General features: G+C 42.0%; 3 protein-coding genes across 7 annotated transcripts; 2 read left to right on the top strand and 1 right to left on the bottom strand.

The window, feature by feature from the left end:
* Positions 1–35,584: 35,584 nt before the first annotated feature.
* On the bottom strand, positions 35,585–48,058 carry LOC310984585 (guanine nucleotide-binding protein subunit alpha-14-like; the record flags this gene model as incomplete). Its single annotated transcript, XM_083969837.1, has 8 exons — positions 47,946–48,058; positions 47,467–47,629; positions 44,228–44,412; positions 43,599–43,753; positions 41,224–41,352; positions 39,579–39,708; positions 38,475–38,628; positions 35,585–35,790 (listed from the first exon to the last, which is right to left on the bottom strand). Exons 2-8 carry the CDS (start codon positions 47,615–47,617, stop codon positions 35,585–35,587), a joined length of 1,110 nt encoding a protein of 369 aa, XP_083825963.1. The 5' UTR covers positions 47,618–47,629; positions 47,946–48,058.
* Positions 48,059–55,267: 7,209 nt separating this feature from the next.
* LOC310984298 (guanine nucleotide-binding protein subunit alpha-11) lies at positions 55,268–89,249 on the top strand. Of its 2 annotated transcripts, none has more exons than XM_083969475.1 (7): positions 55,268–55,524; positions 73,936–74,120; positions 76,043–76,197; positions 77,297–77,425; positions 80,986–81,115; positions 83,809–83,962; positions 84,629–89,249. In XM_083969475.1, the coding sequence occupies exons 1-7, from the start codon at positions 55,389–55,391 to the stop codon at positions 84,817–84,819; spliced, it is 1,080 nt and encodes a 359-aa protein (XP_083825601.1). In that variant the 5' UTR covers positions 55,268–55,388; the 3' UTR covers positions 84,820–89,249. The 2 variants fall into 2 exon arrangements, with proteins under 2 accessions (XP_083825601.1, XP_083825602.1); XM_083969476.1 differs by lacking the exon at positions 77,297–77,425 and adding an exon at positions 76,600–76,728.
* A 1,641-nt stretch (positions 89,250–90,890) lies between these two features.
* On the top strand, positions 90,891–137,937 carry tle5 (TLE family member 5, transcriptional modulator). 4 transcript variants are annotated; one of them, XM_083970392.1, is made up of 7 exons: positions 90,891–91,869; positions 111,057–111,145; positions 115,532–115,595; positions 120,981–121,025; positions 129,744–129,806; positions 130,605–130,679; positions 133,083–137,937. In XM_083970392.1, the coding sequence occupies exons 1-7, from the start codon at positions 91,843–91,845 to the stop codon at positions 133,305–133,307; spliced, it is 588 nt and encodes a 195-aa protein (XP_083826518.1). In that variant the 5' UTR covers positions 90,891–91,842; the 3' UTR covers positions 133,308–137,937. The 4 variants fall into 4 exon arrangements, with proteins under 4 accessions (XP_083826518.1, XP_083826517.1, XP_083826520.1 ...); XM_083970391.1 differs by having other exon boundaries at positions 133,080–137,937; XM_083970394.1 differs by lacking the exon at positions 130,605–130,679 and having other exon boundaries at positions 133,080–137,937.
* The last annotated feature ends 6,242 nt before the right edge of the window (positions 137,938–144,179 follow it).

The following is a 144,179-nucleotide window of genomic DNA, read 5'->3' as shown; positions in this document are numbered from 1 at the left end:
TCTCTGAGCAGCGCACGTTTCACAGATAAGCTTCATAACGGGAGTAGCCTAATGTCAGTAGTTTCTGTTTAAAACATGCTGTTTCAACCGCCCCTCCTCTGTGTCTCAAACGACCCGCATAGGTGGGACGTTTGAGACAAATAACAACATAGCCTACGTTTAAAGTTATAAAGCGATCATCCAACATATGTGTTAAATTATAGCCTATGTAACTAAGAGAATAGACATGTGAGTTGTTGATCACATGATAAAAATGTTTGTTTACATAACGTCACCTGCCCTAATGTGCGTGTCCCTTCTTTTGTCTCTAGTATATTTCCCACAACTTTAGAACAAAGAACTGACTCATGCCAGATTTTTTTTCTCTAGCTTTATTTAAAATATACAGCAGCTTTATATTAGGCTACAGTCACCAGCAGGCACACAAACAGCATCCCCAGGACAGGATATCGATTACGGTCACATGCCAGTCGCTCCTCCCTTCAGTTCTATAACTTTCTCAATGACACTGTCCAGATGATCGATGTACTTATTACAGACGCTGATGGTCAGCTTCTCCATCCAAAATGTCTGGATCGCTGCTTCCAACTCCTCCCTGTTAGTTGGTTTCGCCTCAGAGCGGTTTAGGGTTATTTAGAAGAAGAGTAAGTTATTTAGAGCGGTTTATTTAGAAGAAGTCTGATTATGACTGCTGCTCTGGATCAGATTATTTGCTCATAATTCGGGTTATTTTCAAACAGTGGCCAAACAACAGATCAATTAATTATTATAGACTATATTTTCCATTTTTGCTAAGCGGTTTGTTCTGAATTAAATAAAAGCCTGTCCCATACAGCCGCGTGTGTTACGCCGTGTTTTGTTGATGCTATCATCTTTGCCTTGCGCAGATGATCCTTCATAATTAAAAATAAAAAGTCCAGGCCGGCTGCATGGCTGACGGTGTCACCACTCTCATTATCACTGGCTGTTTGTGTTGTCTGTCAAAAAATGGATGAACTTTGTATCGGCCGCGTCTTCTATCGAGGGAAAGTTATTTATCCTATGTTTTATCGCCCAGCCCCAAAGTGACACAGACCCGTTCATTCACAAGAAATCATCCAGCTGCACTCTCAAACAAGGTGCGGAGTGAGAAATCTGCGGCACTACTGCACAGTACTGTAGTTGGCTCATTTTAAAAACACATTTTGGAGATGACGAGACAGATGACCGAAAAAAGAGAGTGAGACGTGGGCTATAGTCTACTGTAGCTGCCGTCGTTACATTTTGTCATTGAAAAACGAGGCTACTATATTATTTACTGTCTGCAGCTAGTTCTCCTTTCATCCTCTTGTATTCTGTATCATGAACAGCGCCACTCCTAATCGCGGCTATCAGGCTGTCAGCATTGTCCCCAAAACGTCTGAGCAGTATTTAGTACGGTGCTGCCACCTAGAGGAAAACAGTTGTGGTGAAAAGACACGCGTTCACGCGATCCTGCAGTGCAGGAAAAAACCCGCAATTTTGAAACAGTAACATCTGTAGGCTACAGGGATGACACAGGTGCACATATTTCTACTGTTGAAAACCTGGAGCCTGGTGGGATTCGCTGCCATATTGTACAATGTTCGACTCACCGGTTGCTTCCGCTCCCTACCTGTAGCTTGGTCCGCGAGGCTTTCCTGGCAGGCCGGCGTCCTGCTGCAGTGGCACCGGGCCGGCCACCAGCTCCAGCGTCCTGCGTTTGTCGACCTCCGTCCGTCGGCACCATAGACTGTAAAAAGAATGGACGTAGCGTCCGTGACGTCACCCATTGGTTTTGTGGAGTCGTTTTTGTGACTCAAATATGGCGGCCTGGACAGCGCCATGTTGGATTGGCCGGCCGAGAACCCGCCCACTGGCCTCGAAGCAGCTGTCCACGGAGCTGCTCGGACCTGTCACTCAACGTTTCCGCGCCCTAATTGGCCAGAAATTTAACCTAATAACAGTAAAACGGTAGAGTTAAAAAAAAATTCACCCCCCTCAGAGTGTGTGCGGGGGGAGAAACTATCGATTGAGACGAAAAAACGTTCTGACACCAGGCTTTGATCATGTTTACTGAGGATGTAAAATCGGCGATTTTAACATGGGGGTCTATGAGGAATGCTCCCTTCTGACACCAGCCCCCAGAGGAATCCGAGGGGATTGCAGTTTTTTGAACGCGGAAGTGAGCTTCACTTCTCAGACCGACAACTGCCCCCTTGGTCGGCACGCTGTCGCGGCTTTGTCAGTTCATTTTTGTTTAGACGAGACAATAACTAAAACGATAATTCACTCTTGAGGTGGAGGGGATCCTTCGTAGGCAGCCTCGTCTCCCATGAGACTCTTTCTTTGGCTTTTTCCCAGCATTCCTTGCTCCTTCCACTCACGTCAGACTTAAGCGGCCAGGTAACCAGGCAACCAATCAAAACATTACACAATATGGCAGCCCCCCCCCCCCTTCTCACCTATGGAAGTGACCCTAACAGTACTGCCATCAGACTGTTTAATTCTTCTGCAAATGGTAGATGAGCTGACAAATGAATTTCCCTTTGTGGATTAATAAATTCATTTGTATTTGTATTTGTATTCGTATTCGTATGCTTATTATAGGTTAACCCTCTGAGTGGCTCATAATGTGAAGCTAAGCTAATATATCTATCACACATTAGCTAGCCAACTTAACCAGCAAGATGTCTTATATAAGTAGGCAGATGCCGGAGCCGTGACGCAGCGGAGCCGCAGCCGGTGGAAGCACACACATTGACCAGAATAGAAACGTATCGGCTCTGTGGAATTTGCCTGTTACTCTCCCTCTTTCGTTTTTTAGTCTCCTCAGACAAAACTTTTAATTTCCTTGGTTTTCTTGCTGCTTCTGCCATGATAGTGGCATTGCAAAGTGCAGAAATCTTGGGTTTACCATACACTGTTAAACTTTTCACTGTAAATTTACAGTAATCTACTGGCAGCAGCTTCGCCAGTAAACTACTGTAAATTTACAGAATCTAACTGTAGAATTACAGTACATTACTGTAAATAAATCTACAGTTCATTGCTGTAAATTTACAACATGATACTGATGATATTTTTCAGTAAATTACTGTATATTTACAGTATTTGAATCCACAGTATGTTAATTACAGAATGTTACTGTAATACTACTACTACTAAAATAGTAATGATAAAGAAATGACAACAGGACAATATTCATTATGCAGCTCCGTTTTATTAAAATAAAACACAAGTCAAACTACATAGTGTTTAAATGAGTGGAGGGGTGAGAAAGGGGGTTGTGTGTTTGTGTGTAAGATCAGACAAAGTCCCATGTGAAGTCACTGATCTTCTTGATGAGTGTGCTGACATGTGGATTCACTGATGTTGGCTTCTTTTGGACCATCTTGCCGCTCTTCTTGCTTCTCATGGCTTGCTTTTGCCCCTTTCTCAGGATTGATGTCAATGCAGCTTCTGAAAAACAATATAGAGAGACAAAAATATTTTTCTTTCAGCTGATATCGGTCTAACAGTGTTGTGTGAAGAAAAGTCAATCAAGTCAAGCTCTGTGGTACAGTATGTGAAAAAGAAGCTACCTCTAATGAAGGTTGAAGTTGTAGAAGGAGGAGAAGACTACAGCAAGCCCAAGCACCCATAGCACCTCTTTCTATGGTCAACATCCAATGTTGGTTTGTCTGTGTCACTGGACCTAAGAAAAAGATTACAAGTTAGAAACAGTTGTCAGAAAACACAAAGGACTAAGTTAGACTTACTACATTTCTAAATTAGTAGTTAAAATATTTACCAGCAAAAGCAACAGTGTTGTTTTAATGCTGATATAAACTGAGACAAAATGCTGCTGACATGTTCTAAGTTTAGCTAGCTTTCAAAAACATTTCAACGGTTTTGTTCTAACGCCATTTTAAATGGCAGAAAATTAAACTGGAGAAATCCTCAAATCCTCCTAAGTCAAAAAAAAGGATAAATTAATGCTAACTTACTCAGTGGAGTACATCGGACATCTGTGACAAAAGGCTGAGAAGGTTGTCGTGTCTTGCTGTGTCAGTTGATTTTCAAATTTTAGTTCCCGCACTTTCCTTTCACCTTCCCATGATGCTCAGCTGTTTACAGTAAAGTTTACAGTATAATCCTGTAAAAAATGGCATTCTCTTAAAGTGATGTAATTACCTGTAATACGATTTTTTTCTCCTAGATTGCATTGCAGTTTACATTAAAATACTGTATAACAGTAATACAGTAGGAAATACTGTTCAGATTTCACTGTAAATTTACATCAAAGTGTTACAGTGCATACGCTCACGTTCACTCAGAGATACACAATGAGGCAATGGGCATGTCCCTGCAGGTCACCCGGAGCTGCACACAAAATGTTATTACAATGTTGTTTGGCATGGGTAAGTGCTCCATAATGTCTTGATTTGAAAGGCTGAAAGTGCATTTAAATGCCCCCCACTAACTCGCCTCTTACTCCGCACTCATCTGAAATCTCACAGCGTTATTCCCCCTCTCGCTTTTCCTCCCATCTTTTTTTATCACCGTGTCTCTTAATGCCTCTCTCCGGCTTGTTTTAGCAGGAAATTACATGTCCATCAAGTAGAGTAGCACTTGTTTTAACTGAGTTCTACTTTACTATGTTTACTATGCGTGTGGGGACTTCTAATTGGAAACTTAATGAACCTAATTATGACCATCACAACGAACTGCCCACCCCTAACAGGGTCTTAATCCTCAAACAGACATTTAAACTTGTGAGGTCCAGTATTTCAGTCCCCACGCAGTTGTTGGACCCCATAAGTGTTGTAAATCAAGGACACACACGGACACAAAATACCAGTTATGCTCAGAGGTGGGTAGAGTAGCCAAAGATTTTACTCAAGTAAGAGTATAGTTACTTTAGAATAATGTAACTCAAGTAAAAGTAAAAAGTAGCCATTCAAATATTTACTTGAGTAAGAGTAGAAAGTACTTGGTGAAAAAGCTACTCAAGTACTGAGTAACTGCTGAGTAACCTCTGATTTGTTCGTTTAATGATCAGCGCATAAATGTAGGTCTAATCAAATACACAAAAATATAATAGCAATGAAAAAAATCAGATATTGCCAAAGAACAACATTTAACAACGAAGACAATAGCCTAAATTACATTTTTTACAAAGTAGCCTAACATAAATTAAGACAAATTCAGCCACAATAACTTACATAGGCCTATCTACGATCTATGAACTGTCTGAGACTAATGCCTTAAACCCAGAGTGGGTGGTCCTATGATTGGTTTCTAGTGAAACCAAAGTCACATGACCACACCCCCGAAACTGGAGGGTGGTCATGTGACTAGGAGTCACATGTCTCCAGGTGTGTATGGGGTTTAAACTTCCTGGGGAGGAAGAAAAATAAGATGACCTGGATGACTGAGAACCTTCACCAAAGACGGTTTATATTGAATATCTTTGCCTTCACGGACATTATCCACGACATACCAGGGCTGACGTCATCCTAATCATTTAGTAGCCACAGTTTTCTCAAATTTGAGGCGGAGTGGCCATCCTGTTTACCGCGGAGATTTTGTGTGCGGTCATGTGACTGCCTGGCTCTGTCTGATTGGTTAAAAGAAGGCAAACGTCGCAAGTGGCTACATCTGATTGGTGAAACGCAGTCATGTGACAGAGGCTCGGAAGTATCTCGATTAAAAAATAAACAATTTGCACATTGGATCGATAAGAAAAAGTAGCGAGTAGCGACCGGAATGTAGCTCAATGTAACGGAGTAAGAGTACCGCTTCTTCTGAAGAAATATACTCAAGTAAAAGTAACAAGTAGGCTGCATTGAAACTACTCTTAAACCCTATTCGCACGGGATTAGTATTACCTGGGGACCTCTGGTAATTTGTAATAATTGCGGAGGACGTCTGTGATCTTAATCCCGTGCGAATGCGCCATGTCAGTAAAAAAGTAAGTAAAAATTCCCCCGCAAATTACCTACTATATTTCACCAAAGACCGACGTCCCATGGTAAAACTAGTCCCGTGCGAATCTGCATCTCAGTAATTGAGGGGCATTTTTTGTTGCATCTGTGTTTTTTAAGAGCCAAGTCACCACCACACACACCTTCACTGCTGCCGATAAAATAAAAACTGTCACTGAGTGCTGCATTTCGATTTGAATTCGTGAGTCTATCAAGTGCATTGTTTATCAATACGGCATGCGTGAGTGTCTGAGGCGTATCACGAAGCAAGCTCAGCTTACCCTGGGTTACTCCCAGCCTATCCAGCTGAACCTATCCACAACACTCACTCCGGATCAGCGGTACCACAACGCTGGTTATCAACTCGGTAACTCAACCCCGGCTTGTCTTGCTGTGAATCTGTGAACGCGCACGTATAAAGGGCGGATTCAAGGCAGCAGACAAATCACAACCAGAGCACCGCAGAGAGAAGCGAGGTGAGCGCAGCGCACGCCTTATTTCTCCTGTGAAGAAGCCTGCGGTCCGACCTGACCCGAGTTATTGAATGTTTACGTTTATTTAGAAGAAGTTTAATTGGTGCTGATTAAACTTGTAAATGATGCTGCTCTGGATACGATTCTTTCCTTATATTCTGACTCTTTTAAACAGTGGCCAAACAACAGAACCATTTTATTATATTAGACTAGCCTATATTTTCCATCTTTTCTGAGCATAAGGTTTGTTCTAAATTAAATAAAAGCCTGTCCCATATAGACGAGTGTCTCTCTAGATGGGTCCGCTTGGCGCACACACACACACCCTCCAAAAAAAAAAAAAAAAAAAACTCTTGGCAGAAGTCCGGGCTGTGAGAACCGGCAACCTACCTCTGGTATGGATAATCAGTGTGATGATCCAATGGATTTGATCGATCCCGGAAAATCTGTTGTTGTGATAGACGGGGTCCGCCCGCTATTCAGACATCCCGCTATTCCGACATGTCTCTATTCAGACATCCCGCTATTCCGACATGTCTCTATTTAGACATCCCGCTATTACGACATCCCTCTATCTAGACATGCCGGTAGTCCGACACTTTTTGGTATCGCTATTCCGACACGTCGTCTTTTTTCTTTTTTTTTACAGCTGCGATACCCAGGCGCGTCTCTCTTTTCTTTTCAGCATGCCTATCACTGGTTTGATGAGGGAGTGATGTTCTTAATCTCATCAACTAAACTATCAAGTCACAAACAAAACTGACACACATGATAAACAAACAGAACTATGCTGCAGTTTGTTTGTCAAGTTAACCTGTCACCTTCAGCACCACGGACAGCGCCGCGGAGCTGCAGCTGTGAGCGTCTGGGCTCTGGGCTCAGGGCCTGGGGCCTCATTTATCAAAACTGTAAGTAAGCAGTGTAAAACTGCTGCTACTAAATGTTTTGCTTAGGCCTACGGCGAAAAGACACCCAAAATATTTACACCTTTTTCAGATCTATCAAACTGTGCGTGCACAACTCTCCGCAATTTCTCTTTGATAAATCAAACTGGATCCAAGAATGGTGCGCAGTTGCGCACGTGAACACACCTCCGCCCCCGGAATGCCTAGACACAACCGTATATGGTCAGCACGTGCATATTAATTAGCCATGTGCGCTCTGTGGAGCAGCAACAAAGTGACAACAAAGTGACAACGAAGACAACGGGCGGAGGGCGAGGGAAAGAAAGCGAGATACATGGCATCGGGCAATAAATCAGTCAGAAAAATGATCTTGCATTTTAATAAGCTACAATAAAAACAAAAACCTCCCAAATCTCAGCTGCCAGTGTGTTTTTAAACTTGGAGGGTTTGTTTTTTCTTCTCTAATAGGCCTATGTATTTGTGTATGAGAAACAGTGTCTCAGATGAAAAAAAAAAAAAAATCAGGACACGTCTGACTATAAGGTAATCAATCAATGTCGGAAAAGTGGAATGTTTGAAAAATAGTAAAGTGCCGCTACTCCGACAATGAAAAAAAAAATTTCGGAATAGTGGGACGCTTGAAAAATAATGTTAATGCCGCTATTCCGACAATTAGAAGTCAATGTCGAAATAGCAGCATGTCGGAATAGCAGCATGTAACCGTGATAGACTCATGTGTTTTCATAATGTGTCATAAAGTGGATACAATCACCGCAACTCTGTCCGGAGCTTCGCTACTTTTATTTCCGTATCCTTGGTAACAATAACCCCCGGTACAAGGACACCCCCCTCCCCGCTTGACTTGAAGTTATGGCCCCCCCTTGTCCAGATGCGTTCCGCGGTCCATGCAGCAGCGGATGTTACGACGTGCACAGCTTTGACGTCATATCGGACCCTTAATGTCAGTAAATTCGAGTAAAAATACAGACATCACTTATCCCGTGCGAATGCACCGCAAGAAACACAGACATGGGGGGGTAATTTACAAATTACCAGACGTCCCCAGGTAATACTAATCCCGTGCGAATAGGGCATTAGAAGTACAATTTATCCAAAAAGTTACTCAAGCAAATCTAACAGAGTAAATGTAGCGCATTACTACCCACCTCTGGTTATGCTGTTGTGGCTGGTGAAAAAAAAAAAAAACCCTAGAGAGACCATGTGAAATTTCTTCCCCGTGTTTTATAAAAGGGTGTGATCTTTCATCTTGGGAGCATTATTTCTTCATTTCACATTCAGGTTTTGTGATGCTTTCCCTTATCACCCTGCCTTCTCCATTAAATAGCCTCTGCCCAAAGCCCCTTCGCTCTGTTCCTGCTCTGAACTGTTCGATTAGACTGTAGCTGCAGACATCCTCTGCCTCTCCTCACTTCTCCAAAACATCTACAAGATTTATTATATTATTTAAGATTTATTTTCCTCTCAAAGTTTCCCACCCAGTGGAGTACCAGAACATGATGTTGACCAATAATATGTTACTACCTCATTGCGTGCATACGTACCAGAGATGGGGACTCGAGTTTGCGACTCGAACTCGAGTCGCACTTAAGTCGCACCCACAGAGACTTCAGACTTGACTTGGACTCGTGTTTTGAGACTCGTGAACAATCATTATTTTTTTGCCTCGTGCCTCCCTCCTGACAGGACGACCGACAATCTTTTCTTTTCTTTTTTTTGCCGTTAACACACACTAGCGGAGCAGCGCCACATGGCCGGTAACGTTATTCAGATGGAGGTTAGATCTTCATATTGAACTCCTACAGAGTGCAGCCAAACACCAGTGTCTAAAGAGAGAGGAGCAGCAGAGCTCCTCTGACAGCGCAGTCAGCTGCTGCGGGTGAGTGACAGGTGACTGTGAACCGGCTTTTTTTTTTTTTTTTAATAGCGGCACCGTCCGTAGCCTACATGTGAGGTACAATGTCCGTTTGTTGTCAGACCTTCCTTCACGGGGACTAGCTGCTGCATAACTGGCACATATCAGACTACTGTAGGCTAAATCCTCCTGTTTATTTATGTTTTTGCTGCAAAATATGACTGAAGGCCCATATGGAAGTCTGCACATGTTGACACGCCCCCATGAGTTGACGGAGCTAATTAAAAAAATAATAACAACCAGTTATTCTCTCAGAAACATGCGGTTCCAGAAAGGTTTTGCTGCACATAAAGATGTGAACTATAGGTAGCCTACCATACAGATCTTATGACCTATAATTAACAGCCTAAATCATTTTCCATGTTGTTCATCTGGGTTTTCTGAATTCAACAAAGCAAAAAAAAGAGAGAAAAGGCCAGTGCAGAGGGGCAGAGCAGCTTTGATTCTTTCTTGACTCAGAATACAGTTTCCTTTAAAGGAAAGCTTTCATTGTGTGTTTTCTTCATATTGCATTGCAATATCCTGTTTAAAGTGATCATATAATAAACAACTAATCAATACTGTATAGATAAAGGAGTGATAATAGCCTACAGTAAATGCTTTGAATCTCTTAGATATAGCTGTGCAGTATATTTAGTAGACCGGATAGCAGCAGATGATAGAAGGGTCATTACAACCAGAAGAGACAGGAGACTTTTTTTTTTTTAGAGACTTGAGACTTGACTTGGACTCGTGACCAAAGACTTGAGACTTGATGAAGTCTCACCCCTCAAAGACTTGAGACTTGACTTGGACTTGTGACCAAAGACTTGAGACTTGACTTGGACTTGCAAAAAAAGACTTGTGAACATCTATGTACTTTACTTCCTAAAACGTCTGGATCATCTGTTCAGCCAGGTTCAACAGATCAGTCACTGGCAAGTCGAGGGCCTCAAGTAAGTATCTTACTGCAAATGAAGAAATTATCCTCTCAAAAATCATGCTCTTGAATAAAGATGGGAAATAAACACCATAAACCAGCTGAGGCCAGGAGCTGTAGCAGCATCAGCGATATCACTCAGCCTGAACTTAATCTGCTCGCTCCACCAGCTGCAGAGGATGTTACCCCAGGGGCAAGAACAGAGTGGGCCCACAGCCCCCCGTCAGCTCTTCTTCTCCATCTCTCTGCAAGAAATCTAATGAGTGAATGGCCCTGTTGCTTCAACTGAGACTTGAAATTAGCTTTTCTTCCACCATGTGCTTGTGCCCCTCTGATGTAAACGTGTCTACGTCTGAGACTATTTATGTGTCACAGCCTCTCTCCACAGTATGGTAGCAACGCTCAATCAAACAGGAAAAGGTCAGGCCCATCCCCTTCTTCTAATCAAACATCCATTAGTGAACAATGTGTAAATAGGCGACATTGATATACACACTTTGTGGGGCTCATTCACAGTGAACTTTCTCTAAAGGTAATTATTATGCCCTTAAATTCATCCATCTCTGAAATTATACCCTCAGCTGACACCCTGCACCGCACCGCTGAGCAGAGAGACACTGAATGAGTGAAGCAAATGTTTTCAGTTCAGATGTGGATCAAGGTTCATGAATTTGTTTTCCTTTTTTTATGTTAAACAGGAAGTCCCTCCCTCAAAAAGATCTAGAGGAGTTTTGTCATTGCAGGTATTGCGTGACTCTGTAATGGTAAATTTGAATCTTCCTGTGTTTAAGGCCCCATCCACACGAATCCGTTTTTAACGATTAAGAAAAAGATCGGATTCGGTGAAGCCGCGTATTCGTGTGGACGGGGCCTTAATCACTTGAGATGTCCCCACACCCTGTTTCCCCCTCAATATATCAGATCTCCTTTTGTTTGTTAACCATTTGTGTATTTTAATGTCTAGACCTCTTCACCCTGCAGGATGCCCCAGGTGTGAAACACACCCTCGGGGTTCGGTGCCGATACCTGCAGCAGACAAAAGAGTGTGAAAACACTGTCTGAGTATAGGATCGACCCCTGCAGCAGACAAAGGGGTGTGGAACATACCTGTTTAGGTCTCCCCATTCTCCAAGTCTTTTTCTTTACTGTCACCGCTCGGGTGAGAACTGACCTTTCCTTGCAAGGAAATATAAGCTTGTCGGCCGGCAGAAGTATCTATTTCATTATTCAGCAACAGCAAACAGCTAAAAATTTCCACGACAACTCCTTCTCGTGGCTGACTCCAAGAGGCTCCAAGAAATGGCAAGGCTGGATAGGCGAAAAATCTGGTCCAGGTACATAGGTTGATGGTGATATGATGGTGATCGGGCCAAATGCTCTGGGAAAGTAGAAGGGGTGAAAAGATACCACCAGAATTTCATAATCGCAGTTGCAGACTTTCTCTTGAACAGTGTACTGTGTGGCCCATCGGTTATCAACAAAAAGACACATGCCACTGTAGCCGATGTTATCTGGCCGTCTGCGTTGTGTTTTCGGTACGGACTGCCCCAGGTGGGGCTTGAACCCTGGTCTCCCACACGGCGGGCGACGATGCAAACCGTTTTGCCAAGAGATCAATGATCGCTTGGCAGTTAGGTTTGCACATCCTTTATGGGTGAGTGAGTGCACCTGGACCCTCCGTACACCACCACCAATTGATTTCCGTGTTGTCTCTGTCCACCCCTATCAATGTATAACTGGGCAGATTTGGATTCATCATCCTCTCTTTTAGCCAGGTCTCTGGGAGACAGATGAGATTACTTTGTCTAAAGTCACTGTCATACTGGACTTTCGCCGTCAGTTCATTCATTTTATTACTCAAAGAGCGGACATTAGAGAGAGTTATTACCAGCGGGGGATGTTTGCAGCCGTGTTTACTTTGTCTTTATTTCACTCCACCTCTTGAACCTCTTCTTTGCTTTAGACCTCCCTTGTGTCTGGATCCTTTTTAATTCAGGATAGCTGTCCAGCATGTCCAAGTTAAGAGTTCCCCCAGAGTTTGCTGGGGGTTTGAGCGACAGCAGGCATTCACGTGTGTAAGTGAGGACGCCGGGATTTCCTCCGGAGAAATCTCGTCCTTTGGCAAACAGCCATCCAAGAAGGCACACAGCCAGCCACAGAATCATTCCAAGCATAATCTTCATTTTCCCACTCAAATATCCACATCCACTCAATTAAAAACTGTCAGAGCAGGTTAAACACAGGGTCAGCAGCAGCGCCGCGCCCCCTGCAGCACCAACGTGCTTGAGTGAAGACAAATCACTTTGCGTGTGCTAAATTAATATATTTACATTTTACATTTTCTCCTCCCAGCATATGCACAATTGCATGTAAACGCCCTATATTGCATATTCATTGCGGCAACTGGATGCAGACGCGCTATTTTGCACCTTTGAAAGACGCAACCCTGCGTGCGCACTGTTAGTAAATCAGTTTGTACATTTTTTTTGTGTGTGCAATGAGTTTGCTCTCTTCATGACAAAATCACGCACTGGAGCCTGGTTGATGCTGCTTGCAGCTGTAATTGTTCTTACATGTGTCTACTCTGTGAGACTCAAATCAGCCTGATCTCATCAAACCATCATGACGTCCCTGTCACATCATGCCTCAGCATGTGTAACCACACTGTGTTTGAAAAGAAGCTATTAAAACAAAGGACAAGAGGCTGCAGTGAGGATGCCAGTCACAGAACTAATTTCTTTTACTGTATTGTTTTGGCTTCGTGATTGGACCTGAAAATGATGAAATGCTATAATGTACACATTTCTGTTAAGAAAGTGGTCTGAAGTTCTCATATCTTATCATCTTATTAAATGTCACTACTACTTGAGCTACTACAGTACATCAAGTAGTTAGAATTTACATATGACATTTACTGCACATTAATATAAACTTGTATAAGAACGTCCAACAGTGAAATCCACCATCACTGAGCAGCCAACAAAAGAGTTGGAGTAAGTTTGCTAAAAACTAAATGGCACCAAAACAAAAATCTAGTTGAATTGTTTGGAGGGAGATTCGCACAAAGCCGCAGTGTCTGAACATCTGTGGAGTTTTCAACATCACTTTCACTTTCAGAGATCCAGTAGGACTGAAGACTGATGCAGATCTGCCTTTGTCTGCTAAAAGTCATATTTTTCTGTCTTTATTGTGATTTAGCCAAAGAACATCAGTGAGCAAACAAAACAAAGTGGTGGAAAGACACAAATCAAGACTGTGCTTTCCCCCACCCTGACATGGCTGTGAATACACTTTTACAAGAAAATGTACCCAAAATGCTATGTTTCTGTGTAAGTGTTTGGGGATAACCCTGGGTTATAAAATCAGGATTTTTTGCAGTGCAAAGCAGCAGCTTGTAAATTGCTGGAAAGTGACTGGGGGGTTAACGTGGTCTCACATTTCAGTCCCTATCACAATCCATTTTCTAAAATACTGTGAACACTGAGTAGGAGAGAAACAGACAGATAGGCATTACACCACACAGGGTGAAGAAAACCAATAGGGTTCTCGCTTTTTGACCCTTGCCTGCTTTAGTTAACGACGTCTCTCGGTCAGTCGGTCTAGCCTTGAAAGCTTCATACAAGACACAAGACTTCTCTAAAACGGGTTTTCAGTTACACATTTGTGGCACCGCCTATCATTTGACAAAGGGATAACCAATACTTATCAAGCCCCGCCCTTTACAAATATAGTTTGGTCGATGGTGGCCATATATTTAGACCGATCTGGCTCATTTATGCAAAAAATATGTAATTTAGTCCCCACAGTGAGTCAAAATCTCAAAAGTTTTCACAATATAAAAAATGTATATTTTAATTAACATTAACAATTAATATTTTTAATATTGTAATAGTAGTCAGTTTTTTATGTTGCCTGATCTGCTCATTTTACCTTTGTTCGTTGATATTAGCACTTCCCAACTCCCAAAATAAAAATCATTTATTTAAAGGGACAACGAGGAGTTTCTATTTGGTTATAAAAAAGTCTCACGTTAATGTGGATGAATCTACGCTACCCACACTTGTTAATGGGCCCATTTTCGATAAATATATCGTTTTGTTTCTATCGTTATTTTTGTTATTAGTGGTGGCGGAAATGGTGGTCGAGCCGACCAGCTTTCTTTACTTTCGGTTTCGTGACGAGTTATGAGAATAACGCTGCCGAATCGCCGTTTATGGTCGGAACTACGACGGTATGTGATCGTCTTTGAACCTCTGACTTTAATTCTTGATGAATGAAAACATGAGTCTGTCTTGCGCCGGTCAAAGAATTTCACGGGTGCGCGCGGAGGCTCATAAATGTAGTGTGAAAGCGCTTCGCTTTTCCAAAACTCCTCGTTGTCCCTTTAAATAATTCATATAGCTTAAAATCTTCATGATCTTTGTTCTTTTTTTTTCTTACAATACCAGACAAGCTTTCCTCTTCGCGCAGGGCTTGACTCAGTGTTAAGAGGTCTTTATGTAACCCAGCGCTGCTTTCTTGCCTTTGACTCACCTGTATACGCACCACATTGTGTAGGTGGCCGGTCTGAATGAGACTTTGTAATTGTGAGCCTCCCACTAACCCTTTCTCTACTCTGCCAGGAGCCATGTTCATTGTTCCCTATTGTATCTCTCTCATCTATCAGTTCCACTTTTGTGAAGACAGAACGGTTTAGAAAAGTAGAAGCCGACAAAATGAAAGAGGTAGAGCGAAAAAAAAAGGGAGGCAGAAACAGAGATGAAGACAGACAGAACGATGAAAGAGTGAAAACTTAGGGAGGGAGATAAACAAGTGCAGAAAGAGCAAAAAAATCAGAGGGGGAGGTCAAAGGAAAGCCCATAAAGACGGAGAACTGACATGAAATGCTGCTGTCGTGCTGCCTGGGCCTAATTAGGACGCCATTATTGAATCGCTATAATGACACATCATTTAGCGCGCTGCACTCCTGCTCTGACCGGTGAAGTCGCACCAGTCCAGCGTGCTATTATTCCGTTAACGCCTTTCCTTTCCCACTTCCTGCTGCGGCTGTGGACCCAGACAAGGACAAGAACAAAAGCTACGTGTGGGTGCAACTTATTATTCTGAAGGCCGCCGTGCGCCTAAGATTAGGAGTCTGCCCTCAGGGCTGGAAAGAGCAGCTGACACCTGGCTGATAATTTCACTTCTTCGCTCTCAAGAAGAGAGGGTTTTTTTTTCACAGCTAAAATGTCTGCTCTTTCCAGTTTGACTCAGTAACTGACTCTGTAAGATGTGTGGATAAACTGGGCTTTATATGCATGTGCCAAAACTGCCCCACGTTAAACATGCAAACCACAAATATAACCATTATGTTATTTTCAGTGAATTACAGTTTGGGTACAATGGAAGAACACTGATTCTTCACGTGGAGCTGTATAGCTCGTTGTAGATATTTGGCTCTGCAAATGGTTGAACTACCTCCAACTGATGCGGATACCTAGGCTCACGAATACACAGCCAGCGAAAATTATAAACTGCTACTCACTCACCACCTTATGTCGTGTTCAGGGCATGAATCCAGTCTGCTCCTTTACACTGAGACATTTTTTTAACTATTTAGGAGGTCATAGGCCAGAGAGTTTACCTCTTTGTTTTTGTGCAATGATGAGTAGTCTGACTTTTTGGGGAGGGTATGAGAGGATTGTTAGATTTTCGCTCACATCATATAGTTCTCTGTGAGATTAATTTATAAAAGGAGATAATTATGGTTTTAGTGTGCACAGTGCAGTTTGCCACTCAACGACACCTGTCTTTGTTTCAGGACTTAAAGGGATAGTTCAACATTTTGGGAGTTGTTTTCGAGGCAAATTCAGAGACTGCTTGCCGAAAAACTGCCCCTGATGGGAACACGCATCAGTGGTTTTGCATGAATTTACCTCGAAAACAACTTGTAACGTAAAACTATAGGGATTATGGCAATGGGCCAATTTGCCAAAATGTTGAACTATACCTTTAATTTGTCAAATGCATCAAAATACATACAGTTCCTAAATGTCTTAACTAATTCCTTCACTTTAGACTCCATCATAACTTTAAAATGCTCAATATTTCATGATAATGTTTAACCATCTATTTGGTGGCTTATTCTCAAGTAGAAAGTGGTTCATAATAATAATATTCATAATTTTGTTATGCCATGCAATAAATTGGTAACATTTTTAATTAAGAAATACACGCATTAGTGACTATTGAAAATTACTATCCCACTTTCGGGTTGAATTGTGCCAACATTATACTTTAATTTGAAATACTAAAGGGAGGAAAACCTCACCAAGTGATTCACAATCTAAGATTATCCTAACATACCAACAGCTACCATTTTATTAGATTTAGTAGTTTTTGAGATAACACATATTTTCCGTTAAAAGAGAAGTGATATATCACATGAATTTTTATGGTTAAGATGACTAAATAAAGTTTCGACAGTGGAAGTAGAAAGGAGCCAAAATCAAAAGTGAATTGAGTTGTTTAAACTTTCTAGCCAGCTCATAGGCTACTCATGAAATATTAAAATCCCCAAAAGCATCAGCTCTGCCTATGTTACCATAGAAGTGTACATTTAGAGGGCTTGAGTCCTTTACTTTCATTTCTGCTGCATGAGTATTGCACCGTGGCACAGTGCAATTATGTGATGCTCACGAAGATTGTTACCCTGGGAACCAAAGTTTGTGGCACTCTGGCTCTTTCTGGCTCCCAGGTGGTAGGATACACTGTTAGCGATATCGGCCGCTGCACTCACACCATCTGTCTCTGTAATTCTCATTTCTCCCCTCTGGAAGGAAACGCGCAACTCCTGTAAACTCCCAGCAGCATCCAGGCTAAATAAGCCGACTCACAATGGGGGCAGAATCACACAAACAACACGCAGTGGATGAGTAAGTGACTCACTCCCTATATGTGCAGAGTTTGTGCCTTGTTGTCTTTGCCTTGTTTCAACTCTTTGTCCTCTCACAAGGCTCTGCACTGACATCTAGCCAGTATGGCCTATTTGTCACGTTGTCAGATTCCTGAGGGTGAGTCTCGCTCGTAACTGGCTGAAGCTGTTATTAATCCTGTGAAATCAATCTGAGAATCTGCCCAGCATGTTTTATTTATACTAACATAACGTAATTATCATGTAGCGTCAAGGTGAGAAACCCAGTTGAAAGTGCTGATGGGGCTTTCACACAGTGGCTAATTTATGTCAGCAGACCATATAACATCAAACTAATAATTATTGCAGTCATTTATAAAAATTCAATGAAAAAGGCACACAACCGTAGACATATTAGATTTTTAAAATGAATTTTCTCCTTTTTATCTGTACAATATTTATGCACCATTTTTAGTTATTGATAAGTGAGATTAAAGATATGTAAATTTCATAGGTGCCTGTGTCATTTTGATGTATTTTGCGAGGTTCATACCAACTAAACAAAGTCACACGTCTGACCACTTGTAAATACATATGGAAAGGTATAGTTCAACATTTTTGAAAATACACTTACGTCATGTTAAAAAGTCACACTAATTTCAATTTACTTACTGAAATGTGGCGCTACAGATACACAACAGGTAGCATAGCACACTTGAGACAGGGACGCTAGCCTTCCTCTGGGCAAAGAAAACAAAATCAGCACCTCTGAAACTCATCCACCATGTTTTGTTTAAGTGGTTATGTGCCAGACTACAGTATTTCTTTGCCTAGTGAGCTACAACATGATCCTGTTGGGTTTGCTCTGGTAAAACCAAAAACAGTGCTGCTACTTTCAGCAGCAGAAGATCTCCTTTGGTGTAATGAATGTTAGTCCACCAGTAGGATCTACAGTAGTTAAATGCAGGAGATGTAGCACGTGGGAACTTGGGTTTGTTGGAAAGAAGCATCAGTGGTTTGGAATATTTACTTTATTTAAGCAATATCACACGAGAGGGAGTGCTGTTGTACTGTATATCAGCACGGGTGTGATTCGGTCGTAGGCACGAGGCCGCAGGCCGAGTGCCGCAGATAATCACCAGAATCATCAGAATGCATTTCGTGGCAACCGGCAGCGATAGCGGTAGAGCCAGAGCGATAGATATAACAGTTATAGTGTTAGTGCTGATAGTGTTATATCTATCGCTCTGGGTAGAGCTAAAGCTACGCAGCTAACAGCTGTTTTAATTCTCGATGCAGCGCTGTTAATACGTCACTTTTTAAAGTTTTAATATTTTTTCACTGAGAAAGTCACAGTTTAGATCCACAGTCTGTGGTCAGTTTATCTAGATAGGAGATTTCCTCTGACGTTTTTGTGCAGAGCCACTGTGGGAGCAACGGCTGCAGCCGGGGAGCTGAGCCAGAGACGTTCTAATATTGAGCTCACGGGCCGGTCAACCTCCGTCGGAGGAGAAAACAACCTGAGTAACTTACCAGCAGGTTTTTAGAGGTTTACCGCCGGCTGGTTAAATACTTTTTAGGAGATAAATGCTTGTCTCATTGATGAAATCTAACAACTGTGGCAGTCACATTAGTTTGTTTGAATAAAAAGTGAAGCTTCAGGTGTGTATTGGACAGAAGCTGCGCTGCAGTGTTTAGCCAATTTATTTTTTGTTTTATTTAATTAGGATATTATATAATTTCTTAACATTGCAATTATAATGGTAAAAAAAAAATACTCATGAGAAATAAAAGTTTATTGAATTTGAAAGAGTCTACTTGCATTATTATGAAATATTATTATTACATTAGTGGTTAATTTGTTTTCAAAAAATGTTGTCAATAATATTGTTTATCGACGATAATTTGTGGGACAATATATCGTAATATATCGTAATTTGTTATCGTCACAGGCCTATACAAGTGTATAACACATGCTCAGATTCAGAGACATGATGGGGCGCATTATAGTAACATGAAGTCTGGATTTCTGAAGGATTTTCTTACTTAGTTATTATACTGCACATAGAATAATAGGCAGCATAAGCTCCAGGCTGCTGCAGGTGTGAAGCCCAGCTCACATCAGGGCCCCACTCACAAAGCATGAAAAAATAATCAGCTGAAGGAAATGAAAAGCAGCTAAAAGCCCGATGGCTGAGGCTTAATTATTCTAATTACTCCAAATGTGTATGATGCCATGTGTTTACAAAGAGGATGCAAACTTTCTGTCTGAGTGCAGAATTATGAGTAATTACAGACTCGTAGAGGTTTGACAAGTAATTTGGTTATTAAAATACATAACAGTGCGGTGGAAGTAAAAATGTCTCATTACTGGCTTTTCAAAAACCTAATGATCTGTTCTTTTTTGGAAACTGAAGTCTTGAGAGCTTAGGTACGAGTAGTTATTTACATTAAAGTGGTTCACTCAAGAAGTGTCGCAGTCTCCTCAGGCTGTAATTGTCCAGGACAGACAGTCAAAGCCGTTGTTGAGACGTTCTTTCAGAGAGTAGGGGTTATATGCATTTTTCTCCATGCTCTGCTGAATGCCATAATTACTTCTATCACATTTCAGGAGCCTGTGCAGCACTCACACATGAAGAGGTTTCACTTCTTCTCCTTTACGGCTCTACCTGTCAACTACACACACTCATGTAAGTGATTATGTGAATTCATACACATTCGCACACATGCACATACTAAAAGATCAATGCACATTCTTATTGTGAAAGTAAGTCCACTCTCTTGTATCATTTCCTCGCTATTATCTCAACCTGTCTATCTGCATCTTTTGGTTAGCTCTCTCTCACTCGAGTTGACTCAAACGTCCCTGCTGATCATGTTCCAGGCGGTGGCTGACTCCATGGCACTGTGCTGTGATAGTTAATTAGCAGAAGCTGCTTGACGCTGGTAATCCAAGTATCCTCCAGCATCTGAAATCAGAGCTCCCTGCAGAGGGACATGGGAAAAGATCGCAAAAACAAGTTATTACATTTGACTTTTGCCTCTACTCCTTCTCAAATAGCAATCGTCCAATAGTACAGTAGCATAGCAACTGCAGCTATGCACTGCAGGGTGAACATTAAACACATCAAAGGTAGGGTCTGTACACAGCACAACATTTAATTTGGCCCCTATATATTTGCCACTACCACCAAGATAGTGGATACATACTTAGCAATGAAGAAAAGGAAATACAGTCCGAGTCAGGACCCGGTCGTCGTTGGCGATGGTAAGCCCTGCAACAGCTCGGTGGCTTGGCTATAGCCCCACACCCTAGACTTCTGTGCCCACGGCTGCAGTGAGGCTGGACGATTATGTCAAAAATCATAATCACAATTATTTTTGGTCAATATTGAAATCATGGTTATTTACTCGATTATGGTCATTGTGCCAGCAATCTGCACATTTTATGAACCAGCAACAGGTTAAAAGAGCTAACTAACTAATTCACCAGCCAACAATGACTCATTACATCTGCTTTTCTGAATTAACTGACACCTGGGGCCAGAGGAGAAGAATAAAGAAATCCAGGATAACTGAGCAAGCGCGAGCTTGACCTAGTCTGATCGGCGCATCCTGGCTTAATTGGTTGCACTAACGCCGAGCCAGGCTGAGGAGCAGCGGCTTGGTCAAGCCAGGTGGAACTTATTCTCTCGTCAGTAGACCACAGAGATTGATCACAGATTCACCGATGAGAGGACAGGTGTGGCTACTTTCCTCCAATCAACAGGAACTTAGTGCTGACGTCAGGTGACTCCTCTTGAAAAAAAAAAAAAAGCACCGCTGCCTTAAAGCTCAGAGAGAGCGCAGCGGACAACTGCGGACTGATTGAATAATCCAAAACTATAATCACAACTCAAGTTCCTTTCACAAACCAACAGTTGTGTACTTTGCCTAATAAATGATGAGCAGTGGAAATTGATTCATTGCCCAAATTCCTTATAATCTTAAGTACATAACAAGTAATACAAGTTCATACAGCAAAAGTGGCCAAAAGTTCAACAGGTGAAAATGAATTACCGGTAAATATAAAAACATTATGGAGTCTGCTGCTTCAATACATTGCTGATAACAATGTTCACATGAGGTGTATAAATTATTTGGAAGGTGGTTGCTCACAGTCACTCAATTTTATTCTCATTTTCTTACCTCAACCAATATTTAGGCCAATATATTAAAGGTACAGTATGTAAGAAATCTAAAGCAACTGGCTGTAAAATCGTCCTAATATGTAACAGAGACTCAGGAATAATGTTCATATAACATACTGAACTCACCAACAACAATCCTACAGCCAAGATATTCGCATTAAAAAAATTTCTTTGCGGACCGCAAATCATGTTTATGTTTTGAATTCCTATGGTTGGCTTGTGTCGCCACCCAGCGCTCTCTCCCTGTCACAGCGTCTGTGGCATTTCAGCCTCCGGGTTGCCAGTTAGCTTCCACTGAGCTGCAAATACGGCTGGGAGATAAAACGAGATCATGAAAAAAAAAGATTGTGTTCTATTATCGGTTATTGGTCATATTTGCTTGATATCACACGGTAGAAGCGGCTTGTCGCTCTGTCGTTTAATAGGCTACACAGCTTGCTGTTGTGAGCATGTAGCCTAGTTAGTTTGAGCTGCTGCTAACGCTAAAGCTAAAGGGAAGAATTACAAAGTGAAAGTTAGAAAAGAGGGAGGAAATGTGGCGAAATGGAGCCGATGGTAAATGAAGTGATTGTGAACGTGTGGAGCGGTTCATGAGAGGAGTCTGTCCCGGTCAGGTCGCCTGTCTCCGGTCCTCATGTTTTATGATCCGACGTCAGAAAGTGGAGGAGAACCGGAGCGGCTCGCGTCGTTTATTCTGCGGTAAGACGTCTCATATGTTGACTCATCTACGGCGTGATTAACACGCACTACGGCTCCGGTAGATGCGGGGTTACAGTGCGTGTCTGTGTGTGTGTGTGTCAGCGCTGCAGACACAGCGTCGGAGCGGTGAATGTAACAATAACTTGCAGATCACCTGAGTGACGTGAACTCCGCTCGTAGTTACTGTGAGTCAGAGCAATAAAACAGTGAGGTTGTTGATGAATATTTAGCTTTTTACTCTGCTTTGAGACTGACTGAGTGAGCAGAGCGGAGGTTAGCGCGTCGCTGTCTGGCAACCTGGAGTCTGGTGGGTAGGGCAGGGGGGACAACGCGCTGCTGTGTTTTGAATTTGACTGCAGCAACAATTTTGGCCACATTCTTACATATCGTACCTTTAACATTTTATAAAAAAAATAAAAAAAATAAATCTATATGCCATTTTTGCTACATTGCTTTTTATGAGAAGCCAGTGATATATAGCTACTAGTGGTCATAAAATATCATAGATGGACACAGATTTGTAAATGTATTTAGTTTGTTTATAAATCAGGCCAATATGTACATAAGAACATGGAATAACTGTATGAAACACATTGATTTCTGATCAGAGTGACTGCTGACTTCACAGATAAAGACAACAGAATCAACTTAGCCTGGCTGTTAGCCTGGTCTGGAGCAGGCTAGCTGCAGAGAATAAATCACCATAGTAACTTGACCAGGATAGATTTAGCCTGCTTTTGAACAACCGACTTGAGGCTAAATTCAGCCAGGATAACCAACATATCCCAGCTTAATCCCTTATCTAGGTTTTGTGCAATACCCCTCTGTTGTTCGAAAGTAGAATAAACAGGATAAGTGGAAAAGCCAGGTTGGACAAAGTCTCATAAGTCCATCCTGGCTTAATTGGTTGTTGGAACGCTGAGCCAGGCTGAGGAGGGGTGGCTTTGTCAAGCCAGGTGTAACTTATTCTCTCGTCAGTAGACCACAGAGATTGATCACAGATTCACTGATGAGAGGACAGGTGTGGCTGCTTTCTTCCAATCAACAGTGGATCTTGACATAAGGTGACACACCTCTTAAAAAAAAAAAAAAGCACGGCTGCTGTCGTAAAGCTCAGAGAGAGCGCGGACAACTGTGGACTGATTGAATGTGGAAGATTATTATAATCACAATTTAAATTCCTTTCACAAATTAACAGCTGTGCACTTTACCTTAATGATGAGCAGTGGAAGTTGATACATTGCACAAATCTCTTATCATCTAAAGTAAAGTTCATACAGCACAAATACAAGTGGCCAAAAGTGCAACAGGTGAAAATTAATTAAATATAAAAACATTATGCGGTCTGGTGCTTCAATAAATTGCCGATAACAATGTTCAAATGAGGTGTATAAATTTGGAAGGTGCCTGCTCACACAATTGTATTCTTGTTTTCTTCCCTCAACCAATATTCGGCCAATATACTGTATTTTATAACATATTTTATAAAAATAAAAATAAATCTATTGCTATTTTTGCTCCATTGCTTTTTATGAGAAGCCATGTAGTACTAGTGGTCATAGAAAATATCATAGATGGGTCACAGATATCGAAAATAGTGAGTATTGTCTGAAGAACAGTGTGCACAATTCTGTGCTAATGTTTACAGATTTCACAAACCATCAGACATACATGCCCTTCATCTGAAGAAGCAGGCAGCGCTGGCAGGTGCAAAGATTCAGTGTGAGAAGCACATGAATAGGCCTAATTATGAAAAAAAAGAAAAGAAAAATAACCTAATAATAATAATGTTTCATGTTTTTTGATTATTGTAAATGTACATAAGAACATGGAATAACTGTATGAAACATGTTGATTTCTGATCAGAGTGACTGCTGAATTCACAGATAAAGACAACAGAATCAACTAAGCCTGGCTGTTAGCCTGGTCAGGAGCAGGCTAGCTGCAGAGAATAAATCACCATAGTAACTTAAAGGTATCCAGCTTTCGAACAACCGACTTGAGGCTAAATTCAGCCAGGATAACATATCCCGGCTTAATCCCTTATCTAGGTTTCGAACAACAGGCCCCTGGGTAGAAGGATGTTGTTGTTGTTGTTGTTGTTGTTGTTGTTGTTGTTGTTGTTGTAACAACAACAACAACGCTGCCACTTCAAGGAGATGAGCGGAGTTTCTTTTCTTTTCTTTTTTAAATTGCCCCCTTGCTTGGGCAGTGAGCAACAACGCCAAGGCACCAAAGTCTTTTAATTTTAAAGTAACCCTGTATGCTTTTGCATCTCGTGTTCCCACTCTACAGAACTTGTTCTACCTTTCTTGTCGACCAAACTGCGCTGCCCTCCGTCTGCCATCTTCACTCGTGCTGACATCATGCAATAAAATACAGAACATGTATGCAGGGCTGTTGTATGGGGGAGAAAGGTGATGATAATTCTAGGGGCCCAGCGCCCAGTAGGGCCCACAAAAAACCCCAATAGTCTAATCTTTGTATGACTGATTTATTCTGCATAAGACCCTGACTAGTACTCATAGTAATGCTGCATTAGCATCAAAACAAAGTAGGCTAAATAAAAAATGATAATACATACGTAGTCTAAGAAAAAAAAGTGGAAAAGTCAGGGGGTGGGGGCCCACTTTAGTATTCTTTCAGGGGGCCCAGAATTCCTAGCAACGGCCCTGCATGTATGTGTTCATTTCATATAGTGAGGAAACTGTCTTTAGTTTAGAAAAGGTACCCTCAGCCTCGGCCTTTAAGCACAATGTCAGGTAAGCAGGCATCTATTGTAGAGTTAAGACCTCTCAGTCATGGAGCAGTTGTTAGCTTAATTAGCTACGAGCTGTGGCTGATGAAATGGCAGCTTCTGTCTGCCTCTGTGTGGGAACAGGGACCTGTTGTTTCAGAAATAACTAGAATTTCGGTGGTTAATTTGCCACCGGTGTCACTGTCTAGGTCATGTTGCAGTGTGAGACAGTGAAAAGCTTGAGGCTTAGCAAAAGTGAAGCAGAGGAGGGATTATATGAACGGTTAATTGTGTGAGCAAAGGAGATCTCTGAGTCCATGAAAACCAAACACGAAGCTTTCATTTTTATTTCATCTCGAAGCTATAACAAATTTACACACTAAACACTCGGAACAAAATGGTTATAATCTTCTGTGCCCTGTAAATCAAAACACACACACACAGTGTCCTCCACCATCGCTCCAGATAAACCAGGTTACTCCCCTCGGATTACTCCAACTGGGAGCTTTAAAGACATTTTACAGAGTGAACTGCTGCTCCAAACCAGACCAGACCAGACAGTGTATTCCCTCGGGGAGAGGAATGGGCCACGGAGACAAAACCTCTCCAGTTTAGAAAAGCGCCAAGCTGCCGACCTAATGTTGATCTCATATCTCGCCAGCATCTCCCCCCGGCTACAAAAACGTATGTGTGTGTTTGTGTGTGCTTTTTCATTTGATTTGGTGTCAGTGGTCAGGGACGATAATGGGGTAAACAGCGTATAGTTAATTGACAGTCTGGCTTGACTGAAAAGACAGAACTTTTTGGAAACTTTGTTGTTATATATTTACGTGGGAGGAGGAAGAGAAGGTGAGGGGCGACTTCAGATAGTGTGTGTCTTTTGTGTGTGTGTGTGTGTGTGTGTGTGTGTGTGTGTGTGTGTGTGTGTGTGTGTGTGTGTGTGTGTGTGTGTGTGTGTGTGTGTGTGTGTGTGTGAGAAAGAGAGAGAGTGAGTGAGTGATGGGACAACACTAAGCCCTGAGGGAGATGAGAGAGGATGATTGTCAGTGTTTCTCGTCCTTTTGATTTGTGCTCCATTAGATGAAGTGATCAGACTGGCACCACACTGAGTGACAAAGAACAGAGGAAGAAAAAGACACGAAACACTCTAGTGATGCACAACGATTTCACAGCGGCACATGGACAAGGCAATTGTATTTGTATAGCACATTTTTACAAACAGTTTGTCTCAAAGGCATCACAACAACATCCTCCGTCCTTAGACCCTCACATCGACTGAGGAAAAACTCCATAGAAAACTCTTTTAACAGGGAAACATTTGGAGAAACCTCAGGGTGAGCAACAGAAGAGGTGCAATAGATGTTGTATACAGACAACAAAGCAGTTTATAATAATATGCAAAAAACATGGAAATTATTAACAAGAATGAAGCCAACTTCTAAAATATACTCTTATGGATAAACTCCCACACTTTGAAAAAAAATTGGTCACCTCTCATTCACTATCTCACACCTGGTAGTGGAAATTAATGTTTTCCCCTTACTATAATAAAGTAGTATTTAGACGGAAGGGTAGGGTGGGAGCGAGGGATCTATTTAGGCTTTGTTTTTGTTCGTTTATTTTTCTGTACTCTGTATACATGTTTATCTGTTCTTCTTTTGCCATTGTTATATGTTCTAAAAACAAAAAGAGGACAGTATGTCCTAACTGCACACATTTCTATATGGATATAGGCCTACATTATACTCTTGGAGGTGTATGATGTAGATAATATAACAATGTTACAATGTGCTCTAATAAAAATATTTGAAAGTAAGAATGAAGCCAACTGAGGCAGGGGGAGCAGGCCAGTTTAATGAGGGTAGTGGATGGAAGACTGGTTCATGGGAAGGGAGTGCAGGCCGGTTTAACAGCAGGAAGGGGGCGATGCAGAGGGATGGAGCACCGGTGGATCTGTGGAAACACGGAGAGAGTGAGAGAAACCAAGGCCAAACTACAAGGTGCAACAGATAATGATAATTACAGTTCAAAATGGATTATGACAGTTCAAAATGAGGAACTTTATTGTTCACTGTATGACAGTACTTTGAGCTGTAAGGAGCAACTTGGTGACAACAAATAAAATCAGTTAAGGACCAGCCAGATTGTGCTTTAATATTCCATCATTTGACCTCTTTTCAAAGGGTGAAAGCAGCTGAGATGCATCCAGCTAGTAGTAGTAGTAGAGTAGTCGTTACTTCATTTTCATGGGTCACAAGCCAAAAATCAATTAGACCAAGATTTAACACCAATTAGACCCTGAAACTCTTGAGGCATCTGTGTTGGTTTAGAATAAATTCTGCTCGACTGCTCCTTCACATCCAGCATCTGACTCCAAGTCTTTTTTCTTCACTTAGTTTGAGATGATGCAAAAACCAAACAAATAAACTAACAAACAAAATTTGCGAGAAAAAGTAAATAACACATTTAACCAAACCTTTTGCTTTTCTGCTTCAGGTTGTGTTTTTGTGCCTCACCTCTGATTAATTTGAGTTTACATTATGAATGGAGCCTTTCTCTTTTGTGTCTGTCTTATGTGTAACATGTAGTACTATGCAAATAGAGGTTGTTGTTGTTACTCTTTCAATAGTGTATTTTTCAGTGTCATGCTGAATAGTCTGTTTTCTCTCGTGCGTCATGTATTTTACCTTTGTTAGTCTAATTGTGAAGCACTTTGTGATGTCAGATCTGTAAGGGGTTACATAAATAAAATCCTCTTCACTTCCTCCCAGACAGCTTTTTAAGATGCGGATCCTGTTGTCATGAGAGGTGTGTTGTAATCCTTACACCTCTCACGCCCTTAATCTTTATTTCTGGACAGAACGAGTAGTTGCCACTAATTATAGAGCAAATAAGAGTTTCCTTAAAAATAATTGCTAAATTAAATTTTAGCAACCAGGAATATCACAAAAAACGTTGTGCCTCTGAGTTGATATTGCTTTGTTGATAAAACAAACAGGAGCGCTTCAGACTACCTGTAAACATATTGAGAGTGTCAACAGGAGCAATTAAAAAGAAAATCTTCAGATTCATTCTTTTAGACCTAAAATATCAGGAAACTATATAATTGTCCAAGGTTGAATTCACCTGGAATTGTCCTTTAACAATCCAGAAAACCTGTTCTTTGGGGATTTCACTTTCTTCCCTTTCAGTCTATAATTCAATAGTGTGATTATAAAATCCTCCTCTTTTAGTCCTGTGAAAAGAAAAAAATGAAAAGGAAGCAGTTCCTGAAAACCTCAGGGGATCCAAGATTTCACAGTGACGCTCTTCTTTAAGACACACCATCGCTTGAATTATGCATGCACAGTAATTCTAGTGCATCAAAACCTCCTGATGAGTTTAGTCTACGTGAGCGCCCTCCTCCCTGCGCAGCTTTTTGTGGCGTAGTGTGGTGTACAGTACACACAGCTCTCACAGAGGGATGTGATGTGTTGAGGCTGGGCCGCTGCCGCCGCGAGACCAAGGCAGCCTTCAGTGCTTAATGACCCGTCTGTACGGCAGAGATTTAGAGGCACGTACAAAAGTAGAGCCACAATAGGGGACCCGCTGCTGCAATTCATCTTCATTTTAATTGGGAACATTTTGTGTTGCTCCCTCCTCCACATTAATAAACCAAGGCCCTACAGCAGTTTCTCAAAAAATTCATTAATGCACAAGACACAGTCCAAGCCAGGTGTTGCTGAGCAGAGGACACCCCACAAAGGAGTTTTTTCTTTCACTCGTTATCTTCCTGTTTATCGTCTATTTGTACTTTGCCATTATTATCATATCATTATTGCCATAATTTTTCTTATCCTCACATCGTTTTCTGCCGCTTTCTCCTTAGAAGCAATGATATCTCAGACAAGCGATATCAAACAGTGACAACAGATATGAACAGCAGCACTAATTAAGATTGTATTACTGAGCCAAAAAGATGTGTTAATAAGTGTTTTGTTTTTTTTGTTCAGGTCTGACCATCGCTCAATTCCTTGTTAGACCAGGTCAAGATCTGGTGTGATTTATCGATGCACAGCGTCCAGACAGGCTCTTGCCCCCTCTCAGTTGAGCCGTGTGTGGGAAACAGCACACAGCGAGGGAGAGGCGGGCTACAAAGGGCCATCTGCCGCTACAAATGCTGGAGCTGTTTTGGGAAACTGAGTGGTGATTCACGCTGGCAAATTGATTCATTTCTTGTGCTGATAACCACCTTTTTTTCCCTCCTTGTGCCCATATGCTGCAATGGCTTTGAAAAGACCCGTTGGAAAAACACGTCTCCTCACACACACACACGCACACACACACGTTGAAAAGGTGTAAGGTGGGTGCACAACAACAGCGGCTAACATCTTACAATGTGCAGTGATGCAGTCCAATTCAACATCACAAACCACAGCTTCAGCAATCACAGCAGAGTTAAAGCCACACCTTTCTGAATATTATGAGCTTCGCCGTGCTGCAGGGCTTTGTGCTGAGGTCCATTGTGTTTCTATTTTTATCCACTAATCCCAGCAGGTTATTGTTGTGATTGCAGCTGCACGACAATCTGCGCGTGTATCTGCACATATGGAGCGCATGTTTGATAAGTGCGCTGCAGGTGTGTATCGCTTTGAGGGGACATTGGTGGAAATTGAAAAGCTTTGGCCGGCTCTTATCAGCAACAGTCCATGGCAACAAAACCAGCCAGCAAGATGGTAAGGAGGGTGGGGGTGGGGGTTGCGAGGGTTAAAAAGCCCACCGGCTAACCTGCCTCTGCTCTGGAGATCACACAAGCTGCTGGACTTTCCACCCTGTTGCTCAGCATCCAAGGGAACCGAGCAGAGAAAAGAGAAATGTGCGATAGGTGTGGAGGAGGGGTTGGTTTGTTTGAAATTGACATAAACAAATCCCTCATTATTAGAAAAAGGGTACCCAAGCCCGTCTTCCCACCTGCACCCCCCGCCCCTCATCTTCTTCTTCGGCTCGGCCAAGTTTTTGGGAGACTCGCTTTCACACGGCCGTCTCGGAGGGATCAGTCATTTTAAATGTCAGCCATGCAAAATTGGTTCTGACCCAAACTGAAGCTCGTTCTGTCACAGTCACAGTTACTTCCTCTCGGTAGAAACTAGAAGGAGTGAAATTGAAAAAGGGATAAAAATAAGTCAACACAACAACATCTGATGTTGCAGAGTTTCTCTCAGTGTTACGTGTTGTACGTACGCAGGGGGTAGAAACACAGTTGTGACTGTCCCATGAACATTCAATATCCTTTCATACTTGCTTTCATTTTGTGTTCTACTGTCCTTTTTATGACTCTATAAGACAAAAATTGCTTAGTAAGATAGATCCAAATAACAAATTTGTGTGGTTAGCTAAAACATCTTTTTCATTTGAATATATTAGCATTTTCTTTGTTTCTTGAAAAGGCTTGGGCAATGAGACGAAGAGCGATATATAGTTGAATACTGAAAGTAATCTTAAATTGTTTATTTATGTCACACCTGTGTGGCAGGTAACACCAACAGGAAGGACTGTCTAGTCTGGCATGACATGAAAATAAAAAATTCATTCATTCATTTATTTATTCATTTATTCATTCATTCATTCATTCAAGCCACTTGCTGCACACAAATCCTTTATTTCACCAGACACCAAGCAGTCGAATGTAGAGAAATCGTTCACATCAAACTCAGAGTTGCAGCTGCATCTAAGTAAACTTATTTCTTCTTGGTATCTGGACAATAAAATGTGGCGTGTTTATCTGCCTGCTAACCCAGCAGTAGAGGTAACAGGCACAGAGATTTCTTTTTTTTTAAATTCTGTGTCAGAGGTAGATGGCGGCCTTCTGCTTTTAATCAGTGATCATGTAATGAGTTTTTTAATGGTAAATTGACAGCGCTGATGTTGGCTGAAGGTGGCATGGGGGGCCACGGGAGTTTGAGTGATGAGGCTGCAGTAACAAGTGCAGTAACTGACAGAGCTGCTGACAGACTGTGAGAATGAGAGAAGGACCGCCGTGCTGTGCTGCTGTCACACACACACAGAAACAGGCTCATGCAGACAGGCACAGATGTACACACAGCTGCAGACATACTCACTTGCTTTCATACTATGCACAGATGCACAAACACATGTACAGTACACACACACACACACACACACACACACACACACACACACACACACACACACACACACACACACACACACACACACACACACACACACACACACACACACACACGAGAGCGTCACCTCGTCTGGATGAGTCTGACAGTTACCAGGGCCACAGGATCACACTCTAATGCTCTGACAGCCACAGTGTGTGTGTGTGTGTGTGCGTGTTCATTTGTGTGTATTACAGTGAAATACCTCAGTAAATTGCTAGACTGTCTCTTTATAATATCTGTTGAATATTTGTTATGTAAATACACGTCACGTTCAGAGTGTTGTTGTCAGTGCTTGGATTCCCGCTCAAAGGAAACTGTGACTGTGGGTTTTGTTTGGAGAAGCAGTTTATAGCTCACTGATGAGAAACTGTGTTTGTGTCAGCAGGAGGAAGGAAGAGGACGACACTGATCTGACTGTGCGGCTTGAACCGCGCTCTCCGTCCTGTCAAATATTAATTTCCATACTCTGAGCATGGTGAAAGTTTCCTCTGTCGTAGAAGTGACACCTTTGTTTACAGCCGAATTCTCTTCGCCTGCGCCACATCCTGGTTTGTGGAAAATGAGTGCAGTGCGGGGAAAAAAAAAATCCCAAGTGTCAGTCTGATGCAAAGCCGGCAGTGTTTTTTTATTTGCAAACTGTGGGTCACAGCAAGTGTGTGATCGCAGCCTGCGTGAGAATTTATTTGTCTATGTGACGGAGCCTCACAGAGAAAACACATCACGCAGACAGACTGGAGACTCTGTCCGGACAAATAAAATTGAAGCTTTAGCAAGAATTGTATGGTACTGTATATGTTTACACTACTGTTTACAGTCAAATGTTTTCATGCACTGTAGGCTCAATTTTTTTTTTGATGAATCAGAAAGAGGACAGTCTGAAGATGCTCTCTAGCAAGTTTGGTGTCAATTGAGCAAAAATTGTGGGAGGAGATAGGTTTGATAGGTTTTACAGTTTTTGAAAAAAACAAAACAAAATGAGCTGGACAAAGTTCAGCTTCCACAGGCTTCCTTCCGCAGCCTGGATTCACTAAAGCTCGGGTTAGTTGCACTAAAAATGGACCCGAATGCCGAAGCGGAATGATTATTATCAGAATGAGCCGGGCAGCGCTCAGAGATGACATCATCCAGGTCAGAGGTTAGTAGGTCAACCTACAGACCCTGGATATTGATAACAGCTAACCCCGGACTCAGAGGGGAAATGAAACTATCTAACAAAATGAGTTTTGTGGCAGATAATGTGTTATTTAGAGACTGCATTCCTTAGACTCGCATTATATGGATATACGTGGCTCTCGGCTGGATCTAATTTCGTCGGAACGACTTTAATGACACCAAAGTTATCTGGGTGAGTAAATGATCGTATTTTATGCTAGAAATAAGGGCCAGATTGTAAAAAACGGAATTCCCCTTTAAGTGGACAAAAGTTTCTGCAGTATAGGGGCTACATCTTGTTGAAAGTTGCAAAACTGTAGCATGTACCATTGGTTTGGTAGGAATTTTCAAAGTTTTTAAATGTAAAAAAAAAAAAGTCTTTGGAGTTGGAATAAAAGCAAGCAGAGGAGCGTGTGTTCAGAAGTTTGTTTTTAATATTACCTAGAAAAAAACAAACATTTGCCCACTTCCTTCACCTGAGTCTACACAAAAGTAATTCACTGTCACCAAGTGGGAAGAAAGGTGTCCCGATGCAGAAAAGTAGTTACAAGTAGTCACAGTATGTGCTGTTAGTAAACAATATTTAAAAAATACAGCTCTTACAAATCAATAAAAAGTATAGTAGTCATTAGTGATTGTACAGTACAATTATACATTTGTGTTTGAAGGCATCATATAACGTGACATAGCTACTGCAGCTGGATACATCAAAATAGCAGTGGAGAGATCAAAACACATTATATACAATTAACAAAACAGCAGCCGAAGCCACACAACAGACACAGTGTGAGCCGCTGTTGGCTTCCCATCAAGGTCAGTTCATTTACTGAATTTCAATGTCATTTTCCACTCGACACACACTCAGCTCTCAATGACGTAAACAAGGGCAGAGCTCACACTTCTGATCAATATCATAAAACACCCCTCTCCACACACTGATAAACAGGACACACAAAGAGAGCACACTGCCACCTCATATTAACAGTCTTTATTTACCCTTTACCCGGCAGAGCAGGTTTCCTGGCGGATTTTTTTTTATTATTCACCATTGTTGACTGTACTTGCATTGTGAATCAAGCTTTTTTTCTCACAGTCTCAGTTTCTTTATCCGTGACCTTTTTAAACTTGCCAGCTGCCGAGTGTCACTTGTGCTTGAATTTATGTTATCTTATCATATTGAGCTGGCAATGGTTAGAAGATGCTGTTGGCTTTATTGCTGTACGGAAACTGGACATACCAAACATGCAAACTTCAGAGGTGCTGAGTCTGACAAACTGAAAAATGGATATTAAAGCACTTCAACTATCTTTAAGAGATTGTTTGGGCTCTTGAAGGCAGCAGAAGCAAGTGATAGACACAACATTGATATACTATGTCCTTTTTTAGTTTGCATATCCAGCAGATGCAGAGCAACATTATCATTCATTTTGAGTTGTGGTTTTTGCCACTTGATGGATGGACATGTAGTATTGACCCTGTTTCTAGCTCTATTTTTTGGTCTCTGGCCAGCTTGTGAGGGAAACATCTGTCACTTTCTCCTGTCCTTCTCGATTGGTGTTCATGTTGACAGCTTTTTTTTTCATTCCTGTGTCAAATATCCTTGGTCAAACTTGTCCTGCTTTATTTGACCAGGTACTGGACTTTTTAGTTTCATCCCAAAAACTTAACTTTATGAGTCCAGTTTTAGGCTAGTCAATGAAACTAGTAACATTTCAGTCATTTAATCATCAGAAAAAAATCTATCACTTTGTTTCTTTGTGCTCATTGTGTGCTGCCATATGGCACAACTTCATCTATGAAAGAAAATGTTATGTTTTTAGTTTTTTTTTAACTACATTCTAGTCTCATCTTTTTCCATCAGTGATATTGCATGTTCATAATTGATAGTGAACACAGTTGGTGTTGCTGCTTGTAATGTGTGAAAATGACACTGATGAGAGTTGATTGCCAGAAAACCAAAACAATGAGCTGAAATAGTTTTTGAAGCTGCACAGAGCTGAGAGGAACCTGCAGAGCTGGATAATAATCCTCTGTGGTTTTGTCATTTTGAGCTCATTTGTTAGAGATGTAAACTTTTTTTTTTTTTTTTGCTTCAGTGTTTTAGACCTTCTCTTCCAGTAAGACAACAATGATGAACATGTGGGGGACTTTAAACAGATCTGATGCACAGGGCTTTTCCTTTTTTTTTTTTTTTTTTACTGTGATCCATTCGTGTTTGTGGAGGACCAGCAAAAACCAGTGCAGCAGGTGGCAAATGCACAACAGATGCATGCCAACAACAGATGGATCCCCAAATCTCCAACCTACCAAAAAAAAACATATCAGCCTCCTCGGTGCTCAGCTGCTTCACTGTACGGTTTAATTGGTTTTTGGCTATGGAAATGCTATAATTCATTAGTCGAAGGGAAAAACGGAAACAGTGCCGTGCAAAACACTTAAAAAAAAGCATACATCCACATCCACTTTGATCAACATCATATCCACTGTGATTCTGTCCTCGCCTCGCTGCTTGCACCCACTTTCCACTCTGCTGTCACGTTCCACGTTCTCTGTTCGATGACAAAAGCCGCTCGTCTGGCCACATGTAACACAGAGAGTTGTGAGAGTAATGAACCATTTAACACAGAGAGAGCGAGCGTGTGAGCGCGAGTGTGAACTTTTGCAGTCCTGGTGGAAAACAAAGGCTGGAGGTGAACTCGACAGGTAGTAGCCGCGGCATGCAGCCTATCTATATGATAATTGATGGAGACGGGGCAGAGCAGATGTGTTGAGCAGCACAGATAATATAATAAGACATATTGCCAGTGTGAGATAACGGTAATCAATAGGGATTTTCATACGCTGACAGGAGCGCGGTGTTTGCAAAACAATCAAAGACTCTGTGGTTACATTAATCACAGAGAAAATTACACAAAATCAAGAGCACCATGGTTTTAAACTCATGTTTTTGCCTTTTATGGGTCATTATGGAAACTATTCTTTGTTTGTAAAAGTTGTGTTGATGTAAGCATGAGCTGTACACCTGTGTTTGACTGGGAGACTCATGTGTGTGTGTCTGTCCACATTACTCTGTAGTGGCAGCACAGTACTTCCACGCATCCTTGCTCCTGCTTCAATTATGGATCAGTTCCAACACTGCATGACCGAAACCCTTCTTCATCTTTAAAAGAAAAAAAAAATGAAGACAAAGATGCTGGCTGAGAGGAATGAGGGTGATTACTGCTTCCTCGCTGTCTGATCAAAAGTCACGTAGTCTTGTTGTGTCTCCCCGTAGAGTCCTCTCTAAACGCTTTGATGTTTTCGACTTGAGAGGGAGACAAAAGAGCCCGGTATTGACGGTGATAGGTGAGAGAAGAGTGCAGCGCTCATCCCTTCTTTCTCCACCTGCTTCTTCATTAAGACCTGATGGTGAGGGAGAGGAGGAGGAAGAGGATGTGCATGATGATTGTTCAGGCTTTAGAAAGAATCCAAAGGAGCAACAGTCTGTCCTCCACTCGTGCGGTACCAAGTGAACAGTGCAGATGGAGACAAGAGCACGGAGTAAAAGTTCAGATGACTCCGTAGTCCCTGAGAGACTTGAGCAGCACCGTGTCCTTGACGTCGCTGAAAACCCTGCGGATGTTGCTGGTGTCGGTGGCGCAGGTGAAGTGCGGGTAAAGAGTCTTCCTCTCGTCCCTCCTGTCGTGGTTGATGGCCTGCTGCTCATACATCTTGCGGATGTAGTTCTTGGCGTCTTCGGGGTCTTGTCTCTTGCCTGTTACAGAGGCAAGAGATGGAAAGAGAAGGTCAACAAAAAGGCAGAATACGAGTTTGGGTCAGGAACTGTTTACATAATATTTAAAGCAAAAATCTGAGATGATTCCTCACTCCGGTTAAAAACAGCATTTTTCTTCTGCATATCTAACTGTGATAATTTACATTTACACTAATCATTTGGCAGATGCTTTTATCCAAAGTGACTAGTTGGAAGTGAGGGGCATCCCTGATCCTTCAGTGCAGGAGGATACCTTTGTGTAACTCTTAAGTGCTATATATGTAAATACTGTGAGGAGATCGGGTAAAGAAGTGCAGTGTCATTTCACTGCACTTCCGTCTTGATCACCTTGTGCTTTTTAAGAAGATGCAACAGTTGCATCAGTTAAAATCATAAACAGAATAAGCTTGCATAAGAAAAAAGTACTGTATGCCCTCTTCTCTTTCTGTGTGAACTGTGAAGTCTTGTCATCAGAGAAAAAATTCTGCTTTATCGTTTCCTTTGCTGATGTCGTTTGATTGGATGATCAGAGAATCACAAGCACTAATTGAATGAAAATAAGATTAAAGTCCGTTCTCATGAGGCTGGGGCTGGTGGTCATTTTAGTGAGATTTCCTGTCAATTAATGCTGCCCACTTATTACTTAACTACCTCTGTCATGTCATTAGGGTGCTGTGATGTTGTTATAGCTAAAGCATTAAAACAACAGCCTGCTTGACAGGGACAATAAAAACTCTGGCTCACACCAAAAACAAAGGTGAAAAGATGCAGAATAGCATGTCTAATATGTTAGAGTTGCAACTAATAATGATTTGCAACACTCTTTATTTTAATTGCCCATTTTTTCCAATGAGATGCCCATGTGATGTCAAAAAAACAAAAAAACATTTAATGTACAAGAGTTGCAACCCTGAAGCGGTGTGGAGTTTTGCAGACAAAATAATCCCCAGTGGGGCGCCACATGGTTTACTGGACTGAGCAGGCGCCCCATATACAAAGGCTACAGCCCTCGCTGCAGCCGGCCCCAGTTCGATTCCCCCGGTGGCCCTTTGATGAATGTCATTCCCCTTCTCTCTGCCTCCCCATTTCCTGTCTCTCTCAACTGTCTTATTGATTAAAGTAAAACAAATATTAAAAATTTAAATAATAATCAGCAGTAAATTGAAGTTAATAAGTAAATTAAACTAAATCAATCAGGAAAGGCAACAAATCCTTCATTTTAAACACTGGAAGTAGTGATCTCTTTGCTCTGACAATTTTGTTTTTTGTCAAAACGTTAATCATTTAATTGACTAATCCCTTCAGCACCAGTCCAGTTCAACAAGTGTATCACTAACTATCATTAACATCAGGAGACCTCAAGCAGCTCCAGCAGCAGTGAGGAGCGCCACACGGCCTCCTCACAGGAACACGGCAACATCAGCAGCAAATAGCAGCCGGTGGTCGGAGCTGCTCAGAGTTGGCATTAAGGTTAAATTGACATCAAAGAGCCTGACCCTGTGTGAGTCATTATTTTACCCCGCTAATGCTGATGGTAAAACACAGTGGGTACAATGCAGATGCAGGTACACACACACAAATAATCATTTGCAGTCACTAATTCCCGCCCTGCACGCGCACACACACTTCACACGAGTACGCCGGTGGGTTTGTGGGGGTTGCAGCAGGGCTTGCGGGAAGCACAGTATCCGTCTGTGGTTGCCATGGGCAACAGAGGGAGCGAGAGTGGAGGTGAAGGTGGAGGTGGAGGTGGAGGTGGAGGATGGTGGGGACTGTTAGGGCGACGCTCAACAGCCTTTCACACCAGAGAAGCTACAGGCTGCAGCCACATCATTAAGCACACCAAGTACCTGGAAGTGACTCATTTGCAAGTGTGTGTGTGTGTGTGTGTGTGTGTGTGAGGGAGTAATAGTATGGCAAAGTAGAAACAAATAACACAAAAAAATCGACAATAATTGCAGGCTTTGCAGCGGTGGGGGAACGTGTCCAACCCAGGAGAGGAGTCAGGAGATACTTCGAGCCAAATTTTTTTTTTTTTTTTTTGTTGAAATGGTACATTATTCCCAGCAGGTGTCCATGCTCAAAGCAAATTACCCAGAGGAAAACAACAACACAACCGCTTTTTGGTCTCTGGAATAATTCTGCACACATTGTGAAATCTGCTGCTCACCAGGCTCCGCCCCTCTTGTTTTAGATGTCCAAACCCTCACTTTGAGCTTCACCCAAGAGTGACATGATGAACCTGTGTGTTGGATTTCATGGTACCCAATCCAATGTCTCAGGATTTATTATTAAGATGTCCAACTCATGGTGGCGCCAGAGTCAAAGTCAAGGAATCATTATTGTAATTCGGAAAAATTCATGACAATCCATTCAAAATGTATTGAGATGTGAATCACAAGTTTTCGGAACTGAAATCTTTGAATTGCTTATTCAGTCGGACAAAACAATCCAAAACCCAAATGTTTTCAATTCATAACAAAAGCGGCAAATCTCTATAATTGATAAGCTGGAACCAGAGGATGGATTTTTTCAGACTTTTTGCTCATTGTCTCTTTTTTTTTTAAATCATCTAAGCCTTTAATTGGTTCATCGCTACTCTGGTTCATCCAACAAAAAGTGTCACATCAGTAAAACTTCACTATAAATGAAAATAAGTACCAGCACTTGTATTCACAGCTTACCTGAGAAGCTGGGGAAGTATCGCTGCAGGTCCGAGGTTTGGACTTTGTCGGCCAGGATGTCAGTCTTGTTGAGGAAGAGGATGATGGAGGTGTTGAGGAACCAAGGGGAGTGGATGGTTGTGTAGAACAGAGCTAGACTCTCATGCATCCGGTTCTGAGGAAAAGAGAAAGAGAGAGGGAGACGGGGAAGTTACTGGAGGCAGCAGCTGGTTGATTTTAGGTTTCGCATTTAGTTTAATATCAACTAGATTTTGTGGTAGATAAAAGAAATACACCAGCAAGTTTTTAAGAAGTTGACTTCAACTTGAAGAGAGAAAAATATTAGTTTTCTCTGGGATGGCTTGAGTAGATTCAGGCGGCTGAGGATGACGTAGAGAGGGGAGTCGGTGTTTTCAAAGAGGAGGGGGCAGTTTATGGGGTGTCTGGAGCATGAGGGCCGCTGCGGAGGTTAATGAATGTGGCAGGCGAAAGAAGTGGCCGCGAGAGATAAACGGCTTAGTGACAAGATGGGAGGGAGGAAGTGGACAGAAGGACGCAGACAGAGGGCTGGAGAGACAGAGAGGAGAGAGGGGGAGAGAGGTTTTCTTGTGCAAGAGTGAGGCCTGCTGGTGGACGGATTAAATGACTGCAGTTTAGATGATATGGACGGATGGATGGATGGATGGATAGATAAATAGATTGATTGATTGTTTGATTGATAACGCTGTGGAGATTCTGATTCTGAATGACGGACTGCTGCTGATGAGTATCTGTATCCCCCAAGCTTTGGTAGATAAGTTAAAGGTCGGATAGAAACTAAATCCTCTTATCTTTTAGAAAAACCTTTTTTTCTGAGGTTTGCGGGAGGCTGGAGCCAATCCCAGCTGGCACTGGGGCGAGGGCAGGGGACAGCCTGGACAGGTCGCCTGTCCATCACAGGGCAGACACGCAGAGACAAACAACCGTTCATGCTCACATTCACACCTACGGGCAATTTGCAGCAATTTTAGAGTCATTTGACTGTGGGAGGAAGCTGGAGCCAGACAGGAAGCCCACGCAGGCACATAGACAAAAACACACACACACACACACACACACACACACACACACACACAAGACTCTTACTATTGTCTCTCTTTCCTCCAGGACCTGGTCGTACTCGCTGAGGGAGGCCAGGAAGATGAGGGAGGTGACATTTTCAAAGCAGTGAATCCACTTCCGTCGCTCTGACTTCTGACCACCTACGTCCACAATCCTGAGGAGCACGGAAAAAAATATTTGAAGTTGTATTCATCAAGGTAAGGGTCCTTTTTTTCTTTGGCAGCCAGCAATTAAAGAGGACTGTGGCAGGACTGGATGAGGAGAGGGAACACACCCTCATCCCACAAGGGGTGGCAGCCAGTCAGTGAGTAGCCTATTGTGTATTAAGACACATGTTTTATTGCATTGGTTTGCCAGAACACAATACAACACCTTTCCCTGGACAGAACCCAGTAACAATCAAACTGAAGGTCTGAAGAGGTGTAACATCAAAGTTGATAACTTTGTCTCAAAAGCCAGGAGCTGCAAAGTTGACTACTTTTTTCGAGGTAGGGTTTTCAAAAAACAAATACCGCAGCTTGTACATGTGTTGATGACCCAGCAACAAAAACTTGTTGGGTCATTCATTCATTTGTCACATCCAGTCCAGGTGGTTACACACCCCCTCCTGTGGCTCTCACACAGCTGCTAATAAGCCTGTTTGTGAAGTGGACGTGTACTCAACACTAATAGTGTGTCTCTTTTGTGCGACATGCTTTCACACAGGGAGAAAACTCTCAGTGTTTTTTGAACATTTTCCACAGCTCATTGTGAATCCGGCTTGCTCACGACAGGACTGAAATAAAAATGTGATGTTTCATACATTTGGAGGAGGTATTCTTGACCGGGGAATACTTATTCAGTATTTTATCTTGTGATCAAAACAACCGAACTGAATCCTTCCCTGAGTTTAGGTTGTTGCAGTCTGGGCTTTCTCTCCATTTCTAGGGATGTGTCATTTCCTTCTGAGATACAATGTCCCTTAAAGGTGAACTCTGGTCTTTGTCTTCATAGCTCTGTCAGACTCAGAAACAACAGCAACAGGTTCAAAATCAGGCCCTGTTTACACGACAACGCTCGCGGATGAAAACGGCAAAATATTTCATCGAATGTGCCTTTAGTTTAGACGGCGACTGCGTTTTCGGGGCTTGAAAACGCAAAAAAGTGAAACCACCCTCCAGAGTGGAAATCTTAAAAACGCTCCGCCGTTGCGTCTCCGTGTAACGGGTGAAAACGCTGCCACCTAGGCTCCTGGCGTGCATACAACATTGAATTACACAGACTTTTTGCGTCACCGTATGCACGCGGGTTTCCACCCCAAAAACAATCTAAACGCGGAATAAAAAGTGAAGACGCGACGCCACTTTTGCGTTTTCTGTTCGGATCGTTTACAGACACCCCATATGCAAAAGCTATAGTCTCTGCATAGGTGGCCCTTTGCTGCATGTTACCCCACCCCTCTCCCTCCATTTCCTGTCTTTCTACAGCTATCCTATCAATGCATGCCCTAAAAGCCCAAAAATATACTTTCAAACAAAACAAACACCCAGAGTGATACCTAACTCCCAGCAGGACCCTGGTTCAGAGGTCATGGGTAATCAGAAAAGTAATCCCACTACAGACAACGCCTCTGCAAGAGTCAACAGTACTTTTTCCCCACAGCACAGTATCACATTATACGTTACTGCACCTGAGTGTGATGGTCCTGATGGTGAAGGAATAGTCATGAATGCCCGTGGTGGGGAATCGAACTCGCAGCACGTCCTGTTCTGTGGGGATGTAGTCTTGGCTGGCGACGCGGTCCAGATTATTCATGTAGCTGAAAGAGAGAAGGAGAGGGAGAAGGGAGAGAAAGAAAATATTTAGGACACTCAATGAGACTTCTGGTAAAACATATTGCCTCTGTTGACATCACACCCAGCCTTGATCATGTAAAACAAACTGAAGTGACAGAAGAAACATGATGTATTGAATAAAAAAACAGTGATTAAAATATAAGAGGGGGGTAGGGTGAGTTCATATCGGCCTGTGTACAGATGACTGCTTTATAGCTTGTGTTGATACAAGCTGTCATTAGCTCATGTTGACTGTCCATCCTCTTATCATGCACACACGGTGATGACTGAGCTGCTCGGTAAACACAGAGCAGCAATAGAGAGGAGAGAAAACAAAAAAAGGCTGAGGCTTTGTTCCCTGACACATCTGATACTCACACCCACTCTGCGTTCAGTCTTTTCATTATGGTTGATGGCAACTCTGTGACACTTGCTGAGGTTTTTCCATTATTGGTTAAAAAGACAAGACTTGTCTCTCAGGTCAACTGGTGGTTTCAGCAAAGGCTTAGAAATGAACGATTACTGTGAAGAACTAGCCCCCTCCAGTGGTCAGAGGAAAGAACACCAAGTGTAAGAAACAAGTATGGGGAGTTAAATAAGACAACGACAATGAAATAACACAAAAGAAATGTATCTGAAAATCTGCACAGGGTCTATAAAATCGTTGCATGGTCTGTAAAATGTCTGAAAATTGTGGAAGTGACCAAGGTAGTGTGTTGAAAATCCTCATTTAACTCAGTCAACAGTCTTAGATCCAAAGATTTACACTTTAAAGTTCTAAGAAAACCATCAAATACTCACATTGGAAAAGCTGAATATGTCTTAATTTCTACTTCAATAAGAGATTATTCTGCTATCAAAATAACCGACATGAGTTGATTTTTTTTTGTCAAAAAACTGATCAGTGAATCAACTAGTTGTTTCATCTTGAAGCTGATTTTTAATGAGCCCCAGCACAAGCTTAACACAACTTGTCTAAACAGACTGTCTTTGCTGAGTTTCCACTCGTGAGTTTTAGTACAAAGGTCAGTTGTGGTATAAGTAAACACTACAACAATATGTTGCCGACATGTTTCCATAATGTGATACATTACCTGTTAATAAAACCATGACGTTGTGAATACACCAAGTTTATGCTTTAGCAAATGAGAGTTTTCAGATTTAATCATATTCGATTTAACTTAGATATATTTAACCTTCGGGCCTGTTGTGCTCTGTTGCAGTTCAGCTTGGTCTGACTTCTTTTTTGATAGTACAGTAGAATGATGACATATGTTGTTATCACTTACGTTATCTAGGTTTTAAGTAAAGTGGCAGACTACAGTATCTGTTTTGAGATTATTGAAACCCCCTTCCAGTGCAATAATGATCAAGAGGACTTTGTCTGTGGTTGACTAAGGGTTTAGAAATCAATCAACCAGAATCAGCACACTGGTCCTGATACTGTCTCTCTGGATAAATCAAACGCCTCCAGTCCACAGAGAACAGAGGGACTACTTTTTTACCAGTGAAGCAGTTCCTATAGAAACAGCTCACAGTGCGGCCTGATTGATTATCCATGAGGGACAGGGACACAGTCACTGGAAAGAGATGCTGTTAAATTTCAACTAATTTGTCATGATACATTTTTTGACTATCTTGATTTGAGATTAAATTATTACCTGATTGATTTGCTTGAAAAGTTTAACAAATTTAGTTGAATAGTTCAAGTCATTGTTGAAGGAAAAATTATAGATAGCCTATTCCCTGGCTGCAGATTCCCAAATGTGAAGATCTGTTATCATTGTAAATTGAATATCTTTGGGTTTGGTTGAAATAAACAACTTTTGAAGACACCGCCTTAGGATTTGGGAAATCATCTTTCATCATTTCCTGGTATTTCATAAACTGAGAGATACATTTAAGAATTAAAAAACTAACAGAGAGACTGATTGATTGTAGAAATGACTGCAGAGATAAAAGTTGTGCACTCATAGATAGACATTAAATTAACACACAGTATTTATGGGTGTGTTTTTCCTTTGTTTCACATACATAATGATGTCACGCCGTGCAAGGACATTTTTACCTCCTATCACAGATTCCTGTATTGTGATGTCATCTTCAGTAACTTGCTCTGACAGGGTTCAATCACAAGATAATCTCAGATATCCTACCGCAACTCAGACGCAGGGTGTGGTACAGTGTAGACAGCTTGTAGAGAGTCTACTACAATACAACTACTACTCACTATTCTGTGGAGTCCAGGAGCTGATACTCGCAGCGGCGGCTGTAACAGACCCGGATACCCGGATCTGCCCAAAGCCGGCGGATGGCATCAACATAGCCCCGCTCCAGCTGGGTGATATGCACTGTGTTTACATCCTGCAGCCACTGAGCAAATATCTGAAAAAGGAGAGAGACCAAACACATTAGAAGATTTTGTGATGGACAGATGCTCAAGAGTTTGTGGCGTTTAACAACATCTTCTGATACTCCCATCATGTTCTATTTATAGACTATGACAAGATGTTGATGTGTGTTTCTCTGCCATTGTTATTCACTCCTTTTCTTTGATGTCCGTAAGGTCAATTTACCCCACCCACATAGCTGTGCTGCTGACACATCTGCATTTGTGAATGACGGTTCATGTGCAACTGGGTGTGGGCCTAACTTTATCTATTTTCTTTTATTTGCTCTTGCTTTTAACTCTGTTTTTAGTGTTTTGTTTGTTTTTATTCTGTCTTATGCTTCTTTTTTTAATGTTTTGTCTTTATGTAAAGCACATTGAGTTGCGCTATATAAATAAAGATGCCTTGCCTTGCCTAACCCTATGTGTTAGTGCTGGTGAGGAGCTGTGTTCTGGCCGTGCGAGTTTACCTCATTCTCAGGGTTGGAGTATGGGATCCTGAGCATGGTCATGGCTCCGGTCATAGCCTTGATGGCTGTGAGGATGTTCTGGAAGATACATTTGGCAAATCCTCTCCTCTCCTCCTCTGAGAAGCCTCGCCCATGGATGATCCTCATCTGTCGGATGAAGGTGGTTTTTCCACTTTCCCCGGTTCCTGCACCAACAAGAGATTCTATCAGTTGAGGCAGCTTGGAGGTGAGCAGCAGAGTTGAGGTGCTCAGTTTCAGTTGAACCCATATGCTAACTGGGGTCTGCTTACTATTCATGTACTACTATCTGCAAATGCCTCCCCATGTTCTGTAGGTGAAGCTTAAACTAAAGCTCCTGTAGGTGCACGGTCATTGTTCTTACCATCAAAGATAGTAAACTGGATAAATGATATATAAAACAGATAACTCCTGATTGAACTGTTATCAACTTTGAAAACTGATTAATGAAAAATCGAATCAATAAATAATGGATAAAACCTTAAATCTGCACTAAACAATATGATTGTGATGAATCAAACAACCAACAACCACTAATGAACCACTGAATTTCCACTCAGCAGTTCAATTGCCCTCAGCTCTGAAAAGTAATTAAGCAGCTTTCAGGTCATTGTTTTGGCCTTAAAGGAGAGTTAGCGTTCGACTTAAGCCTGGTAGCCAAATGAATGCTGATGTTGCTTTGTGTTTGCTGGGTGTGTCAATAAGCAACTGTAAAAAAACTCACTCTAACAACTTTGACTTAAGTGATGTTTATATTAACAAACAAAATCCAATAGTAACCTTAAATGGTGGGACATGCTCTGAGAACAGGATTACATTTGTCTGTAGTCCAAACAAAATAATGTAGGACTGATGTTTAATAAAATGGGTCTAAATCACTGTCCAGAATTATTGATTTATACATTGAGTCGATCGCTCTTAAGCAAAAAAAGAGTAGCCAGAACCTGAATGTGGATGTGAATCTGTAGCTAAGGGATGAAAAACTGGTGAAGAAAACAAATTACAGAAGAACAAGAGAGCAGACCGAGACTACTCTATCAGATTGTTTGCTGATCATTTTCAGATTCACAGATAAACATCAAAGTTAAAGGAAGTGCTTGGTTTAGAGATGAAATAGAAGACCATAACTTGGCTGAAACTTTTGATAGCCTCATTTAAACGTTTCACAACCGGCTTTATAAGCTGCAGAACTTCCTCCACTTTGAGTAGTGATTTGGTTGTTGGCTGCTGGAAGCGAATCATTTACTCTGATTAGGAGACTAAATCCTTTTTTTGTTATCCTGCCAAACACTACCATGTAATTTATCAGCACTGTTTTCGAGGAATAGCATCCAACACTCATACCAATCTCCATTGAAAGAAAATGCTGCAGATATTTCCTTGATAGCCCTTTTCCTGCCCACAGACATGGTTGTCAGTAATCCTGTACTGTGAATATGAATCTCTAATTTCAAAAAGTTGCCCACCTTGATAATAAAAATCTTAACACAAAACCAGTCATATTAAGATGTGGTTCATAGTGATGTTGAAAAAAGTGTCAATTGAAATTAATCAAAAGCAAATAAATCAAATTCTGTGAACATGCACTCTGCATTTATCACCTACATCAATATCAATCCTCAACTACTTTACTGGCTTATTGTAATACAAAAAGAACAAAGAACTTAAAAATAAAAAATATTAACAATTTGATCAAACTGTAATGAAATGTCTTGGCAGCTTGACTTCATAGTTGTAATCAAAGATAACAATGGAATTCTCATTTGTTATAATCGTGAAGCAACTATTAGATCAATTTCAGTAAACATTAGTTCAACTCTAAACTAGTTTGAACATGTTTATATTGAGAAACTGAACGTATAATAATCATTAAGTAACACAATGTGTCCATAATACAGTATATGGATGTATTTCCTGTACAACGCCAGCAAATGAATTTCTGTTAAAAATGCAACTCCTGAGTTAATAACGTAAAGTAAGTCACAAAAAAGAAAACTTTTCATTTTTACTTCAATAAAAAAAATGCAGCTCCAGTTAGGCTATTTGGATACTGAAATTATGTTATTATATTTTAATTGTGTAGCCCTGTGTGGCTCATACAGTTCAGGAGGAAGCTTCTGTGTGAAATGTGAAATCAGGCTTAGAACAAGAGCAAAGTGTCTTTTGAAGACCCTAAATGAATCAGGTACAATGTATATCCACAGCAAAACAAGTCCCACATCAACATAACCTGAAAAGCTGCTTAGCAAAGAAGGTACCATAAGAAAGCCTACAACTACAGCACACAGGGACACCTTTACAGAGGAGTGGCCCATTGTCTGATGAAACTAAAATGATGGCCAAAATTACCGCTGTATGTTTAGCGAAAAAAGGACACGGCTTGCAAGCCAAAGAACGCCATCCCAACCGTGAATCATCTTTGCTTTATTGCATTTACTTAACCAAACAGTTGGCATTATATCAGGATGGAAAATCTTGTGGATACATCAAACCAACATCTCAGGACATCAACCAGGAAGTAAAGGCTCAATCGCAAATGGATCTTCCCAGTGGACAATGACTGTGAGAATGACTGTGAGCACTGTATCTCCAAAGCTCTGCCAAATAGCTCAAGGACCAGAAATAAATGTTTTGGAGTTGCTAAGACAAATCGCTGACTTCAGCTCAATTACATATTTGAATGCGGAACAACTGAAAAGGCGTGTGTGAGCAAGGAGTCCTACAACCCGACTGTTCTCTCAAGACTTCAGCAAAGTTTGAACAATATAAAGGCACACTGTTTACCATATTCAGTATGTGCAAACTTCTTAAAATGAAGTGTTAACCCTTACGTGACTGGGTGCTGCCAGTCAATACTGCATGGGTTAGTAAAGCTGCTGTGAAGTGAAGTGTCCCTCTGTTTCTGGGCTGAGCATCTCCACATTGAGTCACTGTGGTTTCAGGTAAAACCTCCCAATACAGCCCATTCTTTACATACTCACATGGTGACACATTCTCAACATAGTTTTCTAATTTGGCTGCAGGCTACCAAACAGGCCAAGCAGTTTTCATTTCTACACAGTGTGTTTCTTTTAATTTCTCATCTCCTCAGGTTTGTGAGTCAGTTTGATGTAGCCTAGGCTATTTCCTTTCCTTCCTTTCCTTTTCTTAACGTGTCACTGGATCTCATGCTGCCACAAACAGCTGTGTCAGCTGCTCTGTGTGTGTGTGTAGTCACTGACCTAGCAGAAGGATCTTTATTTCCCTCCTCTCTTTCTTCTTCTGCTGCTTAAGGATCTTCTTGATCTCTTTGTCCACAGCGATAGTCGTTTTCTCCTCTTCGGACAGACAGCACATACAGGTGCGGTAGCACCATCGCCAGCAGCCGGCCATGGCCCAGCAGCACTGAATGAAAGTGTTAATGAATAATCAGCAGTAATAACACGATAAGGACTGAACAGTTGTCAAGCTGCCTATTTGATGTCCATTTCTTTTTAGTTGTCAATTATTCTGACACACCCCTGATCACCTGGACACTTCTCTCTGTCGCTTAAAACCAAATCACAGTTTATTCAGTAGGCTAAAGTAGGAATCACTGCGAAGCCTCCATCCCTCACTGTTAAGTATCACCTGGTTGAGTAATTTTAACCAGCTCAGGCTGTTGTGTCAATAGAAGTTAGTTGGAGAGGAGTTATTATAACGAGAGGGCAGAGCACCTTACCTCCGGTCAGCCGTCCTCACTCAATGAAATGCAGCAGGTACACACTCTGAGTGCCTCTCGCGGTCCATGTCTCACCGTGTCCCCTGTCCACGACCACTGTGGCTGAAGCGCTGAGACAGCGTCATTAGTCCACGCAGAGTTAAAACACGTTTTATATAAAGGTTTTTTCCCCCCCAGTTGAGAACGAAACAACCAGCGCCGCTTGCCGCGCCTACAGAGGAATGTGCAGCCTCTGTGGTCCACTGAAAACACTGCGAGAGGAATGCGCTGTGCGGCAAGACAGCGGCAAACCTGCGGCAAACTGACGCTGCAGCGCCGGAAGTCAGGCAACTGTGCTTAGAAAATAAGAGCACGATGTTGCCGTTTGACCGGACTTTTTCTATCTTCAAATAAAGCAATATTTAGTTGGATGACAAAGTGAAATAAATTGGAAAATGTAGTCGAAAACATTGAATGACATGTATGAAATACAGTGCTCCAAGTGCAGTCAAAACTGAAGCGTTCTGAATGTTGACAGCAAACTTAGGCTACAATAGCTTTTGCTGACACTTGTCATGTTCAGTATTCCTATATGAATCGCACTGACTGTTTTTGAGTAATAGGCTATTATAATAATGTTTTAGATTTGTAAAGTTGGGTAAATGCTGCTGATATGTTGACAGGATTATTCAGATTTGCAGATTGCATTTTTTTTAAATGCCTTTATTAGACAGGACATCCGTGTTATGTCTAAATCTCAAAGCTTTTAGCCTACAATCATAAATTGAGCAGCTGCAATGAACTAAAACATTTTATTAACCATTAGCCTATTGCTGTTGTTGTTTTCGTGCACGTGTTATCAGTTTGTATCTGTGTAATCTTATAAGTCAAATATAATCAAGAGGAAAAAAGCAATAGCCTAGCTAAAGAAACCCCTAACCCCACATTTGAAAAGGAAGGAATCAAGTCACTGAATGGAGAGGGTAACAACTCATATCTGTAGCTTAATTGGCCCACTATTTCACAAAATAGCCTATTTGTATTCACATCTTGTTTAAAATAGAGACTCTCAAAAATAACGTACATGTTTGGTTTACACATTTCGTAGATTTGGCACAAAAGTTAGGCAAAACATGGTGAGAAAATAGTCTTATTTTGAAAGGCAAATACCGGAAGGTGATATTATATGATTCAGTTTCACTTGACAAGTGTTAATGAGCGCTGTGCGGTGTGGATAAAGTTTCGGGTGCTGTGGAGGTTGCCTGCTTCACGTTTCAGCTGAGCTCGAGTGAAATCACGGACACACACACAAGTTCAGTTGAATTACTATTAGGCCTACAACTAGCCTACTCTATAGTGAATAGTGACTCTTATGTTTGTAATCTAGGCTATGTTTTACACATTTATAATAATGTATAAAACATTTATAATAATAAAAAATCTAAAACCTATGAAAAATACAATAGGTCAATATAGGTCATACAATACGTTTTCCAGTGAAAATGCCAGCTAAACTAGTGTAAATTCCTGGTGATTGATTAAAATGGGATAATTGAAATAGCACAGAATTTTTAAAGCAACAAGTTATCCAGTTCTGTACAACAGGTAGCCTATTTTGTCACTCCTCCTCGACTGCTATTCTGATGTCAGTCTTTTGTCCGAGCCAGCAGAACCGGTTTGTTCAGACTCTCATGGTCTCAGATATTGAGATCACCTGAGCTCTGCATTGCCATGGGAACAAGGTGAGGTGAAAGAGGTGTGTATGTATGGAGGGGTCCTGTTAGTCAAGTGTGTAAAGGATTAATAGAAACTTACTTGTACAGTATCAGTTCTGCATTTCACACAATAGGCTTATGTTTGAGGGGGTTACTGCTGTAAACAAGGCTTTGCTTTTACAAAGGCCTATACGTCTAGCATTATAAAATGTATGTGTTCAACAGTATGAGTTACACAAGCACAAACTGCACCGACGACCAAAACATAGTGTTTTAATAGGACTTTATGCTAGATACAGCATACACCTACATTACACAGACATGAAATAAAACAAGTGTTTATATACAGTATGAATGTATGTTTCCTACCTGGGTGTTTTTTTTTCTGTGTTCAGGCCCATATATATTTAAATGCACACATGCTCTTTAATCAGTGAAAAGTTATAACTTTGTTTCACTAACCTTATTACAGTTCACCCTATTTGTAAGGAAAAAAAAGGTTGCATAGCATTATAGTTCAATGACAATATTTCAAGATGAAACTTGTGTGCTGAATACAAATCAGAGTTGAGGGTGAAAAAAGAGATATACAAGAAAAGTAAAGAAAGGAAGAGAACTAGGTCAATAGATGAGAGCAGTGGGGAATCCTGCATAGTAAAAGGGGCGTGGACTGACTGTAACAGAAAATTAGCCACCACATCCTTCCAGTTACAGGGCGTCAGGTGTCTGCAGTGTCCATCCGCCCGTAGAGGTGAAGCTGAGTTATCTCTCGATTAAAACCTTTAAGGTAGCCAAGAGAGACGAGCAGGAAGAGGAGCGTGAGGAGACTTTGTCCCCTGTCTGTGGCTGCTGTGGGAAACAGACGATGATCAATGATTAAACTGGCAACATCACACATTGGGACCATTGGAGAAGATGCAGCACTGCAGGATGTTTACTTACATGTTATCATGACTTCAAACAACAGATTAACACACAGGCAATACAAAATGTTGTCCTGCTCTTAAGATTTATGCGTATTGTATGGAGAGTGAATGAAGAACCCTGGCTTTAAAATGTAAATTAGAAAATATGACATGAAACTGATTTAACAAGAAGAGTGAAAAATCCCCATGGTGAACTTCCTGCACATCCGGCATGAAAAATTATTATGATTTTCCATTTAAAACAAGACTGGAGCTGTACAAGCCTGTAGTTATTATACAATTAGATTTTTGGTTGCATCGCCTACTGTATATAGGAGTGTTTTTGTTTGTGATGACAGTTAGCTGACAGTTCAGAAGTGACTGAATGAAGTTGTTAGTCACGTCTGTGGGTGGAAGCTTGAGGCACGAGTTTCAGCCCTGGGAGGTGTGGGCAGGCAGGTCAGGCTGTGATCTAATGCGTCATGTCTGAAGATTGGCCTGATCATACCAAGCATACCAGCTATTCCTTTGTAAACATCCAAAGCAGCACTTTGCTCTTCAAGTTTGCACTGTCTTTGCTATTTGAGTTGCAAGAGTTAAACTTGAAAACCCAAATAAAACTGTCAACCATTTGACACTTGAATGTATTTATTGTCTAAATTCAATCACTAAAGTGGTTCAGGGGTACTTGGTCTCTATTTTACTCTGACCACATGCCACAGAAATGTACTGTAGATACGGTTTGAGAATTTCCAATGTTTAGGTCAGAAATGTCTTATTTTTAGGGGAATAAAAGAAATAAATAATGACAGATCAAAAGCAGACACTTGTTTCAGCTTAAAAGGCACGAAGATTTTAGGCAAGTCTTTAAAATGGTGTTTTATTACAGTAAACTCCTCTCTTGCACCACTATCTCATGTCCACAAGGTGTCACTTGGCTCAACAACATTGTCTGCTGAATCATTCACATTACAGAATTGTAATGTTAAATGCTAACAATGATGATGGCTGTCAGCGCTCGGAAAAAACAACTACAAAAAAACATGTTGCTCTTCACTTCATCATCATCATCATCATCATCATCATCATCATCATCATCATCATCATCATCATCATCATCATCGTCATCTGCCCTAATGTTAGAGCAGTAGCAAAGCGGAGAACCCTTGGTAACAGTTTATTGAATCACTTGAGTGATGGGAAGTTAAAAAGTGATAATTTATAAGGTAGCCTATTTGCTCTTGATTATTTTCCTTTTCTTTAACTCATGTGACAGCTATACTATATTTCAGAGGTAAGTTCACTCTGCTACATTCACTTTTTATCTGTCAGTGGTTTAGTATCAAGATTAGAGTGATACACAAAATGTGATGCAATCTCACAGATTAAATCTCCCAACAGTATTTAGCGTCACTTCCACCTCCAACTGCAACATTAAAGTGCTGCTTTATGTTACAGTCAAAATAATGATGATCCAAGACTTTTGAAATGCATCTTTTGTATCTTGAACTTAGTTAGAAACCCAAAGCTTGTGCCAGTTTGAGTGATTATACACCTGTACTTCAGTTACATAACATTTTGAATGCAGTGTCTTTTTTTGATAGTAGATTCACTGTACATAGTGGTATTATTATTTTTACACATTTTTCTTTTTTACACATCTGTTTTTTTTTTTTCACAAAGACCTACACTTCCCTCTGTACTTTTTTTTTGAAACACAAAATGCATCTACTGCAAAATGCAACTACTTTTGTACTTCTCCAAATTGTTACTTACTGAACGCTTAATGGTGATCTTACAGTATAAAGCATCATAACAGATCAAACTAACAACCAGTATAATAAAGTAGCTCAAATGAGACCAGTGAGTCAGTGGATTGCCAATAAAAACAACAAACAATATAAAAATATTGCCATCAAAAATGGATTACATGCATAATTGTAATTTTTACTTCTGACATCACATTTTGCTGACGACATTGTTTAATGTGAATAAAAGGTGCAGGACTACCATTGGTATTCCACTTTTTAAGTTTGAGACTTATATTTTAACATTAAAGAGTAATCAAAACGAGACAAAAGTAACTGAGGTTACATGGCTGCAGCACCCAGGTATCACATGAACAAAGCTCATCATGACCATCTGTGAAACAGTTAATTTGTGATGGGTACAGTGTTTGTTTTTCTTGATACTGCATCATAAGTGTCAAGTTACTAGGGAAATAAGAGACTTTCTGTTTACACCAAGTGGAAAGCATGAGACATTTAGTTTATCTTACCATCCATATAGCAATTAGAGAACCTTGAACTTTGCTAATTTCGAACCCATGACTTGAGTAGAAGTAGCCTATTAATGTTACAGTATAAAATAATCGATTGCAAGTGAATATCTTACAAAGTCACACTTGATTAAAAGTACAGAGGTATTATTGGCTACAAGTTTCTGCTCTTTCCACTAAAAATTGTGCTTGTGGGTGACACATTTAATTTCTTATGCACAAATGTGTATACATTGTATTGCATGTCCAATAACTGGTTTGAACTGTAATACCAAATCTACTAAAAATGTTCCCTCCATATTTCTCATCATCTCCGTTATTGTAGGATATAGGCTACTTTTTTGGTCCTCAAAGGTTATTTAAATGAAAGCCTCAGATACGATGGAACACTTCAGAGATTACAATAACTTGTCCATATGAAACACAACAAGCTGGCACAATTACACACCACTGCTTTTTGTTTGGGATAAAGGTCAGTTGTCTAATCCCTGCACCGGCAGGAGGACATGTGGTAGGGCGAGTGAATGAACAGCAATTCCCCTCACTCAATCAACATGCATGGTGGACCACCCAGCTGCTCTTCACTCCTGTTTGTGCTCATGGATGAGTCAAATTCTTGTGTGTGCATGCATACTTGGACAATTAAAGAATTAACTAAAGTAGTCTTTGTGCCATGTAAATGTAGTTGAGAGAAAAGCATGACATTTCTGTCTGACATGTGAGTAGGCTACCTCAAATGTGGCACAACCTTTTAAGTAAGGGGTATTGAACAGGTTGCAAACCACTGGTTTAAACATTAACAATGCTTTGTATTTTATAAGATTAATACAGAGGAAGTCGTTTTAATGTAGAATCTTAATCTGAAAATTGAAAAATCTTAACTGGCAGATGTAAGTAGGCTAGAGGACTAACTATCATAAAATAGAGATAACCAAGTAAAGGAGCCCCACCTCAATCCTGTAAGCTACTAAAGCAAAGTACTCCAGTGAGTAAATGTACTCGGGTTCTTTCCACCACTGCTTGTTTGCTGCCTAGTTTCCGATGTGATCTGAAACTCGCCGGCGGCAGCAGCAGCAGCAGCAGCAGCAGCAGCAGAGGCGAAGGAAAACCAGCAGCTTTAAAGACGCTCAGCCAGGATACAGTGGTACAGCGAGTGGATGTGCAGGTCTTTGACAGGAGATGGGCGTTGCCCGTCCAGTCAAATGTCAGTAGCTTTCGCCGACACGCCTCCAGAAGGAAGACTTCCGCTCAAGCAAACTTACTTGGGAGCTGAACTATCCAGGAAGGATCCCGCCCCAAACGCCCACGGGCTGTGTTTACATTGGCCCCGCGCCCCCGTCCATCAACCGTATTCCTCGCGACGTCAGCAGCAGCAGCGCCACACCGGGACTGAGGAGTGGGTGACGAGGAGCGGTCACCACCACCACCACCACCACCAGGAAAAAAAAATACCAGGAGCCATAAAATGCACGGACTACATGGGTCCATTTGACTGTCAGTGAGACATTTTGGCATTGCGAGGGGTTCGGTCCCCGGCGAGGTCTTTTGGAGAGGTCGGGTCTAACGCAATGGAGGTCCTGTGTCAGGCCGAGCTTTCTGGTTTTTAGCCAGTCGGCTGCAGATCCAAACCCAGGGATGCCTAGCTGAGCTAACCTAGCCAGCTAACAATTAGCCTGTCCATTTAGCTATCCTGGTCACTGGAGCCAGCTCGGTCTGCGGAGGGGGGATACCCGCTCCGACGACAATTGTGAAGCGGTATATTTCAGCAGGGTGTGTAACGAGGCTTCGTGCAGACGCTGGGAGAGCTTTTCTTTCTCCGTGTGTGTGTGTGTGTCGGGCGGACGGACAGTTTGACGGGCGCTCGGTGTCACTGCGCGGGCGGACGGTGTTGGATTCGGGGCGGCTAGGCTCGAGCTCGGCCGGGCAACTAGCGGAGGGGCTGTACAAATGTGGCAGTGGCAGTCAGTTGTGTCCCACTATCTTCGGGACCGAAGTTGGTAGATCCAAGACAAATAAAATAAATTAAAAAAAAAAAAACGTTTTTTTTCCACGAGTGTTATCCGCCCTGGATATCAAGCTACGCGGGAAAGGGATTTTTTTTAAAGTGTTGGCACGCTGAAAATTCATCAAGTTGTCACATTAGCTTGGTTTTAACATTAGCTGCGTTTAGCTTATAAACTAATATTAGCTTTCGCGAAAGAACATCAAATAAAATGCTTATTTGCACCTTCGCTAGTCATCTAAGATGTTTGCAGACGTGTTGCATTGCAAATTTTCTGTGATCAGCTGTCAGTCCCTGTAGCCCGAGGATTTACACAAGACTTTGACTAAGCTGTCAAATATTTGACACTTGACAGCAGTTTTACCATCAACAAGGAAGGCCAGATTCTGCTGCTGCAAGCCCACCAAGCCCCGGTTATCATCAGTGTCTGGAAATAAGTCGCTGTAAAACGAACTGTTGCTCAGTGTTTTTCTTCTTTACATTTTTTAATTTTATTTATTTGATACTTTGTGTGAGGTGTAGCCCGACGCCCCTTGTCAGACGGGCTTTTCAGCTCATGCGGTGATGACTTTAGACTCCATGATGGCTTGTTGCCTGAGTGAGGAGGCGAAGGAGTCCAAACGAATCAACGCTGAGATCGAGAAACAACTCCGACGAGACAAGAGAGATGCAAGAAGGGAGCTGAAGCTTCTTCTGCTGGGTAAGTCTGCACGGTTTCCAGTTGTTTCACATACTGTCTCAGGTGGCATGGCATGGCATGGCTGGAGAGTCGCACACGGATGCACACATGCAGCCACACACACAAAGCAGCTAACTTTGATTGTGCTCTAATAGACTTCACATGCAAAACTCTGCACCCACAACTGCAAAAAAAAAAAAAAAAAAAACATTACCCTGATCACCACAGGATTTGCCTGTGATGTGATAAGGGAAATCGAGATGTGTTTCAGATGGCATTTCCACCCCAGAGGGAGGGAGGGAGTAGTGGGAGAGCTAAGAACATATAGGGATTTAAGGAAGCCTGCAAAAATATGCAGGTATGAGTATATCTTTGAGTACAAACTTATCAGCTGGTAATTGGATCACAGCTTTTGTTACTGTTTTAGGTGTCCTCTTCTTCGTCTTCTTTACCTCTGATCGTGATATAAAAGCCTTTTAACATTGACTGTGAGGTTGACAAGCTTAGGTGTGAGTTTGACAATCAGTGATATCACATGAGATAAGGGAGGCAGGAGGCTGGTTTAACTACCTGATGACTCTTATTTACTAGCCTGTATTTGTATTGTGTTGTATGGTCAAGGGGATTTGACCTAAGTCCTTCACCCAGGCTTCATTTTGATGATTATAACACACTGTCTACTATTCACAATACAGAAATACAGTGTTTTGTTTTTTGTTGACAAGAGACAGTTGTGTCGTCATTATTTTAAACAAAGACTTTTGGAAATCTATGTTGTGTCTACTGAATTTAAACGTGTTGATACTGTAGCTATTTGTTATCATATCTGTGGCTCTGGTTGAGAAAAGCTACTCACAACAACCAGCTTTCAGCACTTCCCTCTTATTAACACCTTTCCTTTAATTGTCTTCCACTTTCCTGTAGTTTTATCTGCCTGTAAAACATGGTTTAAATGATGAACAAGTTGGTTTTTAATTAAGTCTGCTGCGAAGGAGACAATGCTCTCTCGGTGTCTGGCCTCTACTGTGGTGGCCTGCTCTGGGAAATAACTGTTCTCCAGAGAATAGGCTGTGCCATCCACAGTCAAGTCTCACTTTTAAGGAAGAGTAGTGAAGCCATTGAGCATTTTCTTTTAATTTAAAAAATGGTGCACACTACTACAGTGACCTCAAAGTTTAGGTTTAACTACAGAACAGTGTCACTAGGAATGGCAGAGATTCAGTATTGTGCTAAATGACACTACAGCAACTCTGGTTTGTTGTCACAGGTGACCAAATTCACACTTCCTGGTTTTAAGGATGATCTCACATTTAGCTGCTTCAACTTCCAACACTGTAAAACAAAAGACAAGAACAGCAGCTTGTTAAAAATGACGGTCTTCTGTTTTCTTTTCTCTGAAAGTTCTTATTTATGGGTTGTGCCATATCTGCCAGAACCTCAGGGAAGCTGTACTTGTTGAATGTAGGAAGATTGATCGTTGTTACAGCTTTGGTGACGATAATATAATATTTTGAAATTGTATGAGCAAATACACTAGTGCAAGTAGTTAGAAGATTACTAGAATAGCTTTTCAGAAAGACCCATTGAGAAACTAGCCCAAATAAAATAGTCGAGAGGATGCCAGTGGAACTTGTCTGGAGGTGGGATCGAACAAGACAAGATCTCCATAACTGGCATGTAACCCTTCACGCTTCATGCATTTTGGGGTGAGTTGGACAGCTTTAGAGGTATTTTGAGGCAAAATGTGGAAATTCGTTGAAACTGGAATGACATCACATCACATGACACCACTCAGAAATTAGCCGTCATTCTCACACTCTGACTAAATCAACAGGGAAAAGGTGATTCCAGATTTCATAGCGATGTAATGAAACATGTTTTTTGATGCGGTTAAGGGATAGGGCCTAGTTGCTGTCTATCTAGCTAGGCGGTTGTTTTGATTGGACTGCCAAAGGGCACATGTTTTGGAGTTAGTAACAGATAGCAGATAACTTCATGTGTGCTGTCGTTACCCTCTGGGCTCGAGTGGGACCAGAACAGACACATATTATCTATAGCTAAGGGCTACCAAATGTGAATCGAACCTAGAGAAGCCTCTAATGGTTATTTCCATTATTGGTAAATCTGCTGATAGGTTTCTTGATCAACAATTGGTTTTGGTTTATAAAATTACATACCAGTAAAACGCCGATCACATTTGATCAAATCCAGCCTTTGTCCGATCAACACTCCAAAGCCTGATGATATTCATTTTACTACAGTCAAAACCATTATTGAGGAAAATCTGGCAAAGAAATGGTTCAAATCAAATAAAGGATAATCTTTATACAGGGTTCCTACGCAAGTATGGAAAAGTATAATTTCATTTTATACATTTCCAGGTCTGGAAAAGTATGGAAAATGGAAGCTATGGTATGGAAATATATTTATCTTAATACTTATTGTTAAGTTAATTGCGTTAATTATTTTGTATGCGCTATTGTACCTATTATTTGGTGACATAATGGCATACAAATTCAGAATAGTGACAAACGATTTATTGCATGAAATTTAATTACATGATACACATCTAATTACTCAAATGTCACAAATTATTTGATTTTTTTTACTGCAAAGTCTGGAAATTAGGGTCTGGAAAAGGTATGGAATTTTAAAACTTCAGATATGTGTCAATTGGGATGTAGATCAGCCTTTTGATTAAACAGTACAGCTACTGTCAAACTGATACTGAATTTTTGACATGGGAATAATCCTACTTGAGGTTGATCATGAGGGGTGGGTGAAAAATCTGTCTGTCTGACAGGTCAGTTTGTCAAATGCATGTTTGCTTGACAATCCAGTTATGCCTGAATAAAAATGACTGAAGAGGGATAAACAGACTCAGAAGTTTATATTAGAAAAAAAAACAGATGTTACCAAAGTTTTCATTTGGAGACATCATTTGCAGTTGAAAAAGCTAATAAATCCCAATATGTATTGCAACAATATTGTATGGTGACACAAGTATCGTGATAATATCGTATCGCAGGGCCGCTGGCCTCTATTGATCACCTTTTGTCTAATGCATATATATAAATTAGTAGTAAAGTGGAATAACGGGCATCAAAGTGTTTGGAATCAGTTATTTTCTGGTGTATTATGACGTCTTTTTGTCGACACACTGCTTCTCCACTTAGAGCATTAAAGGGTCCAAGTCGTTTGGCTTTGCTCATGTGTTAATGGTTGGCAACACACAAAAGGCATCTCTTCAGTTGGCCGACATATTGCCAAACATTGATTAGAAATATAAAAGTGTTGTTGGCAGAGATAAAATGTTATTATCCTGCTTTTCCTGTTGACATACGAGATGCTCCAAATGTGACTCATTGAAAAAGATGGGTTTGGAAGACGTCCCTCCTCTGTCCTCACAACCCAGGTTTTTTGATGAAAATGTTAAAGCACTCTTTGTAGAATTTATGGTGGGAGTCAGCCGTCACATTATATATTACGTATCAAAGGTCGTAAACACCAGCTACAGAGTGAGTTGTAGTGCACTCTGGGTATATTACTTCATTTGGTACTCATTATGGACCTCTTTGATTCTGCTACAGACCTTCACACTTAGTGTAGCTTTTTATTTTGTCTTTGGCTGCATATGTATCAGGCCTGAGTCTTTTATCTGCCGTGGCTTGTTACATCTGAAATACACTGTTGAATTCTGTGTTTTTGTCACTAATGGGGTAAAAACAAAAGTGGCAAACTTTTTGTTGTTTGTTTAAATGTTGCTATCTGTGAACAAATATACCAGTTTTCAACACTCAAACTTGGGGTTGCTTTGACTCACATTTGTTTATTACACTGCCGTGAACTGCACAAGAAGCTTGGAAACCTTTTATTCAAATGTGGCGGTTATACTGTAGTTGTTTGAAGTTTGGTTTGAAGCAGTGTGAAATCCTTCTGTGCTACCTATATGGAGCAGTGGTGGTTTTGTTTGATGTTTTAAGCTCTGGCAATTATTCCAGCTGTTTATCAGCAACAGGCTGGTTTTTCTCAATGGTGTGGTTAGCTAATGCATGGTAGACATGCAGGCTGAGGAAGAGTTAGGGTCAGAGGAGTTCTCTGCCTCCTGATCTGTAGCTAATGAAAGCCACAAGTAATTAAATGTGTACAGCCGGAGCCCAGGGAGCTGCAGTAACAACGCCAGTTTGTGAGCTGAGTAAATAGGAGCATTTAAAAAGATTTGTGGGAATGACTGTAACTGTTTAAGGGCTGATGTTAATTTTTACATTTTCACTAACTGAAATTATCAGTTGAACACTGACATACGTAGAGGATCTGATGAGGTGTTTGCTTCCTGTTCAGTAGCATCAGACAGTTATCAGAATTCAGTTTCGTTTCCCCTTCATCTTGAATATGTCCAGTATTTTCTATTTATGACTAAATATTATCATCCTGATGTATTTTTCTCAAGACTGTGAAGTACCCACTTTTGTATTTTTGTGTGTGTGTGTGTGTGTGTCTATATTGCAGTAACTATAAAAATATGCCATGAAAGTACCTTGTTAAAAGAACAAAGTCTAGTGTTGGAGACAGAAAAGTTTATGTTACGCATTGTAGAAGTGTGCAAACAGTGACTTGAGACAGTGAGCCACCTCTATGTAGATCTACTGTTGACTCAAGGTTAAGTCAATCATATGGATGGAAAAACCTGTAAAACTTGTACTAATGTGCACTAATGCAATGCTCCACAAGTGTGACATATTATTCTCTGTGTATAATGTAAAACCTGTTTTAAATCAGGCAAATCAAGAACATTGGACTAACCCAGTAACCATAAATATGCCAATCAGCAGCAACAACATGGTAGCCACAGCCAGTTTTTAATGCTGTGGCTGATTGGTGGTATGTTTTTGAAAAACTGTCTTGATTCATGCATTTTACAAGCTTTGTTCTGAAGGTTCTTTCCTCTCCCGGCTCCTTACTAAATCTGAAACTGTCCAGTCAGCATTATGTAAGTTTGAGGACCAGTCTCTGAAAAATTGATTATTGCCTCATAATTGTATAACTTTTTAAGATCAAGTCTAAGGCAACAGGACACATTTAGTCTCCATCAGAGTGTTATCAGAGAGTGTCTTGTAGGGCTGTCCCAAACGATTATTTTTCTCCTGATTAATCTATGGACTATTTTTTCGATTAGTCTAACGATTATTTTTTGTTGACGATTAGTCATCAGCCAAGACAAGTTGGTTAGCACGTCTTTTATGGGCGAATGAGTTTAACTTCAGTACCACTAACCGCCACACGCTGTCACTTCTCCTTACTGACGACGTGACTGTGACTATACCCGCGGTATAGTCAGGAACTCTGGGTAGAGGCAACCCCCATTTCATATGCAAGTAGTCACATGGTCTAATTTGAATATGAGAACGGCTCAATACAGCCATGAGGTTTTAACAGTAACAACATGGCCAAGGCTGTACCCTTTCCTCCACCCCCTGGGACACTACAAGGATCATCAGTATGGATTTACTTGAACTTGTAATAGAAATAGGAGTCAGGATGCAACACACACACACACACACACACACACACACACACACACACACACACACACACACACACACACACACTGAGCACACACTTCATCTGTCAATGTGCACACCGCTCAAACAGGTTGGTAGTTTCTGGGTTAATGAGTGTTTGTTTTTTGGCAACACCCAAGGATGTCTCATGCATGGAGCCTACCTACGCCTATTATGGTTTCTCCTAGTAGGTCTTACAGTAAGCCAAACAGATAAGCCCTGTGTTAGCCATATTTATTTGGATCCCTGTTAGCTGCTGCCAAGGTAACAGCAGCCATGGCTGGCTCCTGTAGAAAAAACAAAATTTCAGACAATACGGATGAACAACCCACACACAGAGAGTTAGAATACCACAAAAGAGCTTTGCGAGAGCTTGTGAACGTACGGTAGCATCCTGGGTCATCATTAGGGCTGCCCTGTGCTATCCCTGCTATCCTCACAGGCACAATAGCAACACTGAAGGCAGAGTTGGCAGATGCCTTCCTGTATCCTTACTCCCACAGCTGTATGTCTACCAGCACCGACTGACTCTCAGCCAAGGTTGATAATGCTAATCATCACCCACGTGAGCTTATTTCCCAGAAATCTCAAATTGCTAGACTCATACAACCTGGCCTGGCCTGGCTCTCTGGTGTGACCATGCCAACTAACTGCCAGTTATCTTAGCCAGTATCACATTGTTTGTATTGAAATACTTTCTGTTTTGTTCCACTTTGCAGTAAATTATGTCTAAACAGATCAAACCCTTTCAACCAGTTATCCTGCCTGTACGTCATGGCTACCAGTGAGATACTGAATACATTTTCATTATACTGCTTAATAAGTTACAGCCAGGACATCTATTTATTTCTTGACCCAGTGTAACTTGTGTGGCACCTTTTTCCTGTCAACAGGAGGCATTGCCAGCAATTTCTGGCATAGAATTTTGTCCATTGTGCTGGGCAACAAGTATTGTCATCCAGTGTATTGCTGAAATCATTAGTTGGCTGAAAGATAATTAAATTAAAAATAAAATGTATGATATGACCAATAAAGTATTAAAGGGATAGTTCAACATTTTGGCAAATTGGCCCATTGCCATAATCGCTATAGTCATAGCAGTAGGTTCGTTACCTTTATTTGTCGGTGTAAGCTATTTTTAGAACGGAGGAGCGGAGCGGCAGGCTGTTCAGAGCTACACTATAGAGGCTAATGGAATTTCTTGGTTTCCCTCATCAAACTCATCAAATACAAAATCCCAAAACTCCAAAACGCTTTCGTGGACAAGTTGTGACCTGCACAATCACCACGCTATGAGATAATAATGGAACGTTACGAAACGGAGCCGTTTTCGAGGTAAATACAGAGTCTGCTTGCTGAAAAACTGTCCCTGAACGCAACGCGCATCAGCGGTTTTGCATGAATTTACCTCTAAAACAACTCTGTCTCGTAACGTTCTATTATTATCTCATAGCGTGGTGGTTGTGCAGGTCACAACTTGTCCACGAAAGCGTTTTGGAGTTTTGGGATTTTGTATTTGATGAGTTTGATGAGGGAAACCAAGAAATTCCATTAGCCTCCATAGTGTAGCTCTGAACAGCCTGCCGCTCCGCTCCTCCGTTCTAAAAATAGCTTACACCGACAAATAAAGGTAACGAACCTACTGCTATGACTATAGGGATTATGGCAATGGGCCAATTTGCCAAAATGTTGAACTATCCCTTTAAGTAAAAACACAAATTTTGCTTTCTCTCAGCAGATTTTTTTTTTTTTGATTTACTGCTTCTCAGCCATATCAGTTCAACGTGAATAATTACATTTTTTGCTTGTTGGTGAGACAGAATAAACTATTAAAAACTAATCTGATAAAATGAATGAATGGATCGTTAAAATAATCAGGTGCAGTCCTAATGAGAGTAGTGATTGAATCCTTGATGAAACTTGTCCTGAAAATGACTTTTAATAACTCATGTTCACTTTCTTTCTTTACATAGTTCATCTGTTTTGACCATTTATAGATGCAGTGCAAATAAAAGTGTTAGTATGTAGGTATGTCAAGATCACAGGTAAGTTGCGAGTGGTAAAGGTGTACCTCTCTTTGGCACAGGGAACCAATGGTACAGCTGGTTTAGTTATGTGTGTGAAAGCTCCTTTAGCTTGTTAGGCGACAACAACAGAATGAAATGTTATAAAATGTTGATTAGCTGGTTTGGATCATAGCACCAGTCACAATGTGAGAGCTTCATCCTAGTAAATCCTAATAAATACCCTCACCAAGGGTATAATGCTCAGTTTTAAAACATCAACAAAAGAACATAGTCATTTTGGAGGTGTGTTGAACTGTTCTGTATTTCCCCACACACACTTCATTTCAATGTCTGCTTCACACTGAAAAACAAGCTGTGAATGACAGCAATGGGTGAGATGGACACATTCAGGTTTTATTATATGTTTTATTCTGTTGATAATTTTTAACATTTAAAATGATCTTGAACTAATTATGGCCTAAGTGACAGTGGCTGTGACATAATGTCATTCAGAAAAGAGCCCATGATCCGTGATCCTCACTCTGACATCAGAGAAATTGTTGTCCACTTGTGGTTTAACTTAACCTGTGCAATGACAGCCAAGCCAAACGTTTCTCTTTTCAGAAGTATACAAATGCAATCTTAAACTCTTGTGTCGGGTAGATGAAAAAAATTGAGTTTCACACATTGGTACGAAGGCAAGGCAGGTAGGTGTTTGTAGTTCTGCACTGTTTGTCTGGCGGCTCTGTTGGTTGAGCAAACTGATGTTGACACACCCAGAGTTTCGGCAGTTATGTGGCAGTCAGGTCTGTGAAAGACTACCCAGTCCCACTCATGTCACTGCCTGTCTGCTTGTGTTATTACCGACACGTATCTCCCCATTAAAACCTTCTCATATTATATTAGAGCCTCGGGTCATATCTGAGGTGTATCTTTATTTCATCTAAATGAAAAGCAGACTGGTTGAAAACAACTAGATTGTTGATATTCTTGACTGACTCTGAGACATTAACCACCCAATTTTACTGATGTATGAATGGTTACAGTGTCTCCTCCAGGATTTTTTTTTGCGCGAGACCCGGGGCCACACCGGACGCGGAAGATCGTTTCGGCGTTTGGTCTATTTTGTGCACAAGCCGCGAGCGATCGCGTCAATCTTGGCAGGAAGTCACACAAAGAAACACGAGAGATTCCGGTCAATTTTCAAAATAAAACACCGCAAATGACAAATACGGGTGAGGCCAATGTGTGTACGTTTGTAGCCTATTTGTGTTTATTAATCGAAAAAGAGCGCGAGAGATGAACACACACACACAGCTGAGGGGCGAAGCGCCACAGAGTCGTTAATTAATGGTTACGCTGGATGCGCTGGTTGGTAAGTTTCGTTTTTAATGAGGAGGAAATATGAAGAACTCAGCTGTGACTGAAAAGCACCTAAACTGAGTCAAAAGTTAACTGTGTAGTGGAAAGGGGTGTAAAGTACCTAGTGGTAACTGGTTGTGGAAACCCTGCTTTACATTGTTTTAACAACAACAACAACAAAAAAAATCATCATTCTGATGGTGTGGCGGCTTTTATTTTGCCGTGGCGGTGCGCCACAATCAATTACATGTAGCGGAAACCCTGGGTTATGTAGATTAGTTGTAGCACTTGTTTTATTAGTTTTGTCACTGTGTATTTGCGATGTAGGCAAGTGCGTATGAATATGAACAAGATATCGATACGCAAGACAAAAAACTTCTTTTGCGTGTTTACTAGGGGTATAACGGTACACACAAGTCACAGTTCGGTACGTACCTCGGTTCGGGGGTCAGGGTTCGGTACGCGTTCGGTACAACAGACACTGAATGTAAAACTAAAAACCATCTTCTGTTATAGATGTTTAAAGACCCCCTCCCATGAAAATCGTGTTTTTCGTGCTTTTCACATGTTCCTGTGGCATTTTTCTTGTGTTAGAGGACATATCAGCAGAAAAGGAAGTGCAAAATTGCATTTCTGAATTTTTCTGCCTTCAAACTGCTGTGAACCAATGGCAGACGCAAACTGGCAGTTTCAGGGAGACTGGAGCTGACATGTCACAGCTCCAGGGGAGGGCACTAGTGCTACAAGCTCCCGCCCCGCTCTGCATCTGGCTCAGAGGTGAAAGGCTTGACAGCTCGGTGTAGCTGTCAAGGTATAACAGGTATGGCTCACCTGGTAGAGCAGCTTGCACCGTGAGCAAGGACTATATTCCAGTCTGGGATCGAATCCCAGTGTGCAGTTTTACGCTAAATGCGCTGAATCGGTAACTGTACAATGTCCAGCTGTCAGTGAGTGGGGGGGGGGTGGCTGGGCGGGTGCAGAGCAGCGCAGTCTCCGCCCACCCTCCAGAGGTGCATTGCTAATGAGCTGCTGGTGCTGTGCAGAAGGAGAGCCCTGGGAAATGGCACAGGTTTTGTGATTTTGGCTAAAAACTTCATAATCACAATTTAAAGACCACAGAGAATGTTTTAAAATAACCCAAAATGGTCGCGGGAGGGGGACTTTAAAAAAAAGAATAAAACAAGTGCACTAGGAGTGTTATAATTAGGGGTGTCAACAATAATCGATTCGGCGATGCATTGCAATGCGGGACATGCACGATTCAGCATCGATGCGGCAACGTGCCATAATCGATTATGTCACCGTTTATTTTCTGGCCTCAAATAAAGTTGTGAAGTTTCAATTACCTCCGGGGGCATTTCCAGAGCAACGACACGCGCAGCCTGTAGCAGCTACATGCTAAGCGGCAGCACCAGCAGTAGCAGTGTTGCCACTGGATTTCTTTTTCCTTCGACCAATCGACCAATGAAATTTTGGTCGGCTAATTTTTGGGGGCAGCCCTAAAAGTGATTTATGTTTTCTTTTTCAGGTTTGAAAATGCCATAGTACCCTGTACCATTCAATTTTATTTTATTTTATGACATTTATGTCAAAGATACAGGAGAGTGATAATTCACACATAGCAGCTGATAAAATCTGTTGTTCAATATCTCATGACTGATGAAAAATGTGCCGTGTTGTGCAGTAGAATTTTGATGCATTGCAATGCATCGCAATGCATCGTAGAATCGAATCGTTACCTGCTGAATCGTAATCGAATTGAATCGTGAGGGCAGTGCCAATGCACACTCCTAGTTATAATACCATTCATTAATTCTAGAGGAGAAAACTTGCACTTGACAACTGGCAACAAGAAACATAATTGTTGGTTTACACAGTTAATTTAGGCTAGATGTCTGTGTTCATGTCAAGAGGTTTAAAAGCAGCGGGGATAAGTTGTTGCACACAACTTCCGTCTTTTTCCTTGCACCAGTGATTGACATATGGGGGTGATACCGTCTTATATACGTTAACGTGTTTGATGCGTTTCTAGTGATTCAGCGACACACCGGGCGTGCATCCATACTTTGTCCCGTCGACCAGTCGTGAGCTGTCGCCATTGTTTCTCTGAGAAGCCATTGTTTCTCTAACTTCACACTCTCATCACTTCTCTTATTCATCCGTAATGACAGTTGCTGGCAGCTTTTAGGCTCATTACCGCCAACTGGATTGGAGTGAGGACTCGCCTTTTTTTTTTTTTTTTTTAATACTCACTCAGATGTATTTGTCGTGTGATTGTCGTGTGACTGTGTGCACCGAACCGTGACCCCTGTACCATGACGGCACGGGACGAATACAAATACCGTTACACCCCTATAGTGTTGACAAAGCAACACATGAGCGGTGGGCAAGTTTCCAACAAAGTTTTGAACTAGGAAAAAGGAAGTGAGGTTGAAGATGGATCACAATTACTTGATGATGTGTGAACTGAAAAACCTGTGTCCAGTGGGAAATATGGCTGTTCCAGTGCGACAAGCATTTTGATTAAATGGGAACCAAAATAGGCAAAATGATTAAATTGACATCCAAGTCCTCTAGAAGGAAAAGTATGCCAGGAATTTTCTCAAAACTGGGATAGAGATCCTGTGCTTGCTGCCCCCTCTCTCTGTCTCTTTTTTCATTCTTTCTCTCATCATAGATCTAGATGTGCCCTTGCAGTTCACTTGCTCCATGCAGACACATTTCAAATGTCCAAATGCAGCATAGGAGAAAGCTGGATCCTCATTACTTCTACCTATTCCCTCCAGTCCCTCTTATTAAGAAGGCATGTGAAAAATGATGTCCATTCAGACCATCTTTGAAGTGAGCAAAATGAAGATGTAGCTGTAAATGTTACAACATGGACAGTTAGCTGCAGGAATGGCCTGGCCTGTTAGATGTTGGTGTTGGTGCCTGCTGCCCATCAGTCCATCTGGTCTACTCATATAAATGCAGTGTTTCCCATACGTTCATTTTTTTTTGTGGCGGCCCGCACACACAGACGAGCACACATGCATGATAGTAGTGCGTGGTAAAAGAGATGCGGTCCAATTCCCCCCCCCCCCCGGTCAAAAATGTAACAATTGAAGTTTGAAGATGTGTGTAATTTGTACATTTTAAAAAGTGAAATGAAGGTGATAGGACGTCACCATAGTGTCCAAGTAAAGCAGGGCTTAGGCTTCAGGATTTAACCGATTTGAAATTGGTTTGGATCACGCACATCAGGAAAAACTTCACAGTTTTTCTTGTCTTTAATTTCAAACATGTGCACAAAAGTTTTGAAAATAATGTCACATCACACACTACTATACACACCACATGGCAATTATTAAGATTATCATGCCACAGGGAGCAATTAACCACCTCATGTGATCTCATCTCACGTGATTTCATCCCGAAACAGATGTAAACAAAACAGACTGTGGTGCAACAACTTGTCTTGGCATTAGTAATACTTTGCAATTAGAAAAAAAGGGGGGAAAAGCTAAATAAAAGCTAATTGCATCAGCAAATAATCTGGGCTGAACATTGGTACTGATTAAGGTCCTTAACCAGATTTCTCCTCCAACTGTTGAGAGCGTAGTATTGTGTATAAGTTGACCCAAACTTCCTGTAGTCTGGGCCATTACAGATCTGGACTGGTGCCATCAGTCAGCCAGTGCATGTCTGCGACGGCAGACAGTGAAGTTTGCAATTGGTGTTTTAGTGAGGAACTAAGCTAGCCCCAGGATCTTAAAGCCTGTCATGTACTTTCCACCACATCTCAAGAACCACAAACTAAGCATATTTGGTAGTCAATGGCATAGGTGTTCATAAAGTATTTATGGGGTGATTTGTGACTAACTTGTGCTAGTGTGATGTTTGTTCAAGGAAAACCAACCACTCCAGTCAGTAGCGGGGATCTGCTCTGTGTTTTTTTTCTTCTTTGCTAATTACAATGAATAAATGAAATATCTTCATATGGGATGTAAGGATGCCCCTCATAGAGTTATGCTCATAAAAATATGAATCATACCTTTGGCCTTCATGGTCACTAGACCTCAATCCAGTTGAGCACCCATTGATATTTCTTTTGATTGTTATTAGATATCTAACTCTAGCTTTCAAAGAAATCCAGTGGAATGAAAAGTACATCTTTCCCTTAACATTTAGTGGTGAATTACCTTAGAGTTCATTTGTGTATCTGATTACTTTCCACCAGTGCCTCATTTTGATGCTTTCTATTGGAAAAAATAGACATCTCAATGATGGCAAGTATGACAAGGTTCACCTCAGTAGTTCCTCTGCCAACGCAAGTGCATTATGGAGAATGAGTCTTTTAGGATTTGGAAACAATGACCAAGGAACGAATCCTAGAACGAGGCTCCTCTGGTTAAAATAGAGCTTAGGTTCTGAAAAATGTTATTGGAAAAGTTCCTGCCGGTGGAACAGGCCTCTAGACAGTCATTCAGTCATTTAGCTCCACACAGTCAGACAAGCCTTCAGCAAGCCTTTCCCAACACTGAGCTCAAGTGGACATAGCTTCCTGTTTGATGTGCTTGGGGAAGTTTTAAGGAATCATTTACTCAGAGCGCCCCTCTCCCCCACTCTGTCACACTTTGCACCTCCCTCTTGTCTCCTCGACTCCCTTTTGTTCTTTCCCTTTCAACGTGGATGCCAAACTCTGCTTCAAGTTATTAGTCTTCATGTAAACCGGAGCTGAAATGTCTGCTGTGGCCTCCAGCTGGCCCGAACCAATGAAACGGATCTGTTTAAACTATTTTCTCCCGGTCTTTGTGAGTTAATGATTATTTAGCAGAATGACTAATGCCCTGGTCAGTGCATGATGTGGCCAGAGTGACACGGTTCTGCCTCGGTTAACGGTCACGGCTCTGTGATTATTGGGCTTCTCCTCACTTTGCTGTGTTGGGGATTTCAAAATGGCTTGAGGTTTTCTGGTAAGCCTTTGTTGGTTCTTATCGGCCTCATGTTGTGAAGCCAGTGCTTTATCTGTTATGTATATGAATGCACTATCAAGTGGACGTAATCTTTCAACTTTTGGCCTCATTTCACATGTTTTGTCGCTGCGTCTTAAGTGCATATTGGCCGCAGGGGAACACCTCTTATTTTGCTTGTAGAAAAGCAGAGATGGCTGACTGTAATTTGATGTGCTGTGTCGTCCAATGACATAACTCTTTGGGGAGGGGAGGAACCTTGTTTCATTGTCAGGGATTTTCTTAAATTACAGACTATTGGTACTGCTTTTGTTTTAAACTGTGACCACATACTTAAACAAGCAGTGAGGGCCCTATGTAAAGATACATCTAGGTTGCACCATGGGAAAGGTAGGAGTGGTCGCTTTTAGAAGCTGACACCATAGCAGGGATATGACCTTGGTAGGGCTGGGAAATTAATCGTAAAATAATCAAAACCGTCATTTAGAGCCTCTAACCGACGTAATCCTGACCGTGTCGGTTATTTCGGTCTCCCTTTAGGAATTCTCTCTACTACTGATGCACGATCCCCCTGAAAAACACACTACTGGCTGTGCAGTCACGTGACACCGCCCCATCCTATCCGCTACATGGAAGAGACAGGGAGAGAAAACTCAAACACCAAGCCAGCTGTGCAGAGCGAGCAGCTTGTGATAATAGGTCATTCATCGTTATCAAGGCAAAAAGTTCAATTCATCTTTTAAAAAATGTTGGTCTTTGACCAATGCTTTTAATTGATTTGGTTGCTTTTTTTTTATTTATTTATTTTTTTTTACAAGTTTTGTGCTAAGACATTTCTCACCAACATGCATGGTGTACCTTTTTTGGGGGGGCAAATAGTAGCCATAATAATTTGAATCTTTTGTCAACTAAGTACTGAATTGTGAAACTAAATCACCACTGAATACATGATGTTGAAACTAATATACATAATTTATAGGCTATGTTACTGTAAAAACCATCTATCCAAATATATGTGGTCTGAATTCCCGTCTTTGAAATGATTTCCGATAGAAATTTCAGTAAATAAGATGCATGAGATTCAAATCTTAATTTCACTTGTTTGCTTCCTTTGTAATTCCCTTTGCCTGGGAGGAGAGTAGTGGCAGAGGACGTTGTGGGATTAAAAAATGCACGCTAAAGTTGCATGTTTGGCTCTGCACTGTGGAGACGTACTGAAGCCTATCAGCTGGGCCCATCAGCTGGTGTTTTCTGCCATGTATTTATGAGTCCAGAGCAGGAGTTGCCATGGGAACTAACATTACCCCTCAGGAGTAGCTCCAGTGAATGTACAGTAGCTTGTCCGTGAGAAATGCTTCTGCTGGGTTTTCCAGTTAGGCAGGAGAACAATGAGATCTGTTGAATTAAGCTGATCATGCCTGCAAGACTTGCCCCTCTCCTCTGGTCGTGTGTGTGTGTGCTTGGAAAATTCAAATACACATGGATACGCCAACACATGCGTACACAATTAACCCACATGGATGTTGTATTTATCCAGTGTCCACTTCCTGCATTTTTCTGCTTGATAGTTTGAAACCTGCCTCTATCTACAGCAAGTGAAGAACAATAAAGCAGGGAAAATATCGTCTGAATTTAAATTTTTTACTTGCACTGACTGCCCCTCACATCCCACTAACTCTGCTCAGCTTTAGTCATTGAGAAAGCGAACTCTCCCGTGCTGTTTCTTAACAACTGCTATTTATGTCCCTCTGTCAAAGACATACTTTGTCTGAAGGGGAAACTCCAATGTTGCCTGACCTGCTCTCCACAGTGAAAGATCCTGTCTGGTTAGGGGGCAGGCAGCGCTCGGGGCACTCCTTCACTGTACACTCAACTGTGCTCTTCAGTCAGCGACAGTCAAACTTGACTCTAGTCATCCTTCGAAGACATTTCAGCTACTTTGTCTTGGGAATACCAGCTGTACTTTATAACTCAGAGCACATTCCATTTATCTAATCAGCCACTACAGCTTTGCTCAGACAGTCTAGCTGTAAACATTATCAGTGTCACTAGTCGGCTTGGCTCAGAGTTTTCGCTTTGAGTGAAATATCTCAATGAGCTGCCAAAACTTTATTTATTTGCTCAACAGATAATCCCTGATGACTAAATTTCTGCAGGTTTACGTAGTGGTTATTTTCAAATGACAGCGTGCTGCTGACTCACTTAACTCAGTTGGTGAACATGGTAAATATACTTGCTAAACATTAGCATGTTTGCTTCATCACTGTGAGCATGTTAACATGGTGATGATCATTAGTATTTAGGAAAAGGCACTGCTGTGCCAGAGTACAGCCTCAAACACTGTGATCCAGCTTGCTCTGAAAATGTAACACAGCTCACCCTGGAAATGTGACTGTTTAATGAGTGTCTTCTTGCTTTAGGACCAGTCAACTCATCCAAATGTTAAATTGCCAATTGAATCGACAGGGAAATTAATCATCAGGAACATCACTGATGATGACACTCACAACTATGCAGATGTAGCAGAACCTATGTTTTGTGTTTCAGTGTCCACTTGTGTGTTAATTAATCATCCATTTGCATGAAATTGTTCTTCAGGCTGCAGTCTTTTGGTCTGTGGGAGTATTACATTGTACTTTGCTCATTCTCTCTGGATAAAAAAAAAACTGACACAAAAACAGGCTGTGCCAAATCATCTTTTTAATATTTGTCACCTCTACCCCCCCCCCCCCCCCCCCCCCCCCCCCCCCCCCCCCCCACACACACACACACACACACACACACACAATCCTTTCCATATCTACTGTATTTTTCAATTATTTTTCAATTGATCAAACTACACACTGTCACATCACAGTCACTTTTGTTAACCCATGATTGGCATGTGTATTTTTTTTTAAAAATTCATAAACTAAAGACTTTTTTGCTAAATAGAAAAAGTATAATTGTCAGTTGCAACCAGGGTTTAGTAGAGCAAAGACATGTCGAAGGTCTAGACCAGAGAGTGTACTGTAGCTGAAACTGCAGCAACTCAGACATGAATGTTGGGAAAAGTGAGATGGAGAGGTGAGAAGCAGAGAGCTGGAGGAGGGTTGTAGGGGAAGAAAATAGGTGGTGAAATGGGGGTGGAATAGAAGAGGATTGTTACAGAGAGAGAGAGAGAGAGAGAGCTGTACAGTGAAACTAGAGGTTGAGTTTGGGTTTCCTGTCTTGTCTTCTGAATGTTCCTCTGTGGTTGATTACCACAGTATACAAAGCTCTGATGCCTTCATTCTGACTCTGGCATCTCCTAAGCCTAGAGTGGTAGTTTGCTCACAGAATATGCCCATATAAAGATACAGAGCCTGCGGTGGAAGCTCTCATGGAGATGTTGGTGTGTGTGAGAAGGATCTGTGGGGCTCAGTGTGTCTCTTTCCCTCGCATGTGCAAGTTGTCTTTTTTTTCTGTCTGTGTCTTTTATGCACATGTGCATATGCATGGTCACTGTGATACAAAAATGGAGGAGTGAACTCAGTTTACGCAGCTCTTTATCGAGCTGAGGTGAGCCGTGCAGCCCTCATCTGGTTACTTGGGACTGCTCCTCTTACCCAGACTGGCAGTCGGGCCAGTGACCAAACCACAACCAATACCATGCAAGGCACATCTCAGGACACTAGAACTTAGATGACAAGATGTTTTTTGATTGGCAGGAAATGGCTAGACCACATTTAGACACAGACATGTTTGTCATATATTTTAGGCTTTAAGTCTTATCTAGAGTCACTTACACTAAGTTATGCAACTCTTACATTACATCAGAATTACATGTGGAGGCCATTCTGCCCCCAAGTGCCCCAGTATAGTAACAATAAAAAGAAAACACTGGAGGACACATAGTTTTTTTTCCCATGTGTGAGTACACATGGGAACATTTTACTGTGAACCAGGAGCTGACACCATGTGAAAAAATGACCAGTTCAGCAGAGCAGCCTGTATTGGTAAAACACAGAGACTGGGTTTGGTATTGAGGTCTGGACCACTGCCTGGGGGCATGATGGTGCGGATTCTTTCACAGTCTTGTATATCAGCACCAGGGTGTAGGTGGGGAGACAAGGTCGCTCTGTTGAAAAGACAGGTCAGTTTTTTTTTTATCACAGAAATACGATTTTTTTTTTAAATGCTACAATATGACCAAGTTAGAGTCACACTTTAATCACCCTGTTGAGCAGAGAGCACCCTTGAGTCCTATTTTATTGTTGCCTTTTTGTTTAAATTAATTTCCTAGGCTGTCCTTTCAAAGAAAAGTGTCTGAATTCAGTACATAGTTATTTCTCTCACTGTCTTGTTTACCAGGTTTCACATTATACCCAATATTTTTCACATTTATATCTGCACACAAGAATTACCACATCTCATTTTAGTGATTACAACAGGTGATTATAACTTTGTTATTTGTTCCAAAGTCCTGGCAAAAGTAGCAAGCACCTGTAGCTTTTCACTCACTCACTATCAGCATTGCTGCATATCTACCTCTGACCACGAACATTGTATGTTTTTGTCTCTTCTTCTCAGGTACTGGAGAGAGTGGCAAGAGCACTTTCATCAAGCAGATGAGAATAATCCATGGGTCAGGCTACACAGATGAAGACAAGAAGGGCTTTACCAAACTGGTGTACCAGAACATCTTCACCTCCATGCAGTCCATGATCCGCGCAACGGAGACGCTCAAGATCCCGTTCAAGTATGAACAAAACAAGGTACGTAACTGTCGAGCACTGCGGTGAAAATATTGTTGTGAGCTATTATTGAAACAAATGTACATACAGTACATCCACATGCTTAATGGTTTGTGTGGCATGTGTACATTTGTTATAAGCTCCTGAGCTTATTTTCTCAATCATCCTCTTTTTTGACTTTGTGGTTGTACAAGAATGTACAAAAATGCCTTGTTGAAAAGTGGGTGTGGCTAATTTAAGAATAAATTATGTCACATGTTTGTGCATAAAAAACATTTGATTCAGGGTCTGATGTGAGTTCACTTGGTCAAGTCAAGTCAAGTCAAATGTGTGAAATCGGCCCAGTGCCCAACATAGAGCCGCCCCTTTGTGGATACGAGCAGAGAGTTTTTTCCATATTGCTTGTTCATTCAAGGTTGATTATCCCAGTACACTCTGTATCACACAGGTTGGGAATGAGAAATCTGAGCCACTACCTGTAGTTCGCTATGATTGGTTGATTGATGTGTCTCGAGGGTGGGCATGAGGCAGACTAGCATATAGTGTGATTTTGCTGAGGGAAGAAAAAACCTGATGTGTCTGTGTAAGATCATAGAACAGCAATGGATAGAGTGTGCCCTATAGACGATACTACAGTCTCTCTGCTTGGCAGATCGTCAACATGCTCTAATTCTTCACAATCTAATATCGTCATATCGCCCACCCCTGGTTTGGTGAGTTGGTTACAACTGTTGCTACTGTTGAGTCTATTAGTGGGCTGGCTAACTGATAAGCAGGATGAAGTTTGGTGTATTGCTAATGGACAACAAGATTTTATCCAAGCCACAGAGACTCCTCTGTGTCTTAAGCCTGGTACACACATAAAGATTTTATAAATCTCAACCGATTTTTTATCAGTGAGAGACCCCACACATGAAGATAAAAAATCTTTGATTGAACAGTTTTGATTGTGTTGTGTGTCGTGTGATATTCCAAATACAGCACACCACACACATAAAGATTTGTCTGATGACATACTAGAATCTCGTCCCCCATGCCAGAAATCTCGTGTGATCAAACGTGATCTGACGTACTTTGTTGGTGGTACCCATGGAGACGGTAGACACACTGGTTTGTTATGCTACGTGTGCTGCAGTCAGCTCGCTTCTTTATGGGTTAGATTCAATTTCACGTCACATTCCGCGGATACGGTGACTCGGGATTGTCGGCTTCCCCCACACACAAACCGACTTTTGATCCAAACGGTCCCGATTGTCGGGGCCGACAATCGTAAATATTGAACATGTTTAATATTTACGATTGTCGGAGCCGATCGTCGGGATAATTTAACTCTTAACACACTACACACCACAGGAGAATCTCATAAAATAATCTTAAGAGCCTAAGATAATCGGGCGAATTTTGTCAGTGGTCGGAAGGGGGAAAATCGGGGCAAAATCAGCCAGATTATCTTTATGTGTGTGTGGTAGGCTTAGGTGTGAATTCTCAGTCTACCATGAATTGCCAGGCCACTGTCAGTATGACTAGTAATCACTGTGCCTAACTGCTCAGTCCAGCACTTGTATGCCCAGTTTATCTCATGCAAACCACATTTAAATAGATCATAAATCTGGCAGTAAAATAGGATGTAAAGTAAATGGAACTGCTAACCTCCAGTGAACTGTGGCCTGTGACGGTTTACCATCAACGCTGAATGAAAAGGACATTTTAAAGTCAGCACTGTAGCACTACAGAGGTTGTGAATGTGTTCACTACATAAATATGTTCACTTGGATATAAAAAAGAAAACCATTTATTAAAAAAAACATGTCTTAGATACTTTTGGAAATATTTTGTATTTACACAGCAATTAGTGATGGATTTAGTTTCACATAAAATCTAAAGGCACCGTGTCAAAATACTGTATCAAAGTTTTCTCCTTTGCTTTGTTCCTTTTCTCTCAGAATAATGCCCAGGTGGTGCGCGAGGTGGATGTGGAGAAAGTGTCATCATTTGATCAGCCGTACATCGGAGCGATAAAAATGCTGTGGGCCGATCCTGGCATCCAGGAGGCCTATGACCGCAGGAGAGAGTACCAGCTCTCCGACTCAACCAAATAGTACGTCTATGTTGAATGACTGGTTATTTACTCTGTGTGTGGAAATGACAGAGCAGCCTCTACATTTTTTGTATAGCTTTCTGACTTGCACTCAAGTGGAGGAAAGGAAACAAGTTTTAGTGGTTTATAAACAACTGATGATATCCCAGCAACCTGCATCAGTCCATTTCAGACTCTCTGAAAGATGGAAGACTGAGATCATTCAAGCTTATACACAGTCTTATTTCTGTATTTTACTGCTTATATTAATATTTATTTTTGTTACAGTATATTTTTGACAGAAAGCAACTATTTGTGTATCTTTACAGAGCATATAGAGTGTGTGTGTGTGTGTGGTCTCATACCTGTGAGGCTGGTGGTTTGCATGTGCATCTCTGTCATATGTTCCCTCCCCCTCCACAGTTACCTTAGTGATTTAGAGCGAATAGCAACACAGGGGTACGTGCCCACTCAGCAGGACGTGCTGCGGGTTCGAGTGCCCACCACCGGCATCATTGAGTACCCATTTGACCTGGAGAATATTATCTTCAGGTACTGGCGTCAAGTGCTGCTACTGATGCTGCCGCTGGGTGGCCAGCTGCTTGACAGTTGGTCAGTCAGTTGGAAACCGTCGATGCCGCGATCTCCATCTCCCCTGTGTTGCACAGCAGGGCTCGGCACTTCAACGCATCCCTGATGGTGGACTCTCAAAGACTGGCCCTCAAAAACAGGCCCCAGTCCTCCTGTCATCACAGAACGGCAGTTTTATTTTCACCCACACAGTCGAAGCCTCTTGGCCTCCCTGTGCTAAATCATTCCTTTGAGGGCGAGTTTAAAATTGCTGTTTGCCCTAAACTTGCAAACCTTCACGATGAGCACTTTGAGGGGGACCGGGGGGTAGTTGAGAGCTTTGAGAGCTGCCATCAGGGAAGAAGCTAAATTTCCAAGAGAAAATTTGTGGGGTGGTGGTACTAAATGTCACCCAATCCCCTCATAACTCTTGGGAATGTTTTTCCTTTGTTACATCTGGACTGTTCCACTTGCTTTTGGAGGGGGTTTGCTGTATATGCTTCACTTTTTCTTTCCTTCCTATGTCCTGTGTTGTCCTTCCTGTCTCTAGCTATCTAAGTGATCTGGATCGTATTGCAGAATCGTCCTATCTACCAACCCAACAAGATGTGCTTAGGGTTCGAATCCCAACCACTGGGATCATAGAATACCCTTTCGACTTGCAAAGCATCATTTTCAGGTAGAAGAAGAACTGTACTATTTTTTACTAACCCCACCCCCCTTTTTTTTTGTTCAGTTTGAAATTCAAGTCGCCCACAGAAGTCTGAATCAACATGTTTATGTGTTTCCGACGTGTTATGCCCCCATGTGTGTATTTAAACCCTATGTCTGAAAATGTCGCCATTTTATTCTGCTATTTACACTATATTCAATATGTAAGATTTCAACCCAACCTGAAATAATTAGGCTACTAGATTATCAACAAAAAACATTTAAACTATTTTGATCATTGATTAATGCTGAAGTCCTGAAAAGTTGTAAATGTTAAGATTTCAGTTCATATTGATTACCGTGGTAACAAGTGTGGTGTAGCACTAATGCAAAACACTCCTTGAGCAGCTACTATTCAAGAAAAAATAATTAACTGAGAAACTGAAAATAAAACAAAGTTTTAACTGTATTCCTAGTCTCTCTCTCTCATTAGATAGAATCTACATTACTTCCTAAAGACAGGACTTCATAAGGAGTACTTTTACAGTGGGTACGGAAAGTATTCAGACCCCTTTAAATTTTTCACTCTTTATTTCATTGCAGCCATTTGCTAAAATCAAAAAAGTTCATTTTATTTCTCATTAATGTACACTCAGCACCCCATCTTGACAGAAAAAACAGAAATGTAGAATGTTTTGCAAATTTATTAAAAAAGAAAAACTGAAATATCACATGGTCATAAGTAACCCTTTGCTGTGACACTCATATTTAACTCGCATGCTGTCCATTTCTTCTGATCCTCCTTGAGATGGTTCTACTCCTTCATTGGAGGTTACAAAAGAATTTCTGCAGCACTCAAGGTTCCTAAGAGCACAGCCAAACTGAGCAATCATGGGAGAAGAGCCGTCTGAATACTTTCCGTACTCACTGTATATGGATGTTCATAAAGAATAAGGAGTACTTTTATATGGATGTTCATAAAGAATCCTAAGCTTGAAGGGTCATAAACATGCAAATCTAGAAACTAAAAGGCAGTTCTTGTACATGGTAGTCCCAGCTTTTCTGTTGCCCAGAGACACAGCCCCTAGGACTTGGCGCGAAGGCAGTCGTTCGACTTGCCACCAATACACAGAGCCCTTCCCTTCTTCTTTCACTTGCAAAAAAGAGAGAAGATGAGGAGATAGAGATGGACCCAGGCAAGAAGAGTGATTACAGAAGAGTGCAAATCAATAGGAAGCCATCATGTCAGCCCCCTCCTACGCTTGGCAAGGCTAGAAATAACTCTGCTTGCAATGACGTTGTGCTGAAGAGGTTCCCAGCTGCCCTGCTGCAGCTAGCCGATAGGATCTACACTGCTTAGCTGTGCTGCTGATGGTGAATCACTACGTGCTCTAAATGACATCGATTTTATGTTAAGGGCCAAAAATCCGCATATGAACTGGTATAAATGTGAGGTGTCAGGCTTTATTGAAAGATGAGAGTGATTATTGCGGTTTCTTAATTTCGCCATCTATGCGTATGTGTTGTCATATTCCTGTAATTAAACATTGAGCACACTTGATGCAGGATGAGAAGTACCCCAGCCCAATATGTGGATAGTACAAGCACATGTGGGATTAAACTGCTTCTGCTTGCAGCTGACGGGGCCGTAGCTGCAACAAGGAAGCCTTTCATAGACAAACATCTCCATTAGGCTTGCTTCCTTCTCTTTTAATTGGCTTTTGAAGTCACAGAAAATGTCATTTCACTTGGCTTATCCAGCATAGGAGAGCTTATCGTACTAAGTAGGTCACTCATCCTTGCTAGAGGAAAAAAAGGAGGTCGTCTGATGTGAAGGAGTTTTATTTTAGGATGGCTTTTCTAGATGACTCCATTTATCAATGCCCCCCCTCCTTCTGGCAGACGTACTGACTGAGTTCACCTTTGTGTTGTGTGATCAAACTTCCACGGAGTAGTTATAGAATCATATCGCCTCCTCTGTGAACTTATCTGTTCATTTAGCAGTTCAGTTAGTTAGTTCATCAATTAGCACTTTTTTTCAGTGGTCTTTATATTTTGCCCCTTCTGCCCCTTTTCCATTCTTATTGGGTCCATTAGGGTCTTCATTTTAATTTAATACCATTACGTACATGTCCATGTTATGGTTTTTATAATGTAAAGTTAAACTCAGTTGATCTAGGTATCCAGCCCCAGAATCAAAACTCACATATAATTTCATATATTCCCTTATTTTCTGGCATTCTTCAGTGCCTCCTCAAACCTTTATGCATGGCTCCAGCACTTATTTTTTCCATTAAGCACCTCACAGTCACTAAACAGGTTAATATTCAGCAGATTTACTTCCTATCCCCTGCATGGAGTCTTCGGCATCTGGAAGGGAGAGAGGGATGGCATTGTTTGTACACACATACACTTCCTTGTAGTTATTTTGGTTCACCTGAAGGAAGGTTTGCTCTGTCCTCTTGTCAGTACATTTACATGACACTTGAGAAAACCAAATTATTGCCTAAGTCCGACTGTAACCGGACAACTGAGTGCATGTAAATGCGTTAGTCCGACTAATATCGAAGTTCTCCAACTCCGATTAAGACACCCAGATGATGTGATTGGAATTCGACTTTCTCCGGCATGTATACGCCGTAATCAGAGTTTAACTGGACAACGCATGCACGCCTGCTCCACACCCCCCACGCTGGTGTAAGACCCCAGAACAAAAACATCCAAGAAAGCCAGTCACAGAAGCTATTGTTATAGGGTTACGCCGTTCTTGTCTGCCTCTCAAAATCACCATGACTACGAGGGATAGCATGCACCTTATCTGCACACTAATTAACGCGCACATTACGTTCGAGATGAACAAAGCCGTACGATTAACCATCTCGCCGTTGTTCGAAAATGCCGCCTGGCTAATAGGTCAACCGGAAAAGGGGCCGTATTAACCCACTGAAACGACGCATCATCGCCACCTGGTGTTGAGGACGAGGACACGTTCCCGTCTGTCGAATTTTGAGCATAGCTCGATTAAGCTGTGCATGTAAACGTACTGTGATTCACGCTGCAGCTCCTCTGCTCACGTTTCCTCTCTTTTATTTTCTCAGTGCATAAAAGGGTGTTTGGTTTGAACCACAACTAGAGTCGTTCGATTTTATCTTGACAAATTCAAGTGAAATTTCACAAAATGGGTGCCTCTTTCCACTGCAACATTTTCTGCAGGAAAATCACACCCCTTGCCCTGAAGTGACTCAGATCCTTGGCTTGTTCCTAACCCTGTATGAATCACTTCAGGGTTTCCTTTCTTGTGGCTCCTTTCTGAACTTTAAAACTTTTTAAATTAAATGTGATGTCTTATTTAGAAATGAGACATTTATACATGATATTCTGTGGTTCTAGCTGAATTTGTTTGACACCCATGGAACTTCCAAAGATTTAGCAAAAGTTGAATCTTTGTCGTGGTGGTTGAAATGCATGCTTACAAGACTGAGTGGTAGATACAGTGCTAATTGTAATTTATCTCTCTTGTCTTTACTTGGACTCTTTTTGGCCAATTGTTTGGTGGCCCTCGGTCTCATCCCATCATGTTCTCATCAGGATGGTGGATGTTGGAGGTCAGAGGTCAGAGAGGAGGAAGTGGATCCACTGCTTTGAGAACGTCACCTCCATCATGTTCCTAGTAGCGCTCAGCGAGTACGACCAGGTGCTGGTGGAGTCGGACAACGAGGTGAGACTTGCACAGAAATATATGAATTGTGAATTGTTGAGTGTGTGCACCACATCTGGACACTGATTGTACATAGTTGTTTTCCGACATGTCATCACAAGACATGGCAGGTTGTAACTGATTTGCAAACCATAACTTTAAACTTTTTTTAGTAAATGAGAATGCAATTTTACAATTGTAATATTCTATTGAACCACAAAACATCACAGTCACTGAAAAAACACTTTAGTAGAACAAACCAGTTGGTCAGGGTGGACACATCTTTGGTGCTACCACCGCACTCGCGCAAACACACAGTAATAGTTATCGAAGAGTCGCTCACAATAATCAGAATAGAGGTCCTCTGTTTACTCCACAGATAATTTGTTTGCCCATGTCGTCGGCTCCGTCTCCTCTGACTGTTCAGATAGAATTATCGCTAATAAAGCTAATGAGATCAGCCCCTGCATGCCCTCTACTCCTCTCCTGACAACAAACCCTTTCTCTGACCTGGTCATAACTGGGTTTCATAAACCAGGCCCAGCTGCCAGCTCGACTTCACTGTATCTGCTGTACATCACTCCAGCTGCATGGCCAACAATTTACCATGGTTGATATTCGTCCACTCAGAGGCAACAGTTTGTTAATTACACTCACATGTGCTGGGCCACATCTGCACTGGGCCTACTCAGGTGTGAGGCCTTATTGGACACACAAGGACAGGAAATAGGCTTTTCTTTTTCTTTTTTTTTTGTAGGTTCATTCATTTGCTGTCCATGCTTGTGATGCGTATATGGTCCCAGGTGGTGAGCACCATCAGGACAATTTGACACCATTGTTAAAGGGATTCTTCACCCAAAATCAATAAATCACCAATTTTCTACTCATCGTCATGCCAAGGAAGGGATCAGAGAACTTTTGGAGTTATCAAAACGCTTTTGGAGTTCCAGTGGGGGGTCCGGCTGACAACGGATTTTCATATAATGGCGGATTGTGCTCACTTTTGAATTGTGCAAAACACACACTATGAAACATCCAAATACTCCATACTGCTCGTCCGTACTGACCCAAGTCTCCTGAAGCAGCAACTTAAAAAATTTGTTTGGAAAAAATTAATTTGATCTCTGTTTTTAGCCTTGTTGTAGCAGTAACTCCCAGTGGCTCTGTTGATGTTTGTGCGCATGTGCGAGATTTCTTGCGAGATGTTTGTTCGTCATTGTAAACCATTGGATGTATGATGTAAACATCTCGCAGCAAATCTCGCACATCTTGCGCAGCCACTGGGAGCTACAACAAGGCTAAAAACAGAGATCAAATTAATTTTTTCCAGCTTCAGGACACTTGGGTCAGTATGGACCAGCAGTATGGAGGTATTTGGATGTTTCATAGTGTGTGTTTTGGACGATTAAAAAGTGGGCACAATCCACCACCATTACATGTAAATCCGTTGCCAGTCGGACCCCCACTGAAACTCCAAAAGCGTTTTGATGACGCCGAAAGTTCTCAGAACCCTTCCTTGGCATGATGGTGAGTAGACAATTGGTGAAGTATCCCTTTAACCTCTGTTTCTCACTGCTCTGTGGCTGAGGCAAGGCCGGTCTCTGTTCAGGCTTCACAGTCTGCTGAGATTATCCTGTGGTGCTGACAGGCTCAGGACCAAGACCTCGACCACTCAGGGCCCGATGAAATTGTTTTCAAACATCTTTGATTTCATCGGGTCAGGTCTGGCCAGGATCATGTTGCTACTTGCCAAAAACTGCAGGAGTGAAACTGGCAAGGTGTCTAAATAAAAAAGAGGAAACAGTCATGTTTAGCAGCAGTTTTTAGACTTAAGGTCAGCTGCTTTTAACTTTTTACACTACAGAGGATGCACCTCCTTTTAATTGTTGCGTAAATTGCAATGATAACAAAGTATCTCTTCTGTTTTATTTTACATGCGCAGGCATCCAAATCCACTTGTTTGACTATTTTGTGTACAGTTTTGTTGGGAGCAATAAATCATGCATTAGAGACATGACTAATTGCCATAACAGGAAAGGTCTCATGTCATTCAACAATATTGAGTGTTTCTAATCTGTAACTACAACTCCATGCTAGCAATGAGCATGTGATGCTAGCAATTTTAAGATAAAGTATCACATTATAGCAGGTTTTGGTAAATAAACACTCTTACTGCCTTTTTGTTTTGGTTGGCCTTTGTATTTGAAAAGAAATTGAAGGTTAGTTTCATTTGGCTACACTTTTATTATCCCTGCTAGTATTTTTTGCTGCTGTCAGGATTGCTGCTTATCTATTTTCTAATGAATTTCTCATGTGGTACCACTGCAAAGATCCCCCCTGTTCCTCCACTCAAAACAGAAGGCGACCAAAATACAGCTCAGGGTGAAGTTTTAGTATAAATCACTCAGCTTCTGCCTGTTGCTGCTATGAGCTCTGTTCAGCTGCGTGTGCAAAGTTTCCTCTAATGCAGATACAGATAGACATCAAACAAGGTCAAGGGTATCCCTGCAACGTTTTTGCTTTCACAGCCTCAGCATAAGTAATGTAACTGACAGACACACAAAACACTCCTCAGTGTTGAGGCTGCTTACGTTGATTCTTTAGAAGTGATCTTGAAAATCAATTGCACACTCTGTATGTAGTTATGTTATATTAATACTGGTACATATCAAGCAATATGAATGTATCCTAACCTTGTGTTTCTGTCTCATCAGAATCGTATGGAGGAGAGTAAAGCTCTGTTCAGGACCATCATCACATATCCCTGGTTCCAAAACTCCTCTGTCATCCTCTTCCTCAACAAGAAGGACCTGCTGGAGGAGAAGATCATGTATTCTCACTTGGTTGACTACTTCCCAGAGTTTGATGGTAATTTGTTTTTTTGTTTTTTTTTAGTTAGTTGAACTTCTTAATAACATTAGATTTCATGCAGTCACCTCCTCGCTGAGTGGTTGGTTATTGTAGGAGCGTGCTGTTAGTTAAGCCTCAGTGGTGAATTTCAGTACAGGATTTATTCAATTATCCAGACAGGTGAGAAGTTGAGCCGTCAGTCGGCACCGGCTCGAATGCTGTGGTTCGGCAGTTGTTTTCATTTTAAGTTTTTTTTGTGTGTTTCTTCTTTTTCAAGATCAAATTTGCTGTTTTTTGTCATAACATTGACAGAGGCTGTGTCCCAACAGTTGGCATGAACACCTCAACACATTTTTTACATTCAGTCTCTAACTCGATCTGTTCTGGTTACTTTCACTCAACATTTTTAAAAGTAGAGTGACATCTTGTGGTCGTAACACTGCACTACAATGCAACCAGAGGACTCTGCTTGAAGTGACTGGAGTTACTGGCCATTGGTCAGCACATGTTATCCAGAACCCCCCACCCCCCCTTTTTTAAATCTTGTTTATTCAAAGGGATGCTCATATTTCAACCTTTACTGAGGAATGCTAATATTACATAATGTTCATTTGACATTGAAGAACAAGAAAAGCCCTGTGATGCCTCATAACAGCTTAACATAATGGTCTATTCTTCTCCAAGGTCCCCAGCGGGATGCTCAGGCGGGTCGAGAGTTCATCTTGAAGATGTTTGTGGACTTGAACCCAGACAGTGACAAGATCATCTACTCCCATTTCACATGCGCCACCGACACGGAGAACATCCGCTTTGTCTTTGCAGCGGTCAAAGACACCATCCTGCAGCTCAACCTCAAGGAGTACAACCTGGTGTAAATGGGAAATGGAAAGAGAGAGAAAGAGAAAGAGAGCAAGCAAAGAGACCTGCAGCCACTCCCTCCCACCCCACCCCCACGCCCTCCACACCCCTACACACACACACACAATGCAGACTCCATTTGTAGAAACACACATCTGCATGAAACACACTGCTGCTGCTGCTCAAAGAGATAAGCATTGCTTCATACTTTATCTGACCAACACTATCCATGCTCTCTCCGTTCTGTCCACTTGGCTCCTCAACTGTGGGTTTGCCCTTTTTTTTCTTTTTTCTTTTTTTTTTAAAGAATTTGTATTGTGGTTCTATTAATTGCTCTTCTTGCACAAACACACATGAAACACACTCAAATATAACACTCCCTCCCTTTGTCCCCCTGTTTGGGGGTTTGGTGTGCTCCAGGACACCTTTTGGTCCTCTTCTGACCCTCGCCGTGGCTCACGTTTTTTCCTTTCCTTCCACTATTTTATCACCAGTGCTTGTGTGTACGAGGTGGGTCGAGGGCCTTCTCTGGGCAGAGTGAGCTTTTCACGGACAAAGGGCTCTCTCCCCTTTTCTTATTTAACCCATGCATGCTATACACTACAGAATGGGGGCTTGAGGCCAGGCTGCAGATATTGGACTGTGCTCATCTGCAAAGGGTAACTAATGATGATGATAGAAATATATTATCAGGCAGTGCTGATGTGCAGTGAGGTACTTGGTTCCCTCGTTGGGTCTTGAATTGTGTATTTTTATTTGCCAACCTTTCCCCCAACCAGAGCACAGGAGTTCTGTTGAATGTAAATAAAGTTTCCATGCTGCTCACACAGAGTGAGGGCTAGACAGAGACGACTACTCGTTCTCTGTAGACTTACAGACTTAATATTTTCAGCTATATTCATTTCTTGGTTACTATTGTTCTCCAGTTAAAGTTGAAGACGATTACACAAAGGAATGCAATGCTCCAGAAAGAGTCACAATATGTTCCTCATACACTGCCCCTCATTTTAAAGTGTTAACATACATTGTGAAACAAAAAATTAATAGACAACACTTCAAGTATTCACGTACTTTATATCAACTTTGCCAAATTCAAACCACATACGGTTGTTGTAAATATAATTATGTTGCCAGTATCCCGTTCATCCCTTAAGTGGTTCAGATACTAACAACATATTTAGGGACTGGTTCTGCCAAAATTTAAGTGCAAATTTTTTTCTCATGTTGGATCATTCAGATGTTGATAACAGCTCACTTTGTGTGACATCTCTTTCATGTCGACAGTTGTCTGAATCACACATGTATTGGTACTGTGATTGATTTTCTTTGTTACCTTCTATGGTGAGAATAATTTTCCTGTGCACAACATGTGAATGATGATACCAGATTAGTACAGTACAATAGTCAGTTGTAGATGAAATAAAGCTTTTGCGCTAGCGTTAGCTTCACGTTGGTCTCGATCACCCAAATGACTTCTCTGTAATCAACTTTATTTTTGCCATATTGTTCAGCCAACATTTGATGAACTGTAACCAATAGCAAGAGAGTAAATTGTTTTTTTGTTTTTTTTGTATGTCTAATTTATCAATCAGATCTACGTATTGTTGACACAGTAAATGAGACTTCCTCCCTAGTTTCAGCGCAATTTTTTTTTCCACCCTAGAGATGGGAGGAGATTTTATACTGCTGTAAAATATCAAAACTATTTTATGGACAAGTGTTCTATCTTTCTAATGATACTTCATATATTTAGTTGTTGCAGTTCTGTTTTGAAATGCTTGACAATGGAAAAACATGTCAGGTTTGTGCTTTATGCAAATAGGAAAATGAAAACAGACAAAACTTAGTTGTTAAATATTAACTGTTCAAGGATGCTTGCTTTTTTTTCTCTTTTTTTTTGTAATTTTTAAAGATATGCGTTGGCTATTGGTACCAATCCCATATCGTGTCTCTTGCCTGATAGTTGTTTAAATATTCCATTAAGCTGAAAGTTGATAGATGGCTATTTTTGTCTTCACAATGTAATTCAGGTAAGTTTTCATAACTTTTTCATCACAAGGGCTACTACTAGCAGCTTTGGTAGAAATGAAAGGACTCTATGGATGTCATAGAGCAAAAGGTGAAATTAATTAACCAGGAATTGGGGGTGGGGGGGTCGTGCGTTGACATCCTTTTGAGGGTGACGGCCACAGGTTCAGTGAGGGAGGAATGCAGCAGTCCACAGAAGCCTATATGACATTCCCAAGAGAAGTCTGGCGGCTGTCCGGCTCTTTGATTTCTTTTTGCCTTTGGAGGAGGAGAATGGCTAAGGTCAGAAGAAGTGGTGGTTTCACAAGGTGCAAAAGCACATTTATTTTTTTGAGTGTCCAAGCTGTGGCACCTAAACATCCTTTCTGCTTTTTGTCTCACAAACTGTTTGCTGATCTTCTCGGCTTGACACTAATTCTACACTTGGCTTTATCTTCTCATTGGTAGTGTTTCCACGATTGCCTGCCTGTGTTGGAGTCAGAAAAAAAAGGGAGTGCTCGGACATTTGGACCTTTTTTGTGCAAATTATAAAACTGGGTCAGATAAAAAGATCAAAGAAATGATTACTGATCTTCAGGTGTTCGCCAAAAGGTTTATACATAAAACATTTTTGTGATTTTTTTTCCAGAGGAAGATCAGTGTGTTCTACCAACTGACTCAAGTAGGATGGACCCTGTGAGAGTAATTCTAGCAACTCCCTTGCACACGTGTGTTGGTAAAACTGTTGTCTTGTACATTTAGACTGTGTATTCTGAAACACTTAATGAAGGAGGGACATGTATATATTGGTGCCACACTTTTTAATGAGTGGAAAGGTGTAAGAAGGCTCTGACTTGTCATAGCAAGTTTAGTCTGGCTGTGATCTTGTTTATTCAGCTTGGATCGGTAAAGGGTTTATCTTTGGTGCTTCAGCCAACATTTCAAAAAGCCTTTCCTCGAGCAGTCTGTCCCATTTTCAGGTTGAAGCTTTCCGCACTCACTTGCTAGCAGAGGTTAATATCGTGCGTCATACTTTTCAGTTTGGAATTAGGAGCTTGTGTAGTTTGGTATGTGAACAAATAAACCATTTGACAGACTTTATCTGAGTTTTTAAAGGAATATTGTGTTCTGCTGGGACGACATGGTGTTGTCTGATTGTGTTGTTAAACTAGCTTGGCTTTGAGGAAGCACAGCCCCATTCTCCTGAACTGACCACTTTTAAAACAGGTGTGTAGCCTTGTAAACGTCATTCTCATGTAGGGAACTTGTTGTCTGGTGAAGGAACTTGAACGGGCCACAGTGAGGATGATAAACAAAATGAAGGTGACTACTCGAGGGACCACACACTTCTTTGAAATTCTTTGCATCAGTTTTCACTCTCTTAATGCCTTGACTGGTTATAGCAGCAGCAGAACCAACACAGAAAGGGTCAGATCGCTACACTACCAGTGATTAGAGCTGGAGCAGAGCACAGTTGGGTCAGTTATATAAAATCCTTCCCGTTGCATTCGCTTAATCTGCAAGTTGGAGAAAGTTTGTACGACAATCTAGTACAAAACACTGTGCCAAGCCAAATCAATTAGTAACACAAAAGATACCCATCAAAAATTCAAAATGGTTGTTGTAACTTGACCCAGATCTGTGGTTACAATTATTTAAACTAATGTTAATCAAATTTTACAAAATGGTTTTGTTTTTTATTCCAATGAAGCTTGTGTGTTAAGCCTCAGTATTAATGTATTTATTGAAACACCAAGTGAAGGTACTGCAATGGCCATTATAATATTTTGGTGGTTATAATTACAAGTGAGTGAATATGCTGTGTGTTTACATGTCTGCCATTCTCCCCTCTCTGTTGTTTCCCCCCTTACTTGATTGGACTGTGTATTCTTTCCCTGGGTCGAAGGCACTGAAACTGCACCACTGCAATGGGCCTGCATTCATGCAACTTAGATGTCCATTCAAGCGTGCTCGTTGGTACTCTAAGGTGTATGTGTGTGTGTGAGTGTGTGTGCGCGTGTGTGCGCGTGTGTGTGTACACTTGATGGCTATTGCTTATGCTTGAGATCCATTCTGGTTAGAAGGATGGACATACAGTGATATTAAAAGCTATCTGCATCTTTTTTTTTTTTCCTTTTGTAAGGTTGACACACCTTAACACGTGTATTTAGGACCACTTAAGATGACTTTTTTAAAAGAGTTCAAATAAACTTTGTGTAGTGGTGTACAAATTGAAAGTAATGTATTTTTGTTTGATTTTTTTTCTTCTTTTTTTAAGTATACCAAATGTAAATTATGTACAATGAGTGTGCCAATCCCTTTTCTTTGTAAAGCCAGACTCTTTAACAAGTGCCAATGTTGTGAAAAATCAGAGGGCCTGTGAATTTCCTGGTCCTGTTTTTAAAACAAATAAACACTAAGTATGTGATTAATTAACGAAAAAAAAGACAATTTTATTCTATATTTAAGATTAATGATGAACTGCTGTTTTTAAGATAAATGTCATTTTAACTGCATGTGTTTGTCAGGTTGGGGAGGGAGTGGGTGGGTGAGATACTGTATTCATGCAACACCCTCATGAAAAGGGTCCTAATGGTTATTGATTTACAGTATTTTAGCCATATTTCTCTTTTGTATGTTTCATTTCAACCACTGTTGCCTGAACCTCATTCAAACATGAAAATGATTTTCATAGCCTTCTCCTTTAAATGTTTTAAATTGGAATAAAATATGTTCCTATACTCTCTCTCGTTGCATCCTGTACATTTCCTTTAGAGTAGAGTATGTTATTTCATATTGTGATTAATGGACCATACTGCATATCATCATGTATACTTTATACATTTGCCTGTTTTTCTGAGTAAATGGTTATGTTTTCCCTACCTTTCAATCAGCTGCTGGTTTGCCATGGTACCACCTCCCACCTTCCTTGTAATGTAGACATTGATTACAAGTCATCAGTGACATGAGGCAATTCTTATGTTACAGGGGCAGACAGGGTCAGGTTAATGCTTAATGGGAAAGAGTTTAGAGGAGAAAATCAATTCCTTAAGAATTATATTATCATAATGGAGGGTTATACTTGGTTGAATCCAAATAGAAACATTTGTCAGCTCTTTTATAGGAGACCTGGCTCTCACTTTAAAAACAACAAGCAGGGCTTGACACAAGCAGGATCATTTACATACAAATTAGATCTGTGTCTTTAAAAAAATGTTTATTGTCAAAGAGAAGCCATCTTCAGAGGAACCAGAACTACTAAACAGGGCAGTAGATGATGTATATTATTATATTATATTATTACTGGGCTGTTTTTAAAGCCTTATACAGATAACATTTTAATGCATATGACTAACATACATCAAACTTCAACCGTATAGTTTCATACCAGGCGGTCTAAGGAAGAAAACTAAACACATTAAGCCCACAATAATGGTAGGCTAGTTAAATTTACTGCATATATAGTCAAATTATATTATTTTCTGTATTTATGAAGAAAGATTGAAGTTGTTTTTAATAATCAATAAATAAATGAAATTCAATTTGGTGGGTGCCTTGTCCAAAGTTTGGGTGGACTCACCCTTTTTATAATTTATTTACTTATTCCCCTAACATCCTGACTCTGGCCAAAAAAAGGTGCTACATATAGGCAGAAACTGTAGTTTGGTGTTGGTCTTTTTTACAGTGCAGTGTTTTGTCTTGTGTTTTACAGCCATAACCTGTGAACACGGGCTTGTATTGGTGGGATTACTTTAATCTCTTAATAATCTTAATCTTTCATTCGGGACCTACGAGTTGGGGGTGTTATTGTGTCCCTGAATGCACCATGCCCCCCCCCCATATCCATCCATCCATCCATCCCTCCCCTCCTCCAGTGACCGTGGTGAAGCTGTGCGGCGACCTGTCCACAGGAGGCGCTAGCTGCTCAGACATCAGCCCGGCTGCGGAGGTAGATCTGCGGTGTGTAGATCTACAACTCATCTAGCCGCCGTGCTTCTGTGTGGGGCGTTCAGCTCGGCGGCAGCGTCGTGCCTCCCTCCCTCCCTCCCTCCCTCCCTCTCCACCTACCTACCAGCTCCAGGAATGGACTGACTTTTCTGGCTTCAGCAACACTGACAACCCCGCTCTGTTTCTCCAGGACTCCGGCACCGTTCAAGAGATAAAACGTTCAGTCTGGTGGTGGGGACATTTCGATTTGAAGTTTCTGTATTTTATTTTATTTTTTTTAATCGCCGCATGAGCGACAACACAGATGATTTGTTGCCGCTGGGATTCATCTTAGACGAACCCGCAGACATTTTGTTATTTCTGAGAATTGGGCCGTTTTTTCTTTTTCTTTCCTCATCTCACTTTCTCATCAGTGCAGTCGCAGCAGCTGTGGTAGCTGAGGAGCGCAAACTGAAAGCTTTTGAAGGGGCCAAGCAGCACAAGACGAAGAGAAGCAGAAACCATTACCCCCTCCGCCTGCCTGCCTGCCTGCCTGCTTCACTCCCCCCACCCCCTGAAAAAAAAAACAACGCTGTGTGCTCAACGTTATTAATTTACCCGCGTTTAGCTCGCTGCCGCTGGTGCGTCGAGGCGGAAAGCTCGCAACAGCGATGAATCATTTTGACGGACAGCTTGTGAAGAACCAGCTAGCTTAGCCGGCGAGGAGGACCCAGCACTGATTGTGGTTTCCTGGTCACAGTCACTGTAAATACAGGGGGGGTCGGGACAAGGCACAGCCAAGTGGTCTTGCATCACCCAGACAAGACATCGACTCTTGTTATATCGCTACCGGCGGCAAAGTGCATCACTTATATACAGGTTAAAATAGTTTTTTTTGTGTGTTTTTAAGTGGAAGGGGGGGTCGCTAGCTACCTACCGCTAGCTAGTCACCCTGCTAACGCTGGACAGCTCCTGTGCAAGGCTGGGCTAGCTGTGGACAAAGGACCAACGCAAGGAAAGAAATATATATATATTTATATATATATAAACACGGGGCACACAGTTAATCGTGTTTGGAAAAGGAGAGCAACAAACAAGGAACTGACATGATGTTTCCACAATCAAGACACTCAGTAAGTGATTTTTTTAATTAATTTTTTTTTTAAATGTAACGTGACATTTACTAAGAAATGGTTGCTTGTCCCATCTGATGTAGCCTATCAATTAAAGCAGGTAAGTTAGGCAAGGAAATTAGGCATGCAACTTGTATTTTTTGACAGCATGTTAGATTGACGATTAAATAAATATCAGGGGGTTTTTGGACAGTAGTGGCTCATAATTGGCTTTTTTAAGTTCCTGGTGAGTGTCTGTAGTGATCAAGACAGTATGGAGAGGGGGTGTATTTTTTGATTTGGCTTGTTAGTATCCCAACTTTTCCAAGATGATAATTAATATTGGCATTGAAGCCATCGACCCAAGTCAAACAGCTCCAATGAATGCAGTCTCACAATCTCACAACCAACTGGTTTTTACACCCAGGTGCCACTTCAGTTCTTTTTTTCTTTTTTTTTTGTCACCTGCTCCTGATGTCACATTTCTCAGGAAGGGGATGAAAACAGCAGGGGCGTTGTGATGGTCATGGTATGGCAGCCCCATAGCTACTCAAAATGCACTGTAGCTACACTATTTTCTGTGCAGGTGGGTGTCTTTATGACTGGAAAAAAAAAAGGCGCACATCTCTGTTCCCCTAAATCTCAAGTTTCCATGGTAACAGAAACTCAGTTCAGGGCATGCATTCATCAGTGATGAGTGCTCTCAGCCCATTGGTCAAACTTTTATGTTTAGTGACTGGCAGCCGAAGACTCAAATGAAATATCTTTAAAAAAAAAAAGAATAATAATAATTGCAAACCAGGTTTAAAATCGCACCATCATAAATCATACCATCATGCGCTGAAGGTTTACTAAATCTACTAGTTTTGGTTGACATTTCACTTTTCTCCTGCAAGGGCAAATATAACAAAGAGGTGTTTGTGCAAGTGCGGCGTAGGTAAACACAACAGCAAGAAGGCTGTTATGTCGCCAGGGACTGTGCCCTCGTTTTTTCCCTGGCAACGTCTTGTCGCCGCCACTAGTTCTTTTACTGTTGAAAGGGGAAGAGTTGTTTGCCGAAGCTAGAACCTGAATGTCTTTTGTGACATGAATGGTTTTGCCCTTTGGCAGTCGGTCTGTGTGGCAGCCTGATTGTGCTGCGCTGTGGCGCTGCTGCTGATGTGAGCCAGCTGATGTGTGGGAGCAGGATGTGAGGATTTGGAAACCTCTGGTCACAGCCTGGCTTGTCAAAAGAAAAAATCCTGGCTTAGCGGTGCCATCCCTCAAGTGTAACCCAAGTGTGTTGAAACTGATTATCTAAAAAGGATATATATATATAAAGCCCACTACAGCCCACTAAAGTTTTGGCTGCGTTCTCCTCGTGAATATCCTCAATTAAATATCTGTCACTGAATATAATCTCATGGTGGAGACCCACTGAATGGAGTGCAACGTAAAGACTGGCCTTATTCATACTGTCTATGGGGTGTGAATTCCCTCAGAGAGCATTGTGGGAGAAGACTCAACGTGAAACTAATTCAAAGCTAAGGCGAGGTTGAATATTGTAAAATTTCCTCTTGAAATGCTGGAACAGGAAGCTCAGTCTCAAACAGTTGTGGATAATTGTCTGTGGAAAAGGGGGTCATTATTTTAGTTTGGTGGAGCTCTGTTTTCTAATGTTCTTTGAGTGAGAAATGATGTAGACTAAGTTCCATGTTTCTCTGGCCTCCAGTGAGTCTCCATTAAGATGCCTTGAAGGATGAAACATCTTCTAAACTTTGGTCACAATTTGCCGTTGAGTTTTAGCATCAAAGACGAGATGCCCATTTTTGACCAGTGCCCACTGTATTGGGAAATTACTGGGGAAAGATGCCGCTCATGACAAAGCTCTGCTTTCCAACACCACCCATCCTCTGCAGCTACCTCCTGATGGGGTGAAAGAGCAGCTACTGTATGTGACTCCAGTCCTGTCCAGCTGCCGACCTGCCTGTCTGATAGGAGGTTGTTCTTCTAATCCATTCAAGTGCCTACTTGATTGTCTCAACGCAGGGCTGAAAATAAGGTTTGGGAGTTTATAATGTCTTGTCACCAGTGCTGCAACTGGTTCAGTCGCAACCCATTAGGCCTGGGACCATCAGCGATCAAATCGTGTATTGGCGATTGGAGGGTTGCTAGGCGATTTGCTGGATATCAAGGTGATTTTGAAAAAAAACCCGGCAATCTACCGTGCATTAAGAGAGACTTTATCTCTTCTCTCCTCTCTCTCTTCTCAGTGTGCAGGGCAGGGTGTAAAATTAACTTTTTATCTCATCGGCCATTGGCTAGTGACGTCCAAAAATGTACCGGCCAAACATATTTTTCACCGGCCAAAGGAAAAAATCATGCCTTGTTTGACTAAAAGTAGCCTAATTGCCTTAGGTTTTTAGTGTAAACCCAGACAAGATGGACAGAACAGAACCCTGACGGTTCGTTTTGGGATTTTGTTCCACCCTATAGGGGCTAACTATAGGAATAAACTCTGTGGCAAAGGAAGTGCAGTTCAAAATTTACCATCGGTCACTGGCGGCTGTGTGTTTTTGTTTTACACGCCAAACAAATTTTTTACCCACCATTGGCGCTTGGTGGGTGTTAATTTTACATCCTGGCGTGGGGTGTTACCGTCAGCCCTGCACTGACAGTGACGGTGCATCTCTTTGATCCGAACGGACACAGCCCGTTTGCTCAGGCTTCGGGGTCGTTCTCAATAGATTAAGTGCAAATAAATATTTTTTTAAAGTATTGAAATGTTCACAAGGGCTTTCAAAAAATTCCTACAATTTTGCGGCACTGCTGCCTTTGCAGGTTAAAAGTTAAGGACAGCGTTTTGAAGTGCACGAGCAACACGCAACAGGCTGACATGCTGACTGTTAGTGATCGACGTAAGACACGTGCCAAGGACGTCCCCCCCCCCCCCCCCCCCCCCTTGGCGATTTAATGTGTATTGGTAATCTAGAGCAATGACAATCCAGAATATGAAATTTAGAGGCAATCGCACAGCCATACAACCTACCCTGCATACCATTTCCAAACCCCTCCCACAATTACACACATGTACTCCCCACTCCCCACCGTCTTCCATAGCTTTGAACATAAATATATCACACATACATATGTGCCCCCCTCCCCTCCCCCTCCGCCTCAAATCCTGCCTCTCCTTTCCTGCTGCTGCCGCTGTCACAGGGTCCCGAGGACGGGGAGAATGTGTGACACCCATATAGATATGAGTGTCAAAGATAAGGAGCTGGAGGATGAGAAAGTCGCAGCGCTGTCTCATAATGACAGATGATGGATCTCTCAAACTGACTCAGTCACCGCTGAATCTGCTTTCGTTTTATTTTCCTTTGTTCGCGCTGTAGTAACATTAGCGTCAGAGTTCCAGACTGGCATATGAAATGAACAAAAGTGTTGCATTTCCGTCATGGATGTCAGGGCTGCCCCCCACCCCAGATTTTCCTCGTCGACGTGTTAGTCATCAGTTGAAGCCATTAGTTGACTAGTTGTGATGTTAATTTAATTATTTGAATATATATTTTTAGAAGGGACTCAAAATTGGAATACACACACAAGGCCAGTCGCCTCAACAACGCAGGCAAAAGCGGTAATTTCAGCAAGGAGACTGAATGGTAGGTGAACTATGATTTTGGTGAGTATTTATAGTATATTTACCCTTAAGGGAGGTTTAATGGTGGATATGATGCATCTAATTTACAGTAGCAGCAGAGGACCTTTACTGGAAGTTGTATTGTGGGAATGTGTGGCTGCACTGTGAAAAAATACAGTTCACTTGTTTACTGTGTGAATTAAAAAAATTCTTATGCCTTTATTGGGGAATTTCATGTTGTTAATGAGAAGCATGAAAGAGCCTTATGATGGAGGATAATAAGCTTTTAGTTGTTTTATTCAGATTTGTGAAAGATTTTTCTTTGTAAAACTGGATCCATCTTTACCCCATTTAAACGCTGCAGTCTTTTCAGGGATGGCCTGGCTATATGAGTGCATATCGAGTGTTCAAAGGTCACAGTCATGCTTATTATTATTATTATTATTATTATTATTATTAATCTTTATTGCAGACACAACAAGCGGTCCATATCAACAACAACAGACATGTTAAAAACAGATTTAAGAAGTGTAAGTACCTACTTTAATGTGGATTTACTGAGATTTATTTTCCATATTGTCAATAATATATCTGGAAAACAAAGATGACGAGGAACGATTTATTCCAGATAGTTGTCCCATTTAGATACAAAAAAAAGGCCAAGCGTTAAGATTTAACAGGGTTTTGTGAGTCTTTTTTTTCCACTGGGTTCATATTAATCCACTGTTGCAGGTTATGGGCACAGTTCATTGGTTTAAGAGGAAAAGGCCTCATTTGATAGTGGCGCAGTGCCTGACCCAGTTGATAGCATTTGCCATATTGTTTGGGTGTTGATTAATCCTAATGCAGCTCCAACAAAGCTGGCTGTGGCGTGAAAGTGGAGCAACAGAAAGGCCTGGTGCCAAAGCCAGAGAGTAGCACGAGTAATATAGAGCCGAAATCTCTCAAGTCCCCTGAGCCCATGCTCGACTGCAGAGATGGCCACAGGTTGTACACACACACACACACACACACACACACACACACACACACTCAGACACACTCCCTCCTCCTCCTCTTCGTCCTCCTCCTCCTCCTCCTCCTCCTCCTGCTGCTTGTCTCTCTTTATCATGCGTTTCCTCCCAGATCTGATGTAGTGGTGGGAGGGTCAGGGGCAGAGGGTGCACAGGCATTATTAAGCCCACTTGAATTAACAGAACAGCCCCCAGCCTTTCCTCTAAAGCCTCCAGCTGGGGGGAGCTTAATCCCCATGGTCCCCTGTCTCGCCCATTAAACAAACTCCCCCCCCTCCACCCCTGCTCTGTGGCTCTGCTGCAAACGCACACACATATACACACGCGTTCGTGTGTGTGTGTGTGTGTGTGAGAGAGCAACAACCCTAGCTGTGCGCGTTTGTTGGTGGGGGGTACTGGACATTAGTGCATGCACACACACAGACACTGGAAAAAAAGCACAAGAACGGCACACAATGCACAAACATACACCTTGGCTCTCCTCTCTGCTGGTAATTATTGCTCTAGTACATGTATAGAAAGAAAGGATTTTTTTCCTTTTCACCCATACATCAACAACAAGGACACACACACACACACACACACACACACACACACACACACACACACACACACACACACACACACACACACACACACACACACACACACACACACACACACACACACACACACACACACACACATTCTTAGCAGCCTCAAGGGTCTTATCTGCTTTTTGTATCTGGGGAACAAATTGAATGTGGGGCTTGACACACGCAGGCCAGCAGATGTCTGGGTCGTTAAGGTTAGGCCAGCTGATTAGCATGACAAACAGCGACCCCCCACCACCCCCTCCCTCCCTCTTCCAAAACACTCCCACCCTGCAGGAGGCCCTGCTTTTGAGTGGTGGAGTTGAGGCCATGGGTCACAGGTGATGTTGATTTTTGTGGAGGGCCACAGTGGATGACTGTCAAAATGCTTTGGGGTGGGTTGAAAAGGAGGGGTGTAGACTGGTGCAGCCCTCCTCTTGTTGAACACACACATGCACTGACTTCTCTAGAAGATACATATGAATACACATCCCAATACTCTCACTTCTACGGCCTTTATACGGAGCTCCGTGCAGCCCAGTAAATGTGCTTTGTCTTGTATTCTTCGGGAGGTCATTATGTGTCTTTTATTAGATAGTGGCAGGAGAGAGAAAACAGGAAATGGGAGAGAGCGATGCGCAAGAGAGGTCCCCAGCCAAACTGTGATGTGGCCTCTTATTGTCAGTGTCTTAATCCCTAACCCGCAGGGTGCCTGAAGTATATCCACCGTCAACCTGTGTTTGGCTTATTACAGGAGACTAGTTGCAGGTCATTAAAAAATGGTGCAAAGTTTAACCAAATCTTTTGAAAATGTGAATGACTGTGTGTTTCCATTCAGTACACTTTGAGTATTAGGTGTTGCCTCATTAAGATAAACACTTTGTTTCACTATTCCTCCATTAGGGTGCCTTTAAACCATTACTGACAAAGATAATGCAACAAGCTAATATATAGCAAATGTTGTGCATGTAGTGTCTCAGCATGTTACTATTGTCTGATTTGGATTATATAATTTCTGCATTAAATGACAGCGGTAGATCAGCTTTCTTCAAATATTTTTGTCTTTGATTAATTGCAAAAAGCAGCACATTGTACAGCCGTAGGTGTAATAGAAAATCTAGCCAAAGCAGGATTGATACATACGCAGACTTACACACTTTCTGCATCCATCCCTATGGAGTTCACAGTGTACACCAGAGCAGCCTCTGGCTTGATGGAAATACTGAATCACGGTGACAGAAAATATGTCACCACTCTGTGAATGATGCAGTCCCCTGCTGGGCCAATCAGTCAGAGAACTTTCACCTTGTTGTTATTTATTGTGTTGGAAAGGAATAACCAGAGAGCAACCAACATTAACTGTTTGAAGTGAAGTGTATGAAGTGATTGTGATTAACAGATTATAGGAAAACATAGACAAGGGGTGGCAGAAGTGCACACCATACACACTGAGGATACAGGACAGGTCATTCTGTGGTTTTTCCACAGTCATCAGATAAAATATAATAATCAAGCTGAAAGGTTTTCACAAAAATTAAAACGATACAAAAAATATTATTGTGATGTCATAGCAAGTGGGTCTTCCCCATCGAGATAGATGAAAATGAGATTAACAGACTGAATTATATGTGCACCTCTTTGTCTTCCAGGGAAGCTTAGCCTTCCATAAAGTATCACAGGAAATCCACCAGAAAGAACGTGAAAATAAATAAAAACAGATGTCAGCTGAGTTGCACCAGGTTTTTTGGCTTTGCTCAGACTCGAGCTCCCGCTTGAGTCTGCAAGAGCTACAGATGTGAATATGTATATGTGTTGTGTTTCTGCAGCATTTATGTGCAAGGCGCGAATATCGATGTGGGGGTGGCGCGTTGTATAGGCTGTCATTTTATAAATTCATAAGCAATTGACAGCTTTGTTTGTGTGGGACAGCCTTTTGTTGTCTGTATACATTATTCTCTTTTGGTGTATGTGCAGATTTGTGTGTGTGTATGACTGAAGGATGTTGCGCTCAAAGAGAAAAAAGTAGAATAGTAATGAGTCTGTGCTTGTGTGTGTTTACATGCAAGTTAACACAGGCAGACGTCAGCTCATTGGGTTGTGTGTGTGTGTGTGTGTGGGAGTAAACGAAGGGGGTGTGTGTGTGGACTGGAGTGGCTGCATCAGTATTCAGCAGTGTGTGGGAGGTAGGAAGGAGGGAGGGTGGTGGTGGTGGTTCAGGGAGTGTGTGTGTGAGGGGGGGGGGTTCAGTCCTCCCCCAGAGCAGAACGGTGCAGTGGGCTGGAACAAAGCAGCTCGGCAGGGGGCTGCTTGATTGGCCCTGCCCGGTCAGGGCCCTCAGACCTGCCAAAACGCAAGGCGCTGCACCGGTCCAGAGAAGAGAATTAGCTGCTCTGTTTGTGTGCCTAAGAGCGGTAAGGCCTCGACTGGAACAATATGTCACTTCATCCCCACCACGATCCCATTCAGACGCTATGAGGATTCACAGGAAGGCCATGAAAACCTCCCTAAGCTCAGCCTGTTTGTCCAGGAGGGAGGGGGGAGTTCATCCACTGAGAGACAGACCTGCTCTCTATCGCGTTGCGTTCAGAATACATGTTGGCAGGTATTGTCACCACCCCACTGTGAGGTTGGCGCCCCGCTAGCCCAGAGAACCGTCAATCCCATCCGCATTTAAAGCGCTTGATATTTGAACGGGTGTCACCGCAGGCTAATGAATTTCCTTCAACCTTTTTGGAAGAGCAGACCAGAAATAGAACATTCTTCTTTTTTTTTTTTACGCTCATGGCTGCATAGATGTGAGCATGTTACTATATCACAAAGAAGAACAGGAGGTATTTGGCTGAATTACACTGTTGGTGTCCCAAGCCCTTATGCCAGGAGTCTGAGCGTGTTAAAGGACAGCGCTGTGGCGCTAGATGACGTAGCATGGCGTTATTTTTGTTAGTTGACTCTGTTTTGTATTGTCAGAAGTCTTTAGAGTTGTTGTGAACAGCCACAGTCCAAGGTGAGGTGAAAAGTCTGCTGTCAAACACCATTTCCACCTTAAACCATGGGTATGGTTTTTTTTTTAAATGTGGGTAAAATGCTAATGCTAACCTACTAATTTAGGTGGAAATATGGGTATAAAACGCAGTTTGGCCCCCTTTCCACTGCAAGTCCAGCTAGTTTACCTTTATGTATGGCTGAGGACACACAAAACGAAGGGGTGACATCATATGCGTTAACAGAGCACACGCACAGGCAACTGAGGAGGGAGAGAGAGCTCAAGCTGCAGAGCGAACTGGGAAAAGGGAACTCTCTTGTCCCATCTTTGCTATAAAAGTCTCTGTGTGAGTCACTTTGATTGGTGTTTTAGAGTTTGTAAAACTTATTTTGAAGATGCACTCAGTCTTTCATTGCCGTGTGCAGCTGTAGATGAAGTGTTTCTGGTTTAATGGCACTGTGCTGCTGGGTAGGTGACAGGTGTGTTTACAGTGTCTGCGCCCAGAAAGACGCAGCAGCAGAAAAGGAGTGAAAATTAGCAGGTTCATCCAGGTGTCGTGTTTACATCAATGCCAATCAGAGCCAGAGCCGATAAATACACACGTCTCCTGCAGAATAATTTAACCTGGGTGTGAATGCCAATTGTACCCTTCTCCATTGCAGACAAAGGCCCAATTTAAGCAGGTTTATTGAGAAGAATGGGAAACCATACTTGATACAGAATACAACGCTAGTTGTGTGTAGAATATAAGAGAGGCATTCAAATCTTGTTTACTTCCTGGCGACTCGCTGTGCAAACTGGACATCCTTTTCTTTAGGAAGTAAAAGAAATGAGAAGAAGCCATTCACATCTATTCCGATTTAAGAAAGACGTGGGCGTGGCATCAGTCCTATTGATGTAAAAACTTCATTACACGGTAGCATAATGTAAAGATTACATGGGGACTCATTAGCAGATAATCAAAATTAAATGACTTGGATCGGAACCAAGGGACAGAATAGCCCTAACTTTTCAAACTTTGAATATGCACAGTGCACACACACAAGAACTTTAGTGCCGTCACCTTAGTTCAGCAAATTAAACAGAAGTTCCCCGGCGTCAGCCACATGCCAGCGCTCTGGCTTTCTGCTTTCATTGTCCACTTATTTGTTGCGAACTCGGGGACCAATCTTCCTCTCCTCCCTCCCTGTCTTCTCTTCTTTGCCAGCAGGTGTTGTAAGTAATAACCTTGGTTTTTTACAAGCAGGCATCAATCATCTGCACCACCGTACTGGGTGTAATCTTAAAGCCCCCCCCCCCTTCTACGAGACTGGCTTTAATCTCAGCCATGGTCTCCAAACCCACAGCCATGTCGGCCTCACCACTTTCCCCACTCTTGACAAATTGCCCATTTCCCTTGGCTTTGCAATCTCTGCACTCGTGTGTGTGTGTGTGTGTGTGTGTGTGTGTGTGTGTGTGTGTGTGTGTGTGTGTGTTGGGACGTCTGCCTCCATGTCGTGCTGTGTTTGTGTACATGTGTGTGTGTTTGTAGGTGGAGTCTACTATACTTCCATGCATTTGTGTTTGCAGGGCAGTGTGCCTTAAGTGTCATGTTTGTGTGTGTTTGGACTGCGCGCTTGGCTGGCCTTACACAGGGGGGTCAAGATAGTTCTGCAGAGCGGGGAGGGAGGGCCAGCCATGCCAAGCCTATGTTTGCAAGGGCACTTCACTCGACGTGATAAAAGTAGAATAATCCCCTTTAAAGCGTCTTAACGAGGTCAAATCTGTTGGGCTGTGAGGGGGAGGTGTGTGTGTGTGTATGTGTGTCTGTGTGTGTGTGTGTGTGCGCGTGTTTGTTTGTGTGTTGTGGGGATAACACTGCAGAAATGGGGGTAAGCCTTGGCTTGGTTTGTGAGAGATAATAATCAAAATCAAATTCCTGGCCCAAACAGGATTAGGCTCTCCCCATGCTCTAAAGCCCCTGTCCAGAGCGGCTGAAGACACAATCCTATTCCTCAGCCTCTCGTCTCTCACACACACACACACACACACACACACACACACACACACACACACACACACACACACACGCTGAGCAGCTAACATAGCAAGGCTCGCTTGGCCCAGACAGAGTTGGCCAGGGTGAGCTTGGATGCAGGCCAGTTAGCCCTGTCCCTCTCTCAGATCACTGGGCACATACGCTTTAGTCCAAACACTAATCCGGGATATTTAGATGGAATTGTTTTGTGGGAGCTATTCTTAGATGGAGGATGTGATCTTGTTTGGTGCTTGTGTATTAGCAAAAGGCTTAAACCCTCAACGTCTTGGTGAATTGTGTCATGACAGGTTTTTTTTTCTGAGAGGTTTGCTTACATGTTAAACACATTCGCCCATCTTTTTTTTTTTTTTTTTTTTTTTTTAACCAACAGATACACAGTTGTCCCTTTTTGATAGTGTGAATTTTCCAAGTAGAAATTTAGCTTTTAATGGAAATGGAAAACATCATCAACGTCTGGAAAGTTTGTGTGAAGCTTTATTACATATCTGTGCACCACTGTCTCTACCTGCTCGCCGCACTTTTCACAAAGGCATTTATCCAAGCCACACACACATACGGTAACAGCGCTTACACCCAGCATTAATTTACCGCTAGTTTCTAATCTCGTCACCAAGCTGAAACTGAAAACCAAAACTGAAAAAGGCTAATGAATATTTTTTGCTTTCAACGGAAATACTTTTCACATCTTTTCACTAATTGAGAAAATGTGTTATTCCTGAATAGTAATGTGTCTGCATCTGTCTCCCACAGTCAAATTGGGCGATGGGAGTGTGTGATGGACAGAGGAGGCGGGTGGCTCAAATAGCATCTTCGGGACTGTTGCTATGGTGCAAAAAAAAAAGGGCTGGCTGGCTTTTGAAAAATAGGTCAACTGTTAGTCAGTGTAGATCTTCTACATTCATTTAAAAGTGGGAGTGAGATAAGATCCAGTCATTAGTGAGTGATTACAATGCCAAAGCTTCATCCCTTCCCCCAACACACACACACACACAGCAGTGCATCACATGCAAGCACACTCCGACCGAGATGTAAACAGTCAGGCAGTGCTCCAGGAAATACAATCCCCACACTGCCACTGGCCTCGGGCAGGATTTATACTGAGGAGGATGTTTTCCAGTGTATCCTGCTGTTATTGTGTTCCTATGTATCTGTGTGTATTGTATTTGTGTGTCTTAATGCTCCACTGTATCTATGTACTGTATTCATGTGTTGTCGGTGTGTCTAATCACTGTAGTGTAATGTGTGTGTGTGTGTGTGTGAAGCTGAGCCCCCCACCCTACGTCTTGTAATCTCCATACCTTCCCACCGCCTTTGTCGGCTGATCTATGGAGCAGAAACAGCCTTAGCCTGATTCTTATTTAAAATAGACATTATGGTTCACAGTAGATTTCACATGGATTGGACCAGATGATGAGGCCAGGAAAGGGGAAGGGTGTGTGTGTGTGTGTGTGTGTGTGTGTGTGTGTGTGTGTGTGTCTGTCTGTATATGTGTGTGGGGGGTGACGATGAGTGGGCTTTTGGTTGGTCGGTGGGTGGGGGATGGGGGTGGGGCAGCAATTTCCTGAAACGATGAATCCCATTTATTCGCCGAAGACTGTCTCAATTGGCTCACCAGCACACAAAGCTTTTTAATGCTTTAATTACGTCTCAAAGGAGCAGGGCAGAATCAAATTAGAGATTGTCCTACATTTAGGTGCTGTGCGTGTGTGCGCACATGCATGCATATATACACGTGTGTGTGTGCTATGCATATTTAGCATGTGAGGAAGAGTGTGTGTGTGTGGGCTGTTGTATCCTTGTCTATGATTCATGGCAGGGAATATTTGTTCCTCTGGCAGCCAGGCATCATAGCTTATCACACCCTACACACAGATACACACACACCTATTCACCGTCCCTCTTTGGCGCTGACACACATACACACACACACACACACACACACATAGACAGACATGCCTATCTTTCTGTCACATTCACACCGTCTAGGCTATTTCTCTGTAACACAAACAAAAGCACGTACACACACATTAGCCAAGCCTCTCCCTCGCACAAACACATTTTCACTCACACAGCGTGTAGGCACCTTTTTTTTGTCACAGCAGATGGCATGTGTCACAATATTACGGCAGTATTTCATTAACATTATGGGCATCCATCTGTTGTGGGCTCTCAGGCCCCCATAGAGCACCTTGTTTTGGTCACTGACGGAGAGAGAGATAATAAACATTGTTAGCTGTGTATATTGCACAGAGCTGGGAGAGGCCCACATAGTCTGGCTGTGTGGTGGTGGTGAAGAGTATGAGGGCAGCAGTGTGAGAATCGTCCTTCAAACTCCCGCACTTCACTGTTGCATCCAGAATTCGGGCCGACCTTCACTGAGAACTGCTGGTTGACCATAATACTCAATAACAACATTAGCAAAGGAAAATAGTTAGTATTGCTGTTCTAAGATTGCCACACTGGACTTGTGTGGATCCTGTCCTGTCTGCAGGGTGTAGAGTTCTGTATTTGATGTGTTTTCAATAACAAAACTATGACTTACATTTCCCCTGTGCCCTTCCCATCCTGTCAGCAGGTTTCTATGCTAGTGTGTGTGTACCATAATATCACCTGCAGCCAAGTTTTGCAAATTAATGCCAGGCATAAGCCAAGTATGGCCACATATAAGCATGGATCTGTAGATGCACTAATTTAACTATAAAGCTCTGGTGTGTAGAAGAAGTCTATTTGGTGAAGCCTTTCAAACATCCATTATTACCGTGTTTAAAACATCCCTGCATCTCGTACCCTTTGTGTCAAATGTGCCTGGATGAGAGTGTAGCTGTGGAAATGATTCAGCACATCAAACTCGCTAAAGCTGAGAGTGTAAACGGCAAAATATAGTGTAGTAGTAGAGTATAAAAACAGCCCAAATGACACCTGATGAACTTAATCTGCAAAACTGAATGATACCAGAAAAGCTCAACCACAGAAAAACAACATTCAGAAACACCGTCAGAGTTTTTGGAGTCGTAGAAAGGGCTGATGAGCAGCAGGTACACAAAGGACAACATGTCTGAAAAGAAATAAAGCTTGAGAAACCACAGTGTCATGTCTTCTCAAAGGCAAACCTACTTTTTGAATTTTCGTTCTTTCGCTTCATTTCCAGAAAACCTTACCACAGGGCTGATCAAGTTACACTCAATAAAGCTGACGATTCAACAAAATGTAATTTACACTACAAACGCATTACTGTGCATTTGCAGAATATAGATCTAGTATAGTATGTATTTGTCAATCACAGTTCACTTTGTTTGCCTAACCAGTTAAACTGAGCCATTAGTGTGCGTGTGTTCCTGTTCCTGTGACAAAGTCAGAACCAAAAAAAGCATCTTTACAACAGTAACATATGTTGGCGTGTAGACACAGGGCAAGGATCACTGCAGTTAAAATACTCCAACCTCTCAGTCACTGTTTTCAGCTTTTTAGTCAGTTGTAAAACTGGCTGAATGCTTAATGTTATGCTTTCTATTTCTCAACTTCTCAACAGCATATAAAGACAGGAGGATATCAAGGAAAACGGTGACTGTAAAGATGACATTATAGTATAACTTACTAAGAAATATTGTCGTTCAGGAGTGAAGACTGTTTTTTATCAGTGATGAATCAGAATTCTAAGGCACCATTTAGTTTGAGTTAGTTTGCAAAAGCCTTCAACACAATGATTTTGTCCTTTTTTTTCATCATTGAGAAATATTTTACTTTTGGCTGCCACCTCCAGAACTGCAAACAGGCTGAACTAGACTCATCAAGTGTTGGGGATGTTACACAGAAAGGTAATTGTACAGAGAAATAGAAGTCTGAATATGCCCCCACCCCCCATTGGCCTTTGTGTGGTGCACTGATGTTCTGGCTTTAGGATGCTCTCCTTTTCTTGCCCTCCTTCTCCTCGCCTTTGTCTTCCCTGTCTGTCTTCTCTGCCTTCCTCTGTTTTCCCTGTGGAACAGGATGCACGACCTGCGGCTGTTGACTAAGAGAAACGTTGGTATTTTAAACGTTTGCATACTGCACTTACACAGGGAGGAAATTGGATCTATGGCAACAACTTTACCCTCCGGCACAAGGGGCAACCTGTATGCAGTCACACTCAAAAAACACCCCAAAACCACACACACACACACACACACACAGTACACACAGTACTCAGAAACCATGCCAGTTCAGGGAGCATTTACCGCAGTGTGGCTGCCTGTAGCTAAGTGCCTTGTGTTGACACAGGCTCTGTGTGGCACAGGCCCATATAGCCGAGCTGTTGTTTGCTGAGTTTGGTCCATGCCATACTGGCTGGAGAGATAATGGAAAAGGTTATTTTTACTTTACAGTCACAGCCTCTGTCTCCAAGGAGCAGCTAGGTTTAGGTGGATTGGGGGATCCTGTGTGTGTGTGTGGCTGCGGCAGCGTCTCATGACATTTGAAAGTGTAATGGCTGAGGTCACTGTGGGCTCAGTTCTTTCTTTTTTTTAATGACCTTGTAACTGTCAGTCTCTCTCCCCTAACCGTAATGTTTCTGAATTTCCCATTGTCCAAACTGATATTTAACACCTTGAGTATATGACTTCACTTCACTATACCCTGAGAAGCTAAAGCAAGAAACCATCCCCAACTGCTAAGCGCATCAGAGCCGAGCAAAAAAAAAAAAAAATACAGCCTTTGAAGCAAGAGGTTCTCTTCCTACAACCTGAAGCCATCCTGTTGCTTAGCATATTCTCTGGCCATGGTTCTGTGAATGTGAAGCAGCCTATTTGTAGTTAAAAATGAAGCTCAGCGACATGCCGAGGGGAGCAGGGTACAAAGCGACAGGTCATTCCTAACAGCAGCGGGCTAGCTTCCCGTAAGTGCTGCAATCAGATTTCTGATGGTTTTTTTTATGCCTGCTCAATCGTAGTGGGAAAATGTCGATTTTTCTTTTTTTTTTCTCTCCCCCCACCTGACCCATTATGCAGCCTGCTGAGAAATAATGAGATTTGGTCCCTATTTGGGTTTGATGCTTGCTGTGCTCTAACACACAACCAGGCCATCCACCGCTGCCTGGGGAATGTAGTGTGGACAGAATTACAATAAGGGCTAATAGCAACATTCAGGCTAGGTGGAAGAACGATGATGTAGCTGTCTGTACAGGGCCCAGAGGAAGTCTTCTGACAAGACACGGGTGGCATTTGGTGCAGAGATTTATCTGACATGCCTTTCATTGAGCATTTAGAGTATGGCGGGGTCCGCCATGAAACCACTGACCCCGACTGGGCCAGTGTGAGGCTATATAGGGATAGCTAAGGCCTCACTGTACATCATCCCTTCAGCAGGTCGCACTGAAACCCTTTTCCATTTCAGGAAGTTGAAAAATGTACCACTCAGGGCTTACTATAACATGAACTATTAAGAAACTTGAGTCTTTGATACTCTGTAGCAGAGTCCTGCACGGGTCCAATTTTGGAAACCTGCGCCTGCCCCACCCGTAGGTTTTTAAGCCCGTGTCCCGACCCGTCACCCGTGATTATTTCTGACTACAGACCCGCTGCCCGTCATCACCGGCGATAACGGGGGTATCCGTGCTCTTTAGAAAAAAGAAAAAAAAAGAGAGGGGGGGGGGAAGCCGTACTCTTTCGCGGCTCTTTCCGGAACGGAGAATGATAGCGACGTAATTATTTTTTTAATGAAAGCAGGACACTTCAGCCTTTACATTGATCCCATCGGTGTGTTTGTAGCTTACCCAGAAGCTGAGCAGTCAAGCCATGACAGGCTAAACTCCAACGGGAAAGCTGTGAGCGGTCACACGAGCGGCCAAAGATTGTTTATTTACATCAAGATGCTGCTCTGTTGTTGCCGAACTTGCCGTGTGTGATAAAAAATGATTTGCTACGCTGGTTCGTGCAGCTGCGCGTGAGTTTTTCTCTGTAGGCCTACACACATTCACCCGCGTACCCACCCGCGTTCATTTGAGTTCCGCCCGTGCCCGACCCGTGAATTTTCACAAGACAGTTGATCCACCCGTTGAACACCGTTTTTGCGGGGTACCCGTTGGATACCCGCAGGGATCCGACCCGATGCAGGACTCTGCTCTGTAGTTCTTCCCTGTGCTTCCGTAGCACTTACATTAGAAAAAGCAACAGTGACGTCTACCTTATCACTTTCATGTGCTTTTTAGTGAGCAAGTTTTGCAGACGGACAACAGTAAGCCCCAGTTGCAGATATTGTTGTTGATTTTCTTTCCAATTTAAGTTGAATCAAGGACACTGCTGGGGCAGGCACACGCTGGTTGTGCCTGAAAACAATGCCTACCATGGTAAACCACTTTGTAGCTTTCTGGTAATCCTCAATTATGTAGCTTTTTCGTCTTTTCATTTCGTTTTTCTACACTTTTTTGGCTGTGTTGTCGCACCACATCTGCCAGTTGTGATCTTGTTGTGATGTGACAAAACATCTGCTTGACCAGTCACATCCAGCAGCACTGTGGGCAGCTGCACAGCATATCTGGAAGTTGCATTTAGTTTTACCTCCTGAGCAGAACTGAGATTTAGTCTCAGGAAAAAGACATGGAGGAAATACAGGAACTGTGAAGTGCTGCATGTTAACATTACATTTATCTTGTTTTGCTTATGGGATGTGGGCCAGCTTTCCAACTGTCAGTTTCTGAGGCCATATGGGTTGATGTTACTTAGGGGTGTAACGAATAACCGATTTGAATTGGAAAATCAGTTTTGATTTAAAAGATACGAGTGCATCAGTACACGGGCTAATGAGTCGGTTTCGATGTAGCTTGAACCGGCCGATGACCCAATTACAAAGTTATAAATTGGTTTAATGTTGCTGATGCAGCTGCTGGAAGCTGCATCTCCCTCTGTGACCTTTTGCAGCGCTCACTCGAGCTCACCCTTCTCGTCGGCAAAGTGATGGTGGCCTCCGAGGACAAACACATTTGCAAACTAACCGTTAACTGCTAACAATAACTTTGACCGATTAATACTATTGTTTTTCTTTTTTAATTAACACACGTGCAGATTTAGACATGGACATAGATGCATCACCTGTAACAACGGCCCTAAAGAAAAAAGGACGGCGCTGTGCTCTCCAGCCGGTTCACCGGTAGCTCTCCTGTAGCTGACCAAGCTGTCAGAGGAGCCTCTGCTGTCCCTCTCTCTTCAGCCTGGTGTTTGGCTGCACTTTGTATAAAAACAGTTCAACACTGGAAGATCTATCTGCCAATGCTGCTCAGCTGTAGCACCGTGTGTTTGTGTGTGTGTGTTTTATAATGGCAAAAAAAACAGAAGATGATGAGCCTCTGTGCAAAAAGAAAAAGAGTGCAGCCGGAGCAGCTGTTTGTTTGCTCTTTGTTGTTTCTTTAGACTTTGAGCTCTGACATGTTGTTGTCACATGTTACACTAATAAACATGACAAAAGTTACAAATAGCCTACACTTGTTCTCTAGTCTTTGATAAATCTTTTTGAAGGAAATGCCACATTAACAGTACTGACATGTTAATTCATATTGTAAAATGATTGTACTTTATCATTGCATCATACCCCCTCAAATTGAGCTGTGCCATATCAAATTGAATCGTATCGAAATCCTGCTGAATCTAATCGTTCCATTTTAAAATGTATCGTTCCTGAGTCGTATCTTACCCTATGTATCGAGATACGTATCGGATCGTCTTGTATTGGAGAGATGCACACCCCTAGTGATTCTGCAGAATTTAACATGAGGCAGCAGATTCATCCACTGAGTTTTTCCTGTATCTTCAATATAGAGAAATAATGTCTCTCTTTCTATTGGGTTCCTGCAGGAAATGTTGCAAGTCAGCAAGCAGCACTGCTCTATGGCAATATATTAAATGTAGAGGATTTCATTTTTTTGTACATTTGATTTGTCAGGATTGTTTTACGTTGCTGGATTAGCCACATTCTGATGTGTGTTTTTTTTTACTCACAATGTTTCTCAAACCCATATAGATATACATATCACTATGTATCTCACTTTAGAATTACTGGAGAGTTGCTTAAACTTTGATAAACAATCTCTTCGTGTCACCTCCTCTTGCTTCACACATGCTTAAGAACAAGCGTGCAGGCTCTGCTTGTGCAATGTCGCAATGTGGCAAAGAGAAGGATGACGTCAAACGAGAGAATTTAAGAGACATTTTATTTGGAGCTAAATCTTTTAGCACATCAAAGAGCTCAACAAAGTCTCAACCGAGTTCACTATAAAAATATTTATAATCTGTGTTACCGTCCTTATTTATACAAGCGTGATTTATTCCAGTTTGAGTAAGCAGGTTTACATATTGCCACCCAAACTGAACGTTGGAATAACAATAAGAAATGTTGAAGCAATAACACACATTGGATTAGAAGTTTGACTCACTCGTGTCATCAGTCAATTGCCTGCTGTTGCTCGCAACGTAAGCTTTTGTTCATAATGGCCGACGGTAATAACTCTTAAGATTTTGTTGGCGCTGTAAAGACGCTGCCAGTGCCAGAGCAAGGACAGACAAGAGTCTGGGTTATGTCTATTGAAGGTTAAATATGGGAGTGTCAATATCCATTTATGGCTAATTGTGGCTGTGTGTGGTTGAGGTTTGTGTGCAGGCACATAATTTCACAGTGATTGAGATATATAACAGAGCAGCGTATATTCAGGGGTTTAAAAATCTGGCAGAAACAATGGGCATGCATGTTTCTGCTTTGTGAATGCATGGTTTTAGTCTTGAATATTCAGAGGGTTTTATGCGTTTGGCCCCTTGTGTGTGGAAACATACTTGGCAACCGATTCCTTAGTAATGCCATTACTCATTGGACTGCGTCAAATTGAAAACTGCTTGATTTTTATGTTCATGTTTTTAATTATTTCTCTCGCTCCGCTCCCTACCTCTGTTTCTCAGCCCTCCTCATCTTTCCACTTGGTCCTGACTTTTTCCTCTCTTGTGTTTTTTTTTCTTCTCCTTGGCAGGCTTCATCGCAGCAGCTGAAATTCACAACCTCTGACTCGTGTGACAGGATCAAGGATGAGTTCCAGTTCCTCCAAGCACAATACCACAGGTGCAAACAGAAACACTTTCATCCACAGACACATTAACACAGGCAAACACCAAGTAGATGCAGTTACATGCAGCAGCCTGATAAACATAGCTCTTTGTAATAAGGAGCGTATCCACAGGCTATACAGTGTTTTTCTTTATTGAACACCTTTTTGCAACAGCAGCTACAATGTTAATTTGGTCAGTGTGCAGCAGCTCAGACAAACAGGCTGAAATGTAAATACACAGACAAGCACAATCATACCTGTAAGAAGACTAATGATTTATATAACCAATTACCTGTGTCAAAATATTTACTTTGGTTTAAATGCAGTTATTCAGATGTATGCAACTAAGTCTCTTTCTTTCTATTCTTGTACCAAATAACATTTGTTCTTCATAAAAAAAACTTTGTGGAGTGAGTTTGAAATTATGAGGAATAACAGACCTGTAAAATAACGCTTTGCCAAAAAATGTAGCTTGAACTTGAGGGACGTCTCAGCAGTGGACTGTGATAAAATAAGGATGTCTGTCTTTGTTCCTCTATTCTTGAACTCTACCACCACCCTGCACTGGAACATCCTTTATTGACTCATGCCTAAATCAATCTCGTTGACCCCCGGCTAGTGTTGCACCGATACAATTTTTTGGCTCCCGATACCGATTCCGATTCCCGGCTGTGCAGTATCGGCCGATACCGATACGTACCGATACCACACCGTTTGGAAAAAATAAAAAATAAGAGCTTTTTTTCTTCTAATACTATAATCCAGTAGAACTTTTTTATTGCCTACCTGGTAAAAAAATTGAAGTAACGCGTTATTTAACCTTTAAATAATGTTGAGGGTCCAATGAGGGTCTGCTGCACATTTAAATAGAGATCCCGCTACTTTATGTCGGCTTTGCTTGTTTACATTTCACAAAAAACACCTAGAAAAGGATTGATTAACTGCAATTAATTTAATTGTTTACATCCTTACTTGGCTTGGCATGCACTGAACACTGTGATCACACAGCAGTGAGTGTCGGGCGAGAGAAGACACAAGGCGCAGCGTTCATATTAGTTATCAGTAAATGGCATCGGTGCGTCATTTGTTAGTACTTGCCGATACCGATGCCAGCATTTTAGTGCGGTATCGGCCCCCCTACCGATACCAGTATCGGTATCGGTGCAACACTACCCCCGGCTATCGATCTTGCTTTGCTGCTTAAATGCCGCTACAGTGCCAGAAGTCTGAGGCACTTCCAAAGTGCCTGGTCCGACCTTAACTGATCTGTTTGATAGCAGTTATAAAGAGGGGGGACGCCACGGGGTCTGCATCTCGCTGAGAGATCCTCTCTTTGTGAGTGTGGAGCCTTTGAAGCTCGCCTTCCTTCCTGAGGAGGTTGGTTTGTTCCTCTCTACCTGTTCTTCGAGAACCTTCCAGAGGCTTGCCTCTGCCGAGACGAGCAAAGGCAGATGAAAGCCTGGCATATTGTGCGCAAAATCCTGGCTCCGGTCTGATCGCTCTTGTTTGTGGAGGATTCTGAAGCTGCAATAACACCCTGTGTGTCTTTTTCCTCGCCTTTGGTTTTTGTAATTCCCACAACGGTGAGCAGCACCGTTTAACCCTCTTCAGAGAGACAGGGCGCAGTTGAAAGAATACCTTTTTTGTCTGAGCATACAGAACATGCATACAGTGCCTACTGACTCAGGAGGGGGAATGGGATGGGATGCGGGGGGCCTTGGGAACCACAGACGGGGCTTTGTAGCGCTCTGCTGCTGCGCTGTGCTTGTCTGGTGCTGAAGCCTTTAAAAGGCAAATGTACCGCAGGCGTTCCCCCGGGTATAGTAGCGAGCATTGTAGCTGTCGCTGTCTTCCTCCTCCCACACCTCCTCCTCCTCCTCCTCCCCCACCCCCTCTCCCCTCCCGTCGTTCACATGCATAAATAGATCAGGGAATACATAAATCAAAATAAAGATGACAGCAGGAGCGATTTAGAGACGGAAGAATCGGCAATAAAACTCCATCAAAGTGTCGTTTGAGAGTAGTGGTACAGGCCCAGGGGCTGCTGAGCACCAATCAGAGGAGGCACAAAGCCAATCCCAGGTAGGCTGGCAGCAGGGAGGCCTGTCGTCATGACAACCCACCATACAGCCTACGCATGAACACAGGGATAGCAGGGAGGGTTTTATGTAGGAGGGAAGGGGAGGGTTTTGGATAAGTGGAGGCTGCTTGTTCACACACAGGAAGAATAAAATTACCCTCACCACCAATCAGACAGGGGCAGCCCATTCCCTGAGCAGATGATCAGGTTGGGTATCTGTTGCGTGCCAAGGTGTGAACCTGTAAAGCTGACTGACCATGTACTGACCATGTTTACATACAGCTGGACACGTCCTCACCTTGGACCAACTGGGTCAAGTATCAGTTATGGGTCCTTCAGGGAAAAACCCTCCAGATAAATGTTACCATACTGCAGAAACATTATAGTAATTACATTTTAAAAACAACAATAACACAGCTGCTTGAGTATCTTGTGTTTTACTGCTCAACTGAAGTATCACAGCATTATATGAAATTGTTAAAAAACCTTTTTTTTTTACTTTAATGTAGCACAATTAAAGATAATTTTAACTTAGGATAATGGCACACATGACCATCATTTGGCCTCATTCCGTTTCTGCTCTTGGGACTTCTGCGAAGTTTACCGATCTCTAATAGCTGACGGACTCATTTTGCAAAATTGAAAACGCGTCAGGATGCTGATGTTAGATTATTAACTTTTTACATTCTTAGAAAAGAGCTCTGTGCAATGAGCGTTGTGAGTGTTTGGTGCATTTGGGAGCATCATGAGAGCTGAGATAAAACAGGAGGGGACATTTCTGCCCATAAACAAACAACATGGATTCTGGGTCATTACATGACTGATCTCTCCATGACTGTACTCCCAAATAAATATTTCAACCACTGGTTTTAAAACTGGGGTTCAGGTTGGCAGTCTTGCAAATGCAGCAACTAGGTTCTGTGTTGTTCTTTTTATACAAGTTACATGTTCTTCTAATGTTCATACTACAGAAATTCTTCCAGGTCCAAGTTGCTTTGTTTTGCTGTGTTACCCCCTGTGATGAGCTGGCAGCCTCAAGGGTGCCCCTCTGCCTTTTTCCCCAATGTACGCTGTATGAGCTTCCAGTCTGGAAAATAGATGGATTAATTATTTCACTATGTGCCCGAGAACTATTAAGATTAATTAAAAACCAGAAATATCCAGTATCATCAAAACACCAAAATGATCCACTAACAATGTAAAACATAAGTGCAGGCATGGACTCATGCCGGAATGGTCCTTTAAAAAATCAAAGAAGACACATTATACACCACACAATTGTATGTATTTCAGTGCCATAATGTGCATCATTAACGAAACTGTAGCTCAGACAGGGATGAACACTGAACCAAAACTTCAGCCAACACTGCAGCTGCTGAGGTAATTATAGAAGAAGCAAAACACTGAGTGTAAGAATAAGCTCACGTTATTGGCTGCTTCTAACAGGGTGTTCAGGCTGCCAGTGAAGACGAACACTGATGTAGATTCAGCCAGCGTTGGCTGTAATCGGGCTGTCATTCCTGCAGACGGCTGAGAAGAACATCCCAGCATAAACACACGCACACACACACCATCAAACAGGTTTCAGACTTACCCTAAATCTGAACCTAAACACAGTGTGCCTGCGCATATCTTTATTTGATCTGAGTCTTATCCAGTCCTCACATCAGATGATGCCTTGCGAGACCGGCATCAGGCTGACTTGTTGACGCGTCATCCTTTGTCCTGTCGCCTCGCATAACATCAGCTCTGACATGATTACAGCTAATGGCTGTCGCAGGGACTGGGTCACAGGAAACGCACCAACACTATATTTAGATTTTTTTTTTTTTTACTTTACTGCCTCCTCTCTGATTCACAAAGCAGACATCTTGGCTAGGCACGTCTCAGGATTTCAGAATGAGTTTGACCTCTTCCTGTCAAATGACACCTTGCCAAGCTCGGTGAAAACAGTGCTGCTGACTAGTAAAGGTGAGGGGGGGTATGATGGCAGTAGTAATGATGACGATGATGATGATGATGATGATGATGGAGGGCGGTGGCGATGGTGATGATAAAGATGGTAATGGCGGCCGAGATGATGACAACACTAGTGGCGCTGCTGCTGCTGCTGCTGCTGATGATGATGATGATGAATGTGGAGGTGGTGATGAGGGTTGAAGTGATGATGAAAGTGATGACACTGCTGTTGGTGAAAGTGGAGGTAATGATGATGAAGAGCGGAGAGAAGTCACCTGGTGTCAGCACTTTAGGAGGAGGACTGTCAAGCTGACTAACAAGGTCTGACTCCGCGCTCCTCTTCTTCTCCCTCTCTCCCCAGTTTGAAGCTTGAGTGTGACAAGTTGGCCAGCGAGAAGTCAGAGATGCAGCGCCATTATATCATGGTGAGTGAAGCTGGGTGTGTGTGTGTGTGTGATAAGTGTTGTTTTGTCACCATTTTGATTATTTGATTCAAGTGTAAACTCCCTTTCTGTTGTTCTTATGTTTTCACCCTCTGTTACTCAGTTCTATTTCTTTGCTTCTCCATCCCTTTCAATGCAGTCCCTTTCTTTTCTCTCTTTCCTCCTGCTCATTTAAACATGTCTCTCTTACAAGGTTATTCCAGTTTATTACAATTCAGATCTTTTTTTTTTTTACAGGTTGTTCTATATATTCACAAAAACACACTTGCCAAAATAATCGCTCAGATTTTAGGCACACAAGCAGTCAGACCATCATGGTTTGAATAAATCCAACTGGGGATTTCAAAATTTCAGTTTTCATTCTTGTCGTGAAAATGGAATTTACAATTGATTCTTGATCCAAAATAGATTATTGGTTGAGAAAATAAGAGAGCGGGCGCTGTTTTCATGGTTTCGCTTTAGTTCATTGTGTGCCAAACCATTGGCTCGTGTTTTGTAGTCCTCTGAATTGCAATATGAAATACAACTGGTAGTTCAGCTAACTGGCCTTGTCACTGTCTGACCAAACAGAAGAAGCAGAGAAAAACGAGTGGGCGTGTGTGGCTCTTCTATGATTTGAAAAAATGAATAAAAGCATACTTTACTGAAGTGTACTCTACTGATTGCAATCTGTGGGTTCTTTTGTTGAAGTTGATCTGCCTGTTCTGGAGTCAGAGTATTCTGCAGCACTGTTACTAACATGGTGTCAACAGCATTAGAGAACGTCCTCTGTGCTGCCACCAGCGGGGAAACCCACTGTGACCTGCAGCGCTTGTGGGCACAGGTCTTTTTGAAATGTAGCCTATTTTTTTTATTGGCTAAGCTGCAGTTGACTGGAAGTTTTTATGAAGTGATGCAGTGCGCTGTGTTTCTTCAGCTCTCCTTTGTTTTGCTAATGCAGTCGTTTGGTTAATTAGTTTTTTAGTTAAAAGTTCAGAGTACCTGTGGAACGGTTTCTTTAATTGACGTACCCTCTCCTGTGTGTGTGCTAGAAAGCTGCAGAAACAGAAACATTAGTCTTTCTTTTTCACAAATACAGCTTTTGTTTACATCAGACTCAGAGTGACAAAAAACCAGAGGAATAACGGCTGTTGTCCATCGGGAGCAAACGTAAAAGTTGGATGTCGTTGTTATTATAGAGCCATAAAAGATGCAGAAAGAAGAGGTTGGGGTGAACTGGTGGGCGAACAAAAACATGGGACTTGACCACAGTAGGCTTCCTCTTCCTCATCCACGCCTGTGTCATTCTGGACGGCAGGTGCACATGACGTATTTTGTGGCTTGATCAGGAGGACTTTGTCATTTGATCCATGTTTCCTTCCATTAATGTCTCAAAGAGAAAGCATGATGTTATAAGCATCATGAAAGAATTGAATATTGGAATCCATGAATTGATATTGAACAGTTGAATTTGAGAATCACAGTAAATCTACATGTAAATCTATTTCTCCCCCCTCCCCTATCAGCCAAAACCTTTTCAAAAACAAAAATTAGACACAGTAAAATTAGACCCTGCACTATTGTTCTCAACATCTCCTCGTCCTGGCTTCTTGCCGTACTCCTTCACACATACAAACAATCCTGTGTAATGAGAGATTTCGCGTTTAGTTGTAAATAGAAATAGAAAATGTGGCTACACCGTTGGCTGGTTTACACTCAGTCTGATTGTTAAAACACAGTTTAAAAATAAAACACAATTGAAATAAACTAGAATTATCCTTTTATTATCCACTTTCTTTTTGTACTTTGTGAAGTTACTGTATGTGTGATTCCTCTCTCCCCAACCCCCATCATTTCCTCACTTCCCCCTCTCTCTGTCTGTGTCCCTCCACACACACACACACACACACACACACACACACACACACACACACACACACACACACAGATGTGTTCGCCCGGACTCTGCTCCACCTCGGGGCTAATCTCATTGTTGCTGGCCGTGGCTGTGTAGCTGTCTGATGTTTTGCCTCTAATTGATCCTCTGACTGGCTTTAATCTCATCTAATCTGTGCCGCCGCACTGCTCTCTCCACCATCAGCCAGCCAGAAGGCGCGCACACACACACACACACACACACACACACACACATATGCACGCAGATTCGCTCAGGCATTGTCAGCTTGATAGCAGCCGTTCACACACATAAATACACACATATTGACACAGGGGAACAATCGCGTAAAAAGATGGAATAAAGATTTTTTTTTTTCCCAAATGTAAAAATGTCTAGTCAAAATGTGTTGTAATATCTAAGCTCTCACAGTCCTGTGTATTTTCTTTTGTGTCTAGCATGTTTCATTACTATGATTTATCTAGATTGAGGTAAAAACTGAATTAAGCATTTTCATGGCCTACAGAGACTTGGTTGATTTCTCTAATGATGGGGTAAATGTCCAGCAGGATGTTTGGTCGCCTACAGGCTGATATTATCATCACAACATACAGAAAGGAAAATTTAGGGTTTTCATTAGTTTGGTATTTGTATTGATCAGTTTGTGCACTGGGCTTTGCAGCTGTTTTGATTTGCCCTTCCAGTTCACCCAGTGTCCTAATGAGCTCATGTGCTGAAAGAGACAAAAGACAAAGCCTTTTATGTGCAAAGAGAATTTTTTAAAGGACAAAGACAAGTGCTGTATGTCAGCCTGTCTTTTTCTGTTCTGTGTGGGATTTAATCCCTAAAATGTTGTACTGACCACCTCATCATAAATGTGTAATAAGCCTAAATTTTCAGTGGCTGCAAATGTGTCAAGCTTGCCTGAAACGGAGAATACTGCCTGGCTTTTTCATCAACCTGCTCTTTACTTACATTACGAGCTCAGGGAACATGTAAGAGGCCGGTACAAAGCACCATAAGCTGCTGCTAAGTAGTCGTGATTTACTTTTTTCGGAAGAGGAGGCACACATTAAAAACATTTCTTTATTTAGATGGATTAATCACAGATGACAGAGTGAGTTGCAACAATTTCTCAATCTATGCAAGAGTCAATTGGCAGAAAAGTAATTGATTCATTGTGGTAGACATTTGGCTTTCCTTTTTCTTTCCCCATATTTAATAGTAAAATGAATATCTTGAGGTGTAGGGATGTTCGGCAAATAAAATAAAAAAAAACAATTTGATTATATCACCTTGGCCTTTGTGAAATTACAGTTCAGCAGTTTTCACAGACATTTTAAAAAGAGTTGGAGAATTACCTGATAATGAAAATAATTGTTAGTTTCAGCCCAACCATAGGTAGAAAAAGAAATGTGGATAAAGGTTAGTCTGTTTTGCTGTTGCAGCATGGTTACCACGACAACAAATCTGAAGTTATCTACCTTTTCTGAACGTCAAAAGCGTAAGTCGGTTTTGCTCTTCCAGTGGAATTGAATGTTTACATTTCCACGGTTAAGTAGTCGCCATGAACGCATGGATCTTTTTTTTTTTTTCATTGAAATTCAGTAAAACGCATGGATCATCACGCCAACTTTTAACAATGGATATCACACAAATGGACATCCATTGCTAAAAGCCAGCGTTAATAGGTCCATGCGTTTACCACAACTATGACAACTAGTGAAACCATGGAAACGTAAACATATACCGGAAGAGAAAAACCGGCTTCCGGTTTTGACGTTCAGAAACTTGTGGATCAGGCTGTTGGTCAGTGAGGCAGCGGCGGCACCACACATCGAACAAAGTGATTTCTGTGCATCTTTTGGTTAGCCTCGTAAACCAGCCTCTCGCGGAAATGAATTTCATTTCATTTCGACGGTGAGTCGGGCCTCATTCCCTCTGTAAGCATTTGGGGTGGGCGGGAGCTGGGCGAGACTAGTAGCGTTGACAGACAACCCCATTCAGCCAATCAGCAAGTTGGTGTAGTGACGGGGCTTTGTACCCTGATTGGCCAACGTGCTGTGTCAATCACAGCGGCGACGCTGATTGGCTTGGCCTTCTGAGGGTTTCAGGCCAAACGCTTACAGCGGCAATGAGGCCAGACTCATTTCGTCGAAATGAAATTAAATGCATTTCCACGAGAGGCTGGTTTACGAGGCTATCTTTTGATTTCATTACAACAAATTACATGTTTGTGTTTTTCTTCTATTTTTGTAAGTGACAACTCTAATTGTGACTGTGATACTTCGACGCAGCGGTGTAAGCCAGACGTTACTCTGGCTGTAGTCAAGTTGTGCACTGATGCTTTTGCATTAGATCAGGTCGACCAATCTTGGACTGGATTTTACAACATAGATTTCCTCCATTTGAAACCGTCTTCAAACGTGGCTCAAAATATTCCTATAAAATCGAACCACGTATGCAACACTGTTCCTCTTTCACATGCACAGACGCACCAAGACACACACCACGCTCGTCCACGCGCACACTTTTAATCGCACTTTCACTCCATCAGTGGCAGGCCTGGCCTTGTATCCCCACAACGACCCCCCCCCCCTCCCTCACTACGCCTCTAATAGCATATCAGGTTGCCCCACTCCCCCGGCCAGCGGCAGCACCTCCATTTCCCCAGCGCTGTAATTACTTTAGGGAGCTTCCGCGTGGGCCCAAGCAGCTACAGAGAAAAAGAGAGTGTTTGTGTGTGTGTTTGTGTGTGTGTGTGTGCGTGTGTGTGCGTGTGTGTGCGTGTGCATTCACGCACAAGATAGACCCAGTGTGCGATCAAACAACAATCACGTGTGTGTGTGAGAGAGAGAGAGCGAGTGACGGAGCGGTGTGCGTGTGCGTGTGAGAGATCCGTGTGCTGTTTGTTTTCCAGTGACAGAGCCAGTCCCCCTGCAGACAGAGTGGGTGATTAACAGGGTTGACGCCTAGAGGGTGGCCCTCTCATTAACACTGAACACACACACACACACACAAGCTCATGCACACAACACAGGCTCTTTCTGTACTGTCTCTCCTTTCTCTCTCAGTTCCTTTTCCTGTTTGTGTGTCTTCTCTCTTTTTTAATATGTGGAATGCAGACAGGTTTGTGAATGGAAATATGTTTGTTAAAATCAATATCTGCAGTCTGGGGGAGTCATTAAGATGTTGAAAATGTGTCATGCTGGGTTGAGGGTCTACTTCGTGTGAAAGGATAATCTTGTTTATTAGTCTGGGCGTTTATTACCAAGATTTTAGCTTTGTGATTTATAGTTTAAGTCTGCAGTGCGCACCTCCACAGTGGAAACCTGGGAAATATTATCACTCACTTTCATCATCTGTAATTTATTTATTAATATGTGTGTTTACAGAATGGTTCTATATTGTAAATTACTACACATTTACAGGATTTTGATGCCTATGTTGTTAACGTTTTCTTTCTTTTTGTCTTGTTCACTCTTACTTTCCAGTACTATGAGATGTCCTATGGGCTCAATATTGAGATGCACAAACAGGTGAGTTTACTTTTTTTTTTTTTATATATCTTTACTGTTTTCTTTAGTTAAAGCAGATATCAGTGGAATGTTTTTGTTAATATAAGTCCTAAATAGTCCTATTTTCCGTCAGCAATCACTTACATGAAGTATTTCAGCCTAAACACGAGTCTCTCCGTCACTCTGCTCTGCTGTAACCCGAGGAGAAAATTTTCCTTGTGGGATACAAGTGTTATCCAATGAGGAGAGAGAACGGCATGAAGGGCTGTGTGTGCAGCCAAGGGATGCGCGTGAATGTGGTGACGTAGCACGAGGACCAATTGATGCCTGACAAGGGCGGGGGCTGCTAACTCATGGTGCGTTCAAAGAAACTCGTACTTTGTGTTTTTCCTTCCTGTGAAGTCATACCAGTTCGATCTGGTACGAGTTCACGGGTCGGAAGTTACGAGTGGCCGTTATAGGGAACTTTCACAGACAACAGGATGGTAAAAACACGAGCTACGGGTTACCTGGAACGCTACCAAGTCGTAGTTGTGACTTGAAGCTGTAACTTACGGTTTCAAAAGCCTGCCTTGAACGCAGCATTAGCCGAAACGGCCGTGAAGCTGATATCTGCTTTAACATATAAAACAGTTGTAGCAGATTGCTTATGGGAAAAAACTAGAACACAGAAGGATGCAATATTTTTGCTCATGGATGGACTTGATTAAAAAACTGATGGAGACAAGCATATTTACATAATCTTCATGTCTGTCTGTTAAATTTATTTATGTCGCTGTAGTTGGTAAAGGCTGTTGAACTGTTGTTGTAGATTGTACCACAGCAACTTCCACTTTCCATCAAAGTCCATATTTTTGTATTTATTTGCATATTTGTCTGAACCAGGATGTCTGAGAAAAAACATAGTGTATAAATCTTTAATGCAGCAAGTTGAACATTTGAGGTGGACGCCCTTGTAAAAGCAAATGGCTGGTTCACAAGACGAGGCTACAAACTGTTTCCACCTGTTAGAGTAGCAAAGTGATTGTGTGTGTGTGAGTGTGTTAAACAAATTGTGCTCAACAAATTGACACATTTTATTTGGATCGATGAACCATTGGATGAGCAAATCAATGCGCCTGGCACAGCTTCAATATAGAAAATCAATCAGTGGCAGCCAGTGTCAAAATATATCAGTGTATGAAAAAGATTGTTTCTACAGATACAGTAGTACAAGTTCATCAGAACAAGACTTGTAACATCCAGAACCTTGAACATCAAGTAACTCCTCACACTTTGCTGCTCTGTTGTTGCCGTGGCAGCTGTGCGTTCCCAACCCCATTCCCTCACCGCACACCTGCAGCTCACTGATTGGCAGGTGTGAATTGCAGAGACAATCTCAGAGTGTTCAGGGACGACAGAATGATGTCACCTGAGGCTGTGTGTAAAATCCAAGCACCAAGGGCTCTTGCTTTTTAGCTGTTGCCAGATCAGTTTATTCCACTCTGTATATACATCCCCACACTCACCATATTGTGTACAAAGAGGTACATCTGATTATTTCCAAGCCTTCCACATCTAGGAATGGGCTCTCTGCACAGCTCCACTACTTCCTAAATTTAGGCAGCTCCTTTATTTCCTGTTTTACATTATTGGACAAACTGATTAATCCAGGTGTGTCTGACCATTGTGACTACTCAGACACACCTGGATTAATCAGTTTGTCCAATAATGTAAGACAGGAAATAAAAGAGCTGCCTTAAAGCAGAAGTGAGTGATATATTTGTGTTAATATAAGTCTTAAATAGTTATATCTTCCGACAGCAATCACTTACATAGAGCGTTTGGACTGAAACACGGGTCTGTCAGTCCCTCTGCTCTGCTCTGAGCCGAAGAGAAAACATTTATCGTATCCTACAGTTTTTATCCAATGAGGAGAGAGAACGGCATGCAGGGCTGCGTGTGCAGCCAAGGAACGCCGTGAATGTGGTGACGTAGCGACGAGGACTGTTATGGTGCGTTCAAGGAAACTCGTATTTTTCCGACCGTGAAGTGGTACCAGTTCGATCTGGTACGAGTTCACCGGTCGGAAGTTACGAGTGGCCGTTATAGTGACTTTCACCGGTAAAACAGGTCGGAAAAACACGAGTGGGTTGCCTGGAACGCTACAAAGTCGTAAGTTGTGACTTGAAGCTGTAATTTACGATTTCAAAAGCCTGCCTGGAACGCAGCATTAGCGAAAACGACCGGATCACTCACTTCTGCTTTAAGTTCAGGAAGTAGTGGTGCTCTGCATAGAGCCCATTGCACGTGGATGTTGATATACAGTTATGTTCATAATAATAGCAGTGTGTTTAAAAAGGTGAGTAAACCTCGAAATTCTTCAAATAAATTGCATTTTAATGAACACAAATGCATTGGGGACACTGCACATTCTATTTCAAAGCATGAAAATTGGAAAAAAGTAATTGAATTTGATCATATTTTACAGAAAGTCAAGAAATATGATGTTCAAAAAAATAGCAGTGTTGACATCTGTCTTTACAAACTCAAAAATTTACTGTAAAAACTAAGAAATGCTTGAAGATTCAACTTTCCTGAGAATCATAAACTAATATTTAGTTGCATAACCATGGTTTTTGAGAACTGCTTCACATCTGTGGGGCATGGAGTCAACCAACTTCTGGCACCGGTCAACAGGTATTGCAGCCCAGGACAATTGTACTACGTTCCACAATTCCTCTGCATTTCTTGGTTTTGCCTCATGAACAGCATTTTTTATGTCAGCCCACAAGTTTTCAATAGGATTAAGGTCCGGGGATTGTGCTGGCCACTCCATTACAGGAATTCTGTTGGTCTGGAACCATGATTTTGCTCGCTTGCTGGTGTGTTTGGGGTCATTGTCTTGTTGAAACACCCATTTCAAGAGCATTTCCTCTTCAGCATATGGCAACATGACTTCTTCCAGTATTCTGATGTACTCAAACTGATCCATGATCCCTGGTATGCGATAAATAGGACCAACACCATAGTATGAGAAACATCCCCATATCATGATGCTTGCACCACCATGCTTGTGGGGGGGTGGGGGTCTTCACTGTGTACTGTTGCTTGAATTCAGTGTTTGCAGGACGTCTGACAAACTGTCTGTGACACAAAAAGAACAATCTTACTCTCATCAGTCCACAAAATATTACGCCATTTCTTTTTAGGCCAGTCAATGTGCTCTTTGGCAAATTGTAACCGCTTCATTACATGTCTTTTTTTTAACAATGGGACTTTGCAGGGGCTTCTTGCTGGTAGCTTGGCTTCACATAGACGTCGTCTGATTGTTACAGTACTCACAGGCAATCTTAGATCTTCTTTGATACTCCTGGAGCTGATCATTGGCTGATCCTTTGCCATTTTGGTTATTCTCCGATCCATTCGAACAGTCGTTTTTCTTTTTCTTCCTCGCCTTTCTGGCTTTGGTTGCCATTTTAGAGCGTTTGATATCATTTTAGCTGAACAGCCTATCATTTTCTGCACTTCTTTATAGGTTTTCCCCTCTTTTTATTAATTTCTTAATCAAAGAATGCTCTTCTTCTTAACAGTGTCTTGAACAACCCAGTTTACTCTGTTTTTCAAGGACAAATGCACAGCCAGCATATGCAGCATCAGTTGCCTTGATCCTTGAATAAGGGCCACCTGTTTAACACCTATTTTTTTCACATAATCAATGACCTCAATAATTGAACCTGGCACTGCTATTTTTTTGAACACGCCCCTTTCAGTAAATGATTCAGTTTCACAGAATCAGCAGCATGCACGTCATGCCTGTTGGGTCTGTTGGTTTTCTATACCTTTACTAAACCTTCTAGAAAAAGTTGAAAAAATAAAAGTTGAAATTCTAACAAAATCAGTGATTTATCTTGCAAGTGATGTCGGACTGCTATTATTTTGAACACAACTGTAGGTAATGAATCTTCATTTATACAATGGTTAGCCTTTATCTCTTTGGCAGTCGTTTAATTTCTTAAATAGTATCCTCTTTGATATTAAAAAAACTTTTTTTAATCGTAATTTTTCCCCAAATCAAATTAAAACACAGCGGCTGGTTCCTGCAGAGCAGTTTGAAATAGAAAAGGAAAGGAAGCCCTCACCCAGGCCGGGGAGGGGGGGAGAAGTGGATGTTGATGCATCAGTTTGTGTGGCTGAAGCTGGGGGAGTAATTTATGCTCAGCCTGTAGGAGGGAGAGAGCGATGGGCCTCCAAAGGGCCAGCCCTTATCGGTGACCTCGTCTGGTGCTGCCTGTTCACACACACACACACACACACACACACACACACACACACACACACACACACACACACACACACACACACTGTCTTATGATTGACGGCGCATGCTGACAGCCATATTGGAAGAACCGAGTGTGCTTTGACAAATGGACACGCACGCACACACACACAGAAGTAGTAGCAGCTTCCATGATTTAAAGACCTTCACAAATATGCACCCACACAAACTCTTAGGTAGGAGGCACAGCACAGGCACTGTGATACATTCAGGGCAAACACACACACACACACACGGTTACAGGCAAGCAAGCGCACACCCACATACACACATGCTCAGCCTCATGTGTGCGATTCCTCACACCCCTTTTCCTTTATCTGACAGGGATGAAATTCACAGTGTGCAGTCTTGTGTGTGTTTGTGTGTGTGTGTGTGTGTGTGTGTGTGTGTGTGTGTGTGTGTGTGTGTGTGTGTGTGTGTGTGTGTGTGTGTGTGTGTGTGTGTGTGTGTGTGTGTGTGTGTGTGTGTGTGTGTGTGTGTGTGTGTGTGTGTGTGTGTGTGTGTGTGTGTGTGTGTGTGTGTGAACATGCCCATCTCTATTAGGACATATGCTTCTATATTTGTGTGTGTGTTATTGTTCATTTGTGCCCCTGTTCCTGCATGATTGTGTTTGTGTGTATGTGTGTGCATGCGTTCATGCTTTCTTTGTGCGCAGTGTGAGTGGGTGCGGAGAGCTGCTAGTTCCATTAGAGAGAAATTGAAGGGGATGTGTGGAAACGAGTGTCGAGGAGCATTCATGTCTGGGCCTATTGTGCAGAGCCACCCCCCCCCCCCCCCCCCTCCCTCCTCTCCTCTGCTCCTCCTCCTCTTTCCACCTCTGTCTCTATTTCCCTCTCTTTCTTTCTCTCTTGCACTCTCACACATTCAATTGCTCCCTCTTGATCACTCTGTCCTACTCAATTCAAAAAATGCCTCTCCACTCTGTCTGTCCTCTCTCTCTCTCTCTCTTAGTTCTCTTGTTTCCTCTCTCTCTCCATTTCCCTCTGTTTTGTCTTGGTGAGGAGAAACAAGGTTGAGTTGCGGAATGAACTGGGAATGTGCTGAATAGAGATGTATTCTTGCGAGGTCCTCTTTGTCTCTCTGTTGTTCCGCTTTTCACTGTGTGTGTTTTTTTCCCCCTCCGTGTACACATGTGTCCTACCTGACAAAGTCTTCATCCATAGACAGGTGACAAATTAAAAGCGAAACCTGAATAAATGAGTGGAGGAACTTAACGAATGTTGATGCTTCCACACAGGTGCACTGACTGCACAGTACGGTACAATTAAGTTATTAGCATGCAATCAATGAATTCTGTGGCAGGTATAAACACAATGAGCAGGCCCAGTTGGTTCTGATTTTGTATCAAGATGGCAAAGAGGAAAACATCTAAGTGACTTTGAAAGAGGATTCAGGATGACAGTCACACAGTCCGGCCCACTTGTGAGTGTAAGATTTACAGGAACGTCTTTGAATTGTGGTCAAGACATTTGATGACCATGATTCTTGTGCATTAGTGTGATGTAGGGGAAAACAGAAGAGCAAGTGTTTCTCAGGTGACTCAAAATGTCAATGCAGGATGTGATCACAGCATGTCAGCATGAACAGTCTGTCGACAATTACATAGAGAGGGATATTATAGTAGGGCTGCAAGTGCATAAACCTCTCATCACAAAGATGAATGCACAGTTGAGTGGTGCAAAAAAAAAAAAAAAACATGGACACAGAAATGTGGGGGGAAAAAAGTATGGTAAGAAGAGTCATCATTATTCTCGACAAGTGGGCAAGTGCATGTGTGGCGTGTATCAAGAGAACAGTACATGCATAAGTGCTCGACCCCTACAGTGAGGGGGTCTGGTGGCTCTGTTATGATGTGGAGGGGGGGGTTGATGATAATCAGCCTTTATGGATGGAGTTTGCATGTTCTCCCTGAGCCTGCGTGGTTTTCTCCCCGGGTTCTCTGGCTTCCTCAGACAGGATCGGCCCCTCTAGATTGCTAGGTTGTTCATCTCTATATATCAGCCCTGTGATAGACTGGCGACCTGTCCAGAGTGTACCCCGCCCAGTGTCGGCTGGGATTGTCCTCAGCCCCTTCTCAACCCTTCACAGATGAGCGGTATAGATGTACATCCAGAATTCCTGCTTCTTGCAAAACGTCAAAGTTAATTTTCCATCTGTGTCTAGACCATAGCAGAGGGACTGTTGATGTGCTATCTAATACAGATGTGGCATTTGAAGTTCCCAGTGCGATTAACATAGGTTCAGGTTCAATGTGGGTGTTCAGAACATCAGATAATGATATAAAATGTGTTCCCTTTGTGATAGAAGGGCTTTCATTGTATGCATAATGCAACTCACAGTACAGTGTCTGCAGTTTCTGACATATTTACCTGTCCTCTGGGGACACACACACACAGAAACAAACTGGGGAAATAGCAGGAAGGTAGTAACCAATGGAGCAAAATGGTCTTTACTTCTCTCTGAAATTTCAGTAGAAGTACCAATGTATATAAAATGTAAATACAAGAGTGCAAGTTTTCAGTCTGAGGAGTAAAAGGTTTTGTGACTGTGCGCGATGTAGATGTGATATCTCAAATTCAAGTGCAGCTTTTAAGTGCGAGAGTGTGCAGTGCATTTTTGAATCTTTTTTAGACATTTAAAAGTATCAAGTCCTGCTGTACTCCTGGCAGGAGGCAGTCGCACGAGACACTCAAATAGTGAAGCTCATACAGAGACAAAACCAGGACACCCTGAGGCGTTTAGCGAAATGTTAGGTTTGTTCAGGGTGCCTTCCATGCTTCCTTGAAACACATTTTAAATCAGCTCAAACATATTTTTTTTGTCTGTGCTTGCTTTGCCTTTTGAGCCTCCGTTCTCAAATGACAAAAGATAAAGCTTATTTAAATTGGTTTAAAAAAGCAGACATCTACAGCAGCAATTAATTCAGTCCGCTGCCAGTCCTTCATGTATTTGTCCAGCTTCCCAGCCCAGTATTATATTGTGTATGTTTTGTGTGTACACATACTATGCTCTTGTCAGTGAATGTGTGGTTCAGAAGCACTTGAGGAAGGCTGGAAAGAAGCAGAGGAAAAATGTAAAAGGAGGACAAAAGAGAGAAACAAGCATTCAGATCGGGGGAAAAAAAAATCTGAGGGAGAGACATAGAGAGGAAGATGATAAAGAGCAAGAATAAAAGAAGAGACAGACGCAGAGTTGCGGGGGATAAAAGAAACAGACAGCATAAAGGGCACTGAAAAAGAGGAAGAGTCGTAGTTAGCATGGTTTGAGTCCCGCAGAGACATTTTAGAGAGACATTTCAGAGATGTCAGGGAGTGTGTATGTGTAATGATGAGCAGATAGGAGTGAAGCGCTTGATGGGGAGTTGTGCTCTGCATGCCTAATGACTGTTAGGAGGGCCCCTCTCTCCTCATCGCGCCACGAATTAGGCTCTAACACAATTACTGCTGCTTTGCATATCTCAGACGGATTGGATGATTACCAACCAAATGTGATAATAGACCTGCATGTGAGAAAGATAGGAAGCGTGCATGATGAGAAAGGGGAAAGAGGTGTGTGTGTGTCCGTGTGTGTGTGTGTGTATGGCATGGATGATGGGTACACAGTGTGTGTGAGTGAGTGATTGCGTTTGCGTCCGAGAGTTTTGAGAAAGAGTATTAGGTACAAGCAACTTAATTAATGAGCCGATAAAAGGATTCTGATATAGCTGATATGTGTAAGTGTGATTGTGTGTGCCCGTGTGTGTGCCCGTGTGTGTGTGTGTGTAATTGGCGCAAGATATGTGTGCCCCCCCCCCCCCCAGTTTAGGAAGGTCATAGCAGATGTTTCCCATACCAATGAGAGTGTGGCGTGAATCGCTGAACAACAATTTACATTGAATGCAGTTTAAAGGATGATGTGACGTCTGCTGGTGTGATTCTGGTCATTCTGTAGTTTTTCTTGTCCATCATCAACAAAGACCTAACCAACAATGTTTTAATCCAACTAACACATCAACATGTTAGTTTTCATTAACAAAAATGAAGTGATTTTAGACACTTTTTCATTGTTTGTTTGTTTTTTCATCTCATCTTGGGAAAAGAACATGATTTTATCATAGGTTTTGTTAATGAAATTGTAACTGGTGTTGCTGCCGTTGTTGGCATGTTGCTTACAGTTTCTGTTCACATCTGTGCTGTCAATACACTGAAGAATGACAAATGTTTCTTTATTGGCAAATGAAAATCCAAATCCGCTTTTTAGATGTCCCTCACTTGTTGTTTTGGATAAAGTATCTGGCAAATGAGTTGATGTAGAAGATATAGAAGGACCCAAGAAACAATTTTAAACAGCTGGCTTTGGTCTTTTCATTTGTTGACTGTTGTAAAAAAAATTCAAATAGTGGCCATATTATCCTTGAACTAAATGAGTCTCTCCCTCCGCAGGCTGAGATTGTGAAGAGATTGAATGGGATCTGTGCACAAGTCCTCCCCTACCTGTCTCAAGAGGTAATCACACACACACACGCACATGCACGCACACTGAAACAAAGACGTCACTAACCCCGTGACCCCCCGCCCTATTCCTTACATCCTGGAATGAGATCACCCTCATTCCCGCCTCATTACCTCTCCACCTCTGTGACCCCTCTCTCTCAGCTTCCTTCCCTCCTCTTCTCTCCTCTCCACCTCTCTCCTCCCATCATTCATCATCACTCGCTTCCTGTGTTCCCTTCCACCCCACTTTCGCTTTATTCCTCCCTCCCCCACCTTGACTTTCTGCCATATTCAATCTGCCCCATCCTCCCAGTCTTCTGTCCTCCCCTCCCCCTCACAGCCTTCCTCCTCCATCCCACTCCCCCTTTTCCTTTATACATGTGTGTGTTTGTGTGTGTCAGCATAATAAATGGTTGTGTGATTCAGATAAGCCATGCTCTTATCTGCCCAACAGGGGGTTGACCTCCACCCATTACAGCACACCAGCCGACCATACATCCACCAGTGTCACACAAGGCTTTTTAGTGCATGTGTGTGCGCGTGCCGTGCGTGCATGTGTTCGCTTGACTGGATGAATAGCTGAATGGTAGTGGTGGTGGTGGGGAAGTGCAAGGCAGGGGGGGGGAGCATCACCAGAGAGGATTGTTGGGTCTCTGTTGGGACGACTGATATTGATCTAACCTTTCCACCTCTCTCCCCACAAACTCTCCTCCCCTTGTTTCTGCTTCAATTTTTATTGTCTCCCTCACTTTCCTCCTCTCATATTTGCCCCCCACCCCCACCCCCACGACCCTCATCCACCGTCTCCAGCACCAGCAGCAGGTCCTGGCGGCCATAGAGAGGGCCAAGCAGGTCACTCCTCCAGAGATGAACTCCATCATAAGGGTACGATGTTCCAGCCTCAGGCCGCCTGACGGTCTTGTGATGGCTGAAAAACACAGTTAATGATTGTTAACATGAATTCCATTGTTTTCATTAATGATCTTCTTTATTTATTGGTTAATTGTTTGAGAAATGTTTAACATCTACAGTTTATTTCAGAGTTTATTCTGTTTCACAAAATCTTCATCTTAAATAAGTAAGGGTTATGGGAAATGCAAAGTCTACCCAGCTTCTTTGGCAATGATAATTAATGTAGCGGTTAATCAGAGTGCAGGGAAATTGATACTTTGATTGTTGTGGCATTTTTACTAAGTATTGCATAGTTTCGCTTATTATGTCGTCACTTTTAAATAGCACGTTCATGCCAAAGAACAGACACTGGTGATGAAAGAATCTGTGATGCTCACATCACAGGCTTCAGTCTGTTCAAAACAATGGAATAAGGATAAAACTTTTTTCAAACTTGTGTCAGCATCGAGTGAAAATTAAAATACAACAATCTTCTAATAAATACTCGCTTTGTGAAACATAACATGTATTTGTTGTTTTTAGCGAGGTTATGTTACTTCAGATCAGTTCAAAGGAATTCTTTTATAGGACTGCTCCTCTAGGACTATTACAGTGATTTAGTATTCTAATAATGATAATAATAAACGTTATTTATATAGCACCTTTCATATGCAAAATGTGGCTCAAAACTTCTTTTAAGACAAGGAACTTGCAAGAGACAAAAAAAAAAAAGTCAAATCTGATGCAGCTCAGGATTTATTATCCTGATGGTTATGTCCCTACCTTGAATGGAGTTAAGGGCTACAACTTATAATTTCTCCCCTTATATGGTTCTTTCTTTCTTTCTTTCTTTCTTTCTTTCTTTCTTTCTTTCTTTCTTTCTTTCTTTCTAAAAAGCCCCCCCCAAAAAACTGTGAAAATGTCTGTAATCATTTCCCAGAATCCAACATGACCTGGTTTCTTTGGAAAAATAGCACATGTATCAAAAAGATATTGAAGAATAAGAAAAGGACAAAGGATCACAAATGACAGACTGCAATTTGACTTAAACTATGAATCAGTCATCAAAGGAGTTGCCTTTTGGTGATCAACTAATCGATTAGTCAACTGATGGTTGCATATCTAGTTGAAACTCCCATACTGCAATACAGAAGCCCAGACCAACACCACCCTGATGAACCATCAATGTTATTTTCTCAGATGTGAAAAATACTAAAACAGGCTACAAAACTCTTAGCATGACAAGTGATAAACTTCATGGCTCACTTTTTTTAGATTGTATACCAAACTATCATCTAACCCTAACCCCAACAGACGGGTGAAATTAATTGACCAGAAAACAACCAGGTTATAACTAAATCGTTAGCTAAAGTACTGAATTTTTATGGATGGTGGTGCATAAGCTAGCTGCAATCCTTCACCCGTGTGCCTGTAGTGCTACGTCAGCTACACAATCACCATCAGCCTTATGCTAGCTAGCTTAGCTACTCCATCACGTTAGCAGAGCTTCAGTATTAGCTCGGCTGGCTACTTCATCATTTTATTCTGGGTCTGGTGTTGGCTAGCCTACCCACTCCGTCACTGTGATTCATCTATGTGTCTGCTGCTTCAGATTCAGGTCTGCACAGGCCTGTATGTGGGATCAGACCTGTTTTCCTTAGGACTGAGAGCCACACAGTTTTTACCCATTTACTTATTACTATCAATGTCTTCTGGTGATGGTGGCTAAGAGACCATGCCATACCATAAATACTTCATGTGTTCCTGCAGGATGTAGATCAGCGGGGCTTTGCTTATGAATGCAAAGCAGAGGCTGAGCGAGCTCGTGGCAGTTAGACGCTGTTTATGAGAAGTCAGTCAATGTTGTCATAAACATCGTCCCACTGATGTGTCATCATGTTGAGTGTGAGCACAGCGGGGGGTGATTAAAGTGCAGCGGCCTGGCAGGAACTATTTGTCTTTATATTAATATGAAATACACATGTCTCCCATGGTGGGCTTTTATGTGCATTTTTATATATGTTTGATTTGATGTTTTGATTATGTGTCCTCTGCTGCAGTATGGACATATTTTCATTTTTTTAATACTACATAACACCCTTGTTCTGCACATGTTCAACCCTTTTCTTGGTGTTTGAGTTGTTTTCCTGGAATTATGTATAGAAAATCTTTCATCTTATGCCAAGCATGTATTTTAGCTATCCATCTGTCCTATTGTGCTTGAGCTATTAGTGCTATGCCTCAGGCGTTATATATTAAACTCAAGTTGTGACACATATATCAAGTCTGTGCATTGCAGATTTTGCATATCCTACATTGTCAGTGTTTTGCAGTGATTTGTGTGCCGTATCCGTCCTGCTGTGTCTAAGTTGTGTATGGTTGTCTTCCATGCAGCAGCAGCTTCAGGCTCACCAGCTGTCTCAGCTCCAGGGTCTGGCCCTGCCCATGACCCCCCTGCCGCTGGGCCTGAGCCAGCCAACCCTCCCCGCTGTCACCACCTCCTCCAGTCTCTTCTCCCTCTCCTCCCTGCTGGCCTCCCAAGCCCAGCTGGCCAAGGAGGAGAAGGCGTCACGTGACGGAGTCGACAGCCACCGTGAGGAGGACGGAGACAAGTCCGATTAGATGATGTTTTCCCATTCAGCTCTGTTTTTATCCAGAGACCTGGATCCCCAGATTCAAGACCCCTTGGCCTACAGGCTCTCCCCTGGTCTCCCTCTATCCGACTTTAGCTAGCATGGGCTTTAATCCCATCACCACAGCTCCAGCTACAGATCCCTAACCAACATCCATAATTGGGGGAGATACAGCACGTGCCCCTCATGTCAGACCAGACCTTCCTTCATTTTAACAGTACCTGGATTATTTCTTTATCTTCCCTTCTCTCTTGTCACCATCACAGTGTCTCGCTCACGTATCCTGTGTAATTTCTTCACTCTTTTTTCGTATAAGATAAAGTTTAGTTTTTCTGTGTTTTTTTTTTTTTTAATCTGGACTACTTCCTGTTTCCGTTGCTTCCTGCCATCCTGTAGCTCTGTCTCTCGTTATGCTTAGTTTTTTTTCTTCATGCCTCGCTTACTCCCACACTCCTCCACCTCTTCCCTCTGTTCTAAGCGGGTCATTCTTAGGCAGCACTGACCTGTGAGACTGAACGCACCGTACTGTTGGTGTCAAAACAGGCTAAATGTTAAACAAAGGGATTCTTTGGCAAGTTGTAAAACTTGTTGCACACAACGCAGGAGTCCTGCAAACTCACTTTCCTAAGATACGGTCTCACAGAGATCAGCAGTGTTGTTTTGTTTTTTTTGTTATGCTTTTTTTGTTGCTTTTTTCCCTCTTCTTTTTTAAATTGCATGCATTTTGTTCAAGCTAAAAGTTGATGAGTTTAAACGGTGAATTGTTATGGATCAGAGAAATGTTTGAATATTGCCCTAATGCACGAGCTAAAGAGAAAGAAATATTCCTCTTATATTGCTTTCTACAGCGACTGTCACATCCGAACCAAAAACTGCTGCTTGTAAAGCAGAATCATTGTAATGAGAAGACACCTCCAGACAAACTAGAGATTTTATGTATAATCCTAAATTTATATGGAGAAAGGAACAGCACCTTCTTAGAGCAAACTTCACGCTGAGAGCTGTCAGGCTAGATAACAAACCCACCTTAGTAAGTAATCCCCCCGATTTACGATCCTTCCCTGACCCTGCGAGATGCGTCAGATAAATCCGCCCAGCACCTTAACTGAAAGGTGACATTTTCATTAGAAGTTAAACAGAGCTGAGGTCGCAACAAAAAGAACAGACACGCCTCTCGACTCGTGCACCCTCTTCCACCCTTTTTCATCTTTAATGTGCACGAATATTGGAGCTGAGACCGAGAGGGGAGAGAGAGAGAGAGAGAGCGACGTGCATGTTGTGTGTTTGACAGCAGAGGGCAGCGTGCATCTTTGAAGAACCGTCCTCCACGTAGTTCAGGCCTGAGCCAAAAACAAGGAGAGGACGGTGACAGAGTACAGGCTGTGTCACAAGGGGAATGTGTACAAACCTAATATCCAGAGACTACACTGGTGACATTAATCTCTGCATGCGGTCAGTCCCAGTCTCTGTCATGATCCAGTACTTGAGGAATAGACCTTGGTCTCTGTCCCTGCATTAAGACGGAAACATGGTCCCTTTGCAAATTCAGCTTTACACTGTGCATTTGTCATATATTAAACAACCACTACACTGTAATGGTGATTGGTGAACATCAACATAACACTGAGTGGGAAATCTCAATGATAACGAAATTACATCAGTTTACATCAGACACATGAAGCACCGGAAGCTTCTGCAGCTCTGATGCTCTCCCTCAGCCCTGCACACCTCCACTGGTGTGTTCAATGACTCAGTCACCATGTCTGATTAGACTTTTCCTCTCAGGTGGAAGCTGCGTGTATGATGTGACGTCACTAAACTCTGGCTGTGTCTAAAATGTCCCTTCACTTGCTGCACATGGCACTACATAAACCGTCTGCTTTTGTAATTGAACATCAGAACTGTGTAAACGTTGTAGCGCCCTCACAGCAGTTAAAACATGCATCATACAGTGTAATTACAGTGTCCACAGCTTGACTTATGCAGGGGACATTTGCTGCTTTTTATTCTCTCCCTCATTAATAATAATAATAGTAATGTTCAAAATTTTCTCTCATTTCTTTAATGGCTACCTTTTGAATAAAATAAGAAAAAAAAAAGATAACTCACTGTACAGTAACCTAATGGCTGTTTATAGTATGGGGAACAATGAGTGAGGATGTGTTTTCAGACACAATGTCTATGGTGATAAATAATGAAAGCTGCAGTAATGTGATTTTGGGATGGGTTTTTTAGAGATTGGACATGTTCCCCCAGCACTCATTAGATGACTTAAGACAAGTGTAGGACTGAAGAGTTGTGTGCACTGTGTGAAGGTTGAAAACACTGTGAATCGACAATAAACCACTAACATTGTATTTGGATTTAATTAGTCCTGGCTGATATGAGGAGTTTATGTCCCTTTGGCTTTCAAACATTTGTAGTATTAAGGGCAAAGTCAGATATGTCAGAGTTCAGACTTAATCAGTTTGCCAAACACAAAAGCATAACAGATGCAACTAAAGTACTAAAAGTGTTTGGCTGGCTATAGACCATTTTCAAATCTTTACCAATTTTAAAAATGTGCGAGACCGAGAAACGCTTTGAACCTCCTAACACACGCAACTCCTGATCAGAATTCACAGAAACTCACGTGATCAGATGTGACTTCATAAGAAAAACAGTTAGTCAGCTGCCTGTCCTGACGTTCGCTCGTTTGTGCAATGAAAAACAAATAATCAGCGAAACCCGCCTTATACATTCAATTCATTGTACAAAGCTGGAGTTGCACACGCAACATCCGGTTGGTGACGCTTCTCTGTCTGCTTCCTCTCGTTGGGTATTTTTGTCAGAGGCGGCCTCATCTGGGATCGATTCAGGATCAGGGAGGATCAGACACAGTCTAGAGCAGTAAATAACTCTATTGACACATTACACTTGAGGATAATAATAATTTCAGACATGCCTCAAACTGGGTCGCCCAAATCTAGCCTAAAATTGTCTAGTGTGTGGCTAGCCTTAAGAAGACGTCAATCAAGCACAGTTCACACTCATCAGCAGAATCCTGAGAGGAGGTCTGACTAGGCAGCAGAAGTGAAAACACCTGTGTGAGAAGAGACGCTGCTCCTCTCTGCAAATGTTCAGGGTGTTTCACAAAACACATTTCCCAGCAGAGGTAGCCTCAGTGGTGTCAGTCCACAAAGATTGCTTCATTGATTATCAGTCAAGTGATGGACTGTGTTTGTATGATTTTTGATTCAAAGGCAGCCTGTGCATTAACACACACACACACAGACACAAACACAAATAAACACAATAGATATGAAGAGTTTAAATAATTTTACACTCTCAGTGATTACCGTCACAATGATGAAGCACATTTTATTGTTATAGTAACATTACGACAAGCGACAAGTAAAATTGCTGATTCATGTGCAAATTCAGGAAGTGAAAAATATGAAACTCAAATGTAGAGGAATTTCAGAATAAAAGCCTTCATGAGTCCAGGAGTTGAGATGCTACTCTGGTTATGACCTTGGTGGGGCGATGCCTTCAATGTTGTGTACAGTATGTATGTGAGCGAGGTGTGTAAACGGTTGTACAGGTTTGGCCATCAGCGATGAACCACAGAGATGAAACGCGTTGCTGTTCTTACCACAAACGCTACAAAACGTGCTATTCTGCTTGTGAATTAAGCTCGCGGCACATCGTCCTCCCATCTAGCCACATACTGTATGTATCTAGCTACATACTGTACTTGTTGTAGTGATATGCAGAGCATGTAGACAAAGCGACACAAACACACACACATACACCAGTGCATGTCTGCAGGGAAAACAAGAGATTGATTTCTTTCTAGTGGAGACGTTTCTTTTTTTTTAAAAAGAATGTTTGGTCCAAATTTTCAGTGATCAATGCACTTGTTTTTTTATTTTCTTTGTGTTTTTTTTCTCTTTCTTTTAACTATGAATCGATATGAACTAGATCCAGAATTACAAAGCTGACGTTATAAACATACAAATGAAAAATTCTATGTATTTGTTAAAGTAGTAGGAGGTGCTCGCCTCTGTATACAGTTATACATAGAAAGCTTTATGTGTATATGGCTGCATCTTCTCTTGTCTGTCCTGGATGATTCTTGTGCTATTGTGTTACAAAACTGATGTGACACCAGGGGGGAAACTGCAGTACGTTGACCTTTTGCCCTTTTTGCCCTTTGACCACTTTCCTTGTCTCCGACACCCCCCCCCCCCCCTCCTCCTCCTCCCCACCCACCTCATCCCCTTTACTCCCATGCCACATGCCCACCCTCCCAAACTTTTTGCCCCCATAGCGTGAAGCATTGTACGCGTTTTGAGCTTTGTAAAGGTCTTTTTTTAAATACTTATTTTGTGTATAATGTAAAACCTGAAAGTGTGTACTTTGGCAAAAAAAAAAAAAAAATGTTTTGTGTCTGAAATCATAGCTTCATTTAAACAAATAAACAAACAAAAAAAAAACTATTAAAAATTACAACAAACATTTACTATAAATAATATGAAATGTTCTGCAGTAAGGAAGGACTTCTGGTGCCTTACAAATAAAGTCAATCAAATCATAAACTGTTCTTTTCTTCTTTGCCTCACTGTGGTGTAAGTCTTGTGTTTCATATATTACCCTCCTTAGGCAGCCATCAGTTCCAGTTGGTCTCATTACAGTGTAATAAAAACCAACTTGCAGAGATGTAAAACACAGATTGAGTATGTGATCCATCATAGTAAACACTCCCATCTTTTTTGTTGTTGTAGTTCTGTGATGGTGGCGGTGTGGCTGCTAGCAGAAACGGCAGGTTCACTTCAGGCAGGATTTGGACTTGGCAAAGTGAGGTACTGTTAGTGATTTGTGGCAAACCCAGGAATGGAGCATCCCTCGTGCCTTTCTCTCTCCCTTTTCCAAACAGAGGACCTTATTGGTGTTACAGATGTGATCGATTGCGTTGGATTCCAGTATTTACCTTGGTTTTTCCACTGTTCCTTCTCATAAACGGCTCCCGAGATAAGCTTGCCTTGTGGTGTTTTCTACTTTGTCTTCAAGAGTGATAATAGAAATTGTTTTAGGGCATTTTATAAATAACGTTGGGTTTTTATGCATTAAAACATCTTGGTATTTTATAGCTGTCTGTGCCACCAGACAGTTGCCCACTTTATCTAATGTAACGGTCTGCCTGTGGCTGCAAAACATATGCAAGAAACCAAAATCACATTGTCTTTATTACAACATCTCTACTCTGCCTTGTTTGTGCTGGTTTTCATTTTCATGTTGAATCCTTTTTGGCCGCTGAATATTAAATTTATGATGTTCAACAAGGAGAATTTTTTTTTTTTTTTTGGAAACAAAAACATTCCCTGCCCCCAAATATTGCGTTACTATGCAGCAACACATGAACACAGCTTTGGCAGAAATGTCAAATAAGATGTAATTTGATTTTTGTTGCTTCCTGAAAATGACTAGAAAGCAAAGGCGATCTGGATGCAAGAAAACAATCCAAAGATGCAACATCATTATGGAAAAGCAGATTAAAACAAAATGAAATCCCTGGGAATCAGTGATGATTATGGAGGAGGGCAGACATCCAAACGTTTCCTTACAGCTGGCAGATTCATCTGATACCTATGTGAGCTGGATTAAACTGGTTTCGCATGATGTTTTCCAGATTAAAACATTGTCACATGATCTTTAGTTTACAAGACTGACTTGAAATTCATCCCAAAATCAAACTTCAAAATCTGATTTATTGATTAATTAATGTTCAAGAAGTGTTTTCAGATCCGTGAGTGCACTGATTTTTGTCTAATGACTACAGGAAGGAACGACTGATGGATGAATTCAAAGAGAGAAAGTGGTGATGATGATGATGATGATGATGATGATGATGATGATGATGATGATGATGATGAAGTCTTCCCACGCTGCCTGAAGGTTCCTGTAGTTCACAGCAGATCCACCAGGAGGAAGTGTTGATTTACGTTTAGCAGCACCTGGGCTCCGAGGGGCCAAACCAGCAGGTAATTGCTCTGAGATATTCTCACATGTGCTCCAGTGTTTGTGTGTCACGGTGGGGGGAGGGGGAGGACTTCCTGTTCTTCTGTTCTTTCTGCTGCCTTGATGGAGATTTATCTATTCTGCTGCGCGTGTTCCAACAATTGATGTGACATCTCTGAGACGCTGGATCACGGCCTGTTTGGCACCGGCGTATAATCTTCATTTAGACGCTCTGTATATTAGTCCACAGACATACACGCATATGCATTGACAGGCAGGTGAGATGGACATGCAGTGGATGTTTTATTCTGTGTGTGTGTGTGTGTGTGTGTGTGTGTGTGTGTGTGTGTGTGTGTGTGTGTGTGTGTGTGTGTGTGTGTGTGTGTGTGTGTGTGAGAGTGAGTGAGTGACAGCAGGTCGTTGCTTTTCTTCTTCATTTCCTCCTCTGTCTTCTCACTTTTTCACTTTCCTTCCCCTTCAATCCCTTCCTCTGTTTGCCTTTCCCCAGTGTGTCCATGCAGACAGATGAGTGTGTATGCCTGACTGTGTGTGTGTGTGTGTGTGTGTGTTCAGAGATAGAAAAAAGAAAGAGGAAGGCTTGTGAAACCTCAGAGTTCCTGTGGTTGCAGCCCTCCTTCCTCTCGCTCCCTACAGACAGCTCTGGATCTGACACTTAAATAAATATGAAAGTGCCCTATTTTTTCTCTCTCTGTCTGAGGATTCACACACACGCACACACGCTCCTCACAAGCAGCGACACCGAGGCAGCAGCAGCAGAGAGGAGCTTTTCTCTCATCCAGTTTTTTTTCCCCATACTGAGCACATTAGAGCCTGTGGAAAAAAGATAAAGTGCCACAATCACGCTCAAGTTGTTTAATTAGTGGCACCTTAAAGGATAACGCTGCTGATGGTCGACTGTGTATTTTTTCTGTGGCACAGGAAGTAGAGCGAGTCGTCGACTAATTACAAGGTCGGTGGTTTGATCCCCAACTCCTCCAGGCCACATGTTGAAGTGTCCTTGGGCAAGAGACACTGAACCCCACGTTGTCCCATCAGTGTGTGAGTGTGTGTATGAATGAATGAGGCTTGTATTGTAAAGCACTTTGAGTGATGAGTGACTGAGTCAATTTACCATTTACAACAAATGCAAGAAAAAGCACGAAACTGACAGCAAATTGATGCCTAATGATAATAAGCAAAAATCATTATCTAATTTAATCTGATCCATAGAGTTCCTCTATAGTGCAAAATATATTAACACATTAAAGAGCCACATCATTGCAGTCACTCTTTCCTGCTACTGTAAATTCTCACCAAATGTGTATTAATCCACCATTGAAAATAGTCCCCCAAAAACATAGTTTATTCCTGTTTGAGTGATATTTGCTTAAGACTACAGTGGTCAGCCATTATAGGATTTGATGAATATATGTTTAAGTTTCGTTCTAAAAGAGCTATGCCTTCAGTTAGATGGAGGGCTGTGTTATTGTTTCAGGTCTTTTTCAGGGACTTGTGTCAAGTTACCATATGTTCTCATTTTGGGGTCGTATTTTCCTTTTTTTTCATTCTGTTTCCCCTTCTCAGCCTTTTTCAGTCACCGTTTCAGATCACATGCACAGTGAACTACTAAATATAAACTGAAGTAATTGAAGTAAATGAATAAACATGGGAGAACAAAAGGTTGGGACAAATTAAAGGGGGGGGGGGGGCTGCTTGCTCACAACTCCATTTTGAGACCAAGGACGCACCCTATGATGAGAGGTTCGACACTAATGAAGGGAAGCCTCAGGCAGGCAAAGTGAGCCCAGCGCTTCAGCGGATGTTTTTCTCACTGCAACATGAATCCATGGTGCTCAGCTCACTCTTTTCTGCCGCGCACTTCACGTCACTCACCTGAAAGCCACACTCTCACTTGCTGCCTGTGCCACTGCTTTCTGCTGCTGCTGCTGGTGTTCACACACAGTAGCTGAACTGAAGCCTCACCGCCGCCACCTCCGGCGTCCACACACTGGCTCTGAGTGTTGTCATCACTACCGGCTCCCTGATGTGCCGAGCTCGAAGCCTCTGTGTTGGGAGAGACGAGGTCAGAGCACCAGATGTCAATGCTGTGCTATTCTGCTGTTGCATGATAATCTGTTCCATGTGAGGCGTCGGAGTGAGTTTCATTTTGAAGGATCAAAAGTCAAAAAGTTTGGGAAGCAAAAGCTTTAACAAAGACACAAAGTGTTGGTCTGAGAAATACAGGAGTACGTGTAGTGTACACTGTGGACACGGTGCTGATGGGAAGGCACCAAAGGCTGCAGTGGAAAACAAGGTTGTGTGTGTGCGTGCGTGTGTGTGTGTGCGTGTGCAATGATGATTATGAGACTGAGCAAAAAGAGAAAGACAGAAAGAGAGAGGGAGCAGAGAGAGGGAGAGAGCGAGAAGCGTCTTGATTAATCATGATTGACTCATTCAGAGCCCACTCGTCTTTTTCCCCTCGCTCCCTCTCTCCTTTATGGCTTGATTACGGAGATGTACTCTATCTCTCATTGCCTCCCCTCCTCCGTCCCCTCGCTCATTTTTTCTTCCCTCTCTCTCCATCTCTCTCTGCATCCAACACTCCCTCCCTCCGCAACCCCCGCTGTGCTGGTTTATTCATCCATCCCCAGGAAAGGAGGCTGTCAATCTCCGTCTGCCGCCTCTCCATCCTCTAACCCGCCGCACATCCCTCCATCCACCCATCTACCTCTCCTATCCATCACTGACACTCTCTCTGCTCTCTCTTTCCTCTTCCTCTCTCTCTCTCTTTCTCGGTCTCACTTGCTCCTGCCACTCTGAGACTCACATATACTACATTTTCTCTCTTTCTCTCTTCAAAGGCTTCCTCTATTTATCTTCATCCCTCTTTTCTTGTTTTTTTCTTCCTCTGATTCCAGTGATCTGTCGTTCCGCGCCCGTGTCTGTCAGACACACTCACAGGAATGGAAAAAAGCAAATACACAAACTTAACTTTGCATTCTTGCTGTCACTCTTTCTGTGTGTGTGTGTGTGTGTGTGTGTGTGTGTGTGTGTGTGTGTGTGTGTGTGTGTGTGTGTGTGTGTGTGTGTGTGCGTCCCCTCCTCTTTCGGCCTCAGCTGGAGGAGCAGTCAGTTTTGACACAGTCCTGTCTAATACAGATGCTTCCAGAGATGCACCATGGGAAATCGTCTCTTGGCCTGCCTTTCTAATCTTGTCTTCTCTCTGTACAGTTTCCCATCGTGCACTCACACACACACACACACACACACACACACACACACACACACACACACACACACACACACACACACACACACACACACACACACACACACACACACACACACACACACACACCACTGTCCATCTTTGTGCATGTGTGAATACTGTAGAAATGTTTGTGTGTGGGCATGCAGATACTCTCTCTCTCCCTCTCTTTGTGTGTGAGTGTGTGTGTGCAGCAGCTGTTTTTCTCTAGCAGCAGGAAACAGACAGAGTGATGAGAAATATTCAAACTTTAATGGAGTCATATGAGATACAAACAACCATTTTCCCTCTCCTTCACCCACTCTGTCTGTCCTCTCTCCTTCACTGACCTTCCTCATCTTCCCTTTCTCTCTTTCTCAATGTCTGTGATATTTTCATCTTTTTTTAATTTTGCTCTAACCTTATACCTCACCTCTCTCTGTTCTCCCCCTGTCTTTCCTCTCTGCCATTCTCCTCGCTCATTTTCTATTCCCTTCATCAACTCACCCCATTTCTCTCTCTCCCCTTTTTTGTTTTGTCTTTCATCTCCTATCCCATCTTCATGTTTGACTCATAACTGCTCCCTCGCCTTATCCCCATTACTCAGTCTAGCTCTGTCGCTCACATCTGTCAGAGTCTCTCTTGTTTTACAGCCTGACGACTTTGCTTTCAACCAGTGCCTCATCATTTCCCTTTTCTCTCTTTCTTTCTTGGACAATGACTTAGAAAATCTTGGCTGATGAAATTATACCGACACTTTTTGCCTTCTTACCAAATGCTGCCTAAAAACCCTTAAGCAAAACATGTGAAAGTTAAAGTCCTTTTGCGGCAAACACTTGTTTTTCTTCCCAAGAGATGAGAAGATTGATCCCACTATCATACCTAAGCTTTAAATAAGAACATGTTTAACCTAGCGTATAGCATAGCTTAGCATAAAGATTGGTAGAAAAGAGCTAGCCTACTGACACATTGTATGTATATTTTAGGCCTGGCAATCATGCCGATTAAATATCAAACATTTACAAAGCCAATTTTTAGCACCTTACATCCACATTTTAACCAACTTTCTTACATTTCCTGTCGTAGCACATAGCTCTAGGTTGTTGTAGCCTACGTTACCGCCACAAAATCAGTGGATTATTAGCCCAAAACCATAGTTATGTAGTTTCTCTGTGAGTATGCTAACTCACTGATGAAAACATTGCTTCACAGGAATGCCAGTGATCAAAAGCTCCTCAGAGCATCTTTAAAGGACAAGTGACATTTTTTTTTTTTAGTTTATTTTATTTCAAACCAGACCACAGACCACAGACCACAATACACACAATTCAACAAGACCGTTAACAACCAGACAAAACAAACAATAGACACTAACATAATACAATAACAGTACAGTTATATAATAATACAAATCCAAGTAAAAATCTTTTAGATTTATTCATAGAAATGATTTATGTGACCTAATTTCTGAAAACGTTGAACTTTTCCTTTAACCCCCGACAGCTCTGTATAAAGGACACATGTGGACGCTGTGAAGTTATTTTTCTGGGTTTAACAACAGCAAAACAAATTTCCTTTGCAATCCCACGTCTACTTTTTTCTTCCTATTTGATT

The sequence above is a fragment of the Trachurus trachurus genome (assembly GCF_905171665.1).
Source record: "Trachurus trachurus genome assembly, chromosome: 4".
Classification (NCBI taxonomy): domain Eukaryota; kingdom Metazoa; phylum Chordata; class Actinopteri; order Carangiformes; family Carangidae; genus Trachurus; species Trachurus trachurus.
Note: the sequence above shows the minus strand (reverse complement) of the source record. Positions and strands in the feature narration are given on the sequence as shown.

Bases quoted from the DNA above. Each gene is read 5' to 3' on its own strand.
- LOC310984298 (XM_083969475.1), top strand. From the start codon at position 55,389: ATGACTTTAGACTCCATGATGGCTTGTTGCCTGAGTGAGGAGGCGAAG. The intron at 55,525-73,935 runs GTAAGTCTGCAC...TCTTCTTCTCAG, and splicing joins GCTGAAGCTTCTTCTGCTGG to GTACTGGAGAGAGTGGCAAG. The intron at 83,963-84,628 runs GTAATTTGTTTT...TTCTTCTCCAAG, and splicing joins CTACTTCCCAGAGTTTGATG to GTCCCCAGCGGGATGCTCAG.
- tle5 (XM_083970391.1), top strand. From the start codon at position 91,843: ATGATGTTTCCACAATCAAGACACTCA. The intron at 91,870-111,056 runs GTAAGTGATTTT...TCTCCTTGGCAG, and splicing joins TTCCACAATCAAGACACTCA to GCTTCATCGCAGCAGCTGAA. The intron at 129,807-130,604 runs GTAATCACACAC...CACCGTCTCCAG, and splicing joins TCCCCTACCTGTCTCAAGAG to CACCAGCAGCAGGTCCTGGC.